Below are 144,179 nucleotides of genomic sequence, written 5' to 3' on the forward strand. Positions count from 1 at the left end.
TGGCAACAGAAATGGACATCTAGGATAAATGCATGCCGATAACTGATATTGCAAAATTAGGTCACTGTTACCTATTTTTTTCAATAATTATGTTAGGAAATTATTTTGTATAGATTGCCTCAATAAGTTGACAATATACTGTAATGTAATTACTTCTTCAACTTAATATGTATATATATATTGAAATATTGCAAACATGGCATTCGACAATTTGATGATGATGAAAATGATGAAAACAAAAACTTGATGAATTTTGTTGAAGCTTCCTGCAGATGATCAGCACCGGACACAGATGGATTTCCATTGTGTTTGAAATAACTACATCATTCAAGATATCCATCATTTTTTTTGCCATCTCCAGAATCACATTCTCCAGAAATTTTAACCTTACATTCTTTGAGATAGACCCTTGGTAATATACTGCCCACCAGCTATGCGGCTATCAGCCTCTAGTTAGTTCGTAGGGGGATGTAAAAAATGATATGGGGCACAAATATAACAGATGTATAAACTGTTTTATATATACAGTACAGTATTTATAATTCAGTTTCACCTGGTTTTGTATTCAGCCATAGGCGTGATGATATTTTATTCATATCCAATCGAAATGAAGACTAATTGACAAAGAAAAGGCACGTGAGGGTACCTATTAATATTTAACCTCGTTTCCATCATAAAAAGACAAGGGAGCTTCATATGGGAGAAATACTGGTGATCTAGTTTGGTATATCATTCGGAGCTCCAAGAATTGTTACATAGCGACAGTAAACATAGAGGAAGCCATTGACAACTGTACCCAGATGGAGGAGAGGGCCTATCGTTTTGGTGCTCTCCTTGTAGTGGCTGTCATAATTGCTAGTAATTACCAAGAAGGTAAGGTATATTCTTTAATATTCGTAAATTTTGATATACAGAAATGTATATTTTTTTTAATTTTGAATTTTTTAAAACGTTATCATTTATTGAATTCCAAATGACAATAAATCAGTTTAAGGGAAAACAATTACTGGAATAAAGCAGTAACGAAGTTAAGAAACACAGAAATCAAACTGAACTCCTTAAATCACTTATATTTCGCGAGTACTTAATTTCGCGAACTCACCTCATTCGACTTATTCGTGAATACATAATTTCGCGAAATCTTACCTCAAAATGACTTTAAATTCGCAAATGACGTTAACAGTATATATTATTAAGTTATTCAAATAAGTCTTGGCTCAGATCGATTGATGTTTTGAAATGACATCATGTCGCATAGTAACGGTTTTATTGTTTAAATGCAATGTGTAAACCTCATGAACATAATTCATATGTTTGGCAACAGCTTTCTCTGATATCAATATACGAAAGACTGAATTCTTAAGTGAATATTCTTATCATCTATCTTGACATAACTATTTATTCATCTATATAATGGTATTCTTTGTAAAACCATATAGATAACATTAATAACAGTTTTTATGATGATCTACGTTTTCTTTTGAATATTGTCATTGGTCTAACGACACAACGATACTTGTTTACGCAATTAAATATAAGCACAGAAACACATCTTGACATGTACCTATGCAAATATCTGTTTCAGACACGACATCTTTGGAAGAAGAGTCTACAATAGTCAGTACTTCCGGTTTAGTTAGTGGAACAGAATATACCACCTCTGACCTGGTTTCCGGTTTAGTTAGTGGAACAGAATATACCACCTCTGACCTGGTTTCCGGTTTAGCAAGTGGAACAGAATATACCACCTCTGACCTGGTTTCCGGTTTAGCAAGTGGAACAGAATATACCACCTCTGACCTGGTTTCCGGTTTAGTTAGTGGAACAGAACATACCACCTCTGACCTGGTTTCCGGTTTAGTTAGTGGAACAGAATATACCACCTCTGACCTGGTTTCCGGTTTAGTTAGTGGAACAGAACATACCACCTCTGACCTGGTTTCCGGTTTAGTTAGTGGAACAGAATATACCACCTCTGACCTGGTTGGTGTACATGTTGTTTCCATCTCTGGCGACTTAAGAAACGTTTCCTGTCTCTGCGACGTTAATCCGCTGAACAATACAAGTCAACTCCTCGGAATCATGCCGTCCTCGATTGCCCACCAAAACAGACTGTTGATGGCAGGTTACGTTCCGGCATGTCAATGGAAATATCGGTGGGGAAATGGGTCGGTATTACTCGACAAAGAAGAAAAACTAGCACTACTGAGTGTTTTGAAAATACAACTGAGTGTAGCGAAGGAGACCACTAGCTTGTACAGGCGTAGACGAATCAGTGCCCCTGACAATAGGACCAGTGCTGTATCTGTCGGTGTCTTGGGGATATGTCTGCTTGTCGGTTTCGTTGGATCTGTTGTAGCAATGGACGCGTCAACGTTGTATATATACAGGAAAACACATAAAGGCAACGTGAAATAATGTTTTGCCAATATTGTCAAGAAACGAACAAAAGGTTATGATTGCTCCTCCAAAACACTGACAATAGCTCGATTAAACATCCGATTCACGGAATAATAATTCAAAAGTTCCTAATCCATTGGTAACAGTATATACCAACACGGACGAGTTTTCACAATCTCCAGTTATCATTCAATGTTACTATTAACCATTTACGGTGATGTTGTGCAAAGTACGAGTGATCAATGGCCAGTAGAAGTTTGTGATGAATGTGTATTCAGTCATCCATGGTTAAGTTGACTGCATTTCCATGTAAAACATCACTTTATTTAATGAATATTGAATTATTGAATATTGCGAAAATATTGTTTAATCCTTTCGTACCTGTTTGTTTTCTCCGAATTTCCGGAGAAACTATTGTTGATAATACGATTTCACAATAATAAGAAATAAGCAAATTGCAATTGATCAGACTTTTTGACCAATGAGGTACTCCAAATCTGATAGACTGGGGAATAACAAGCATTTGGTATAACTTACATAACCTGACGGGAAGTCTACCAGAACATTCTCACTGTAGGCCTTCCTGTAGACTCTTAGGCTTCTCATCATGTTCTGTTCAGAGAAGATCGGACAACACAATAATAACAATTTTAGGAAACAGGGGTTCGATTTTCCCAAATCAGAGGTAAAAAGATACAGGGGTCACCTGCCCGACCACGTGATATTTTCCCGGGTACGCAATATCCCTCCTACAGTAAGACCCCTCTCGGGCTACCATCCGTACCAAGATTTGATGTCCCCCAAAACAACCTTACCTTTTTCGAAATTAAAATCACATATGTAAATAATAGATTCTTATGGGCAACAGGAATCATAACGCCAACTATTTATTATTATTAATGAAATAATATATTTTACATTTATCTAGGACTTATAGAATATACAGTTGTTTAAAGATTTAATAGGCACCAGTGGCTGTTTCATTTCTTCACCTGTAAAAACATCAGCCGAGTATATATCTACCGGTGTGTCAGAGATTATTTCCGCTTGGGGAGTGGGTAGATGAGTTGTTGACGATCGTGTGTAGTATTATCGGCGACCGCCTTAGGAAATTACCTGATGTAGGTAAAACAGTACTTTTTATCACCGAGAGTTGTTGTTATAAGATTCCACCGACAATTTCTTTAATGAATTTATGAAACACTTATAATAGCATATAATAATCGGTAGGTTTGTAGTGCCGATACAAACGGAATTTCGATGTTAAAAAAGTGTCGGCGTTTACCACCGATCGTTGTTGGACACAAAAATGATACTTCGAGTTATTCGATCATTTCAAGTAGTTTTTTTTTTATCGTTGGGACCAAATTTTTACTTCGTATTATCCGAGTTTTTCGAGTTTTTCGAGTTTTTCGAGTTTTTCGAGTTTTCCGAATTCTTATTTTCTGATTTTTTTTACTAGGATAAAGAGATAATTCGGCCGGGACTGACGATGTACTTCGAGTTAAGCGGGGTATTCGAGTTCGAGTTCGAGTTAACGCTGTATAAACAAATTTGAGTATATCTTTTTACCTTAATCGCATTTGGTTCAGGTCTGAACGGCCCTGCCTAGAAAAGAATACATTTTTTTAAAAAGAAACAAACAAACAAGCGAAACACACACACACACACACACACACCCACACACACGCTTCCACACACACACACACACACACACACACACACACACACACACACTCTCTCTCTCTCTCTCTCTCTCTCTCTCTCTCTCTCTCTCTCTCTCTCTCTCTCTCTCTCTCTCTCTCTCTCACAAACACCCACACCATAAAAGAAAATAAGGAAAATGGCAGGGGAAAAAAACCCCAACAAAACTGTGTCACAACGAGTTGAATTATGAAGACCAATATATGTACAAGATTTGGTCGGGAAATCGTGCATTTTCCCAAAAATCATCAAAGTAATCATCTATACATTGTCCGATCGTAGTGGTCGACTTAGTTTGGGATCTAATCTGTTCTCTTCTTTCTAAAGAACATTCTCCTTCCTAATGTCTCCCTTGAGACTGCCTCACCTTTGACCTTTAGTTGAGCGTTCGCACCTTTGAAAAAAACTTTGGCTTCTGTCCCCTGACCGAGACATATCAGAGTCTTTAAAAATGTTAGCTTCTGCCCCTGTTTGGTGCTCAGCAGTTAATATAAGGAGTAGGACGACTGGTTCACCCGTTGTCAATATACTGTGACCGGGTGGGGTGTCTTGCTGGGTGTCTTGCTGGGTGTCTTCTGCAATACGCTTCAGTGAAGTAGGACTATCACAAGGAGGCAAACGAGCATACCACAGCCTTCCAAAACACACACTACACCATGTATCGCATACAGGGGAGGCCAGCCTTACATGTAAATACCATAGTTGTTGATATGACGTAAACAATCAAGATGGATAGTTTATTGTTTAATATAGGATACATATAACGAGTGAACAGAAGGTCGGATGTTAAAAGCGAGGATACTTTGATAGATTTATGAACCGATACGATATAGCTCGCGAGATATTCCATTTGATTTAAATTCATTGATTAGACCTTTATGCTATGCACGATCAAATGCCATAAATGTGTCACAGAGCACTTTATGATGTTTCCTTTCTCTAGAGAAAGAGAGATATGATAAGTTTTTTGAAAAGTGGATATAATGTTTTCCAACAAGTAGTCATGGATATGTTTAAAATCTTCCCACCAGTGGATAACAAATATGTCAATTTCTCTTCTTGATCTGTTTTATGATTTGGTTCTCATTATCGTTATTCAACGCCAACAAATTTTAGCAATTTGCAATTGGCAAAGAAATTGAATACAATTTTGCTCGACTTTCTCCATAGGCAAAAAAACCCCAACTTTTATCCAAACAACAAAGACTTGTATCAACGGTGCATCCGGAACATATTCATATATTCTACTGAATGTAAAGGCTCGAGGTGTTCCGTACGAGGTAATTCGTTTTAAGAACGAGAACATCACGTGGTCATGCGCGTCTGAGGTGTACGAAGGGCTCGATGTTTTACATGTGTGCACTTGCATCTTATCTCTAACCCTAAGGATAGCGGTATTATCAATTACCGATGATGATAACAAAGAGATGACACGCACATATGGAAGCTGGCGTCATCATTTTAAAAGTAAAATACAGTAAACATGTATACTGTTGATAAAATCTTTCTATGTTTTGAATTATGGAAATGCTAACAGCTTTTAATGCGGAAATCATTTATTTACAAAGGCAGATATTCCTGAACTTATTGTAGTTTGGTGTAGTATTGTCTGGGAAAGTTCAATCATCCGTGGTGATACATTCTAGGAAACTGCATGTCTGCGTACATTGTCCTATGAATCAAACACATACGGATACATATTGATTTTGTTAGCACAATTTATCAATACTTCTTCAGAAAAGTAATTAAAGACAAATGTTCTTACCTCGGGCTAGCTACATATAATAACACCCGTCAATATAATATTATATGCCTTTAAAAGATTGTAACTCAGCCAGTTTAAAATATGTTTATTTAGGAAGGTAATTTGTGTATCACTTATGTGACGCCACTTGTTGCTAGGTTTCGTCTCATCAACTATAGTCAATGTTCTGACGTTAGTCAGATGTTTATCACTTACATGACTGTGATTGTCAGTGTTCTGTCAGCTATAGTTAGTTCCTTGTTTACCGCCCACACGACTACACCTATTGCTAGGTTTACTTTCATCAATTATTATACCTTTCCTTATTTTACACAATATAAAAAGTAGACAATATAAATGCTATTTGAACCACATCCTGCAAATATGCTATTAACCAGGTTAATAGTCAAAAGTGCGTTTTACCCGGAATGAGCGCATTCATATTTTCGCGGGTTTGTTTGCTTCGTTCATTCTGATTGGATAATGCATACGCGTTTTGGACACCAAGGCGAATCAGACAGTAATCGTTCAAGGGAATGCTGCAGGAACATTTCGAAAAAAGGCTTCATCTACAAGTTTCGATAATGTGGATGAAGAAATGCTAGAGAGGATTTCTTTTAAAAAGAGAGCGCTGACACAAAACAAGTAATAAAAACGCCAGCTAGCATGGTGAAAGACTATCTTCGGTAAAAATCATTAGTATTAGTGAAGGATATGAATACTGGTTTGAGAGAAAAAATGCTGGTATAATAAAACAGTTATTGTATGATTATTTCTGGAAATAGCACTTTTATTGTCCCCCTTGACATTAACTATTTCCCTCGGCTTCGCCTCGGAAAATAGTTCATGTCTCGGGGACAATAAAAGTGCTATTTCCCTCACATCCATACAATAACTGTATACTATAGACAGTGTTCTGTCAAATATAGTTAGTAACTGGCTTATCGCCTACACGACTTAACCTTTTGGTAGGTTTCCTCTCACCGACTACGGCCAGTGTTCTGTATGCGTAGCATGACGTTAGTTAGGTAAAGTTGACCGCCTACAGGACTCCATCTATTGCTAGATTCTCCCTCGCCGACTATAACAAGTGTTATGTTGGTGTAACATGATGCAGATAAAGGTTTAACACCTACACTACTACAGGTAGGTTTCCACTCAATAGCCAGTGTTCTGATGTTAGTAAGAGGTTTACCGCCTACACGAATACACATGTTGCTAGGTCTCCACTCACCGAATATAGCTAGTGTTTTGTCGGCGTAACCTGACGTTAGTTAAAGTTTTACCGCCTACACCACTCAACCTATTGTTAGTTCCTCCCTCACCGACTATAGTCAGTGTTCTGTCAGCGACCATTTAAAACAGATTGTATTATGGCATTTTAGATATATGGGGTTTGCTTATCGTTATGGTATGTTTCGTCTAGGTGACAGAACCCAAAGCTTCGTCATAGGTTGGATGCACGACTAAGGCCAGTGAACTGAACGAGGCCAAATTTGAAACAGAATGTAAACCTTAGAAACTTGTTCTTATTCGGACATATGTACTAGTCAAAGAATGACGAAATGGGTGTAGTTTTATATTATATTATAGTAGACTATATTATGTATCTGTATGTATCAACATAGCATTCGAAGGCGTCATTAGCTAGTGTGTCTTTCATACACTGTTCAACATAGCCTTGCTTGTCATCGGGAACGGCGAGTCCAATTACCCATTTTTCGACATTGTTAATTCATTTATCCATATTCACAATTTGCCCAGACAATATCTGTCTCTTAAACATGTGTTATGGTGACAGCTCTTCAATTATACAAGAGACTGGCAATAGCTTAGCGCTTAAAATATGTATTTAATAACACAGTATATGAGTATGCCGTATACTGAATAGTAGTGCTGCACCATTGTCCCGAGTGTCCCTTTAGGGCTGATATTAGAGTTCAGCAGGTACCAATGTAACAGATGTATACATGTTTTACTTATATTGATAATTTTCCTCAGGTTTTGTATACAGAACTAGGCGAGAACATATTTTATTCATATCCACTCGAAACTTGAAGAATAAGTGTACGTGAGGGTACCCATTAATATTTAACCTCCTTTCCATCACAAAAAGACAACGGCAATAACGTTGGTAGTTTTGTATACCAGCACCATTCAGACACCTCGGAGCTGCTCAATACTGCACGTACAGATACCTTAGCGACAGCATTGCATATGAACTGTAGTTAGAGGAAGACAAAGCAGTTATGCTGAGATGGATGAGAAAAAAAATCGTCTTGTTGGCTTCTTTTTAGTGGCTGTCATACTTACTAGTAATTACCAAGAAGGTAAGGTATACTTTCAATATTCGTAAATATTATTTATATTCTTTTTTTTAACAAATCATTGTTATGCGCCTAATGCATTGAGCAATTGCAAAACACAAATGTTGTCTTTAAACACATGCAGCAATAGCACACGAGGACATAGTTTTCATTATATTTTCATATGAAAAGGCGGTTTTTCATATCTTTTTCGTTGAATTTACTTTTTTTTCAAATCTCTAATAAGTTCTAAAAACGAAAGCTTGAAACAACAATCGTGCATTTATGCTTTTATTTATTTTCCTGTGTATTACTGTTCTTATTTATTTATCATTTTGAAATTATGAATCTATAGTTTATGCAATGAAAAAGGATATATCCTAGGTAACTACTCGTTGGTTTGTTTAATCTTAAGATAATGAGACAAACTACAGTAAATCACTTATTTTTCACGTGGGATTTATTTGGTGTTAATACGTGAGGAGAATCAAACGTGAAATCAAATCCTTCGCGATTATCTATAAATAACACCTTGGTTGACGTCCAAGTTATCCGTTACGATTTAGGAATCTGACAAACTCCAGTATTCTAATAGCTCATCATTCGTGAATTTAGTCCGAAGAAATAAATTCGCGAAAAAAAGTATTCGCGAAATCTAAGTGACCTACAGTATTGAATTACAGTTTGAATTGTCAGTAAAATATTCACTGGTATAATGAAGTAACAGAATGAAGAAAACATGGATACTACGTTAGACTAGAATGCATCGTACTAGAATTCATTTTTTCCCCTTTTTCATTCCACAGTTGACAGCAGTTACGTTTTCTTCGAAGACAGTCTGTCGTGGTTTGACGCAAAAGAAGAATGCGCCGTTATCAATATGACTCAAGTGTCTATTGGTAGTGAGCAGGAACTGGATGACCTCAAGACGAGGTTTGGGACAAACATGTTAGTTTTATTTAACCTATACCTATGAATTATTTTAGATAAAATTATTTGTAAATATGTGTGCACTATTTTGTACAAATCCATTCAGTAATAAATTCAGGAAAATTAGAAGAATAGATGAAAATGTATGAAAGAAAGAGGTAAAAATGACAAAACTTTATATACTTTTAGCACCTGAGCGTATTGTATATAACATTCGAACCAACAGAAATTATCAGGTAGTAAGTGTAAATAATAATGATTAGACATTTTTGACTCGTCCCCTGAATGAATCTCGAACGCAGGATCTCCAAAAGGATTATTACTAGTGTTTTTTTTTGTTTTTTATTTTAGAACAAATAACGAGATTTGGACTGGCTTATACACTAAGGCAGACAATTGTTCGGGCTATACCTGGGATGGCGGAGGCGTGGCCACTTGGCAAGAGTGGGGAACTGGTGAACCTGATGATTGTAACACACACACGTGTGTCCGACTGAAATATGGCAAATTGAATACAAAGAAATGTTCAAAAACGTATTCATTTATCTGTGAAGCACAACCAGGTAAATAGCACTGTTAATTTTAAACCACATGTTTTACAGCATTTGAAATAAGTTTGTCTTGATGCATTCGCATCTTGGATAGCTATGCCCTTATTAGGGTATTGCTATTTTATTCAGACTACCAAAATGATAAATTTTAATTTTCTCTTCTTAAAAAGGATTACAAAAACTTGCTTCAAAATTGATATACAATGATTGAATAAGATATTAATATTGATAATCCTTATTATAAGAACAGCAAATAGCGGTTGTTTTTTTAAATGGCATTATGTCGAAGAAACACACTCTATATTGTTTAAATACATAGGTATCCATCCAAAAACGAACACGATTAATATGGTTTGCGACAGATTGCTCTGGTATTAATATGTAAGTCTATGAATTGTTAAGTGAATATAGTAAATTGTCCTCTCCTCGTCCGTCTGTCTGTCATTTTTCTCAGCCATGCTTCAAGGTATGTTATAACGTTACAACAGTACGAGTAGCTACAGATCAAGTTCGACTTTCGTTCCGTTTTGACTAACTTTTGCAAGATTTATTCTTTCTGTCTGTCTTTCCATCTGTTAGTGTGTCCACTCAGTTTTCCGCACTTTTCTCAAGCATGCTTTAAGGTAGGATGGTGAAAGTTGCAATGCATCTGCAGTATGAGTAGCTACAGATCAAGGTCGAGTTTCAGGCTTTTGGGGTCAATGTCAAGGTCACTGTTACGCTTTTTAGCAGGGGCGGGGGACATTATTGCTTTAGCAATACCCAGTATGCGTATTTTTATGTTTACATAGCAATTTATTCATCTATATATTGGTAATAAAATGGCGTAAATTACCTGTTTACACAACATCTTATTACATTCTTTTAATATCATTATTTGATTATAAAACCATATTGACAATATTGATAATCGTGCTATCATTATCTACGTTTTCTTTGGTAGTGTATTTGCATAATGTAATTGATTTAATTTTTAATGACAACAATAATGATGATTGTTTACGCAATAAAATATAAGCAACAGAATCACATCTTGACATGTATGTTTACAAATATCTGTTTCAGACACGACTTCTTTGGTAGAGGAGTCTACAATAGTCACTTCCGGTTATAATGGTGTAACTAAATACACCACTTCCGGTTCAGTTGATGAAACGGAATATACTACCACCGACAAGGTTGCTGTAACTGCAGATTTAATCGCTGGTAACTTAAGAAACGTTTCCTGTCTCTGCAATGTTGATGCGCTGAACAATACAAGTCAACTCCTCGGAATCATGCCGTCCTCGATTGCCCTCCAAAACAGACTGTTGATGGCAGGTTACGTTCCGGCATGTCCATGGAAATATTGGTGGGGAAATGGGTCGGTATCGCTTAACAGAGAAGAACAACTAGCACTACTGAGTGCTTTGAAAATGCAACTGAGTGTAGCGAAGGAGACCACTAGCTTGTACAGGCGTAGACGAATCAGTGCCCCTGACAATAGGACCAGTGCTGTATCTGTTGGTGTCTTGGGGATATGTCTGCTTGTCGGTTTCTTTGGATCTGTTTTAGCAATGGACGCGTCAACGTTGTATATATACTGGAAAACACATAAAGACAACGTGAAATGAATGTTTGCCAATGTTGTCAGGAAACGATCCAGAGGTCACGATTGCCCTCCAAAACACTGACAATAGCCCAATTAAACACCCGTTTTTAAACACATAAAGGCAACGTGAAATGAATTATTGCCAATATCGTTGTGTATGAACAGCAGAAACAGAGAAGCAAACATGCATGTTTACGTTGTAGCGTACATGTAGACTGCAAGTGTCATTTATAAATATGTTATTGCTCGAATTAGATTGAGTTTCATGTTTTTTATGCTTTATTATGACCTCAATTAGTCAGATCGATAACCTCTATTCTACCGAATCATATAGTGTTGAATTGTAATTCCATTGAATTAATTCATTAACTTCAATATAGCAGCGAAGAGTAGTATAGCCGTCACATTAGACCCCAACTTGACCTACATTGGAACTCAAGAATGACCTACTTTGGCACCTGCGTGACCTACTTAGATCAGGGAAACCCCAACATGACCTACTTTAACACCTGTGTGACCTATTTAGACCAGGGAAACCCGAGCATGACCTACTTTAACACCTGCGTGGCCTAGCCCCGTTCTCACCTAGTAGTGTTTTAAACCCCACGTGACCTAACCCCAAATTGACCTACTTTACCGTTTAAGATACTGGATTTGTTTAGTGCAGCATCAGATACATTTGTATGATCCGAGAGATAGGGGAATCAACAGCTTTTCGGTTAATTTGTGTTGTCTTAGTTTTATCTGCTTTAAATACTAGTAGTTGTACAACACTAACCTTTACGTTATCGCGACACCTTGGTCGCGGCCAACACGTGCTGTGGTGTGTATATATATACATACATTTAGTCAGTCAAGCGTTACGCATAGCAGACGTATGTTCATTTAATATTACGGATTTTGCAATACTTGATTTGCATAGGTTTACTCATGTCTATCTTACCATGATTACCTTAGCATTTATGAATGATATTTGATGACCGTATTGAGGAAATTTGAACGACCATATTTTAAATGAGGAATATACTATACTTGATACATGATTGAACATGCGTACTGTAAATAGAAAGATAAAAACAGGTGGTCAAGAAGCGGACACGCTTATATGAAGACCGATGACTGCTATTGCTATTGCTATCAGTCAACACTATGCGGGTGAGCTGGGATATAGTTTTCCTGTCCAATAATAATTCTACACAGACTGGGTATATGTTTTAATGAGAGATCGTGACGCATGGCTGAGCGTTGTAGGCGTGACAGATTTATGGGACTGTTGTTACTGTGAAATGGTTAGCCACCTTTAATGATATTGCGCACTGTGAAGAATTAAAATCTATATAGAATGGACAAACCCGTTAACATATTTAGATATTTAGACATGATATCATGTTTTTTCATATACATATTGACTTAACATTGTTCAATCTTTAACGTTTTTTGTACTAATTAATTGGATACCGATGTTTTTTTGTGTTTTTTTGTGTTTTTTTTTTTTTTGCAGTAGTACATTTAAGTACATCTTGATTTGAAAATCTGAACACATTAACAGAAAGTGACATTCATCTTCTATGTTATATTGCAATCTCTACACAGACGTTCATTTCTTTGGGGACCGCGGTGGCCGAGCGGTTGAGGTGTTCCGACACTTTATCACAAGCCCTCCACTCTGGGTTGCGAGTTCGAAACCTACGTGGGGCAGTTGCCAGGTACTGGTCGTAGGTCGGGTTTTTTTTCTCTCCGGGTACTCCGGCTTTCCTCCACCTTCAAAACGTGGCACGTCCTTAAACGATCCTGGCTGTTAATAGGACGTTAAACACAAACAAACAAAGTTCATTTTTTACAGTATTACGATATCGACCTGTTTCAATATGCAGATATGTGTTGACAGAGGTATTCTACTCAGAGCAATTATATCAATACACATACAAACGTACGCACCCACGCATTACTTCATTAATTCTTCATGGACATGTACATGCGCAACACGGCAGGACAAAAAGGAATAGCTATATTGTCAGGAACCGATCACAGCGATGAAAGGGGTACAAAATATTACGTTTTACCCCCATAACACCGACAATAGCTCAATTAATATCCAGTTTCATGGAATAATAATTCAGAAATTACATTGGTAACAGTATATACCAACACGGACGAGTTTTCACAGTCTCCAGTTATCATTCAATTTTACTATTAACCATTTACTGTGATGTTGTGCAAGGCACGATTAATCAATGGCCTTCAAACGTTTGTGATGGATGTCTATTCAGTCATCGACGGTTAATTTCATTGTATTTCAATGTACAACATTACATTATTTAATAAATTATTGAATATTGTGAAAAATCTTGTTTATTTCTTTTGGACATATTTGTTTTCTCCGAGACTCTGGAATAGCTATTGGTGATAACACGATTTCATAATAATAAGAAAACAGCAAATTCCAATTGATCAGACCTTTTGACCAATGAGGTACATCAAATCTGATAATCTGGGGAATAACAGGCGTTTGTATAACTTAAATAATCCGACAAGAAATTATTGAACAAACGTCGAAAGCAAATACTGAACGTTTATATGTTTTAGCGGTAATGTTATTTTGGCGCTTTTCGCTCTTGAAGCATTGCGCTAAATTATGATTGCGCCACCTCCAGAAAATATGAGAATATGCTAATTTTTCATTGCGCTTATCTGTAATAATTTAGAGATATGAATGTGCCAAAATCAAAACGTTTACAGTATACAGGCAAAATGTCTTCATGTTAATTCAGGTGAAATTCAGGTCAATTTCAGGTCAAGATTTTGAGGTCAAATTGACCTGAAAAGAGCAGATTAGTCTATTCCTGTTCTGGTATACACAGGCAAAAAAAAAGTCTTCATGTCAATTTGATTTGAAAAAAAAATTGGCCTGAAATTGACCTGAAATTGACCTGAAATTGACCTGAACATTTCTTCATGTGAAATTGACCTCATTTTCAGGTCGATTTCAGGTTAATTTCAGGTCAATTTCAGTTGAATTTTTTTTCAGGTCAAATTGACATGAAGACAATTTTTTGCCTGTGTATACCAGAACTATCTCACTGACAGAGACACTGAGGGCTTCTTTTCATGTTCTGTTCAGAGGAGATCGGAGGTCATCATCCTGCGGTATCGTAAATATTTCCTTCTGTTCACGATGACAATGAGGAAGTAAAAATTGATCTGCTGACCTCATTACAACACATAACTTGTGGAATACAGAACCTTTGTTTTGATGTAAGTGGTAACATTACCACCGCAATGAAATTCGTAATATCGCTACCTTCAAAAGTCTGACCATGTAGTGGTAAAGTTAAACATTTTTTGTTTTTATATGACCGATGAAGAAAAAACAAAATAGTCCATAACTCCTGCTGTTGGTGTCATTTTGACTTCCATCATGATACGACACTTGTTGTTGTTGTCAATTTGGTGACCATTATGATACGACACTTGCTGTTAGTGTCGTTTTGGTGACCGTCATGATACGACACTTGCTGTTAGTGTCGTGTTGGTGACCGTCATGATATGACACTTGTTGTTGTCAATTTGGTGACCGTCATGATAAGAAACTTGCTGTTAGTGTCGTTTTGGTGACCGTCATGATAAGACACTTGCTGTTGGTGTCGTTTTGGTGACCGTCATGATAAGACACTTGCTGTTAGTGTCGTTTTGGTGACCGTCATGATATGACACTTGTTGTTGTCGTTTTGGTGACCGTCATGATAAGACACTTGCTGTTGGTGTCGTTTTGGTGACCGTCATGATAAGACACTTGCTGTTGGTGTCGTTTTGGTGACCGTCATGATATGACACTTGTTGTTGGTGTCGTTTTGGTGACCGTCATGATATGACACTTGTTGTTAGTGTCGTTTTGGTGACCGTCATGATATGACACTTGCTGTTGGTGTCGTTTTGGTGACCGTCATGATATGAAACTTGCTGTTGGTGTCGTTTTGGTGACCGTCATGATAAGACACTTGCTGTTAGTGTCGTTTTGGTGACCGTAATGATATGACACTTGTTGTTGTCGTTTTGGTGACCGTCATGATAAGACACTTGCTGTTGGTGTCGTTTTGGTGACCGTCATGATATGACACTTGTTGTTAGTGTCGTTTTGGTGACCGTCATGATAAGACACTTGCTGTTGGTGTCGTTTTGGTGACCGTCATGATATGACACTTGTTGTTAGTGTCGTTTTGGTGACCGTCATGATATGACACTTGCTGTTGGTGTCGTTTTGGTGACCGTCATGATATGACACTTGCTGTTGGTGTCGTTTTGGTGACCGTCATGATAAGACACTTGCTGTTGGTGTCGTTTTGGTGACCGTCATGATATGACACTTGCTGTTGGTGTCGTTTTGGTGACCGTCATGATAAGACACTTGCTGTTGGTGTCGATTTGGTGACCGTCATAATATGACATTTGTTGTTAGTGTCGTTTTGGTGACCGTCATGATATGACACTTGTTGTTAGTGTCGTTTTGGTGACCGTCATGATATGACACTTGTTGTTAGTGTCGTTTTGGTGAACGTCATGATAAGACACTTGTTGTTAGTGTCGTTTTGGTTACCTAACTTTTGGTGTATTTTTGACGACTGTTATGATACGACCCTTGCTGTTGTGAGGTCGTTAAGCAAAGTTAAAAAAAACCCAGGTCAAAGCAAAACTGGTGTCCTATGCACTTCTGACTATATTTGTCAAAACATTTGTAAAACAAACATAATCACAACTTTATCACTGTAGTGAAGCGTTTGAACGGAAATCCCAGTTGAGTTAGCCTTCATCAATACGGGTAACGATCTCCTCCACTATTTGATTAATAGTACAACATATCGGCTAAATCATCAAGGAAATATTACAGAGATGGACAAGATAAGTTTTTATTTATTTACAATAAGGACGTAGTCTGTCACCGTAAATGACCACCGATTTTCCCGTGGGGCTGAGAAATGTTTGTGATTACGGTAACGCTCAATGCTACCCACCTTTGGATTGATACCACACAGTTGAGGTTGAGAGAGGGAAACTTGTGTGGCGAATACTAAAATGGAGAATCGAATGTATCGTTTTGGCGCCATTTTCATGGATTTTCTCTTTTTGTCTAGTTATTTCCTTGAAGGTAAAGTATATTTTCTATATCTATAAATAAAATTTATTTTAAAACAGTTCAATATTATACATCTATTGCAATATACTGTAATAGCAGTTTCATGTTTTATTTTTACAATTATCCAATATTAAAAAATGTACTAAATTGACTAGGCTATGAAGTTAAATATACAGATTTGGTTAAGCTGTGAGAATAAATGCAACGAATTGGTTATTTTTTTAGGTTAAATTACCGCATTTGTTAAGTTATGAGTTTGGTACACCTCTCAGTCTATATTTTAGCATATCCGTGATGACCATTTAAATTAAGAAATATCTTTAAAAAACATAAACGGCATAGCTTAATTTTGGTGGTTATAATGTAAAACTGCCGATGAAATAAATTAACGAACTGGTGCGTTTCACAAAATTTAACAAAATTATATCAGTTTGAATCATTTTTGGTGATAATAAGACTACATTTAAATAAGGAATATAATTTGATTAATGTGTCATTTGAAAAGATACATCCACGTATTCAGCTTGCAGTCAATTTTAACTTAGTTTCGTTTTTAACTGCATTCTGCATTTTGCATTTACCCCTACATTGACCAATCACATACTTCATCTTGACCAGTAACGCCACCTGTCGCGTCATATCCGAGGCAAAAAGAATAGTATACGGCTATGCCGACAAATTTTCGGTTTGGATATCCATACTTTTGTCCGGCAGCGTCACTGACAAGTCCTCGGAAGACAAAACAGGCGTATAGGGCAGCTTGGTATCGATATAGTATATAGTAGAGTATAGTATACTAAATCTATTAAAAACTTTATATTGTACAATGCTTGAAATTAATTCTAATACAGACATACAGGTAAAATAAAAAAAAAATATAGGTTAATTTGACAGAAAATGTTTTATACATCGAAATATATAAGGACTCTTATTTATTTACCTTCAATGTTCCTTCCACAGTTGACAGCACATACGTCTTCCACGAAGAAGGTCTGGCGTGGTCTGCAGCAATAGAAGAATGCACCAGTAGCGGTATGACTCTAGTGACTATTGGTAGTCAGCAGGAACTGGATGACCTCATAGCGATATTTGGAAGAGACATGTAAGTTGTATCTTATATAACCTCTACCTGTGAATTAGTATAGATTAAATTATTTGTAAATACGAAATGTACATCAAAGAAAACAATTAGTTTATTTTTACGGATGGGAAACGTTATTGACCTCTAGTTAATTCATTGTCGCCCCTTTAATCGACAAAAATTCGCGTTAAAAAGTACAGAACAATAGGGATAGTGTGGTTTTGCTAATGCTTGTTCCACGCTTGTCTTGAAGTTTCATCGTAAATATTTTTTGATACTTTAATATCATACCATTACATCCGATTTCAACAATACACGTGTTAAATTTCTGTTGAATTATTTACATCACCGATAAATGTTTTTATAAAGAACTCATGTTGTTTCTGCAAATACATGCTTAAAGTCAGTTTAAAGTCACACCATAGCTCTTCACACACGATCACACCACAGCTTTATGTACCAATGTCCAAATTAGTTTGTCATGCTTGTGATCATATGCTTGTGACTAGGCCAAGATGTTTTGTTTTTAAAATCTTATTTCCTTAATAGAAAACTCTGTAAAGTGTTATGAAACTGGCGCCGGATTCATCCTCTTAGAAGCGACCATTTTTTTTTATGAATTACCTCTATTCAAAGACCGTCCATGTAAAGAGAATGCCCCATTGAGAGGATATCACTGATAATATATCGGATAACTTTTATATTTCGCCTTGTTAGGTGAACCATTTTAAAGACAAAAGCTTGGTATAACGCCAATTTATCGACTCAAAGGTGGTCCTGTTAACAGGTTTGTTACGAAACTGTTATTGCATTTTAGAACCCGTGGCAATATTTGGACTGGCCTGTATACCTTAACAGACACGTGTTCGGACTATACCTGGCACGGCAGTGACATGGCCATATGGTATGTCTGGGCCAATACCGAACCAGATGAATGCAATTCCGAAAAATGTGTCCGGCTGAGACACGGGAAAATGAGGACAACAGCATGTTCATCCGCCTATTCCTTCATATGTCAGTCACAGCAAGGTAGAGTACGTCGTTGTATAAACAAGAAATATCTTTAAAAAAGATAAACGGCATAGTTTCAATGCTGGTAGTAATAATATAAAACTGCTGGAGAAATAAGCACGGATGACACAAATTATATCAGTTTGAATTTTTTTTCGTGATAAGACTGCTTTTGAATCAGGATATAATTTTTATTAATGTGTCATTTGAAAAGATACATCCACACTTATTCAGCTTGCATTTAATCTTCTGTATTTCGTTTTTAACTATATCTGCATTTTGCATTTACCGAACAATCACACACTTCATCTTGACCACTAACGCCACCTATAGCGTCATATCCGGGGCCAAAAGTCAAACCAGAATAACCTGTCGCATTGAGTTTTTCGTGGAATATTATACAAAGTCGGTAGTTCCATTTGTGCACAGGTGGTTTTTAACAAAACATATATTGATTAGGAATACTACTGTGTCCAGCAGGGTGCTGGTTTGGACCATTCGTTTTTGTTACAATTTTATATTGACAACACATGGATTGTATAATTTATTTTTGACACATGGTTTACACATATCCAAGTAACTATGTGATCAATTGTTCACATGTTAACAGTATTGTCGCTAAATCTAGACCAGTATAAATACAAATGATGCAGCTGATGATAAGGTTTGTTACATTATAAACAACTAAAAGATACACATGTTTACATTATACAAAGCACCTATTTCCCCTTAATGACTATAGACTCGTCTGTTATCAATATGCTAATCAAAGTTCAACACGACAGGTCATTCTGGTCGGACTATATCATAAACAGGACTCTGTGAAAAACGTATCTCGAACAAAGCTGTGACTGAGAGTCACATACCTGAGTGCTAGGTAGACATTTTTTGTGGGATCAAGCAATCAAGTATGACGTCATGGCGTTGTTGATAAATAGTTTGTCTTTAATGCAATTCGCTATCGTCTGGTGAAAACAATTCACGCGATGCTCTCGGTAAATGCTCCATTAACAACAAGACTAGATTGATTTAAGATGTCTTGCATCCGGTGTTCTATCGTTATTAATGGACTTAATTTGTGATTCCTTTCTTGTTCATCCATTATTTTTAACCGAGACTACAACAACTAGGAAAGAAGGTAAAACGCGCTGCTATTATCTAATCTCATTAAATCAATGGCTCTTTGCTGATGGGTTATTGCTGTACCTGTTGACAATATTCTAATTTAAAATAATATATATATATAGGATATCAAATGAAATTTCACTTCATATAAGATTTTATGAAACGAGTCATATTTTTTTTTTTTTTATTCTTGCAAACCTTGGGGAATATAAAATGAAAACAAATGTACAAATTTTACCACAGACTCAGAAAACATACGTTTTAACAGGCTTTAAAATGGAAGGACAAAATCACACGAACCCGTGATTGTTTCGCCATTCGCAATTCATGACGTTCCAAAGATGAGACATGAAAAATATCACACGGGCAAATAAACAATATTAGCTTTTGAAAATACACAAATATTTGCGACAACCATCTTATTTAGATAATAGCTTGATCTACGCTCCCGTTTCGCGAACAACATTCCTCTAATCAAGGCAGAGCGTTGTTTATAATATGGTTGCCATCAGATCGCAACAAGAATGGAATTTTTGTTTGAAGCTGTTCTAAAACATTTTTTTTTTCAGAAACGACAACCATGTTGGAGGATGAATATACCAGCGTGACGTCCAGTTTCGTTGATGGAACAGAAAATACCATTTCCGGTTTGATTGATGGAACCGAAAATACCTCTTCCGGTTTGGTTGATGGAACTGAAAATACCACTTCCGGCTTAGTAAGTGGAACTGAAAATACAATATCTGAAGTGGTTGATGGATCTGAAGATAACACTTCCGGTTCGGTTAGTGGTACTGAAACTGAAGCCCCTGGACTGGTTGGGGGAACTGAAAATGGCACTTCTGGGCTGGCTGGTGTAACGGAAATTTCAACACCAGAATACTTCCGGAACCTAACCTGCCTCTGTAAAGGGAATGCGACAAACAATACAAGTCAGCTTCGTGGCATCATTCCGAACTCATTTGCTCACAGAAACAGACTGTTGATGAGAGGATACGTTCCAGCATGTCCAAGGAGTTTCCAGTGGGGATATGGGTCGATATCACTCAACACAAAAGAAAAACAGGCACTAATGAGCTTTCTGAGAAAGAAACTGAGTGTACCGAAGGTTGCCACCAGCTTATACAGGCGTAGACGTATCAGTGCCCCAGACAATAGGCCCAGCGCTACGTCCATGGGCGTTTTGGGGATATGTATTCTTATCGGCTCGCTTGGATCTATTGTAGCAATCGACGCAACAAACCTATATATGTATTGGAAAAAACTTCAAAGTCATGCCAAATGAAGGTTCCAATGATCCCTTTAATGTGTGGTCAAATATGACAAGCCATCTAAACATTTATTTAAGAAATAATTGTTATTTTTTGTTGTTCACTGGTGTATGAACGGCATTTTTTGACAGATATTTTAAATGACGCGCGTGTTAAAAAATAACAATTATTTCTTATATTTACATTTCAAACTATTTTTCAACGTAATCTTTGAAAAGAATCATAAGAAACAGTATTCTACGTTCGTTATACGTAGTGACGAAACAGCTGAATGATCGATGTAACAGCGTAACAGATAGTTCCAATTTGGCGGGAAAGGTAATCAAGTACACAAAATATAGTTCCACACAAATTCATTATTTTAATCATCATGAGAGAAAAATGTTGAAATGATGTCTTCAATTTTACAATTATTAACAAGTTTTAAAGTTGATAAAACATTATTTCATGTGTAATCAAACGCGATTTTATATTCACACTTGTCAACGCGCCAGGTTAATTGTTACCTAGGAATGAACGCTAATTTTGTTAGTCCCTTCATATAGAGAACACACGGATGGAAATGTAAATATTCATTGAGCATTGTCTATCCTAAAATTTCCAGGTTTAATAGAATTTTATATAAGATATAGTATATTTTCATCGTATATATGATATATTTAATATATTAAACGGATATCATATAGTATTATTATAAGATATCTCATACGTAACACAAGAAATCTTATATACTATATAATATATAGGCATATTGGATGGTTTCCCATTGAGTGCAACATATATTTCACGAGTATGACAGGATATCAGGATTTGTCACTAGTGCGAAGCGTTATATCGTCTTAATCTCATTCTGATATAAGATATTTTATATAGTTACGAGATTTCATATATGTATAAGATATCTGATATAGCATATAATATAAGATATCTCGTTTGGAATCCAATTAACTTTCTATTTGAGATATCCTACATGTATATAAAATATAAGGTATCTCATATTTTATATAGGATTGTTGATATTGCTTTATGAGAATAGGGATCGACAATGACCCCATTTAAATAAATGTAAAAGTAGCTTACCATAAACAAACGTTTTGAAATAATTTTCACTTCCGACGCCTGATCTATCGCTGTTCAGTGACAGGTGAAATATCCCTATCATATACTTGAATATTGCAACTGAAGCCCCTGGACTGGTTGGAGGAACTGAACATTCCACTTCCGGTTTGGTTAGTAGTACTGAAACTGAAGCCCCTGGACTGGTTGGAGGAACTGAAAATGCCACTTCTGGGCTGGCTGGTGTAACGGAAAGAGGTATGGCGCATATTGGCCTGTTTCGACCTAATGGTGACCGTTTTCAAAATCAAAAAAAAATATTGTTAAAAACTTAGTTTTTGAATACAAACTTTAAATCTATAACATATAAAATTTCTAATTTGCGAAATTTTTTTTTGTTCATTGCAATGGATATTTCATTAAATGACCGTAAAGTTGCATCATCGGGCTATTTGCAACTTTCGAGGGGGGTTTTCCCGTATTCATATCATTCTTTGACATAGAGCGCATCGGAAGACCAACTTTTACAATGTCTTATTTTACTCTATGTACCAAAAGACAACTAAAATCCTATTCTTAAAAAGTGGTCCTCCGATGCGCTGGTATCGAAAAATTGAAAAAAAACCGCATTAACCAGACTGACTATAATTCATAACATGAGCATCACATTCCCAAAAGTCAGCATAGCTCATATGATAGAACCATCGCTTAGCAAGCCAAAGGTTCTGAGTTCGAATCACCAAGATGTATCTTATTCATATTTTGTTATGTTTAAGAATGATACCATTTAATTTTTCTTGGTCCTATTTGAAAGATTTTTTTTAACATTAAATGCATATTTAATATAAAATATCTAGTTTTAAGTTAGTTAATTTTCATTTGGATAAAAAGAAAGAGTGAAATCATAACCGATTTACTCCATACCATTCAAAGTAAAATGTAAATGAACTGCAGCGTCGACCACAGACATACGTGGATGAGTAGTGTAAAATTCCTATTTAATTTAACATGTCAATTTAACTTGATTTCCTATGGTATTGATTGACTATATACGTGTAATCCGTTCACAACACATAGCGCGCCAATGGACCGTGACAATCTATATGATACTGTGGGAATCACTGGGGTCACATGATATTTTACCTGTATTTTTAGCCCAGACTATCGCTGTCCGTGGCCTAGGTCAGGATAAGCGGAAAACGACAATACCTCTTTCCACACCAGAATACTTCCGGAACCTAACCTGCCTCTGTAAAGGGAATGCGACAAACAATACAAGTCAGCTTCGTGGCATCATTCCGAACTCATTTGCTCACAGAAACAGACTGTTGATGAGAGGGTACGTTCCAGCATGTCCAAGGAGTTTCCAGTGGGGAAATGGGTCGATATCACTCAACACAAAAGAAAAACAGGCACTAATGAGCTTTCTGAGAAAGAAACTGAGTGTACCGAAGGTTGCCACCAGCTTATACAGGCGCAAACGAATCAGTGCCCCAGACAATAGGCCCAGCGCTACGTCCATGGGCGTTTTGGGGATATGTATTCTTATCGGCTCGCTTGGATCTGTTGTAGCAATCGACGCATCAAACCTATATATGTATTGGAAAAAACTTCAAAGTAATACCAAATGAAGGTTCCAATGATTCCTTTAATGTGTGGTCAAATATGGCAAGCCAACTTAACATTTATTCATTGAGCATTGTCGAACCTATATTTTACCAGATTTAATATAATTGTATATAAGATATAGTATATTGTACATCGTACATGATATATATAGAGGATATTGAATGGTTTCCCGTTTAATATAACATATATTTCACGAGTATGACAGAATATCGATATTTTCAAGAGTGTGAAGCACGAGTGAAAAATATCGAAATATTCTGTCATACGAGTGAAATATATATGCAATAAATATATACATTAAACAGATATCTTATAATTATAAAGTATTCATATGGTATATGGTACATATTAATATATTTCATACGTAACACAAGAAATCTTATATAATAGAGAGGTTTAGCAACCTAACGCGTACGTGTACGTGTAGGCTACTCGAACCCTTACACGTAAGGTTGCTAAACCTCTCTAATATATAGATACAGAACATATTTGATGGTTTCCGTTGAATATAACATATGCTTCACGAGTATGACAGAATATCAGGATTTGTCACTAGTGCAAATATCATTCCTGTACAAGATATCTGCACTAGTTACGAGAATTCATATAATAGATATCTCATGTAGCATATTGCATATCAGATAAACAAGATATCTCGCAGAGAATTCAATTAAATTTCTCTATGAGATATCTTGTATAAAATATAAGATATCTCATATTTTATATAAGATTGTTGGATGTATCGCTTTGTGAGAAAAGGGATCGGCTTTGCCCCCTTAAAAATGTATAATTAGGACACCAAACGTGTTTAAACAATTCTTAGTGGAGAGTTCTTCATTTTCTCCTTCCGATATCTAATCTATAGCTGTTCAGTGATAAATGAAATCTACCTGTACAAAGAATTTAAATGTCTTGGACCCCATTAAAATGTCAGCACTGCTTGTTTTTGTTGGCTTCTCTTTGTGGTGTAAACATTTCGTCATCAACTGTTTACATCAGACACGTATATCTATTCTTGGAACGGTTTCCACCATAATTCAATGTTAATTATACGAGATTAATAATGAGTTATATAATGTATTGTGTGGTCAGTCAGTCAGTCAGTGTGAAATGGTGTGGATGCATGAACATATTTACAATGCTTCTATACTGGCTACCGATATCTAGAACTAAGCTGTTTCGTCCATCTAGGATGTGGTAGGGTAAAACGTGTTGAAATCCATGACGGCTGGTAAGGGTACAGTATAGCCAAAATTATGTTATATATCTATATATATAGCTATTTATTAGCACAATGTATCATATACACTATGTGTTGGTGATCCGAAGATATAGATTTGAATTTCCTCTCGTAGTTGTACCGAGAAAATATATATATATGTACAATTCGTATCCATGTATGTAATTACATTGCGATCTAGGTATTCATATCATCTAATTGACGACTTCCACAATGATCATGTCAGGGTATCGGGCCGACCATCACTGCGCCATTGAAACGTTGTTTTTTAAGAACGTCGAAGTGGCGCAGCGGTATAAGCTGCGGGTATTTCTGGCTAGGCGATTGGGTGCCGTAGAATTCGTGAGTTCGAGGCCCGGTCAGGACACGACTCAAAAATGTGTCTTCCTTCGTCATTTGTGTTACTATGTTATACATAGGAGGAAATATTTTGTAACTGGAAAATGATGACTGTATGTAAACTGGCTCATCATTTAGACCTAATTCGAGGTTGTATATCATGATCCAATGATTATTTTCATCATCTTGATTAATTCAGATGTATCTTGTCCTGGAAAACTAGTAAGGTACGCTGAACGCTGAGCTTAGCTTGTTGTATGTGTCAGTAATTGTGATAACAATCATTTCCGTCAGACACTTGTATGCCTTTTCATAAATATATCAGAGGTTCTGGTTCTCTATATATCACTGGCTTCGCTCCACTGCACCGACAGCTCTATTGATGCGGACCAGGTTCCATGCAGTTTCATCAACGTTCATGCAATAACATAACACTTTTTATCCTATCCTTTTATTTCTTATAACATTTGCACTTCGTCACTTAATAAAATATTTAAAGGGACTGTAACGGTAAAAATTACTATTGGAATATATCATCACGCGTAAGAATACAAATGTAAGACTTCCCCTTAGTTACGGTAATCAAAATTGTCCGGACCCGTTACTTGGAAATACCTAGATCTGTGCTGATAATCGCAACATCTCGGGGAAGTTGATAATCGCAACATCTCGGGGAAGTTTCCGGCAACACTCGGAAATCTACTCCGAGTGTTGCCGGAAATATCCCCGAGATGTTGCGATTGATCGCGCCATATGGGGATTTACGTCACGTTCTGATGACCTCGGAGATGGGTGTATTTCACTTTCAGGGCGAATAGGCATTTTGTCTATGTCATCGAAGCAAAACATTTCGTCACAGCATGCATCTGAAGCAAACCATTTCGGCACAGTGTATATCATTATGCTTTATGGGACGAAATGACTTGAAACAAATTAACAGATTATACAAGCTATGCACTCTAGTCATGCAAATTCGGACAAATAAAATTCACTTCCAAGATTCTGGAAGCAGTCATTTGATTGGCTAATCCAAAAGGTCACCCTGACGTGACCCCTTATGGGATGTTGTAAGATGTTCACGTAACGTAGTGAGAATGACCATCTAGATTTTAATTAGATTGGGGTCTTACAGACTGATCAACTGCAAACAATAGTATCGCGGAGCGGAACAATATACGGGTCTGTTCTATGCTAAAAACAAACGTATTGTTTTATCAAGTGCATACAAATATTGAAATGAAGGGTTAATTGTCCCACCAAAATGTCAATGAAGGAGTCAAACGTCATTTTATATAATTTCATGTACAACTTAATGTCTTTAAGTTCTGAAAGAAATTGGCGAAAAACTGAGGGAGAGGATAAGTATACAGACTTATATCGTTGAAACCAGGGCCGTTTAAGGAAAACAGTCGACTAAGTTTCCCAAAGATTGGTTGAAAAATATAGGAGGAAATCTTCGGACAAAACAATTGAACACTGAATTAAACAAAGGGCAATAACTTTTGTTAAAAAAATATCATCTAGGGAAACGCAGTAACATATGATTATAAAGCATAATAAGGTTAAAAAAACTGATTGAAAATATCGGAGGAGAAATGTTTACGCCGGGTGGACGACCCATATATCATAATACTCCCGTCAAAATTTGGTGGGCGTGAAGAACTTGAGGGCAATACAGTTGTGAACATATTGTATGCAATGAAATACCTATTAACTTATTACCTAATAATATTTATTATTAATACGTTCCTCATGGTTAAGATTTGTTTGACCTCCGAATGCCTTCCCGAATCCCTGCAGCATATTGACTTATAGGGAGATGCATAGTTGGTTAGGCATACAGTTTTGTAGCAAGACGGAGGTCTAACAACTGCTAAGTCTTGCCACAGGGGAAAGTGGGATTGCTTTTTCAGTCATGGAGCACGTAGATGACATTTAATGCTTTCCTCATTTAATATTTCAGTCAAACTCTTGCTCTTAGATATGTGATATATTTGGCTATTCAAACAGGACTAATTTACTAACACTTCCGTCACACGAACAGCTACATCAAATCGAGAAAAAGTTCATTCAAGTAAGGTAATTAGCTATATTGATCCACGAGTCGAGTCGAACTGAACCTTTTACTGTATAACTGATGAGGTAATATACAAAAGAGTCTCGTGATAAATTATTATTTTTCCCTTGAAAGTGCATTTAAATAGCAATCAACCGATTCGGAGTCATGAAACCGTGTTTTATTAATGATGGCATTGAAACATCAGCACGTTACCAGGTACAGAAGAGTGGCACACCCTAATACAAGAGGCCCAGAGGGCCTGTATCGCTCACCTGGTTTCATGAGATATGAAACAAGAATGATGCTCAAGTATATCTGTCGCTGGTATTGCTATGTCAATATATAGCATCCGCATTTTATATGGGTACATGTACATTGGTTTTATTTTAATACTAAAAGTGCCAAAAAGTGCATTAATCCATGAAATGAAATTGACTTTTGGCGCGACCCCATAGGGATGCTACCACACAAATGTGGGGGGAGGTCAGCTCCTTCCTTTATGCAATTTTGAATCCCTACCCCAATAGGATGCTACCATTCAAACCATTGCTAAGTTTCAGAGAAGAAGTCGTTTATATCAATATAGCCGGATTGACCACATTAGGCCCCGCCCCTCAGGCCCCTGGGGGTCAGCCCCATCATTTGTACAATTTTGAGTCCCCACCCCATAGTGATGCTACCAGGCAAATATGAGCGATAGCCATTGCTCGGTTTCAGAGAAGAAGTCGTTTATATCAATAGCGCCAAATTGAACCCTTTTGGCCCCGCCCCACAGGCCCCCAGGGGGTCAGCCCCATCATTTGTACAATTTTGAGTCCCCTACCCATAGGGATGCTTCTGACCAAATTTGTTCAAATTCCGATCAGCGGTTATGAAGAAGAAGTCAAATAAGTCAATTGTTGACGGACGGACGGACGGACGCCACGGTATGGCATAAGCTCACCTTGGTCCTTCGGACCAGGTGAGCTAATAAATGTAATACAAGTTCAGACTACCGTAACACTGCACTACATGTTTAATCTACAGGTAAATTAATAGTGCAACAGTCTAATGTACTACAGGTTAAGAGTCCATATCAGTGCACTATATAACTTGGATTACTATACCTTTCCTTATTGTACACTATATAAAAGGTAGACAATAGAAATGCTGTTTGAAACACATCCTCCAAAAATGCTATTTACCAGGTTAATAGTCGAAAGTGCTATTTACCCGGAATGGGCGCATTCATATTTTCGCGGATTTTTTTTTTTTTTTTTGCTTTGTTCATTGCATTTGTCATATCTCTTCGGATCGTCTCTACCGCCATCTCTTGTATAAGGATAAAGTCCGAAAACTCTTTAGAAAACGTAAGCGTTTACTAAAATCGTTCGAGTGAATGCTACAGGAACATCATCTACAAGATTATATAATCTGGATGTAGAAGCGTTGGAGAGGACTGTTTCTGAAAGACAACGACAATTTTAAATTAACATTAAAATTTGATCATTGAAACAGACTTTGCTTTTATAACTAGTCTTGAACAAAATGGCATAATTTAAATGTGGGTATAACAAAACAGTTATTTGATGGGTATTTCTGGAAATAACACTTTTATTGTCTCCCTTGATACTAACTATTTCCCTCGGCTTTGGGAAATAGTTAATGTCTCGGGGGACAATAAAAGTGCTATTTCCCTCACACCCATACAATAACTGTATACTACAGCTAGTCTTATAGTGCACTAGTCGAATGTACTACAGGTTAAGAGCCCATAGCAGTTTAGTATAGTTTTGGACTACAGGTAGACTAGTAGTTGCTAGTCTAATGGACTACAAATTAAGAGCCCATATCAGTGTACTACAGTTTTGGACTACAGGTAAACTAGTAGTACTCAAGATCCAATCAAGTTTGACCAGTAAATCCCCCATACAGGCAATGGTTTAAAGATCATTTAGCCATTATATATATAGTATGGGCTCAAATTTCAGTTCAGACCACTATGGGTCTATACTTCATAGATAGAGCTAAGGACTGCATGTTTGCTTGTTGGGTATATCAACACACCTCAAATCTTATCTGAAATTACGTGGCCAGCTCTCGAATGTCCTTAAATGACCCTGGTTGTTAATACGACGTTAAACAGAAACAAACAAACTCTCGAACAGACTGGGCTATTGCGGCATATGAACTTCATAGATAGAACTCAACATAGTAAGTCTTGATAAAACTTTCATATAATGTTATCTTGGTGGCATCTTGTTTGAGCCACATATTTTACATAGGACAAACTTTGGACCTTGCTTGAATGCTTCTAATCATCTGTCAGCTTTAGTATACTATAAATAATTCAGATTTCGCAAATACTGTATTGTGCGAACTCACCTCTCCACACATATTTACAAATACAAGATTCCGTGAATGCTGATCTAGAAATGACTTTAAGTTCGCAAATGATTATCGAGTCATGGACTCTGCAATACTTATGTATGGGCAATTGGTAGCTTGGCTGTCATTCAAAACAAGTGATACCCCCAAATTGATCACCAAGGGAGGCAACTCAATGTTAATAATTATCTTACATAATTCATTGGTTCATTTAATCTCCACAGATTGGACACCTTCCAAATTTTATGACAAGAATTGACTAAGAAATACATATTTTGCAAATACTCCTTCACACACATTTATTCCAAAGACATACATGTTCCTATTATTGCATTTTTTGGCAAATAAATCGTCTAAAACATAATAATGAAATAATAAGATAAACTACACAGAATTTTATTCAACATCATAGAATCCTTGTTTGTTCCTCCTGGTTTCACGTTCCAATCCATATTCAATGTCCTCCTCGGAAGCATCTGGAAATCTTTCTCTCATTCTCCTTATATATCTTGATTCACGTTTCATCGCACGATGTCTCTCTTTCAGATATTTTTCACGGAGAAGTCGGTGATATCTCCTTAACCAAGGATCCCGTCTTCCTGACGAGATCATGTCTCCTTTTGGTACAGCATGCTCTCTTTGCTTTCTCATGTAAGGCCGCCCAAACATATCTAGTGCCTCCACCAATTCTCGCTCTGCTGGTTTCCCTGTTTCCAGTAAGCTGTATGAATTGTCTCTCTCTTTGATAACATTCATCAGATTTTCCATGCTTTCCTCCACCTGTCAGACAAAACAACCAATTGGGTAAAATAATTGTGAAGATCTATCTTTTACCTGAGAATTACTTTTAATCATATATTAATACCAGTTCAGCAGATGTGTATAATGTCGGGGCATAGACAAAAAGCCATTCTCTGTGCCAAAGTGAAACACTTCAAATGATGATGCTTCCTGAACTTACAACCTATATATAACTTGTCCAAGATTTGAATAAGTGATTATCTTTTAACTGGACTTGTCATTGTCAAAGGCTGGTTTTTGATTGGCCCAAACTGGCGAATTTCAAACACAAAATTTTTGAGATTATGTTAATTTTTTGGTGCACACATTCCACTGGTATAGACCCTTTTTGGCCATTTTTAGAGCGAGTAAACTACGCTGATTTTTACAGTAACTTGTCCAACATTTCAGTCGAAATAAGATTCTAATAAAGTTTACAGGTCATTTTAAATATTTATTAAAATATTGAAAAAATGCATAATAGCCAATAACTCAAATTATCATATTCACATAATTATAGTTACGGTTTTGTCTGAGCTTTTATGATGTATAAAGGGCCATAACTCCAAAGTAATGTCCCAACTGTCATGGTAATATAGCCCGAGTTTCCTCTGGCCCTCACACCATGTCTTATGTAAGCCCATGAAAACTCAATGAGTCATGCTAATAGTAATGAAGCATTGTATAATCTGACTACAACAATACAACCTCAAACTCTCATGTAATTTCAATACATCCCATCTTTCAACTTAGGAATAAAAATCATGTACCTTGTCAATTCGTTCTGGATTAGGGAATATTGAACCCTCGTGTCGGCAGGCATGTCTCATTGTCAGTAACATGTTTCTCTCCTTCAGCAACACATACCTGGTGTGAAAATAAATAATTCAATAAACCTGCACATGATAAAATGAGTTGAAACTTTCCGCTGGAAATCTTTTCTAACAGTTAATCAGATAAAAGTTGATTAATCTTTGGACTGCAGTATAAAGAAACATTTTGGCTTTCACGTTGGAATACAGTACACAGTACACACATGTATAAAGAAACATTTTGGCAAATTTCAAACTCTGACCTGTTGATGATAAAATCAATCTTGTTTCTTCTTACCTTATTTTTTTGTGTAGCCATCTCATAAGTTTATGTAATATTATTGTAGGTTGGGTGTTACTCAATGTACAGGAGATGGAATATAGAAATGACTTTTGTAAAGCAGATGCTTTTGACCTTGACTTTTGACCTCCAGTAAGTAGTTGTCCTTAGTTACTGGAATGTGTTTGAAAATTATTTCAAGCAAATCAATTCAAAACCATTTTCACATTACAGGTCATGATAAGAGAAATTTTTGAGAATTGGAATAATCTCAGTGCTGGACTCAGGCTTTTCCTGTGGGTCTAACTCAAATTATAGAAATGGTGTTTTTGACTTTGAATTAGATTTCACCTCATTATGTGGTACTACCATCTTATATACTTACCATAATTTATGTAGATCTGTGCTGCTCTTTATTCGTAATTCTTCCATTCGCCAAGGTCGTCCTGCAAGGAAACCAAAGTAACAATCAAATAATTTTTCTACTGGTGTAATTAATATAGTTGAAGACTATGAACATACAATGATAAACATGGATATTTATTAGAAGATAAATCTGTGGTGAAAGAAAACATTATTCATTTGGTAAGACTTGCTTATCATTTTGATAGCAGTATTTGTATAGAATTAAAAACAACTGAAGTTTATTTTTCACTCCTTGCTCAAAATTTACGTTTCAAATTCCAAATGATTATATTGTCATCACAAGAAAAGTTTTAAAATACAAATTGTACTTCAAGAAAAAACTTCATCATTTTTAAAATGTAATTTCAAATATTAATAATCAGAAAAGGTATTTGAGATCCATGTTTAAACAAATTTGACCCTTGTGACCTTAGATAGAACAGGTCAAGGTGATTTCTTTTAGCAAACTTTAGCATGATTCACCTGTTACCTTGAATATGGCCTTTTACTTAACCAAATTGGTTTGAGTAACAAATTTGACCTCTGTGTCAGACCTTTAGCATATAGATCAAGGTCATTTAAATTTACAAAATTTTTTGGCTGTCACCAAAGGACCTACATGCCATTTATACCTATCTTGATTCTAGGTCTTTTAGTATTTGTCGTATTTGAGAAATCATTTAAGGAAAAAGTTGATGGACTACATATGAAAGGGGCTAGATAGATGCCACACCACTGAATAAGCTCACTTAGCCTTTCAATTGGCTGATTTAAATATCAATCTCCCCTGCATGCAAGATTAAATAACTTTTCACATACCAGTTTTCACACTTTTTTCACCCCAATTTTCTTTATCATCGAAAAATTCCATCAGGTCATGTCTTTTCACAGATACATGGAAATTGCGGCAGGAGCCACATCTGAAATATCAACCAATACATGTACATATATTTATTCTACACTTCAAATAAACAGGTTAAAGTTTACTGGTGGCAGTGCACAATCATGTACATGCAACTTTACTACGGATCATTTTGTCTTTTTTAAGTGTTGAATTTGCTTTCTTTACATTCATACAGCTCATTAATTCCAAATTACCATTCGTATTGGAATTACCAAATTTAACAAACTGGTAAATATTCCAACCTTCATCATATCTTATATGTCATTATCATTAACAGCCCCAGAACAATCTATGAAGACCTAACATATAATAAGATAAGTTTTATTCTGATTCAGGACTACAGTATTTTAAGTCCTCTATACCAGACTCACAGTAGATACATGATTAATCAATATATTCGATACTTTATCTGGTTATATGTATATTGTTCTCTTTGTTCTGATTGTAGCTTTATAATTGAAATAAATATCTTGATTTTTTGAGTGATTGTCAAACTTATTTTTAAAACATGAACATTTGTTACTGACACTTCATGTTATGGAAATTCATTAGAAATTGATACTGTTCTTATTGAAAATAGGTTTTTTCTTAAAATGGTAGTTGTTCGGTTGGGGAATAATTTAATGCATCTGAAATGAACTTATATCTATGTTTCAAAGACTTTAGATTAAATGACAGGTATAACTCTAGCTTTTCTGATTTTTTGGTGTAGTGACAGACGAGGCTAGTACCTGTGATTCAACAGAAAAAGAAATTGCTCAAACTATACTTGCTAAAATAAACAACAGATGTGCGATTTTAAGAGGACGTTGGTCGGCTGATTTATTATCTGACGTTGTTGTGCTGACTGCGACGCCTGTCAAAAATGCGAGTCTGGGTTTCCTCTGGCCCTAACACCAGACTTGGACATTTTGACAGCTAGATAAATCGGCTAATAAGATCAGTTTTATTCTGATTCTAATCGGCTACACAAGACTGGTAGTGTCAGGGCCAGACTGGATGAACCTACTACGATAAATAAATACATAATCAGAGATATTTAACCACTGTTTTGTAACTCTTGTGAAGTAAGCCAATCTTACTTTGCGTAATTAAATAATTTCAGAATGAATTGACCTTCCTCACCGAGGTATATAACCCCGAATCTGTTTTTCTGTTGAAATCTCGCGGGAAATCTCATTAGCATCAATTTATTTTGATTTCCTTATAAGGAAATTGACCTTTACACTTGTATCAAAGATGGCGGTATGTTTGAACTGATATCTCCGTGTGTCTTGCTCGTTTTGGATTTTACTATTTATTGTTAAACAACTGACGTAATGTGCAGGTTTGTGGCTTGAATATTGATAATAGATACCAAAATCATCAATTTACATGTGTTTTTTTAACCACAGCTAAATACTGCCCGATGTGAAACACATCGGGGCTTGCTACACTATCGGCAATGGGAGGGACTTCATACCCTGCCGGAGAGCAGTGTAGGCAGGGTATGAATATTCGTTCTATGTCAGGGCCAGAGGAAACTCGGGCTTAAGTAAAATCGAGACTGTCTCGACGTTGCAATGAGTTCAAGCCTTACATTTGATATATAAAACATCAAAGGACCGTAATGTGATTTTTAACGTTAAAATCACATAAGTACCTTCGAAGTAAAACAAGTTACGCAGTAGACTAATGTGCAGTTGAGTTCCCAACATGATTTCATTCCCTTTCTCATTCATATAAACAGCTTCAATAAAAACAACCTCTGCACATATCTTACTTAAGCAATGCAAATGTATCCAGTGTAACAGGTTGAGTCTGTGGGGTTGTTGTTAATTGTGATAACGCCCTCAAAGAATGACGAAGGGCAGATACACTACGCCGGACCACTTGCAGCGCCATTTTGTTACAAAATCCTATCGACCAAGCGCTTCATTAAACAATCTCCTCTCGCTTAAGCGTCTGTGTGCATGCGAATAGTAAAGCTCAATGTTCAACTCGTCCACAGTATCAACGTGTTAAAATTTCAGACGAATTGTCCTTTGAAACCACGTGAAGGACGAGACTTTACCACACGTGGATTCGGAGGTCATTGCTGTAATAACACACAGTGGAAAAAATGGATTTTGTGAAAAATGCACAAAAGATGGCACCAGGCGGCAAGGGTCTCAGAGCAGGAATAGGACTTATGGCAATAGCTGGTGGTGCAATTTACGGTCTTACGCATTCATTTTACACAGGTAATTTTGAGTTAGGTAACTCGGAAGCTTTACACACAACATAACTCGTCCACATAGTAAGTCTTGTTAGATAATGGGGCGAGTTGGCCTATTTACCGGCGGATTACAACGTAAGTTATTCTCTCAATACATATGCCTTAAATATAAAAGTAGAACATCGTGTAGTTAAGAAAGCAGATGACGGTTATTGGGGAAACATGGTAAGCTCACTAGATCCAAATAATACATACTCAAAATTGCATCAGAAATTTGCATTGCAACCACAGGTACTTGATACTTGGGGTAAGAAATTACATTTGTATATATATACTATATAGCCTCTATTTTATATAGTAATACGAGGCTATATAGTATATATATACAAATGTAATTTCTTACCCCAAGTACCTGTGATTGCAACACCGGTATCTGGATGGGGTCAGGATTTTCTGACATAAAAATGCAGTGCCTTTATAAATGTTTTGGCATCACCCATTGTCGATTAATGTGTGGAATAAGCAATGAAATCACTTAAAAAATGCTTCCCTCAGAAAGCATGTCTCCTAGTTCTGGTATTATATAATCTGCGCTTACCTACTATGAATCAATGATGAATGAAGGACAGTCTTATTTAATTATATAATAATTAATAATATATAATATCCTGTAGCAGAACTGTATCGGTCGATCAATTCATCAACGACCAGAGGTAGCTCAATTTGTAGAGCATCGGCTAGTGTTCGGAGGTCATGGGTTCGAACCCCGGTCTGGCTGTGCATTTTTTCCTCTCCTTACATATGGCGCCAAACTAAATAGCCATGGAGGTGGTATAAGGTCTCATGTGTGTCTTCAGGGATCAAAGACTTTGTTGAAGGAGGGAGGAATGTGTAGCAGAACTGGACTGGCGACAAGGTAGCTCAATTGTTAGCGCATCAGGCCTAGGCTAGTGTTCAGAGGTCCCGGGTTCCAACCCCAGTCTGAGACTGGATGTGCATTTTTCCTCTCCTATTGCAAGCCAATGACCGGAGATATGATATGAACAATCAATGAAAATTGACTCAGAAGCTGCCAAAACATTAATAAAAGCTTAAATTCTGATTTGATAAAATCCTTGACCCAGGTACCAGTGTTTTGGAATTAGAGGAAACCACATGCATTCTTGTCCAGTGTCCCAACATGAATCGAACCATGTCTCTGGCGTGATAACCTCTGCCTCTATCTCCTGAGCCAAAGGAACACGCTCCATCAGCTTATTGACAGAGACTGTATTTAACAATATGTACAAGCAGAATTGACCAGTTTCTTTTGCATTAGTCCCTCTGTTTTTGTTGAGATATCTTAAATCTCAACTGAAGACCGTCATGTGATTTAAGTTGGGCACCAATAAGAAAGAAATGGGAAAAATAAATTGTTTTCCAGAAAAAAATTGACCCCAGGTCTCCAGCTCATCTTACTGAGCCGAAGAAGCATGTTCTGTCCGCTGAGTGATAGACTGTATTTAACACTCAGGGGCTAATCTAGGATTAGGGGAATACTACCCATTATGAAATTTAGGGGAAATGAAGGGATGGCAGTGTCTTGAATTATTCTATATAATTTAACATTTGACAGCTATTATTTGCTACAAATCTTACATATTTCATCAAAATTAGGGTGATTTCCTGTGTTTTGGAGAATTTTCTCCTGTTTTATGGCATTTTTTCTTGATGGGGAATTTGTTTTTATTCAAAGGGGAAAACACCATCAGTGGGGAATACTACCCAATTTCGGTAGTAAAAATAGTCTAGATTGACCTCTGACACTATATGTCTTGGCTAAAAAAAAACAGGAGCCAAAGTGGATCCCAATTTTCAAAATAATTAGAAATTATGTAGCCCTATTAAATTCCAGATTTCATAGATGTTGACATAGAGAGAACTTCTCTTCAGTCACAAACTTGGCGTTTTATTCACAAGCAGGGTTCACCCTGGACCCAAGAATCATGGGCCATTTTGACAAGATTTCAGAAATCGTAGGGCCAAAACATAGAAAATTGAAGAAATTTGTGAGTTTTGGTGGGCCATTTTGGAAAATATGGGGCAAATGGTCCCATGGCCCCCCTGTAAGTTTTCCCTGCACAGGTATTTTTGACATTGATTTGTTGTGTTCTTCCCAGGCTGGATGGGGAACAGGTCTACATGCCTGATTATTTTCTAGCTCCCTTGTGCAAATCTTTTTTTTTTAGCTTGATTGAATTGGTCAAGCTTAAGCCAGAGGTCCTAGGTTTGAATCCTGAATGACTGGTACCCACAGCCTATAGCTACAATAAGATAAATTAAATATTATTATATATGTTATGTATACATATATAATATATACCGGTATACAAACTAAAATAGAATTCCAGGAGCATATAATCATATTTTACTCTGGTGATTCAAGTGCAAATCCTCATAATTTGAATTATTATTAAAATGAAAATGTTTAAAATACATAAGTGTATGAATGTTTGTGTATGATTATTACTGACAAGAGACTAATCTTTTTGTATGTTTTGTAGTTGATGGTGGTCACAGATCTATCATATTCAGTCGGATAAGTGGAGTACAACAGACAGTCTATCCTGAAGGACTTCATTTCAGGTAAGTATTGTTATGTCCCCCAAATGAAGTGTCAATACAGATATTAATTCCTTTCAAGAAGGGAAAATGCAGGATTCACTACATCCTACAAAACTTCTTTACTTTGTACTCTTTGCTAATAAATAATGCTAAGGAAACAACATTTGTAATCACTACATATCATTATTGTGGAGGTCTTTTGTTTATATAATCAGGCTGGGGTCGAAGTGTCTACGTTTTCTGGGGATTTTATGAGTGATTACTGCCGAGAGCTGAAGATGACTGACAGAAGTCGGTCACTATAGAAAACAACCGAGCGACTGCTGTTCAAAAATCACCTGTCGTTATAGACAGGTGGTCGCTATACAGAGGGTTGCTATATAGTAAAATCTTAAAATCGGTCATTATAGACAGGCGGTCGTTAGAGCAGGTTTGACTGTACGGTGTACCTCTTCATTACAGCTACCTAAATGAATTTGCAGTTGCAAAGTAATAAATGATATGAGATTCGATCTAGAATATGACCAATTATCAGCCAAAAAAGTCATCAGAAAAACTTGAAGACTTGTAATATAGACTTAGATATCGTCCTGGTGTCTCTGACCAGCGTATTCGCTCCACGTGGCTCCAAATTGCGCGTGACTAACTGATTCTATCGAAACATAAAGTTCAGTACTCAAGGGTTTATACTAGACCACCACTGTAACTCTCCTGTACATGTACACACTTCAGTTTCTGTTTTGCCTCATTAAAATCACAACTCTGTGTCTTACAAATGTATTTCAGTACTTTGTTCTTTTGGTAAATACTGATTTCTGAACAACTTTATTGAAAATTACAGATAAATACAAGAAGATATGATACAGGTAGTTCTTTATTATTAATAACTTTTTGTGCTTACAGAATACCTTGGTTCCAGTATCCCATTATCTACGACATCAGGGCTAGGCCACGGAAGCTCTCCTCACCAACTGGCAGTAAAGGTATCATCCATTGTTTCAACTACTGTAAACGTGGTTATTTTCATGGGGGGTTAATTTCGCGATTTCGATTAGTAAACTATACAGGTTGGGATACTTTTTGCGATCGATCCACCTTCGTTTATAGTTCGAGATTATGCAAATTGATATCAAAATAATACGCGTGGAGGAAATTTCACGATCAAAAGGACTCTGTGTTATTAGCGTAAATTTTCCCCTCGCTTAAATCTCCACGTTTTCAGTATGTTTATAGTGCTGTTAAAATATACACAAATTTCTGGTACCTAAGGAAACTTTGGAAGTATTTAATTTCACATATTAAAGTCTTAGAAATCCTCTTTTAAGTGAAATAAAAATAACATATTTTGTTCTCATAGATCACAGGTGTCCTAATAATACAAATTACATCTGAAATAATGTTACAGATCCTGTATTAATGATGTGATGTGTTTTCTCTGACAGACTTACAGATGGTGAACATCTCTCTGCGAGTGCTGTCCCGTCCAGATCAAAACTTTTTACCACAGATTTATCGACAACTAGGACAAGACTATGATGAGCGTGTCCTGCCATCTATTTGTAATGAGGTAAAACTTTCAAAATGTCTGGAAAGATTTCAGTATAATCCTTGAAATTTGAAAAATATTCTATAGAATTTCAATATCTTGGAGTACTGTCTGCCTAATGAAAATCACTGATTATAACTTAAACTAAGTAATTTAACTTCAGGATAATATTTTTTATTACAACTCACAGTATTATTTCCATTATTTATCATAAAACATCCTGATCAGGCTCCAGGAGCATGAAGTGGTCTTAAGTCTAAAAATGTCTTAAGTTTGACTTAGCCAATCACATATCATGAAAGCGATGTCTGTAGGAAATGATTGGCTTAGCAGGATATTGGCTGAGCCAATCACATATCATGAAAGGTGATGTCTGTAGGTACGAATGATTGGCTAAGCAAGATATTGGCTGAGCCAATCACTATCACGAAAGGCGATGTCTTTGGGTAATAATTGGCTAAAGCAGAATATTTAGTTTAAAATTATTTTATAGTCCTGGAGACTGGGAGTTTCAGTTTCTTGGAAATGAGTCCAAATGAGCTGGTGTATCTAGATTTACAATAAAGATCCCTCGGTTGGTTTTGACAGGTACTGAAGTCAGTGGTGGCCAAGTTTAATGCTTCACAGCTCATCACACAGCGTCAACAGGTCAGTATGCTTATACGACAAGAACTGCTTGACCGCGCCCGAGACTTCCATCTCATCCTCGACGACGTGTCCATCACAGAGCTCAGCTTCGGCAAAGAATACACAGCAGCTGTTGAAGCGAAACAGGTATACCAGAGTTATCTACCTTATTAGTTTGAATTGTTCAAAAGTAAAGGTGGTCAGATGGCCCGATGCTATAGAAAACCCTGTCGGCCTATATAAAACTTCTATGTGTTGGTCCAATTGGCTATGAACAGTTTCAGTCCTGACATAGATCTATTACACCTCGTGTAAACATCATTCCTATATTTTCTGACAAACCAGCATATTAAATCGGAGCTTACAATCAAGATGTTTATAATGAGAGAACAGTGCACTATTGGTTTCAAACATTTGAGCGAGTATGAACTGGAAGATGCAAGCGTTTGCGTGACCCAGTCGTGCTACATACTTTCAACAATATGTGTTTTTAAAAATGGGTCTGTATTGCAAAATGGCTTGGGATATGGGATTTCAATTTTCTGTAGATCTAAGGAATTTTCATATATATACTTTCATACACTGAATTTGGTTTTCGAAATCACAGATAGGATCTTTTAATGTTAGATACACTTTGTATAAACCATTTAAAATTGGAATTGGAATTAAGATACTCACAGGATGAAAGGAATAGTCACATTTGGAATCATAATTTACTGAATTTGTCATATTACATCTGACCTAATTAGGTAGCACAGCAAGAAGCACAGAGGGCACAGTTTATTGTGGAGAAAGCCAAGCAGGAAAAACAACAGAAGATTGTCCAGGCGACTGGAGAAGCTGAGGCCGCCAAACTTATATCCTTTAACGTACCACTATCGTAATACATAGAGTGGAGTGGTGTACAATTTATCGTCGGTATTTCATTGCAGCTGATCTGCAGAGTCTTGCTGAATAAAATACGGACTTTCGTCACTGTTAAGTTATGAATGGAAATATATACTCAAACCTTTGGTATGTATGTAACAAACCTAAACTTAGTGTGAATTTCTTTGTTATTAAATATTTCGTACCATTTCCTATATGTACTTGGATAAGAATTTGACAGTTTAATTGGCTGAAGTTATGTTTTAATAAATATGTTTATATTCATTTTCATTTTTAGTCCCCAAATCAGATATCCTCACTTCCATATAACATATGTAATGTTCCAGCTAGGATTTAAAAAGGGCAGGGTACTGGCCCCCAAAAAGGGCAGTTTTTTCCCTAGAGTGTAGTTTTGGAAGGGCATGGCTGTGCACTGCCTTTTTTGTGCACTTCAACTTTAAGACACTTAAGTACATGCATTTTATACTAGGCATCACAAGGAACCTAACAAAATGATACTCTCTTTACTTCCAAATTGTGGTATGATTCTGAGTAAGCTGGGGTTTAATCATTCAAAAACTGTTTAGGTGGAATTTTCCTGTGATATAAACCACATGACATGAAAATGGACAGAGATTTCACCTGTCTGCCAAGTGATGATAGCGAGCGTTCAGAGGTCAGCTGGCGACAAACCAGAGTAAACTATTGTCTGTAATCTTGATAGGCGTGACCGAGACTGCACGCTTGTTGTAAGGCCGGACATAGAGTAACAGCCGGAATTATTGACCCTCGGTCAAAGTATGACCCAGGGTACTTTTCCTGGCGCACAGGGAGGGGAGAGTGATTTTCTCTCTCATTCTCACTTTTTTTTTTTTTTTTTTTAATGGTACCAGCGACCTATGACTCTGTTCTTTAGTAATCTGATGGCAGACTAGTGTTACAAAGATCATACATTGTTTGTTTTCACTGTCGTAATCATAATAAAGGAGATATTGATGATCGTTTTTCATCAACTCATTCATTCAATTTTCTTTACCATGATATAGTGATGATAATTGATACCTATTGATTTTTTAACATTCAAAAATCCAATTTCTCACATAATATTCAAGGTTTCACATATTTTCTTATTATACATCTAATAAATGTTATATCAATAAAATCGGAAAATTCTTTTGTGAAGAAATATTGTAGGTTCTGTGTGTTTAATTGGACAAAAGGTACATGCATATTAGTTCAAGCAGTTAACATTACCTATATGTATTACAGAAACAATTATTAAAGTTTTAAAATAACATAACCTATATGGATTACAGAAACATTTATTCAAGTTTTTCCATTGTAAGTAATAATTTACAAACACGATATTACCTATATATGGATTTCAGAAACATTTATTCAAGTTTTTCATTGTAAGCAATAATTTACAAACACGATATTACCTATATATGGATTTCAGAAACATTTATTTAAGTTTTTCATTGTAAGTAATCATTTACAAACACGATATTACCTATAAATGGATTTCAGAAACATTTATTAAAGTTTTTTCACTGTAAGCGATCATTTACAAACACAATGGCGTCCACTTTCCTTAACAATAGTGTACATTGGAGATGCCATAGCCACGAACCCTGGTTATCTGAAGCTGAGGAAGATCCGTGCTGCCCAAAGCATTGCCAGAACGGTAAGTTCCTGAAGTGAAACATCCAAACAGGAGGCCCCAAAATATCTGATCAAATCTAAAATGACATATGCTGTTATGGATGGGTGGCCGGGTGGTACAGTGGTAACACATTTGGCTGTCACCTAGGCGGCCAGGGTTCAATTCCTGATCGGACATGAACAAGTATGGGTACTCCCAGAGACCTTATATAAGATAAAATGATTTGATGGCATGTGTTAAGAATGCATTAGTCATCTTCATTATTTCTGATTATTAATAATGAACATCTTTTTTTTTGACAGGTTGCTGCTTCTCAAAACCGAGTATATTTGAACGCTGGAAACCTGATGTTGAACTTAAGTGACAAGGACTTTGATTCAGAGTTCAAGAACTTCAGAAAATCATAGGAGATAGGAGCAATCGATATAACCTGTGTTGTGCTATTTCCAAGACAAATTTGAGAGGCAACAAGAAGAGCAGTACAAACAATTCTCCAAATTTTTGTGTGTGTTAAAAGTACGATGAATGTAAAGTATGGATGTCTGTTTATTGTAAAAAAAATCAAACCTGAATATATAACATTATAATGTATCACTGGACTGGTTTACGACGAGTATGATTTGAAGGTGTAAACTGACATGATTTTCATTTAATTCCTAATCATGAGCAGAAATGTATCTAATATACATGTGGAAAATTCAGATATGTTATATATCTTATCTTAATATTAGTGGAAGCATAAATCATTATTCTTTAGCTTCCAGTAGATTTATCAAACCAAGTTATCTTGAAAATGAATAATATATTTCTGAAGGTATGGAAGTTAAACAGTTACTAATGATTTTGACGGTTTGTATGCATCATTTCACACGGACTAGTTTACTGTTGATGATGATGTAGTTTACACTGTAAAGGTTATCAAACAGTACCTGTTTTAATGATGTTGAGTGTAATTTCTGTGACTAGTGAATAAAAGATCAAAATTTATTATCGTTTTAATGTAGTTTATGGCCAGATTAATTGTAGTCTTACCTTTTATACTGTCATGGGGTATGATGGATTGTACAGCGGTAATGTACTCACCTTTTACCTAAGCGATCTGGGTATGATTCCCCTATCCCAGACAACAAAAGGGTATGGGGTTCACCTGCCTAGCCATGTGTTTTTTCCCAGAATTCTCAAAGTTTCTTCCTAAAGTAAAATCTCTGCCTGCTTCTAACAGTCATATCCATTTGTTTTGAAAGATGCTGAAATCTTGAGTGTCTTGTACAATTCTTTGACAGCTGAAATCTTGAGTGTCTTGTACAATTCTTTGACAGCTGAAATCTTGAGTGTCTTGTACAATTCTTTGACAAGTGTTCTTTATCTATAAGGAGATGAGGTAATTTGGTCGGTCCAATAATCAAGTGTTACAATTTGAGTTACAGAGGGTATATTGTTTGTAGTAATGCAGCTAGTTAATCCGAAGATTATGTAATTCAGAGGAAATTTTCCCTATCCAGCATACCTCTTCCTGTTAAGGCGAGGAGGTCTCAAATGTTGTGGTCATTGAACCAAATAAGTTCTGTATAGAGAATTTATTGGATGTGATTTGGATTAGGGTCAAAGGTCGAGGTCACAGCATTTTAAAAGAAATCTGATGGCTTGTAGACCATGACTGCTTGTTAAATTTAGGGGAAAACATGATACAGGTGATTATCATATTTTCATGTAATAACGAACATAATAATAATATTAAAGGCCAAGGTCATGGTAAACTTGTATCATAGCAATTTTACTTGGATTTGGAAAAATCAGCACTATGGACAATGCTCAGACTTACAAATACTTTGAGCACATGAATAATATTTAAAACAAAGGGGATTGCTGAAGCAATGAATACATGTCCCCTATAAAAAAATAGTAAATTTGACTTGCCCCCCCCCCCCCCCCCCAAATAAAAAAAAATAATTGATCAAACGTTCTCGAGGAATGAAGCTGCTAGAGCACCGACTTGGGCATTAAGTACATAATTGTATGTTCAAGATAGTAAGGAAACCTATAGTCCCCCTGGTTTCACCGACATAAATATTTGACTTTGAACAGTTACAATCAGGACCTTGAATAAAAAAAAATATATCTGATGTCAAATGACCAAACTCCAAGATTACCAACTGAGGTGAGAATTCAAACCGTACAATCCTTTATTATATGCCGTTAAATTTGTTCTGTGTGAAGTTTTCTTGTCCTCATTCTTAGTTTTTAGATGCAATGAGATCAAAAGTGAAAGTAAATGAAACACATTCATATAGATGTGTTTGAGGATGTCATTGCCAAATTAAACTATCATTTACATAGATCTACTAGTCTCTCAGTCACTCAAAATTGCCTGGCTGCTGTTCTTGTGGAAAACCCAATAGATCCTAAAATTTTCTATTATAGTCAGATAAAAATGCTGCTGAGGAAATTAACCACACATATAAAGCTATAAATTCTACTGGTAAACTTCAACGAGATCATTCAATTACATAGCTATCTCTCGATTAGATTAAAATACTGATATAGAATTAAAGAAAGGTTATAACTTTTTAACAATTGAACATAGATACATAGAACTACATGTACATATAGTCTTAATACTTTAATTTTAATGTTCATCCTGAAGCCATTGGAACACTTTTAAAAAAAAGGTTTTCAACATATTTGACCCTTGTGACTCCAAATATAGGTCAAGGTTATTTATGAGGAAAATCTGGTTCTTATTAAACTTCAGAAGATTCACATTATTTGACCCTCATGACTTTCAAAATAGGCCAATGTCATTTATTAAGGAAAAATGATAGCAAATTGTTGGTTCCTGCTGGCAAAATATCAGGCTTCTGGGTCTTGATGTTTTAAATTTCGAAAATGTCAAGGTCATTCATATAAGGAAACTTTATTGTACAAAAATTCCTTTTGGGGAAACACCACAGCATACCATGATTGAAAAGCCTCCTAAGTTTCTAAGTTTCAAAGAAATGAGTCTAAAAATGTAGGATATCCCCGGAAGAAAACATGAATACGGAAATAAACAAAGGGGAGTAACTTTTGCAAAAATATTGAATCATAAAGCTTTTCAAGATACATTATAATATCACTGATCATAATATGTACCAGGTTTGAAAGAGACCTGTCAAAAAAATATAGGAGATTGCTGGACAGCCAAAAGCTTACGACGGACGGAAACGTACCATACCATACTACCGTCAAATTTGATTGGCATACAAAAAAGACAAACATGACAATTTGAATTTATTTTTATTATTTCCAATCCAATAACAGATTGTTGGGACAATGTAGCTGCCGTAAGAAGGGTACAACATTTCAGCAGCAGTAACAACTGCTGTTGTATAAAACGTAAAGTCGTTGTTGATTGAAATCCTTCAGCATTACTAAACATTCGGTTCTTACTAAGCATTTCCTACATGTAAACTCTGTAATATACATTTACACTTCACAATAAATATGTCAGCACTTTTGTCAAATTTTAAATGTTCTTTTTTTTCCCCATTAAGCTAATTCATGTACAGGTACATAAATATTTGCGATGGACCCTTTCTTTTTTTTAAATACATAAATTTTGTTCAAATTTCATATTTACAAAAAGTAGAATAATTCATTCCCCAAAATTCCATATAAAAGTCAAAATTGGGATCTGAAATGAAATTCGGGGGAAATGCATTCCATTTTAAATTTGACAGTTCTTTAGGACATTGAAACACGTCAAAATGACAAATTAAGTGTAATGCATACACTCCTACATTTTAGTGAAATGTTGAATGAAGAGACATGTTGAACTGCTTATTATGCAAGGTGGTCTTTAATTTCAAACTCTTCTGCTCGGAATTGAACCTCAGAAGTCTATCAAATGAGCCAGAAATTCTCCCAGCTGATTAAGGTGCTAGTGTATTTACAAGTGTGGTAAGCATTACATTCAATGCTGTGAATAGTATCTATACAAAAAGATTTACGCTTTTGTAACACAATATTATATCTCTCACCCAGACTTTCACACTAGTTGCTTTATCACAGAGAAGCATGCACAGAGAGATAAAATAATGGCAAATATTTAAAGTAATTTTGTAATCACCAGTAAAAAGAAAGGATTTTTCTTGAAATGCTATATGTTTTTTTTTTGCATTGGTTAAAACATTTTAAAAAAATCTATTTAAAAGAAGTCATATGCACAAAAACCTATAAATTTCCGTCAGTGAAAGAAATGTTAACACTAAAATAAAGTTTAAATATAATTTCATGCAAATTTGTATGACATTATTCTAACTCCCACTTTAATTTGGGACCGACACATTTCATAATTACACACGTACACAAGAACTAACATCACATGAACATCCCCCTCTCATACTGCATATCTAACTTCTATAAAACTCCCAATATAAAATTACTAAATATTTACAAAAAATTCTAAACACAACAAAATAAACATTCTATACTCATTTGAGTAATTTTGGTATCGGTGTTTGTGGTGAATAGACTAGAGGATGAGTTAATAGCCCCTGATTTAACACTCTAAACTATTGCATCAAATAAATGTTCAGGTTGATACCTAAATCAAGACTTCACTTTTCTCCTCATACTTCATTGTACAAATAATTCTATATATATACACAATTTAGTGATCACACTTGAATTATTGAATATCTTAACTAAATTCACTAAAATAATTAAAAGTTCAAATAATTCATTCTAAATACTAGTTATAGCTAAAGCCATCGTCGGTATCCATTTACACACATAATTTAGTACTACAGCTATATAACAAGCAGGAATAAAGTAATCCGATATTAGTGATGATAGATCATATTAGCACGAAAATAACCAAATAATTGATAAGGAGAGATTCTACCGAAATGAATAGAGATATTTTTGTAATGCTAGAGTTATTTCCCTTGTCAGATTCATTTTCTATAAAAACCTCATAAATTTTTTTTTTTCTATTGAACAAAGGGCTGCAACTTTAGATACAGCGGCATATGACCCGGTTTTGCAGCACTTTGTCTGGTGAAGTATTTGTATGCAAAATTGGGCAATTTTGGATGACAGATGGTTTTGTGACATATGTTTTTGACGGGGTGGCATAAAGTTATGAAATGGTAATAAATGATATTGAGGAAATATTATTTAAACAAAAACATATCCTGATATTGCAAGTCATTTTATGCAAAAAATGGTATTAAAATAATTTTGGCAGAAAATGTGAGAAACACTGAATCATTATGGACAGACTGTTCTAGTGCTGAAAAGTGTGAATGAAATGAGATGTTTTACAGATTTAGATCTCTTGAGTGGAAATCTCCTGGAAAAGAGATTAAGAACACAATATGGCAGCTTATATATCAGATATATACATACATTAATCAAAGAGAAAAACACAATTCTTTAGACATAAAAATAAAAAAGTAATAGCACTACTACATAAGATACACTTATTCATCTATAATATCTAAAGAATAAAAAAGAGAATATATTTCCTGACGTGTTACCTGCTATAGTTTATATCTGGGACACTTTTTACTTGACAATCGGGTCGATAAATGCAACAGTATTTCCATAAAATAAAATACCTCAAAACTAATTTTGATAAAAAATATATCATCAAATGAATGTTTTTTAAGAGACTCAAAAATAGGGCTTTTCAATAACTAAAACATTGTTGACAATCAGGTGGTACCCATCTTCACATGCACTAAAATTATTTTGATAAAACTTTCATAAAAAGATCGAAGGAACTAAATGACCTTCAAACTTTCATAAAAAGATCGAAGGAACTAAAAGACCTATGTATATAAAAAAAAAAAAAAAACTAATTATAAAATACAATTCATGGCTGATGAAACGACATATATTACATGTATTTTATATAAATAATTTATCAGATGACCACAAGTAGTTAATATCAAGTGGTGTAGATCCTGTTGTTACCAAGAGGGTTCCTGTTATATTTAAATACAGATGCACAAAGTAAATGGCCTTATTAAATTTCAGTTCTTGTTCTGTGTAAAAGAATATCAAAATTGAGAGCATAGGTCACAAGTTAGCTCTACAAAGAACGCTTGTTAGGCATCATAAGATATTGGGACCCGTAGTCTAAGAAACATCTCTTTAGTTATGCATGGAAAAGTTACTGAGGAAAACTCCGAGTAAAGAGGTACAATTGTTTTACAATCTGGACTAGTCAGGTTTACCCACACAGAGGTATTGAGTATTTGGTTTTTAATTGATGTATCCGAAAAGCATTAGATTTTATTGAAATGTGTTGAATTGTGTTCTGTAAATTCTAATTTTCTATTGTAAAAAAGTTTTCAATTTTCTTTAAAAATTTTTTTTTTTTAAAATAGAATAAAATGAAAACAGTCATAAGCCAGAACTCAACACATGTCAATGATGCACAAAAATCATTGATCTTAGACACAGAAATATTATATGTAGATAGTTATATTTCAAATTTCAAAGGCAAAATGATTTTTGTGTTTGCTATTGCAAGAGGTGATGAATTTCATCTTGATAATGATTTAATAGTTGGAAGACTACTTTTGCTACACAAATAAAATTATGAATTTAATATGTATTCTGACCTCAATGAACCGATCGAAAATTTCTCAACATTCTATTTACTGTATTCAATCTTTTAAGCACACCTACACCTATAAACATACTTCCACATTTTTCAGGAAAAGATGACTGGTGCGATAACTGAAACATATAAAAAGTTCCTTCCTTTACTGATCTGCCAATATAATTGTCAGTCTTTTAACCAAAGTCTCTAGATTGTTTCGGTACAAAAAGGTATGTTAATGAAATACAAGTAAGTTGTTTTAACCACCAAAATTTCACCCGAAAATTATTTCTCTCCATATATCGTTTTGGTCAAGTGCACCACTTTTAATTTTCTATTTCTTATTTGTTAGCGCACAGCGGGCTTATTAGATTGAATACAGTATATCTCAAATGATTCGGAGACACGTTTACACAAATGATCTCTACTGATGGCTGTGATATATAAACTTAAACAAAAACAATGATTATCAAGATAATTTAGAAAATATCTCTTCTTTGGCATCCTCGAACTTTGAATACAAGTCTTTGATGTCATGGTTGGCGTCTATCACCTAAAGAAAAGAGGGGGGAAAAGTTAGATAAAATCACGCTGATGTCCAGATATTTGTCTTTTAAAAACATAATTTAATCAAGATGAAGTCAAATTTCAGTTTTTCTCATTTCCATCCAGCTGGATGGAAAGAAATGGAGTATCTTATATGAGAGCAAACATGCTACGTTGTAGTGTTTGGGGTATGCTGATAAGAAGTGGTATAATTATTTATTCCATAATCAGATTTTGTTGAAATTGGTACCAATGGAAAGAAATATTAACAGAGATATACTATACATAAATTTATGTCGCTACGAAATACGAGGAATAAACTAGAAACATTATTTAATTAAAAATGCCCGATTTTTAGGATGAAATTTGTCGCCTGTGCAGGTGCCAAGCAACTATCGTAATTTATTGTTATTTCTATCATCATATTTTTATCAGACAAATCTTTAAGTATAATGAAAAGGAATACATATTAGTTGTACATAAGTAAAATTTGTATTTCTTCACTACATTTTCTGATTTTTGGAAAATAAATCAGCGTAACGGACATGATTTTTTCCGTCAACTAATGTCGTAACATATACATTTTTTTTTATATATATCTACAAATGCATCATCTATACTTTCTGTCGAGGATATTGTACTGAATATAGTCTAGATCCATTGTGTGCATGCTTTTTACCATCAATATTACGAGATCAGATGGAAAGCCATTTTGAACAATCAACAGCACGATTCCGTCAAAAAATCATGCCCGTTACCCGCATCTTCAACCAAGCATAAAACACAAGTTAATCACAACAAGGATGGATAGTATTGCAACAGCAATACAAAGTCCCCTGCCTGACCCAGGAGTGCAACTATTTATTTCCCATTTTTTAAACTATGTGTTATACTGATCACGTATACCAAGTTTCGTTAAAATCAGAGTAGTACTTTAGGATTGTCCAGACACGCCTCAACCAATGAGAAGCCAGCGGCCATTTTGAAAAATGTTTTTTTTCGAAAAGAAAAATTGGGATGCACAACTACATGTGATACTGATAATGTATACCAAGTTTCGTTAAAATCGGAGTAGTACTTTAGGAGGAGTTGTCAGGACAAGTCTCAACCAATGAGAAGTTGGCGGCCATTCTGAAAATTGGTTTTTCGGAAAAAAATGTAGGATGCACAACTACATGTTATACTGATCATGAATACCAAATTTCGTTAAAATCGGAGTAGTACTTTAGGAGGAGTTGTCCGGACAAGTCTCAACCAATGAGAAGTCGGCGGCCATTTTGAAAATTGGTTTTTCGGAAAAAAATGTAGGATGCACAACTACATGTTATACTGATCATGAATACCAAATTTCGTTAAAATCGGAGTAGTACTTTAGGAGGAGTTGTCCGGACAAGTCTCAACCAATGAGAAGTCGGCGGCCATTTTGAAAATTGGTTTTTCGAAAAAAAAATGTGGGATGCACAACTACATGTTATACTGATCATGTATACCAAGTTTCATTAAAATCAGAGTAGTACTTTAAGTGGAGTTGTCCGGACAAGCCTCAACCAATGAGAAGCCGGCAGCCATTTTGAAAAATGAATTTTGAAAAAAAAAAAATGTGGGATGCACAACTTCATGTTATACTGATCATGTATACCAAGTTTCGTTAAAATTGGAGTAGTACTTTAGGAGGAGTTGTCCGGACAAGCCCCAACCAATGAGAAGCCGGCAGCCATTTTGAAAATTGGTTTTTGGAAAAAAAAAAAATGTGGGATGCACAACTACATGTTATACTGATCATGTATACCAAGTTTCATTAAAATCGGAGTAGTACTTTAGAAGGAGTTGTCCGGACAACTATTGCGTGACAGACAGACAGACGGACGGAGGGTAAACCTATAGTCCCCCCGTTTTTCAAACGGCAGGGGACTAATAACCGCGATGCAGGGCCTTTTTGGAACTCTTCTGCACTTAATCAATGTGACGTCACGACCGCACGAACTTGAATTCAAGATGGATGTACCTGGAGGCCGGTCAGTGTTTTCCGTCAATCGTATGAGCATAATCATGTCCGTTTTGTGTTGTCATGTTCCGTTACCAAGCAGGGATCACCACAATTTCAAAATGATGGGTGGAGGAAAATTTTTTGACAATTTTTTCTGAACATGTACTTTTGTGGATGTCATGCAGCCTCGCGGTGCGACGTTTCGAGAAACATCATCAATTATGACATTAAGAATAGAGATTTAATTCTAAATAAATATGCATTTTAATCATTTGCTCACTCTATGCCATATATATCGTGTAAATTAAAACAAAATAACAGCTTATACCATTACTTTAAAAAACTACAAACATACATTCCTCATTTAAACAATCATCAATTTATTTTCACAAAACCATTTCAATCTCAATTCCAATTCGCTGTTCTTTAATATAACATTGAATAAAACAAACTCAAATAGCATCTTTTACTGTTATAAATATGATAAACATTCACACCCAAGATCATATTGCATTGTCAAGTATTATAAGTTAAAACATTTCAATTATTAATTTCATAAATTGCACTATAATATTATCAGTGAACATATTAATAGCAACTATTATATCTATGATACAGCATCTACAAATCAAACTCAATGGCAACTTTTACTGGACATAATATAAGAATATATAAAGTATTTAAAGCAATGCACAAGCCACAATATAATTTCAATTAAGATATCAATTCAACACAGTCACTATAATTTTCTCCTGAAAATAGTCTTCACTATATATGAACAATTGAAGCCAAACACAATTTGTCTCTCCAAATGACATGAACATTCTGCTGTTGCACAGTCCCTTCTAGAATGAAGCAGCTTTCTTGTAGGGAACTTTCTGGGTAAACACCATCATCAGAGAGTTCAAGATCCTCTGAGAGAGCCTGTTCCTGCTGGTGGTAATAAATAAATAAATAAATAAATATTTTTGAAAAGCTTAATGAATCTTATTGTGGTCATTACCATATTATAATTATGAACTTCTTATTCCTACAAATTTGTAATAAGCAAAACAATTAAAACCATCAATAAATCTTTGGGAAAGAAAAAAACCCCCAAAAAAAACAAATTAATTATATTTTAACAAATTAAATATAATCAAATTAGTACATATTCATTACAAATGTACATGTTATTTTTTAATTACAGTGTATATACTTGAGGTGCTAATTCACTTATCTTTATTTAATTATAATAAAAGAAAATCAAAAACCTAGATAACACTTATCAAATAATAAATAGAGAGATACATTAGGAGAGATTCTGAGATTATTTATATTATTGGACGTTTCGAGATCGTTTTTGGAAGGGAGATCACTCTAATAGTACTTTCTAAAAATAGCACGTGACAAGAAAACCAATGCACGAAATATTCATTAGATTATTATCATTATCTAGCAAATCAAATATAGGCTAATTGTAAGCTTACCTTGGTCATCTTCATACACAATTAATCCATGCGCATTTCTGTAGCCGTGGCTTGCGCGATATATCAGATTTCAGTCTGTTGGCTGCAGGTTTTCTAGATCGGTTGTCGCGATCGCATGTCGTTCACATGGTGTTCCAAAAAAGGAGCTGATACTCCTCTCTTCATGGTGACATTGCCATAAAGTTTTCAAAAATGTATCCATGCTTCTCAAACATCGGCTTAGGTATTGATATTATCAGTTTGATTATCCCAGCTGAATATTAATTCTTGTGAAAAAAAAAATCTTATCGGACCGTCGGTTTTTCCGATGTAGACGATGGTAACATTTTCTCTGATGTCCCGATCGACTGAAACCATACAATCACATCTGTTCCCATGGTCAGAACAGTACACCTACTATTAATTAATTATCACCATCGATATAGGTGTGATCAAGAGATCAGTCAACCGTATCAAAACATAACGGTGAGGCACCTTACCGAGATCGCAATTCGTCAATTAGGCCTAGTTCACCTGTAAAAACAGGGGCCATAGGTAATGAGTATCGGACGCTATAGAAACGGGTCAGTTTTCTGCTTGGAATCGATACAAAATAGGGGTGTTAGGTAACAATTACATGCGTGGCGGATCGAGTGAATTTGGTTGTGTAAGCGTGGCGGGTACCCAGCTAAGGGTGGCGGGCCGCCACGTTAAAACAGGCAATGGTGATCACTGACCAAGTGACACATTATCTTTGTAATCTATTGCAACAATATGATCAAACTGAGGATCATATCTTAATGGCACATTTAGAATGCCGATGGATTACTGCCTCGCCACCGTAACCATGAAAAGAATGAGAATATCACCGATAACAGCATTGACCAGGCAAACGGCTGTGATGTTTGACATCGACCATGTATGTCCAAACTCACAGTCGTTATCAATTTATAAGAATGATTCGCGTTATGATACATTACTAACTAATGCTCTGCATGTTTTTTTTGATGAAAATGAACCCACGCATAGCAGGGTTTCCAACTAGACAGATTGTTTGATTGTTGGATGCAAGTTGACATAAGTTGTTGTCTTGTTTGTCAAAAGTAACGTGCGTTACCAACATATTTCGTTTGTCTATTTCTATAACACTTCAATTATCAGTAGTGGTTTGAGAAATATAAAATTAGCCTGTGGAAGGATTGTGACTTCAATAACGTTAAAGTCACTGTTAATTTCTTCATTAGAAGAATTTAGTAACGGACATGACAGTTGACAACATGGAATCTTTATTGATTTAAAAGATAATAACAATTGGAAGATAAATTGAACTATATATCCAGTTTTCATCTATCTTGCTTATTGTTATAATAAGATGTATTATTCTTTTGTGGTAACTTAACTTTGAATTATCAACAAAATATGTCAATCGTCACATCCGTTACATCACATCCGTTACATTGTCCATTGTATGTCTGTTACATATTTGTGATAAAAATACAGTAATTAATGACTTATTGTGTAACTTTTTACTGTCTGGTTACATATGAATGGTAAACTCATTTTAAGTTTAGTTTCAGTTGATAGAGGATTTTTTTTCTGTACTGACAGAACTTTTATGCTCATAGGTGGGGCGAAGACTGTGTCAATTGTTAGTATTTCGTATATAAGCCATACAACAGTATATTATCTATGCAATAGGTATGCTTTATGTTGTGCATCACGAATTTAACTCCCATATAGGTTCATTAAACTATATTGGCAGATATTCAGCTTATTATCTTTTTGACAAATCAGGTCCGTTACAGCATCAATCATGTAATTTTAATCAATTATTTCTCTTTTTGGTGCATAAACTATCTTTTAAACTATAGAGTATGAAGCCTGAATAACTAATACAATCTTTAAAACATAGAACTTTATCCAAGTAAGCAATTTTAATAACGTTGATTTTTTTTTTAAAACTCTACTCCGTAGTGTGTTTGGTCTCATATGTCAGTGTCTACCGGTTTGTCTTATTGAATTTATTGAAGTTTTATTTAAGTTCAAAAAGTTTAAATGACATCTGCCTTTGGCAAAGTGTCATAACAGTTCATTGTAAAATAAACAAAAGTGTGTGATTCCATATCATTTAACTCATCACTTCAGAGAAAACAGGAAAATAGCCAAAACTATTTCCCTAACAAATTGCAAAATTTTCACACTGACAACCTTTAACACCACCCGAGTGTGGTTTGGTTTATTTTGTTTAATGTCCTATTAACAGCTAAGGTCATTTAAGGACGGCCTCCCGTGCGTGCGACATGCATGCGCGTGGTGAGTGCGTATGTGTGTTTTGGGAGGCTGCGGTATATTCGTGTTTAGTCTCCTTGTGATAGGCCGGAACTTTTGCCGATTTATAGTGCTACCTCACTGAAGCATACTGCCGAAGACACCCAGCAACACACCCCACCCGGTCACATTTTAATATTGTGACCTGGGAGCATTGCAAAACAAACCAGACCAGTTATGACATGATTTTAACTTCAGACTATCCATACAAGCTTAAACCATGGAGGTTGTCGTCTGTCCATCATTCAGTTTCCATTCCAAATGCAATTGAAAGACTGAACAGGAAATTTGGTATGGACCAAGAAATTTAATTAAAGTGGTAAGTTCGGCAACTGCATTCCAAAAAATAATCAAGTCTTCATTGAACATGCTATGTAGTATTTTGCAGCAGTATAACTTCAAATGTTGAATTTTTCCAAGGTGGAAGATGCAGTCATACGTTCCAGGAGATCTGAGATCTAGATACAGTGGTCAATTGGTACTTACTAGGAGAACTAAGGTACACTGGTCAGTTGGTACTTACTAGGAGAACTAAGGTACACTGGTCAGTTGGTACTTACTAGGAGAACTTAGGTACACTGGTCAGTTGGTACTTACTAGGAGAACTAGGTACAGTGGTCAGTTGGTACTTACTAGGAGAATTAGGTACACTGGTCAGTTGGTACTTACTAGGAACACTGGTCAGTTTGTACTTACTAGGAGAACTAGGTACAGTGGTCAGTTTGTACTTACTAGGAGAACTAGGTACAGTGGTCAGTTGGTACTTACTAGGAACACTGGTCAGTTGGTACTTACTAGGAACACTAGGTACAGTGGTCAGTTTGTACTTACTAGGAGAACTAGGTACAGTGGTCAGTTTGTACTTACTAGGAGAACTATGTACAGTGGTCAGTTGGTACTTACTAGGAGAACTATGTACAGTGGTCATTTTGTACTTACTAGGGGAACTAAGGTACACTGGTCAGTTGGTACTTACTAGGAGAACTAGGTACAGTGGTCAGTTGGTACTTACTAGGAGAACTAAGATACACTGGTCAGTTGGTACTTACTAGGAGAACTAGGTACAGTGGTCAGTTGGTACTTACTAGGAGAACTAGGTACAGTGGTCAGTTGGTACTTACTAGGAGAACTAGGTACAGTGGTCAGTTGGTACTTACTAGGAGAACTAGATACACTGGTCAGTTGGTACTTACTAGGGGAACTAGGTACACTGGTCAGTTCGTACTTAATTACTAGAACTAGGTACAGTGGTCATTTTGTACTTACTAGGAGAACTAGGTACACTGGTCAGTTGGTACTTACTAGGAGAACTAGGTACACTGGTCAGTTGGTACTTACTAGGAGAACTAAGGTACACTGGTCAGTTGGTACTTACTAGGAGAACTAAGGTACACTGGTCAGTTGGTACTTACTAGGAGAGGAGCTGGAAGCTTGAATTTATTCTGGTCAATCAGCCAGTCTTCGTGTAGTGCATGAAGTGACTTTAAATACTCCTACAATTAAAATGAATTGTCAAGTGTTAACAGAGCAATATTTTGGGACTACAGTCTCAAAACAAAATACAAGAGATGTCGAATTATAATGCCGCCTAGGAAAGCACAACTTTGTATAAATGTTGATAAAATTAAGAGTAAGTCTACCAGGTTTTAAAGATATCCGTAATAAAACCGACTAAAACAAATAACAGTGGTTGTAAGGGAAAAACAGGGATCACCATGGCTTCAGATTTTACTATGGAGGAACCTGCGGGGACATTTTCCCAGCGCGCCGCAAGACCAATATTAATTAATTAAAGGGAGATAATTTGTTTACATGAGTTATGTCCCTTTTCATTTTTAGGGAGATGATTTATTGTACAGTAGTTATATCCCCTCAGAAATTGTTTTCAGAAATAATGATAAACTATTTTAATCATGGTAATATGATTTATTTATTCAATATGTAAGAAAAATAAATACAGCATTTACCAATATCTGACTCATCCATATTTGTACATCCTTAAATTAATACATTGCTCGTTCTTCATTCTCTTTACCAACTCAGACTTTCTCAAACTCATGGTCTCTATCTCTCTTTAAGATTACCAATTAAATGTTACTGATACACTTCCAAAGCTCAAGTTTCTTAAAATAATAAGCATTATGATATCACACTAAACACAATAACGATATGTAATGTCACAGCACTAATATAATATGATTTCCAATGTCACAATTGTCAGTCATTTTCACACACAAATTGTCCATTTTCTTACAGCCCAACTTCACACTTCATTGTCCTCAGGATCAAACAATGTGGTGATGGTGATATTTCTTTTTCTGATCTGTGTCCATAGGTCTGCTGTCCTGTTTACAAAACATGCCTACAAATCAAATGAAACATTCAAAGTTAATAAAAATAAATTGATGAAATGTTTAAACATGAAACTTTCACTCTAGGTAAATACTTGGACCTAATCACTGAAAATATTGAAAAAGAATTAATTTTAATTTTTGGTTTTATGATTAAACAAAGTCAGTATATATTTAGTCACTCATGTGAAATTTGGAAATAATACATTTTTTATCAAATATCAACTATTAAGTTTGTTTACATTAAATATGTATAGGCCTATAAATCAGTCATATACAAACTAGCCAATAACATTTTAAAAAAATAATTTAAAAATTATATTTTTTATTATGACATGTAAGAGATTTATATTATACAAAATACATTTTAGTAACCATTTGACACCTAAATAACTTACCTTCATCTTCGTGGTACTTTAGCCATAAATATTTCTTCATTCAGTCGGTAAAAATGACGATCTGTGTTTTGACTTTGTCGGTGAACAGACCAGGCTATGCCTTCTGTCGTTTCGGCGAATTCTCGAAAAATGATTCAATAGACTACTGCTTTAGTTGCCGCTTCATGATTACATAATGAAATTATAATCATTGGTCTTTTTGTTATACAGTTCATGTTACTTTCGTTTTGCAAACTCCTCATTTCTTCACAAACATCCATGTCACATGTGTTATAAAGTAATCGGGGTCATATATGCGTTTGACTTTAATTGTCGAAGCCATTTAAGCCTTTATTCGACACAGATCGACCGCTGTCAAAACACAAACACGCGGTTCGTGGCCTGATCAATTAATATTGGTATGATTGATATCGGTTAATTCGTCGGGGTATTGGACGTCCAGGTCATTGAATGAATTGTCAAAAGTCGCCCTGGCGTGTGAACAGGTAATTTACTGGCCTCAAGCTCTTACCTGTGCAGTCAGTAAAACACTACACAGTCGGCGGTATCTGGGGCTCATCACAGGTTAACAGAGTTTTGAATACGAAAATCGGCGGGGCAGATTTTTTTTACTATGGCGCTACATGATTTTACTATGGCGCGTAGACATTTTACTATGGCGCTGCTCCATAGTAAAACAATCCGTGGTGATCACTGAAAATAGGAGCCTAGATTTATAGATCTAAAAATAGTGTTGATCTTACAATTGGGACTCCCTTCTCTTCTTGTCGATTCCTCATTCGGATCCTGTTTTGACACACTTCTGGGTTTGCACGCAGATAAACTGAAAATACAAAATCCCATCTTCAGAACATCATATTCTCATTGTCACAGACAACACATCACTGGTTGTAATTAAGGAATATATTTTCGTTGCCAACAGAAATTTTCATTTAAATTACTACTGTGTTAAAAATAAAAATGTTTGATTTTGAATTTTAAGATTATTACCCTAAAATAAACTCTGATCTGGAAAAAGTAGTATTTCAAAATTCTGGTATATATTTTATACTTTTATATTTGCTGTAGTTAGATCTTGCTAAGTTTCATCTAAAATCGCCAGATTTCCAAAGATATCCTATTAACTATGCTAACTTTCACCTATATAGTATCTGGCCAATTTGAAATTGACCAAGTTGTCCCCCTTTATATATATACTTGTTGCACAATAACATACCAATCAAATCAACGTTTGTGTCCTCATTTTCTGTAATCCATCCATAGAACTCAGACAGAATGGCGTAGTCGACCTCAGGCATCAGACCACTGTGTATTATGAAAGACAGCAAAATTAACGAAAAGCCATTAATTAATATAGTTGTAGCAGAACTTATCGACTATAATCAAAGCATTTGATTAGAGTACACATATCACCTAGGTTAAATGCAAGATAATTCAGATGTATACTGAATAAAGCATTAAGCGTTAGTTCTGGAAATCTAAAAGAAAATTCTTACACACAAAACCACAAGCAAGTACTTAAGTTCAGGGCTCGAACTTAAAGGTAGCCCGATAGTCTGGGACTAGTAGATTTTCTACCCGGGCTAGTGGTTTGAAATTCCGGTAGCCCGACTGACTAGTGGAAATCTTGTAGAACTTTATTTGATTAAAATGTCGGGCTAGTAAAAATCACAGTGTCACATGCCCGACAATATTTCAATAAACAACTCACATACCTTTGTGTATTATTTATTCGTTTGTTCGCTGAAAAACGATCCTCCACTTTCCGTTTTCACTCGACATGTTGCCGTCTGTATACATTAGTAAGCGCCCGAGAGTTCCGAAAGCATTATGATCATGATGAAGTCCGAGGATTCCGATGTTGAGCACATGGTAAGTCTTGGTCATGTTTGCGTTTGTATCGAAAGAATAAACGGCACACTCAGGTTCGTTTTTGACAGCTCGTTTTTTGACACATGGTAAAAGCGTTCGTAGTAACTGATGATGGAACGCGGCTACATTCAACGTCTTAGGAAACGGAAAGTGGGTGATCATGATTCTGATGATAATGAGGATGAAAGCAATAAAAAAGAGAAAAAGATCGCAAACGAGAACGGAAGTTCAAAGAACAGCGGCAACAAGAATGTCCGGTGGGTCGAAATAAGACACCACAGGACAATCCATGGTATGCAAGGCCTATCCAGAGATAAATGATCGTAAGGTGCCTTTGTAAAGGGTTGTTTTAATATGAGAAAAGGCATACTAACTGCTCATGCATTGACAGTTCAATGTCTGACAAACGGGGTCAAAAGTTAAATCCTACTGTACAAGAGAGTCAATGCATTATTTAAGTGCGTTCTATGTTGCAAAGCATGGTCGACCATATTCTGCCGTTTCTATAAATTCCAAAACTATTTTATTAATTTAGGTTATGATGTTATTAATATCACAGTTTATATCCTGATTATTATCACAACAGATTAGTTAAGTATTTACTGCTGATCTGTTACACATGAGGACACATTCATGTACAATATCATGAAATACATGACAATAAATATGTCACAATTTCACATAGATATTCATTGTGATATTTCCAATATTTCCGGGCTAGCAACTTTCAATTTTACTAGCCCGACTGGGCTAGTGAAATTTACATTTGGACTAGTAAAATTTTGAATGGCTAGCCCGACTGACTAGTGGTTTTGAAAATAAAGTTCTAGCCCTGAAGTTATTAACAATTTCAATTAATGACAATTCTTACCCTTTGTAGAGATTTTCTACAAAGCAGTTTCTGGCACTGAACAGCGACCTTTCCATCATCTTCACACTCTTTTCCTGGAACAGACAATAATTAAGTGAAGCCTAAATTACACCTTTAACAATCTTGCTGAAAGTTCATGCCAATATACCAGAATAAGCAACTGTTTCAAAGGAATACTTATAAACAATAAAAGGGGGGATATTTAGTGTTAACTATTTATACTCTGATAAATAACTTCCTATTATTAAACAAGAGATCCCAGAAGGATCACCATTGAATGATCTTTATAGGTTCCATGTCAGATTGATCTTGTCTCTATTTTCCCTTCCTCTGACTAATCTGTGTAAAATGAGAAACATCCCTCCAGTACTTTTAAACAAGGGGAACCTATATATGAAATTTGAGATTTAGCGATAATGGCTGTCTGTCGGTCTAAATAGATATTGATCCCTTTTTTAGCCCACCATCATCAGATGGTGGGCTAATAAAAGGGATCAATATCTATATACATTTTTTTTAAAATCATTCCATTGAAATTGCTTAAGTAGGAAATTTTCTATAAATAATGGGCAGAAATACAAACCTTGTTTTTTTTATGTCCCTCTGCCATGGTGAGCTGTACATAGGACTGGAAAGCTAGACTCCATCGTGAAGCATCCTTGTACATCAGATCCTAAATTGATAAAAACATCAAGTTATGTAAAATAATATAATGGACCCACTTGCTATTTTCATTTTTCTACACGTTATACAAAGCAATACCCCATTCATAGAATACTCTAGCTCAGATTGTTTCTTTCTTCTTCCAATTATATCTAGCTCCCAAAATGTTAGGACATGTTGGCAGGCAAAACTTATTTTCTAAAACATTTTTGCAAATGCCACGAAATATGGAATTTGTTTTCTTGAAATTGAAGTGATTTGTAAAATTTCACATATTTTTTCAATTTGACTCGACCGATCCCAGACATTATAGGACCTGCAGCAAGGCTTTTTCTGAGGGTGTTTTGGGGCCGTTAATGGGCCCCATTCCCAATTGAAATTATCTCATATCTAAGCCAAATTCCCCAAATCTGCAGCTTACTTATGAAAAAATCTTTCCCAATTCACCAATTTTCTTCCTAAAATAACACAAAAAGGCCCCATCCCAAACAGGTGAGAAAAAGCCCTGTGCAGTGTCCCAGGTATTTCTACTGAATAATTATAAGCAGCTAATATTGCACTAGGGTAAGACATAAAAATATTTAACCTATCAGACATATATTTTAACCTGAAACCCCTACATTTTGAACAGACCATAAAGTAAAGCCTGTGTGATCTAGTGTTTTACTTCAGCAGTGACATTTCTGACTTACCAGTGTATTAAAACCATCAACATCCTTCCACTTATTGACTGGTTCAGGTATCACCTGTCGACAGATAATCAATCTAGTGTCATCTTCAGAAATTACAGTCAAATAACTTTTAACATGCCATTTCCAAGTATTTCATGTAAAATGCAGTTAATATCAATAAAATTATCATGAGGTTATGCCTGTGAAATAAAATTGAAGTTAAAATTTAGAGAGAGCACAAAATATGTTTAATATATTTTAGAATTAAAATTGATTGCAAATCATTATTTACTCTCAAAAAGAAGAGTTTCACAAAAAATGTGTATGAATTTATACAACATCCTGATATTTTTAATGATTACAATTTAAAACACTGCAAAATATCTAGATACTAAATTTGTGACAGATTTAACATCATCATATACCTCTGTCCAGTTCTTATACTTTGGGATATGAACGTTTTAGCAAATTACATGACCAGTGTTTCATAATGCTATATAGTCTATAGCAAACATTGATATTAATTTGCTCGCAAAGTGAAACAACATTTAAAAAAAATACTTTTAAACAGAAATTGACATAGACGAATATTGAATTTATGTTTCACTCTAGATAATTGATGGGATATTAATTTTTACTGGAAGCGCCCTTGAAAATCGAATTTTAATACCTCGACTTCAGGAAACTTTTTAAAGTACTGCAAGAAGGTAGATTTGCCACTCCCGATGTTTCCTTCCACTGCCACCTACAAAAAATCACCAGTAGACGTTATTAGACATTATATATACATGTAGGTTAAACAACTTAATTAGAGTTCAGTTTTGGGGTGTTACTTTGTAATTAGACTGAATATATGAATTTCAATTATTTTAATATATATATGCAGTTCAATTCAATATGCATGATCAACTTCAAAACTGTCAAATTCATATAGAATGCAAGCCTTTTGCATCTAACCTCAGACTTCGCTAGCAGAAATTAAAACGACAAAATCCTTTTAATTCGTCTTACAGTGATGGAGTCTTTTGTTTGAGGCCCGTCTAGAACAACGCGGCATCGCTCCCGGTTTTCTGCAAAGTAAAAAATCAAATAAAGTTTGCAAATAGTTTATTAACGGTAACAAGAAATAAGTACTTGATATAGAAAAATTGATCAGGAATTGCATTTGATCGGAAACCCGACCACGGCAACTAATTTTTCATTTTCAATTTGTCCCTGCCCTGTCATTTTGTAAACAACTCAAGTTATAAGTTACGCCGATCTAATGCATTCACATAGGCAATTTCAACAGAAAATTTCATTGACAATTATTCCTTTTCTACATTGATGCTTTTCTCACCCAAATTCAGCTGCTGAATTCCAATCATGCTTGCTAGCTGGGGTTCCCGTACGCCACCTAAACAGAGGACTCTACACCGGTACAACTTTGGCGCAAAATGCTATGTTCACAACTCCCGCCTGTTTACATCTAATCAACCAATCAGAGAGCCGTTTGTTATTCACTCCGTCTCCACTTTTGTACCGTAGTAATCCCCGTAAACATCATAACAGTAGAATATCCTATCCAATAAGTACAATTTTTACAAAGGTTTTGAATGTTTTGGACTGTATATAGCGTACATTTATACCATTAGAGACGTAAATAACAGGAAATCTGATATACAAGTCTCTGCTTAAAATAAGTGAAAACATTATTAAAGCTGATAATGTGACTTCGGTTTGGCCTAAACATAAATGTAGGCTAGAAGTGAATTTAGAAGAAAGGATTCGCAAATTAAAAACACAAAACTAATCATATTCCATCCGTTCATTTATATTTGTTATGTTCTCACAGAGACCTATAGGTCTCTGGTTCTCATAATTACTGAAGATCCGAATAATTCTCGTTAAAAAATGACAACATTTTCACATTCAAACATTTTAAAAAATTCGATCGTATAGGCTACTTCTGGCAGGGACTTAAATATATTTTACAGTGGCGGACTCAGAGAATTCATTGGGAACAGACCAATTATATATATCTCCAACTAAGTCCACTGAAGCGGTTTATGAAAAGAGTACACCCCAGTTTTTTGTGTTATTGCTCAATAACGTAAAACAAATATTACAGTTAACTCTTATAATTTAATTAACAACGATAAGAAACATTTTCATTAAGTTTAACATGTTTATTTTGCTCCAGATATTTAAAAACACATCGATAAATACAAAATCCCGTGAACAACGATTACTCCGCTGACGTCACAGTCAACCAATTTTTATGTTATGAGATGATAACATAATTTTTTGAGCCAATGAAAATGCTTGTTACAAGCAAAAATTAAATTATACATATATAAAACAAATTTGTCAGATACACCAAGATGATTGAATATTGGTTAAAAATCTTGCGTAACTAAAATAACCTTACTGTAGTCTGTAGGCCTACTGGTTAAGTTTATATATAACGAGCGAACGAGCGGAAACTTCTCGTACCATAAATTGATAGAATTTAAATAAAATCCAAAACGAAGAAACGCAGACGAGAACTCTTTTTGTTCCAAATGAAACCAGCATGTTAGTACTCATGTAACTGTTCCCTTAGAATTTTTGGAGGACCGAGTTGCAGATTTCATTGCATGAGTTGAAAGAGGTGGACTCGAACTTTACATTTGTAGCAATGAAAGTGAAATTTCTGATAATATTCGTTCAATCAAGATTCTGATATCAATTATTACTTCGATTCGGAGGAAAGTAAGGAAGATCTTAATATTTGTATCATCCAGTCAAATCTATAGGAATGATTCATGTGTTGTAAAGATTTTTTATAGTGGACGTCCGTGTAGTTCATTCAGTGCTTGATTTTGACGACGTTATATATTACTGCAAGGAGTTGTCACGGGAAGAACTTGATTTAGTTATCAAATCAAGATACAAGATACAAGATACGGCAAAAAAACTATTCTTCGTCGAATACTTAGAACATGAACATAACAAATCACCACAGTCGGTGACCGTAAGCACAGGCGTCTGCGTCCGGTTAATGGTTAAGATATAATAGTATAGTAGTAGCAATATTATTATATCTTAACCATTAACCGGACGCAGACGCCTGTGCCGTAAGCAAATTAAAAATGTATCGTTGGCACGATTGACCACGCTCCACACTGATAAAATTTACGAACTTATTTACTTCTATAAGTTCTAATAAAGCAAAATTGAAATATATTTACAGACATTTTGTTTTTTGTTAAGTTGTATAGAAAAGAAAAAAAGAAGAAGAGTTGGCAAGCCATTCGCACACCGTCTGATTTTCAATATCAGGTAAAGGATCAATACATTTCTGTAGGATGATTAAGATGGAAAACAACCTCCTCACACTGTTTAATGGGCAATTTGCTAGTACCATAAAATTCCAAGTTATTCAATATCACCTTTCACGATATTTTGACACGGGACAATATTTTAATCTTTGATTAATGATCTGGGGAAACGTCTAAGCGTATGATGGAGGCCGATGTTTCTACACAATATTAAATCTACAAACTTGTACATAATTATAGCTGAAGACATTCTACTTAAGGTAGACCGACCCTTCTGTGACGTCACAGTCATGAGTCCGGCGATCCGGCGATCCGGCGTCCGGCGATCCGGGTCCTTGATTATACAACGTATAACGCACTGTTTACATCTGGTTTCATAATTTTAAAGTCAGCCGAGAACAAATAGATGGTCCATTGAAAAGAAGGACAGTGCCGTATCACATCATGTGCAATGCGAGGACCATAGTTACAGTCTCGGCGGAGAAAATTTTATTGATATCTAGTCAAGGAAGAGGTCAGAACATCTCAAACTCATGGCAATGAAGAAGAAGAGGACATTTCATGGCGTACGGGCCGACGAATAGGGGTACGACGATTTACCCAAAAACACCCAAAACTACCCAAAAACACCCCAAAACCACCAAAAAACACCTGAAACCTACCCAAAAACACCCTTAAATGTTGAGATAAACGCATTATCATATTAAAAATGGGTTTTAAAAAGTTTTTTGCCGACTTGATAAACTACGATTTTGATTTTTGATTTCTTGTTCGGTATTTCAAGACACAAAACTACCCAAAAACGCACAACAACTACCCAAAAACACTCCAAAACACCATAAACCTACCCAAAAACACCCTTAAATGTCGAGATAAATGCATTATCATAATAAAAATGGCTTTGAAAAAGTTCTTGGTCGACTTGATAAACGACGATTTGGGTTTTGTTGTTTTGACTCGTATTTCTTTATACAATTTCGAAGCGCCCTATTCGAAGGGGCATAACTCTAGCCTGTACTCTTACAACACGGCCACGTGGTAATTAGTTCTTGTGTCATAAGCCGACCTTTATTTTTGAACAAATAAACAAGTTCTTGTTCTTAGTTTAAATTGTATTTTATTCGTGATTCGATACAACATGTAGTACAGCAACATAAATGAAAATGATCGGATTCAGAAACAAGTACAGTGTACTTATATTAATCTGTCTCCATAAGTTGTAACATATTGGCAAAATGACGGTACTGACAAAGTGGACTACATTATTTAATACAGGTAGTGAGGGGGTGCGGGGAGGGGAGGAAAGCGTGTGGGGTTGAGAAGAGGAAACTGTTACATGGATTTACCGATAGGATTAATTTGTTAATATACAGTCAAACTTCGATGTTTCGAAGTTCATGGGACTTGCAGAAAAACTTCGATACAGCGGGACTTCGAATTATTCATGGTTGACAATAGGTCGACTTTTTTTATGATAATGACCATAAATCTTATATAGCTGTTACATGTCCTCGATGTCGTAGTGTCGGTCGTCACCTGTCAGACTCACATTGAAACGTTGAGTTGATTTACTTCAAACACAACAAAATAAAAGATACTTTTCAACCATAAATCATTTTATTAATTAAATAAGTATCATTTTTACAAAACAATTAAATATATCACATTTTAGCAAAACAGAGAAGTACATGGCACACTTACGTTAACGTTTTCCGTCTGATGAAGACACATGTGTTTACGTTATACGAGTATATAAAATGTGGAATACCGACCGCGACCATATACATACGAAACGAAATATCAATATGAAAGCACTAATACCTTTGCACATTTTCATAATAAACTGAATACTGAAATATCACAAATCACAGTCTCTATCTAACACTATATGTTTACGGCTCACTGGAGCAATTATCCATGTATAGCACTACGAAACAATGCACAATAAAAGCACGATAAAAGCACAAATCCTGGGCGTGGAAATTCCCAAAATAAAATTGGTCCGCTTGTTTTACAGTTCTGTAAAATTTACTCGCCGACCGCTGATTTCAATGGCGGCGGAGTTAATTAAAGACGACTACAGGAATGTTTTAGCGGAGTGATTAAATGTCATGGCTTCTAAATACACCTTTTATCTATCAATTTGGTCTGATTATTAATTAAACCCATGATCGGGTGTGACAACACACGCTATCGTTATCCCTATTGTCAGTCGGGGCTTTTGTGGGAGAGGTGTGAAATCTTGCCGCGGGGGTCACGACAAACACCTGTCCAGTGGTCAGTACAGGTAATTTTTTTGTTCGAATCACGAGATGTCAATTACCTATAATTACATAGCTAACGGGCCATGAAAAAAGTTCGATACATCGAAAACTTCGATTTATAAAAATTCGAATCATACATAGGTTCTTTAGTAGTGTTATATAGTGAGAAAATTCGGGACCAAGCAAAAAGTTCGATACAGCGAGAACTTCGAATCAACGAAGTTCGAATCATCGAGGTTTGACTGTATATATATATGTATATAAATATATTTGCACATGTATTAACCGATATAATTGTATTACAACCTTACAACCTTATATCGGTAACCAGGTCTGCGGTATGGAATCGTATGGTGTTTTCGGTACGTATAGATATTGCGCATATAAAAAGCACACATTATAAGAATGTGATGTTAGACGTGTACCAGTGACTCTAGAATCTTTTAGAATGCATAATAAATGTTTGAACAATATCAAAGATATTTTCGTTATACTGGTCTGGCATATCAGGGTTACCATATAATAAAATGTTAACATTGTAGTCGGGAGGTAAGTTTCTAAAACATTGAATTCTGATGTGCTGGTAGTTTGGACAGTGAAGAAGGAAGTGCTCTGTAGTTTCGTCAGATAAGTTGCATGAACACAGGGGACTGTTAACTAGATTGCGTATTTATAAATGACTGTTCAGAGAACTACAATGCATCCTGAGTCGTGCGTGGTGAATCTGACTGTGTCTAGTTTTACAACGATAGTAATATAGGGGTACGGTTTCAGTGCCAGCATTGAGGAATTTTTTAAGATTAATAATAGAGGGGTTAGTTTTTATGACCTCGGGGAGTGCGTTCCACAGAACAACAGAAGAGGGAAGGAAAGAGTCTTTGAAGAGATTAGTTCGGCAGGGAATTAATTTGAAGGAGTCGGCTCTTCTTGTGTTGTAGGAGTGGATATTGGAGTGGCGAGCTGGAAGCAAGTTTGTTAAGTAGGTAGGACATTGGCCATGAACCATCTGATGAAATTTAATAATTTTATGTTTTCTTCTTCTGTTAACAAGAGTATCTAAACCAGACTCTAAATATAGGCGGTCGTGACTTGTAAGTTTTGTAGCCCCGGTAATGATCCTAGCAGCTTCAAGTTGTATACTTTCCAATAATTTACTTTGGCCTAATGTTATATTGTCCCAGACAATGTCTCCATATTCTAGTAAAGGTCTAATCAATGAACAGTATAAAGTTTGAAGGGATTTCCGATCAATGCTAAATTTAAGATTTCTAAGGACGGCTAGTTTTTTAGAGGCTTTGCTTATAATGTGCTGTAAATGATCAGTCCAGTTTCCGTTAGCTGAGAGTGTGATACCTAGATGTGTGTGTGAGGTGACTTCCGTAAGTATGGTATTATTCATGAATAGGGAGGGGTGGATCGGTTTGTTAGTTTTTTTGCTTACGGTCATTGTTAGAGTTTTAGAAGGGTTAAAGTTAACAAGCCATGTTTTAGACCATTCGTTAATTTTACTAAGGTTATCATTTAACAGGTTAGCGCTAAGATGTGGAGATTCTACGATGACATACAGAGATGTGTCATCAGCAAACAGTTTTATAGCACAGCTAATGTTATTAACAATGTCATTTATGAAAATTAAGAAAAGTAGTGGGCCAAGGATTGAACCTTGCGGAACACCCGCTGTAATATAGGCTAAGTTGGATTGCTTACCGTTGATAACTACACTTTGGCAACGATTACGTAAATAATTTGAGAACCATAAAAAGAGATTTCCAGTTATTCCGAAAGATTTTAATTTGGATAGTAGGCCTCGATGCCAAACCCGGTCAAACGCCTTGCTTATGTCACAGAATATCAATCTGATTTCATTACCCTTATCAAGATTAGAGAAAATATCGTGGGAAATTGATAGAAGTTGATTGATGGTAGAATCACCAGATCTGAAGCCAGATTGGTACGGGGTTAGAAGTGATTTATCGATAAGGAAATTGTAGACATATTTATACACACATCTTTCCATTAATTTGCCAATAATAGACAATAAAGATATTGGGCGGTAGTTACTGATAACAGAGGGGTCATCTTTTTTAAAAACAGGTGTGACATGTGCTTTTTTCCAGGGAGACGGAAATGTAGATGAGGTAAGTGACAGATTAAATAGTAGCTGTAGAGGGTAACTTAAAATATCGGCGGCTTCCTTTATCAATCGAGGACTTATCAAGTCAGGACCAGCCGCCTTTCTGGTGTTTAGAGAGTGTATTGCGTCGAGAACGTCTTGTCGAGAGATAACAATGTTAGCAAGGGTGTGAGGAGGTTGAAGTAGGTCAGGAGCGTGAATATTTGTGTCATTAATGGTAGATTGAGAGGAGAAGAAATTGTTGAATGCATTAGCTTTTTCCAGATCGTCATATATAATGCTATTGTTTACAGTGATAGGGGGAATTGAGCTTTTTTCAAAAGAGTTAGTCATGAAGTTATTTACAATTTTCCACCAATCCCTTGCACTAGTGTTAGTATTATTGTTTAACTTATTATAGAGTTTATTAAAGTAATTACTTTTGGATTTACGAATAGCATTAACACATAGATTTCGGAGTTTTCTAAAATTAGCCCAATCGTCTTCATTTCCAGATCGTTTAGCTTTACGATGTAGGTATTTTCTTTTGCGTATCATTCTCCTTACCATGTTGGTTAACCATGCAGGAGAATTATTTCTTACGGTTATAGTCTTGAATGGTATACATTTTTTGGCTGTACTGAGTATAATATCGGTAAGTTGGTTTGTGCTTTTGTCAATGTCAGCATAATCAAATATAGTGTCCCAGTCGATTTGAGAAAGTCTATCTCTATAATCATTGTAGTCACCATGGTCGTATAGCCATATACTGCGTTTAAAACATTTTTGGGTAGGTTTAGATATATTGATACTACCATAAATAGGACAGTGGTATCTCAAAGGTTGATCGAGAAAGCTTTCGCCAACATGACAAATGTTAACTAATGATGGATCGCTAGCGCATACTATATCAAGGAGGGAGGAGGATGATTCAGTGAAGAAGGTGGGGCTCGCGACGCTCTGCGTGAGGTTTAAAGTAGTTAGTAAGTTACGAAGATGTGTGGAGTGGATGTTATCGCTTAAGAGATTTGCATTGAAGTCGCCAGTAATTATAATATTGGAAATACCAGTGTTAAATGCAAGTTCAATGGAATGAGCAATGTGATCCCAGCAAGCGACAGGGGCGTTTGGGGGTCTATAAAACGTTCCATATAGGGAAGGTTTTCCAGCTAAACTAAGTTCTAGCCATACACATTCAATAGAGGGTAGTTCTAGATCGGGTCTACGTTTTGACGATAAGTTGTTACTGACATATACAGACACTCCCCCTCCTTGTCTATTTGGTCTACAGTAACTATAAGGAGAAGAGAACCCGGGAAAGTCGGAGTCTGAAGCAGTATCATCGGGAGTGAGCCAGGTTTCGGTAAACGATAGAATATCGAGATTGTATAGTTCGCTATATAGTATGTCGTATTTCTGCTTAATACTCTGTACGTTAAGGTGAACAAACGCGTACTTAGCTTCATTAAACAATGTTGTGAAATTGGACGAACATGAAGAGATGGATGATAAATCGGACTCGGACTCTTGGGGCCCAGGATTACATTCAATATCGCCACAGAGAAGGAGCAGCAGCTTGATTAGTAGAAAAGAGATACATAAGTTAGAAGAAGGAGATATAACATTCTTTACTACATTTGGAACATGTCTGAAACTGTAATAGAAGTAATGTCTCAGTTTATTTGCAACTCGTAGCGTGTGAATTAGGAATCGTAATACTTGTAACATAACTAGTAGATATAAAATGTCGATAATTACAGACCTGGTGATGTAAGTGGAAAAGCATGATGGGGAATAAGCGCGATTATAGAAAAGATCTATCCGGACACAATACAAACTATGGCAAATAGGCATTCAGGTTACTGAGGATGGCCCTAAGATAAGTATGAGTGTATTTAGTGTCTGGATAGGGTAAGAAATGTAGTAATCGGCACGATTAGTATTTATGAAGAATGCATAAACAGTTTCCGTGTTAGAAATGTGACAGGGGAAGTAATTATTGTGCAGGGAGAAGGTGGATACAGTTGGGAAGGAGGGTAAAATAATACGGAATACGTAAATGACGGAAATTGGTTCCATCATACGATTTGGAGAGGGGAGTTGCAGGTGCATGAGGGGGAATGATACATAATAAGATAATGTACGTTGTACATATAACTGTGCTAGGATATAACATTTACATTACTGGGTGGTTGAGCATTAATTTCCGAATTCTAGAGGTATGTATGTCAAATTACAATCCATTTAGATTACCGCATAATTTAACTACAATGTATATTTCATTCAGTCAGTACTGAACGATATGCATAACGCGCTCCAGGTAAATAACAGCAAATTATTGATGCTCGACCACCCTTATTAAGGGTATTCGCAAATTGATTGGTCAGACGAAAAACAACAAAAAAACAAAAAAAACTGCATTTCGTCTGAAAACAATTGAATCAATGATACTTATATAAACGCTATTGTATAATCATGCGTGCAAGCATGCTCACACATAACCACATGTACTCTGAAGAAAGCACGAATAAGGTTTACTAATGGTGTATCTTGTACGCTATATTATGACTAAAATTAATATCTATACAAATATGTAAACCCATACAATGTTTATATATAGCCACTGGTATATAGACATTTGTACGAATGAACGATTTCAACAAATACTGCATATTAACTACGGGAAGAGCTTAGTACGTTTACGCAGTCTAGTGTTCTTAAATGGTAAAGTAAAACTAACTAAAGTCTGGTAACTACAAGTTTATATCCAGATATCACTGAGCCCAGATATAAGTACTTCGCAAGGGCTACAACATTGTATATTATTACTATTTGGAAATAAATTATATATTATGATACACATATATTCACATTTGCACACATACTCGCATGTACAGTTATTATTACGTAGTTATATGTATATATTTTGATATGTAAATAGCATAGTAGGTATAAGTTACGATATATGTTATATGATATATTTGGTATGAATGGACACAGACATTTGTTGGTAGGTTTTCTTGATACAAAGAAAACAAAAATACCAAAGAAACTATAAAAGGAATGAGTTGGATCACTAGAAAATGATTATTCGATAAACAGAATAACACACATATTATCTAGGACCGCATTTGTAAGACTCTCAACGTTAGTAAGTGTAGGGTGGAGGAGGAAATAAAAGAGACTGGTACGGAAATTCACTTATCAAGACGATAGCAGACCACAGTAGATGTAGATTTTTCTCTCACGATTGTAGGACTATAGCACATAAACGTAGTTTCGCGGCATCATGCAAGAATCTTACACGTTATATATTGGGACACCCGTCACCGTCGGTGTGTCAGCCAGAACTCTGGCACTGACTAGGTGACAATCACATGTCCGAAGGGCACAAGTTCAGTTTCCCTGCGGATCTGGTGAACTTTGGACGTGTTGTCTTTTATCATGACTTTACCATTAGTCGTCCATGTTTGGTCAAGTTTTTTGGTCTTAACTAGATTCCGTGAAAGAAAGGCTAACTTTCCGCGGTGTTTAGTCAGATCCTCGTTGACCGAGATATCCTTGTGTGGCGTACTGGTACGGAATTTACGACACGTCTTCAGAAGATTGAACTTCGATTCTTGATTCTGATATTGCTTTAATGTTTGTAAATGAATTGAAGTAAATCTTTTTTTATTTTTTTATTTTTACTACTTACTTGTTTTTCATATTTCCATAGTAATTTTATGTTATTTTTCTTGTGTCATAAGCCGACCTTTATTTTTTGAACAAATAAACAAGTTCTTGTTCTTGATTCTGATATTGCTTTAATATCTGTAAATGAATTGAAGTAAATCTGTTTTTATTTTTTTATTTTTACTACTTACTTGTTTTTCATATTTCCATAGTAATTTTATTTTATTTTTTATTAACGCTTGGCATCTATATCAAAACTCTGTATATGGTACGCTCCATATAGGAAATATATAGAAAGTATTGGAAACAAACGTGAACACGTGCCTGCAATTAATGCGAATTAGATAACAATTATGTAAGGGCTGAATAAACTTTTTGAGTTATATTTGTGAATTAGTTATAACAAGTGCTACCAGGGACATAATGTTCTGTTAAAACTGGTCATATATAACATGTAACATCTTACTAATTTTCTATTATAACGAGCCGTATACAACTTGTAACATCTTACTATTTTCTATTATAACGGATCAAATACAAAGTGTATCATCTTACTAATTTTCTATTATAACGGGTCATATATAACATGTAAAATCTTAAAGAGGCTTGCCCGCAGAGAGATCAGAAAAATTGGCTAATAGAAAAAGATTTTTTACACATGACAGATTGTTGGAATTGTTGAGTTTTTCATTTTATTTTCCTTATAAAACGCTGAAAAGTGATATTAAAACCTCATTTTTAAATATTATTTATTTAATCGCAACCCGCAATAAGTCTAATTTGATTGACACATCAAAGAAACAAGCACGTGCACAGTGCCGCACAGTGATAACTTCAAAGGCAGCGGCGATTTACAAAGAAGATTTGCCGTTATATTCCATACATTTCCCTCTCAGGTTGAGTTTTAAAACGTCTTTTAAATACATATTCTGTAATTGTTTTCAAGAAATAAAGTCGGAAAGCCTCTAATTTTGTCACATAGAAACGTGTACTGAAGTTTATTTAGTGATCGGAGATGTGCCGTTTACCGGTCCGTTTGCGGGTAAGCCTCTTTAATAAGTTTCTATTTTAACGGGTCGTTGTAACATGCATAGCATTTAAATAACGGGCCGTTTATAACATGTAACGACTTACATCATATAGCCTTTATTATTATGAGGGCATGGTTTGTTGCATACCAATATTTATTTCGGTTATAATACTTCTCTGCGATAGTTGAGTTGGGGACTTTAGCCGATGCTTTGAAATCATGTGCACTTTGAGGCAACCCACTCCATCTGTCACTGTCAGATTGTGTTGGGGAACGCAAGTTCGGCCTTGCCCACATGTTACATGTGAGATGTTGCTATTCGGAATGCGGTGTAATCAATCATGTTCCAACCGGGAATAGACACCGAACGGAAAAAGGAGGAAATGCATGGGATGTTAACACAAAACTTGCAGCAGGTAGGGATGGTATCTAATAGATACAATTTCTCCCGAAATTTACGTTGACATTGGACAATTTTTCAAAAACTCAAACTCGTGAAATTGATGTAGATGTTAGGTACCTATTTACGCATATTCTGGATATATTTATAACTGTATAAAAGCCCTATACCGGCACGACGAATTACCCAAATCTACCCAAATCTACCCAAATCTACCAATATATTCTACACAAATTAATATACAGTAAAACTCGGATAAGTCGAAGTCGACGGGACCAAGCAAAATATTCGACTTATCCGATGGTTCGACTTATCCGTGTTTGTATACGGAGACAAAACCCAACTATCATCGGTTGTATGCAGAACAAGTGCTTGCATGATAAGATAGTCGAAAATAAGCAATACATAATAACAAAGAAATTAATTAATTGTACATGATAACAATTATTCCTTTATCTAATAAACAATATTGTGCACATGCAGTTACAGATAAAAACAAAGTTCATGCGTAAAATAGTCTTTGACATAGACACACGATTTACACACGGGAGTCGCAAATGACAGCATAATATTCTATGAAAACGTTACATATATTATAAGAATATAAATGTATATATTGTACTCATATTATCTATCTTTAAATCCGTTTATATTGTTCTCCAATTTAACAATATTAAACAATAAACAGTCCGGGAAAATTGATCGACCGTACGCGTGCTGATTTTGTATCAAAGGTGAAGGCCGCGGTCAGTGTTTTATCGGCTGCATAATCATGCATTGCCACAATCTTTTGAACAGAGTAAAAGCATTCCGCATATCATTGTTACTATTGCATCGTCGTATTAAGAATTTAGGCATATATAGATAAATCAATGACAGACAGGTATTTTTCTTTGCATTTTTCGATGGAAGATATGTAATTTATCGTTTACCTTTTCCTTATTTTTTTCGGCGGCCTTGTGCATCAAAACAGTAAACAGAACACATCGGTTTGTAGACTAAAACGTGCACATTTTATTCTTAGTTATGTATACCTGAACGTTTTACTTCACCTGAGCACCTGTATAAACAATTGGATGATGCGTAACCGACAGCCGGAAACTAATAATAGGCTCTGTTTACACCGTTACGGGTGATCGGTCACACTCGGTCAATCAGACGAGGCCAGCAAATTTTACCTGAGACAGCAGGACGCCTCGATGTTCGACACAAAAATGGAAATTTTGGTATAGTTTAGAAGGGAGGGACCACAAAATATATTCGACACAACCGCAGTATTCGATTCAACAGTGTTCGAGTCATCCGTGCTTAATTTACTAAGATAAAGAAGGGAAAAAATCGGGACCGAACGAAACGTTCGACTCATCCGATGTATTCGATTCAACCGTGTTCGACACAAGTGAGTTTTACTGTATATTACATCAATAACGTATCAAAAAGATGTTTTTGACATTTTTTAATGATTATTACGTACGGTCCATGTAATTTTAAAATGTTCACTAACATAATCTATTCGTGACAAATTGTGGTGTGCAATCGTATCTATTTCTGATATTGAATTTATTTCATATTTGCATTCATTGTCAGAATATATATTAGTTCACATTTTACTGGGAGGCCCTATGGCTTATCCATTGGAAACAGATAAACTAGAACAGTTCAGGCTGGATAAAATATATCATATAAAGTATATGCTTGACCTGTACGATGACCATCATATTCAAATCTAGTTTCTTCAAAATAATCTATAATTTTGCTCATTTTCATACTTAAACTAATAATCATACCATTTATGTTAACCAAGTATATATATATATATATACAATATTAATGTATTCTATGTACATTGATCCTTATCATATTGCCATGCATTTTCTGTAACATATATGTGTTTTGAACATTGTTATTATGTCATGCTCTTCATTTTGGAGGAAATAAAGGCAATAATAATAATAATAATAATAATAATAGAACTTTACTAAATACTATTGAACCTATGTAATTTTATTTAATACTATTGAACCTATGTAATTTTATTTAATACTATTGAACCTTTACAATGTAGCTACCGTATATGGATATAATTGCGATATTATAGTTCATTTTTGGAAATAAGTTTATAATTTTTCTAAAGGAAATTAAATGGAATTTTCAATAATTAGTTAAAGGTGTTATTGTAAAAAATATATATCACTAGATCTTGCGGCAAAAAAGCCATGTCAACGCAAACGCGTGAAATCGTCAAAAACCAGGACATAGAAAAACTGTTGAAACCAGACCATTTTCTTCATGGGCTAGTTCAGTATATTGACTTAACATTGACATTGGATACACATTTTAATTATTTATAAATTTTGCATTTTTTCATTTTAGTGGTAAATACACCTCGTTACAGTAGTCAATTTCAGACTCGTCACCTCGTCAGGTGCACTTTGCGTTCGGGCTAAAGTGAGAACTGAAATATGTCTACTGTACTAGTCAATGACAGTATTGTATTTGTACATTTTAGAGCGTGTATGGTTTTTGATATATATATACATTGTATTTGATATACATCTAACATGGTTTTTATATATGTGGAATAGATTATGAGATTTACTATTTATACGTATATTGTTGTTCGACATATTTTAACAATATTCAAAATTAGTTTAAACAGTATTTTATTCAACTCAGAGACAAATATACAAATTAACACATAATTTGCAAAAGGATCTGGAAACAAGCTGAAAGTTTATATCACTCCATACGGCTGTCAATTAAGTTTCTATTGAACAAGTGTTCTTTTAATATACTGAAGTCTCATGTGTAAAATTTGCAATTTACGCTATCCATAATTTTTGTATGAATGAGGACGTGTAAGATTTCTATTAAGGATTTTTTTTAAGTTTGTCAATACTTTTAAATTCTGGAGGTACCGAGTTCCATAATTTTACAGCTGACGGCAAACAAAAATGATGCTTTATAAAAATTAGTTTTTGTCTGAACTGATAAGAGCTAATCAGTTTGTCTGGTTCTATAATCATGAAGATCTGAGTGTAAGGAAGGTACAAGGGTGTTTTATGGTGAAACATTTTTTGAAATTGGACAATTTTATGCTTTTTTTCTTCGATCTGATAATTTTTCCCAACATAAGTCTTTATATAACAGTTCTATGTTAATAATTTTTGTAGCACCTGTCACTATCCTGCCAGCTTCAATTTGAACTTGCTCTATTTTGTCTATAAGCTATTGTGGTAGTGCATCCCAAACAATATCGGCATATTCTAATGAAAGATATATATAGAGTCTGTAGAGAGTTTCTATCAAGAACATATATTAGTTTCCTCAGTGTACCTAAACGTATGGAAGTTTCTTTAAAATGTATTCAATGTGGTCAACCAAGTCAAAACTAGAGGACAAGTATACACCAAGATGCTTATGAGACGTTACATTGGATACAACTGTATTGTTCATAAAAATATTCGAAATTATTGAAATGTACAGATTGAATACATAGTAATGTTATGAATGTATGTAAAAAATTATATGGGTATGGAACAACTGGATTTTAACATGATATACAGACGTTTATATTTAACTGTTACATTTAGTCTAGGCTTTGCTTAGAATTAAAGAAGACTTTTGTCTAAGAATTATTTCGTACTATTTTTATACATCGCCTTCACGAATTGCTTGTTATATAATCAATATTCTACGTAATAAATTGTCTTTAAATTAACCAGGTCTTTGTTGTTCCTTGACATTATATGCATAAGGGGAGATAACCGCTACTGAAGATAGATTGTATGTAATAATATGTGTACATTAGATCGATTCATGGTGCTTTCCGCGACAATGGTGCACTAAGAATTGATTTAACAAGTTCACGTTTCCAAATTATAAGCTGTAAGTATGATTTTGTTTGATTTACATAGTAGATTAAGGTAGATTTGGGTGGATTTGGGTAGATTTGGGTGGATTTGGGTAGATTTGGGTGGATTTGGGTGGATTTGGATAGATTTGGGTAATTCGTCGCATAAAACACGTTTCTTGTGATCGGTCAACTGTTCTGGAGATTTCACTCTCCATGAGGGAGCTCTCTGCCAGGTTCGAGCAGTTTTATAAATAGATCATAACAAAAACGGACGACGGATTGACAAGCACAAATTTAGAGGACGAAATGCTTATACATATTCGGGCAATCATCTTATAATCCAAAAACGTTATATATATACATATATATATAATTAATGGAAAATGCTCATGATCCTTTATCAGAAATATTTTTGATATAAAATGCTCATTTTTTCATCTGAAATCAAACATGTAGAAGATGTAAAACAAAGATTTTTATGCATATATATTTTATTCATTTTTTACTTCTGGACTATCTGGACTATCTAGGTATGATCAATGGAGGTTTTGGTGAGTCTAGTGTCAGTGGTTTCTTGGCAGCCCTTAATATTCCCTGCATAACACACATAAACCTAAAGAGCAGAGAGAGGGAAGTAGGAGAGCACCTACATGCTATGGCTGAGGAGTCATGTGATAGACATCTAGGGGAAGAAGCTAGATTGTAAGTTCATAATTAGTTCTTGATTCAACATTGATATGACTTTATGTTTGACAACTCATCTGTTTTACACTAAGAATAATTACAACAAATTCATTATGAAGTCATAGTGATTGTGATGTCATAATGGTATTATTAGAGACATGACTAATATAACATGGAAGAACAGGCCAGTTATATGATAAAGTGTGTATGTAAATGACTATAATTTTTTTCAAACAATGCAATATTTGATCATTTTTCTTAGGGCTGATGGAGATGTAACCGCCAGCTTCGATGGTACATGGCAAAAACGAGGTGCAGGCAGAGGATACAACAGTCTAACAAGTTTTTATTTGTTTTTATATTCAAAGGTATATACTTGCAAAATGAATTCTAGTCTTGACATTAGTCTAATAGACTTTGACAACTCAACATATCTAGTAAATACATGTATGTAAATCTCAAAATATGTTTCATAGCGATAAAAAAGGTAGTACCATAGTAGTAACAGCTTCTTTGTACAATGGTCTTATATACTTCTAACGAATGGTATCAAACTTAAAGATTAAGGAGAACTGTCAGATTTACAACCGTTTTCTTTTTCATTTAAATTTCAGGTCATGCCTCTCTAATTGGCGAGAAAACAAAAAAATGCATTAGTTACTCTGTCAAAGGCAAACGCTGCAGATGCATATGTTGCACAGCAGCAAAAAAGAAGGGAGTTCCCCCTAGAAACCACAAATGTAGCCTCAATTGGACTGGCTCAGCCAAGTCTATGGAACCTGCCATGGCAGGTGAAATGCTTCAAGGAGTTATCGACAAAGGACAAACACTGTGTGCGAACTCAACTGTACGGTTACCGGATGTTGCGATTGCTGAAGCGGTTGAAAATAGCTGCTTATTGCAGAGGTGAGAAGAAAATAACAATTATGTACCGATAAAGAGTGAAATGATACAAAGAATAAGTTGTGGTACATGTTAAGATATCAATCATGCCCTGGGACTATCAACATGTCTGTTAACTATAACCAAACTATCGCAAGGATTAAAAGTCACTTGCTCCTCGTCGAAAATTTCATCCGAAAGATGTTATTATTTTCATTTATATCCTCTCGTTATGTGTTATTTCTTCTATCTTAGTTCTGAAACGAAAGTTTGTACTCCGATTATTCTATATCACCATTCCTACACAATGTAATATTATGCAAACTTACATTTTACGAGAAAAAATACACGGAGTTGAATGCGGGAATATGTACGGGTTGTTATGAAACTACTGTAAGGGTTGTAGCGATTTATGAAAAATAAATCGTACGGGTAATTGTGATGGTTATCGATGCATTATAAGTAGTCTGAGCCACAGTCTCAATGTCCACGAGTTTTATGTAATTTATTCGATATTAAAAAATGTTTCTAATAAGATTTCTTGTCTACCGTTTCAGATCACGATGGAATACCGTTGCTATTATTGTGATTTCAAATATTGCTGTTTGAAGACGTAATTAGGCACAGTCAAACTTTACATGGACATGAAATGCTTAATTTCAAAACTGCAAAACACTCATCAAAAGGAACTATAGTTCAGACCAAAAATTCCAAACGTGTACCAGATGTAGTAGGAAGACAGGGGGTAAAGATAAAAGTAAATAGTGACACCTGTACTATCACATTACAGGAAAGTGATAATGGCTCCCATGACAATAGTCATGCTATTCCACCGTGGTGAAACATATTTGGAGAACAGGATTGAAACTGTTCAAAGAGAAATTCCTGAGACTTATGGGAGGTTGGAAGAAACCAGTTCACAGGATGCGAAAATAAATTTTGCTGTTCCACATCATTGATGTTTAGAGGATATTGAGCTGTCACAAAAGCTAAGAAATGTAAAGCCAGGAATATTGCACGAGATGATAGAAATGGCAAAACTGAACAACGTGGAGCATTACAATACATTCAAATTCTGTATCGACGGTAAACAAATCAACACAGGTGCAATGGATCAGAAAGAAGGTGATGTAAATATATGGGGCTATGAAACAGAACCTACATTTTCACAACGGAAAGATGAACTATGCTAACTGAAACATTTACAAATTTATTGGAATCACTTGATGCAAGGGGTGTGACATACCTTTCCGAACAGTTTTCAGCACAGAAGGAGCAAGTTCGCAAGATTGGTAAGGACATATTGCAAATGTTCAGCGAGCGTGTTTGCAAACTTCTGCCCTGCAGGTAGGGCGTACGAATTGTACCTGCTGCCCCCATTGCATGATCGTAAGAGGCGACTAAATTTGGGATATTATCTTTTCTCTTCTTTCTGAACAACTTTATTCTTCCTAATGTCTCCCTTGACAATGCCTCACTTTTGGCCTTTAGTTGAGCGTTCGCCGCTGTGAGGAAGGCTCTAGGTTCTGTCCCCTTAGCCGAGACATACCAAAGTCTTTAAAAATGGTAGTTGCTGCTCCTGCTTAGCGCTCAGCATATTAGGAGTGGGACGACTGGTTCGCCCGTTGTCAGTATAATGTGACCGGGTGGGGTGTACTGCTGGGTGTCTTCGGCAGTATGCTTCAGTGAGGTAGCACTATAAATCGGCAAAAGTTCCGGCCTATCACAAGGAGACTTAACACGAACATACCGCAGCCTCCAAAAACACACATACGCACTCACCACACGCATGCATGTCGCACGCACGGGAGGCCGTCCTTGGATGACCTTAGCTGTTAATAGGACGTTAAACTAAATAAACCAAACCAAACCAAACCAAGTTTGCAAACTGCGGACTGTAAGGCAAAGGAAGATTGTCACGTTGACAAAGTTACAAACGGCATGCGCAACACCACTGTTGAAAGAAAAGTATACATATGCCATCAGTGCCATCAAAACCCATGTTTACAGATTGAATATGACCATCAGTAGGACTATGAATGCGTTTGACTTACTTGGGAGTATAGTCGCTGAATGCAACGACATGAAACACGTGTATCAACGTGGGCAAAATTGCAATTTGCCATCCCAAGAGACCTACATTTGCTTGACAGGACCTAATGGAATAAGAAGCGGAGATCTCATAAACTCGTCCTTCATTAAGCAATGAACAGATGCCTGGTAAGAGACGCAAGAGAACGCCAAAGTGACAGGAAGTACTGACCAAACAGCACTTGGATTCTATGGTTTAAAAAAGATGAAAGAACGTTATGAAAATGTTTCAACTCAAAAGAAAAACCGGCCCCCGGGGATGAGACAATGTAAAGGATGGAGTAATGGAACGTCAAATGAAATCAATGCCATTGCAACACTGGTATCAAAGGTTTTACCCGTCTTCTTCCCGTCGTTGTCCTATGTAGATGAAGGATGTGATATAATTCATTATAAAGATGCTCCCTTTGCTGTTGTGAGTCCAGATGGCAGTGCCACACAGACAGATGAAATTAAAAGACCACACGGGGAAAAACGTATGCTATTGAAATGAAATGTCCCTTTCCAGATCAACTATCCAAAACACCAGTTGTTTATTCATTACCATGGTATTACGTCGTTCAAATTCTGTTCGTTTACTATTTCTATGCTACAACACGGAAAGCACAACGACATTCCTAGCAAAATTCGACCATGAACTGTTTCGGGACATTTTTGCCTTGTTCTAGAGATTGTACGGTCAGGAAAGTTAACCTCCAAAGAAACTACCAGACATTTTCTTGACACGCGGTTGTATTGAATTTTGTACGCTGTACGTACACTACCAGGCAAACATATTGGTGCTTACATAAATCACAACACACCGTTCAATCACATCGCTATAAGCCGTACACAATCCTAGATTTGTTTGTGTTACAACCCGTACAGTCGATGCTAACTTTATTTCGATATTTTGCAAAACGTAGTCAAGACAGAATCATGCTGAATGTCATTTTCATTTTAGGAGACGTATATGTTTCTACTCAAACAGCCAGAAAGTTATTTATTATCCGTGTTTATCTGTAAAATGTGCTAATTTGATACGACAGTCATATCGACAGCTGATTTCACGCCGAGTTTTGATATAAAAGTATCATTTCCCATGTGTATTTTAAATTTACAAATCTACATAATATCAAGAGTTTATTCAGGAGACATCGTAACGCTGGGGTATGTAAAATACATAATATAACTACCTAATTTCAGCTTTGAAACTTATCTCGCTCTCTCCGTTTACCTTTCCGCCTCGCTTCGGCAACATCCGGTAGCCGTACAGTTGAGTTCGCACACAGTGACAAAGGGTATATCATAATCTTAATTTTCTTTGAGTTAAATACAATCAAACCCAGTTATGTTGAAACACTCAGGGGAAGTCAGATGCTTGAAATTAACTAGGATTTCAAATTAACCAGAGAAAAAATTCAAAGAACAATTTGAAACAGGGATTTTATTTTCTTTCAAATTATTCAAATTAACCAGTATTTCAGTGTATCAGAGTTCAAATTAAGCAGGTTCACCTGTACTGGTAATTCCACATCACCATTGATAAAAAAATAAACAACAACAAAAGTGCCAGTTAATACACATGTGATGATGAGGTCAATGTAGGTTTTATTTTAATATAAAGATATTGCTGAAGAAACAATAGAATCAAGAACTGAAAAAAACTGATGTTAATCCAAATTTATATGTAGATGTGTTATATTTTCAGGTAAAGATATTGGTTATTGATAATGACTCTACTACAATTGCTAGAGTAAAGGCAACAGTAGATGAGACTATCCAGAAAAAAATCTGGTAGTAATCACCTCAGAAAAGGATTTACAGGGAGCCTTGTAGACCTAAGCAACACACACAAAGTTTTGAAGAACAATAAAGTGAGGACTCACATAGAGAGGTGTTTCATGTACTGTATCCACCAAAATCAAGATAATGCCACATAGCTTGCCACAGATTTGGACAGGATAGTTCCACATTTATATGGTAAAAATAACAATCCAATAAGAAAAGACAAGTATATGTACCTGCATGTAGAACATAAAAAATGAATTGAATTGTCTATAGAACTGTTTTTACCCAAATGATACTGAGAAGACAAAGAAGTGTGCTTACAATGTATATTAATTTACATTTCATAATTACATTGTAAGATTAATGGATTTTCACCCTATAATTGCAATTGTAAATATTTCATTTTGATTAAAATATATATACATTTATTGCATGATTACTTTCAGGTGAACATGGACAGTGTGGAACATGGTGCAAGAATAAAACATCTTCTTATAAGCCTAAGAATTTACCTTATGGTAAACCACTATCAAATAAACAACTACCCTTAGCAAAAAGAAATGGTCCAAAAATCATTGAAACACCATTATAATGCCATTGAAAGACCATTTTTGTTCAGAAATCCATTGAAACGCCATTTAATTCATTAGATTTCAATGGTTATATGACCATTAAAATACCATTTTTCAGATCAATGGTCTTTCAATGGTACAAAAAAATGGTTTACTCACAGGTGAACCATTTAAATGCCATTGAAATACCATTGACTTTGTTTGACCATTATTTTCATCCATGCTCTAGAAAGAAAAGCTTTGGCTCAACCATTTCTGACCATTTTTTTGAGAAATGAAAAATAATGGCCACAGATCTAGACTTTCATATTCACCTGCACTGGAGAATTACTACCAGTATATATTTTGGATATATAAATTCTGAGTTCTACAGAATGATACTACCTTTTATTATTATAGTATAAAAGTACATTTGCATAATTAATGTAAACAATATGCAATGCAAATACATGCATGTCAATTGTCTTTACACAATAAAATAAATGTATAGAAGTAAAGTACTATATTTTTGAAGTTTCAACTTCAAATTCTGTAGAAGTTATACCCCTATACAACATTACATGTAAACTGGAATTATATGAACTTGATTCTAGTCACGGTCATACCTATTTGGAGGAGGACATACAAAGAAATCACCAGTTATTCCCACAAAATTGTTGATATTAGTTATGCACTTCAATGGGATGGCAATGCAACTTTTCCTAAATTCTATTTTCCAAACACTGCCAACAGACTTGACTTTTTTCATCGGTTCAACAAGTGCGAGGTTGATTTTATTACCGGTCTTATCATTTGACTCCATGAAATACACCACAGATCCAAATTTGTAGTCATTCTCATGAAAAAATGTTATAACATGCTGCTGTCTTTTTACAAGGTTTTTGTACAATTTCCCATATACATAAAACCCCTTCTTATACATATTGATATTATAATACTTTGAAACATTCCTAGTACACTGTACTCCATAATTAGAAATGGCAGCAAATTCATCATCACTTAGTTCCCCATTGAATAAATTCCCTACTCTGACTATACCATCTTCAATTTCATGTTTATGAATTCTTCTTGAAGCTATACTGTCAGATAACTCATGATACAGCTCAAAAACATAATCACAATCATCTATTCCCTTAAAGTATCTGTCATACATTATAGGAATGGCCTTTACAAGTCCAATAATATTTACGAGCTGGTTTTCAACACCTTGTGTACCGTGTACATGTTTGATTATGTACCCATTAAGGTCCTCAAAAATAAAACAATTGTTCACAAACAGAGGTCCTGTGTGCCTAACACAATCAACCAAATGAATCAATTGATGAAGATTCAGAGTCGTATACCTTGCTTCATACAACCTTTCAAAATTCTCTACAAAAAGAAGAAGAGCTCCCTCAGCAGTTGCAATGTCTACCGGGGATATGTTTTCCATGGACAACAAAAAGATTGCCCGAGCAAGTAAACAAAAGTGTACAAAGTATTCCTTTCTCAAGATTTTGCTCATCACTGGTATACCCCAATAAAGTAAAAAGTTACGAAATTCTGATGATTTCCAGTGAGCGATGTCATCTATCAGCCGTGGGACCCTGGTTACAAATAGTGTCGGACGAATTTCTGACAAGAATTTGTTAACAGTTTGTTTCGCATGATATACAGAGTACGGTTTACTCTTATTCGAGGCACCAAACCACAAGTTCATGAGTTGCTTGGTAGTTCCAAGGCAAATACCATGCATGTAGTCAATCACACAACTATATACTGCATTGAAATATGTCAGATACAGAAACCAGAAAGGTCCTTTATGTCCGTGAACTGTGAACTTTTTCACACCATTTTCCACATTGGTTTGAACCTTTGTCAAATCTTCAAGAATACTTTCCTTTGTTCTTGGAATTCCTTTTGGATTGCTACTATTGTATGGAAAAATATGAACTATTCCACCAGTATCAAGTTTAAGTGTTTCACCTTTATGTAAACAAAACCAGCAACTGAAATCCCCATTGTACTGATTTACATTGTATACCATAGCTCGGGCAGGCAAGTCACATGTACACGTAAGCAAGAAGCATTTACACAAGAATGAATTTCCATCACAGTCTTCAAATGTTTCCCCTTCAGTTTCCAAATGTTTCAATTCTGAATAAAGGGGTTGAAGAAAAGACCACATCTGAGGCTTTTTGGATGAAATCCAAACACCATAGAACACTGAATTCTGTCGATGTTTCCGTTTTGCGATGGGAAGTTCATTAATAAGCATGTACACAGGCCACATGCTTACATTTGAAGATTTGAACAGAGGGGCACCATCCGTATTTAGTGAAAATGACAAATTATTTTCTTCTTGCAGAATGCCGTTTTCGAAAAGATTTTTGTATAATTGTCCATCATACACATCTTTAAGATTACCATTTTTATTGTTCTTAATGTGTTGGAATCTGTGATTTCTAACGTCATTCACAAAGTCTTGAGTTTTCCATAGAGCCCTCAGTTGTGATATAAGCTTTAAATGTACAAAATATGCAACTCCTCCGGACTTTGTGAGATCCTTTCTGCACGATATACACACTTTGTCATTTTTCTCAACCTTTGAGTAACAGCTACTACAATAATAATGCAAGGTGGGAAACATGTCTTCTGTGAATTTCTTTATGAATTTTCTCAAGTGATACAAGCTACGGAATAAACTGTGTCCTTGTGGAAGCACAGCAGCGAATATTTTCAACATGTATGCTGCTGCTTCATCAGGTAACCGGAAACGAATCAAGAAACAACATATTAGAAGTACCAATAGCCCGAGACTGTACGGGGAGTCTGGAAATAACTTGCTTGATCCAGTTGATTCATCATTTGCAGGGTTTTTAGATTCTTCACTGTCTGTAAATATTTCTGTAATTTGCCGCAGGACCTCAACCCTTTCCTCAAGAATTACAGCCGTCTGTTCATCATTCACAAGATTTTCTTGGTTTCGCAGCTGATTATCATGTAACATTTGGTCTATCAAATCATCAATATCATCATCCAAATCTTTGTCCTCCATCTTGGAGAAAAAAGTATCCATAGCCTCATGTGTCAGAGAGTCTTGTACATCACTGTTAGCTCCTGCTGGTTTCTGAGGTGTGTTCTTGAGGACATTTTCATGTTCAACAAATATATTCTCATCCGTAACACGACATCGTTCATCATGATCATCAGCTGATGATATTTCATCATCATCATCATCATCATCATCTGTTTGTGTTAATTGTTTGTCATCAACGGTTGTAACACATCCCTGATTATCATCCTGTACTGTTTGTTCAGCTGACAGATGTGATGCAATTGGGGAAACAATGTTGATAGTTGACTGAAGTCTGTGGTCCTCTTTTACAACCAAGTTCATGCACTGAAAATCCTTGTCCTCATCAGACCCCTGAAATGATTATGAAACAAAAATGATAAGACTGTCTAATACAAAGTTGTTCCATTCCCTTTCTTGTTATTAATTTTACCAATACAGTGATTTAATTGCCAATTTTTTGTCACACATAATTCTTTCTTATTTTGCTTTATTTTCTTTGTGTTTCAAACTTTATGAATTTCCCCAACTTTTTTATGGACAGTTTCTTACAGCTTTTCCAGTTTGACCAGGTGCATAATAATTTAATTAATAGGCCTATTATGAAAAGAATATAACTTGGGATATTTATGTACCAAATTGTCTACGATTGTCAAAATCCTTCTAAAATCTAGTACCGAATTCAGGAAACAATTTTGAAAATAAAGTAGGAAATACAAAGAAATATAGCAAAAAACAAACCCCTAAAACGTTAAAGACTCAGCATGGCACTATGTACCGCTAATAATTAATTAATTAACCGCGTGTGTAAGCTTATGCTTTTCATACTATAAAAAAGTCTAAGAATTCCTACGCCTAACGATGCATTTCGGCACGAGCGAGTATGTACGCATTACGTCTAACATACGACGAAAAAATTGGTTAGAAAATCAAACTACATGAAGAAAATGCTTGATCAGGGGTAAGTTAAATGACGGATAGGAAAATATGACAATCTCAAAAACATTTGATGTTCTGAGTTAGATTCTAGCGCAGTGAACATGGGGGCGATCTTACCTTTTTAGAACCATAAGGTCCTCTCTTGCGTTTCTTACTAGTTGACGCGTACGGTTGATCCATTTTCTCCCTGCATACACTCTTCCTACCGTCGTAGTTTGGCTTGGTTTTACCATTCCATTATATTGGCAATGGGAATTACTTAGTTGACAATGCAACCACATGTATCCTGACTCAATCTTGATCGCCTCAGCGCTTGATGTGCATAGCATAAAAACAGGTTTCCGTGACTCTGTAGTTTCTTTTGGGAGGGAAATATTACAATGTATAAATTTTCTTTCAAAATAAATTAAACCTATTTAAAAAATGATAAAGAAATATAAATTGCGGTGCTATTAAAGCATTAAGGAAAAAAATAATTTCACAAAATTGACCACGATCGTGTCCGGTACTGTACTCAAGCATATCTGCTGCACTGATGCTGCGATTGCGCCAAAACCAAATTTGAGCAAGATGGCGACACAAGAAGATTACCTTGTTGTATACTTTACGGCAGATAGAGCTCTGCAAATTGTCAACCGCAAAAAACAAACTGTAAGATGCATAGACGAAGCAACAAGTACAGTCTCCGTAGATTATCCAACGGAGGAAATTAATGAAGACGGAACAGTATCGATAAGGGACGAACCGTATGAAGGCTCAACTGTTTTCTCTGGAAGTAAGTTTAAAATAAAATCCATGCAGTATTTTACGATTAAGTAAGGTTCATTTCTCTTTGTTTAAATTTTATTTTAGACAATGTTATTACGTTAATCAATATTTTTTGGTTTCAATACTGAACATTAATATTAGGCGCCGTGTATTGATACATGTACGATCGCGATCGGGCACCTGTATAGGTCGCGATCGAGATAATCTACATTGATGATTGACGAGCCAAAATTGATGCAACTTTTGACTTTCTGTATTTCACGCATTTTCATATTTTTTCCCTTGAATTTTTGGCTTCATGTAAATTTGTATATGTAGAGTATATAAACTATAATTGCCTATGGATGCACGACTGCTGTTATATATATCGAGCTCGAGCCATATTTTTTATATACTGTGCGAGTTATTGTGAATGTTTAAACCATTTAATGTATTCGTATCCATTTCCTTTTTTTAAGACTTCGAATTATTTATAAATGTTTTGATTTCTTTTCATCAGGTGCAACATCTGCTCGGGCATTTATGAATTTCACCAAGAGCGAAGGCATAAACCTGACAGATGAAGGAGTTGTTGAGACACTTTTGTCCCTGGCAAAGGAGAGAAAGCAATCAGGAAAAAGAGGAGCCGCGACCAAGCTTAAAAGACTACTGCAGGCAAGTGATGAAATACAGCACCATACATCACAGCCAGAACAAAAAAAGGACAGAAGTGATTCTATAGCAGGTGACCATGAATATGAAAAGAAAAGTGCTAAAAAAAAGAGGAAAACGTGTACACCCCTACCTGTTAAATCGAAAGAACCAAAATTACTAGACATCATAAAACTTAATGAAATGTCTGCATTTGCCAATGTAGCTAGTGAGCCCGAGTCAGAATCTGAAAAATCAAAGACACCACCCAAAGCCACAACTGTCAGCAGGACGGAAAGGACACCTTCAAAAGCAACACCTGTCGGCGGGACGAAAAAGACACCGTCCAAAGCCACTCCTGTAGGTGGGACCAAAAAGACACCGTCCAAAGCCACTCCTGTAGGTGGGACCAAAAAGACACCGTCCAAAGCCACTCCTGTAGGTGGGACCAAAAAGACACCGTCCAAAGCCACTCCTGTAGGTGGGACCAAAAAGACACCGTCCAAAGCCACTCCTGTAGGTGGGACCAAAAAGACACCGTCCAAAGCCACTCCTGTAGGTGGGACCAAAAAGACACCGTCCAAAGTCACTCCTGTAGGTGGGACCAAAAAGACATTTACACCTCCCAAAGCTACACCTGTCGGCAGGACTGAAAAGACTCCTTCCAAAGCCACACCTGTCCGCGGGACCAAAAAGACTCCTTCCAAAGCCACACCTATCCGCGATACCCAAAAGACACCATCCATAAAAACAAGCCATACAAAAACTAGACTATTTGACACTTGCATTAGGCCAAGATCAGAAACATGCACATCAGAAGTTACTTCTGTAACAATTACAAATTCCAAGACTCCCTCCAAGAAAGCGTACTCAACAAAAAAGATAGAATTGGTTTTGGATAGTCAACAGGAAACATCACAAGCTGTGTTTTCTGGCCTTAGTGTTTTGAATGACCAGGACCACAATGGTTTCTCTTATTCAGAAATGCCATCAGTTCAATCGGCTTCTGGAAGTGAAAACCAGTACTATGGCTACAACGCCAATTATTCATGGGATAACCCGAAGGAATCACAAGAGGATGTACAGCATGAAATATCAAGTACCCCAGTGTATCCAGTGCACATGCCCATGTCCCAGCATTGTAATCCGATCACAGGTATGTGTTAAAAAAATATTTATAAAAAGTGTTTCGATATATATCTTAAAATCTAATTCATGCTTTTTATTGTATGTTTTTTTTATCCATCTGTCTGTACAGTACAATGGCTTGGAAGACTGAATAAATTCATCCAATTTTACAATATGTAACCTTGGTGGATTGTTGCCCTAGTCATATATATTGGATATCATTTTAAAATTCAAATTAAGGTAAATATTTGAAATTTGATTTTGCTTGTCCGGTGAGGCCTGGTATTTTTTCTTTGTTCATATAATTACTAGTTGGATTTTCAGCTATTTGATAATAACTCTAAACTCTGTCTGATAACTTAAAAGGGGTTGTATATTATACATATTGTATACAAATCCTTCTTGACATTGTCTTATATTCTTGATCATGATACTATTCAATTTGAGAATACTATTTAGATCACACAGTGATCGATACTTGTAAATAGGGATTTAACATATTAATTCTTGTTGAAAATTTCCTTTTTTTTCTCTTCATCCTTTAATAGATTACTTTAGAGAGTTGGACAACAACCAAAGAGTGACCTTGCTTGGGTTTCTGGAGCTACTGACATTGCAATTACGTCAACAGGGGGAATCTAATGGAAGAGAAATATTTGGGAACAACCAGCACTCCATGAACTCGCCAAATACTCAGGTTTTTGACAGGAATCCAAGATCATCTGTCAAATCTGCACAGAAAAGTGAAATGGTATGTACATATGCCTCATACTCATGCAGTACCTAGAAATATTTATCTTTCACATAAAATCTTCGTTAACAGTGTTAAATACTACAACTTGTTTTATCAGGTGGCCAGCAAGACCACATATACCAGATACAGTTTTCAGTCGATCCTTAACAATTTCTAGTAGTCCTTCCAAGACATCAGACAATTTTGTTAAAGTGGTAACAACAAAGACGTGTGGATTTGAATAATTTGCCAATTAAAAGTCAAGTCTTTTTACTTGCATGTACATATTTTCTCAGTTTGAAAGAAAAAGATTTAAAAATGAAAGAGAATTTCTTTCTTAGAAAAATATGTTATTGTTTAATTTACAACTTTGCCATGCTTTAGAACAACTTAAATTAGTAAGAATTATTGACCACCACTAGTATCAATCCCAGGTTAAGTAAAATGTACACATTAAATTTCTGTATTAATGGCTTTCATATTCTATGTAATTATTATAACAAATGTTTTTATTTGCTTGCAAATTATCAACACAACTGATAAAATGACTTTGTTTCAAGAAACTTGAAATACAAAAAAAATCTTTTTGTTGCAAAGTATCCAAAATATAGCTATATAAATACATTGTGTATTAAGTTTTAATGTGTACCCTAACCTATTTACTTTATTATATTTCCCAGAGACTCGTTCCCTTGATCATAGATCCAGATGACAAAGATCACTTTGCTGAAATTCTTGTGAATCCATCACAGTTAAGGGGCATAGAGAACAAGGCTGGATCCATGAAAAATCCAGCATTGTACCTGTTGAATAAAGTTCTGGACTTAGTATTTTCATTTGAAGAAATGGCCGCCAGCAAAGGTGTTAGTTCCCTCCCTATCAACAAGAGAGAGGCTATACAAGGTATGAGTAATGTCAGGAGTAAAAGAAAAAACAGTATATAGCTTTTTATAAAAGAAATTAACTTAAAATATGACAGATCTTTTTTGTTAATTGCAAGAAGCAGCTACGTAATTCAGTAATTTCACGAGTATGACAGAATATCGCAAAGTTCTGTCATACGAGTGAAATATATGTTATGTTCAACAGGAAGGCATTCAATTTTTATCCCCCGCTTTTGCTTAAAAGGAAGTTGGTGACATGGTCAAATGCCTAAAGGGCTAGGTCGCAGGTTTTGTTGGGACATTATTTGCAGGAGTTATGACCCCTTGATTAACGAAAAGAGACATTTTTTGCCGCAGTGACTCATGGTCCAGGCCTAAAATAAAAAATTAATTGTTTGCTGCTGCCGCCCTACCCAAAAAAAAAGGTCCCGCTGGAATTATTTTTTTACGTTTTTTTCGGTCATTTTTTTTTTATAAATCGTCATTTCCGGATTCCGGATTTACCGGATTCGTTTCGGTTTTAGTTTTGACTCTTCGTCGCTCAAACGCTTTATAATAGCGAGTTGTTAAAGCGTGCAAAGCACCTTGCTGACGTTGTGGGCTCGGAGCCGCCATGGATGTCGCTACGCTAAAACGAAAGTTGGCTGCAGTCAGCAATGATTACGTATCGCTGTGCTGTAGTTTGGTGTATGAAGGAGAACCAGATATGCATAAACATAACAAGAACAACTATATTATGGAGTTTGGTGTCGGGGACACGTGGAATGAAGTGCTTGATGAGCTATTACATACCGGCACACACTCGCCGTCACTGCCGGGGAAAACAGATGTGGTTGAGTTATCTCTTGCGGCAAAAAACTCGATCACTGTCTTCCACCCCCATATGGATGAGGCTATCGAGGTAGCCCAAAACCTCGACAACACTTTGAAATATGCGACTTTTAAAGTGATCAAATCTACCACAACAACAGAATCCGAGAGTAACCCGACTAGTACTAGTAAAAGGAATGCCTTCAGTGTCCTGATGTCGTCAGCGACCGAATTGTCGAAATTTGCGAAACACAAGGATGCTACAGGGCAAAAATTCACAGGTAAGTCACATTTTGTGGTAGAGGTTAGCCTACAAAATGTAAACATGCAAAAGACTAACCTCAGTGTATTATTGTTCTCTGATATTTTTTTTAAAAAGTAGTTTGAATCAATATATTGAAGCATCAACTTTATAATGTAAAAGGATTTCATCTTTAATAGTATGCATTTGCAAATTATTTCACTGTGAAGTATCCATCATTATTTAATTTCAGGTGATGCTTTGCAAGGTATGGTGTTCGTCAAGTTGCAACTAGCCTGCAACACCCACATCGAATTTGCATACTATGCTACAGGATTTGCCACAAGGAAAGACGTGTGTTGTCACTGCGCTGTTGATGGAGTACAGCGAGATGCCAACTTGCTCAAACAGTATCGTGTTGTTCTGCCTGTTTGTGCGGATTGTTTATTGGCAGGCAAAGACAGTGTGAAAAGGAATCCAATAAAAAATTGAAATATTCAGATAGGCAGGTAGCCCGTTCCGCCTGGCATGTTGCGGAGATGCAAACCTGGCAGATTTATATAGTACCACTCGGTACCACTGGTTGAATTTAGTCGAGCAGATCATGTCCACCCTGACCTGTCCTTTTGTTAATTTTGTATTAATGACAATTTGTCTGTTTATGAAATATTGTATAACAGATACATAGTAACATACACAGTATCAATACTTAGTAGGGGTGGGCAATATATTGCACTTACAGTATTTTTCTTGCAATACTATATAGCAATGTGATTTTGAATTTTGTTCTAGTCATTTTAATGTTGTTTAAGTACAATTATTAACTAATTATTTAGAAATAATGTTATAGCAAAAGTATATCAGCCAAGTTAAACTTGTTTGCTGTGATAATTTTTAGGGATAGATAGATACAGTTTGTCATTTTTAAATTTGTCATTGAAACTTGATTACCTGATGTTTTATTATATCTGTCCGTTTTCCTGTACATTTTTGTAACATGTTAAATCGACAAAATTTCTTAACATATCGCAATATGCCCCCAAATATTGCAATATGAACATTGCTTGCAATACCCACACTATCAAAAATCCATTCCAATTTCTCATATCGTGTCATTTTCAGTTCTGTTGTGTTTTAACATATTTTTATGTTTTTGTATTTTTATATTTTTTGTGCAATACCCACACTATCAATATCTACTAGTCCAGATCTAAAAAAAAATCCATTCCATCCAATGTCATTATTAACAATTTTCTCATATCGTGTCATTTTCAGTTTTGTTGTGTTTTAACATATTTTTATGTTTTTGTATTTTTATATTTTTTGTGCAATACCCACACTATCAATATCTACTAGTCCAGATCTAAAAAAAAATCCATTCCATCCAATGTCATTATTAACAATTTTCTCATATCGTGTCAACTTCAGTTTTGTTGTGTTTTAACATATTTTTGTGTTCAATGAGATTTCAATTTATTAATTCAAGTGTTAAATAAAATTGTTCAATTATTTAAGTTATATATATATGTGTGTGTTATTATTTAAACACTAGCTGGAACCCCCAGGTTGCTTGAACATCCTGGCTAAATGATTCATATGATATATGGTACATGTACATTTGAAAAAGACATCATATCTGACACTCACCATGCATATATATGTTACAAAGCCAGCTAGCATTAAGCAGAGGATGTCAGATTAAGAACCAAAGGGTGCATTGTTAAAGATAAGTGGCAATACAGTGCGCATGCAGTAACCAATCTACCAAGAAAAACATCCAGGGTAAATATAACACATAGACAATCAAGTTTTCAAGTTTTTATTCAAACTTTAGGCATTAAGCCCATCAGTACAATCGGGACAATAAATTTGTACCTTTAACACACTACACTACATGTCCACATGATGTTTCAGTTGTTTTGTAATATTTCACAAAATTATGCTATAAAATGTCTCAACTTAAAAAAAAAAAAAAAAAGCCTACCTACCTACCCACTCCTAGAAGGGGTGGGTAGGCAACAGCAAACAAAGAATTTTTTAATGATGGCCCCATTGATTAACGCAATTTGAGGCGAAAGCGAGGGATGTGAATTACAGCTTTAATACTTTGTAGTTTGATACCGACTTTAAAAGAATGGACATTAATGCCTTAATAATTGTACTATTCTTTCAGAATATCTCCATACAAGATGCAGTGCATTAAACTTTCAAGAACTATCCCAGAAGAAGTACATCACTGCTATCCAGAACAAGATTGGGAACCATAGGTTATCAAAACGAAAGAGTTGCAAGTAAGGGGAGCAGAGCAGAAAGGAAGAAAGAAGTCTGAGGGTGACGACAAACTATAAGTATTTGAGAAATTCGACAGAAATGTATCGCTTTGTGTCCCCAGATGTTGAAGAAGTAGTGTTGGGAATCAGTTGATATTTCAACATTGATGGACAAACATTTATAAATATTTTGATAATTTGCATTTATTTCATTCCTTCTAGCAGTTTCTACAATGAATTTAAGGATTAATCGGTTGGCATACTAGTACGTACATAATGCTTAACAAATGGGATTTTTCTTTGGACATTTTGTCTTATGTCTAGCTGCCGCTCACTCGCAGTTTCTTATCTTTCATTCATACCATTTCAGAGTTACAGTCTTCACCGATGAACAGTTATCATTAATATTTTATAATTAATTATGTCCCCCTAACAAAGTTGGGGGGCCATATTGTGTTTGTTTCATTTCTTATTAAATTCTTCTTTAGCTTTCTTCTATCTTTTCATGGTGAACTTGTCCGGCAGTTTCCTCCTAAACTATTGGACAGATCCTTATGAAACTTCACATGAGTATTGCTTGGGGGGCAGAAGGTGTGCAACGTGCATGTCTTGGAACAAAACTCAAAAATGGCTGCCATTTCGTGGCCTCTGATTGGTCGAAATTTAGATATTGTTTGATTTTGGTACAGATTGGTATATGGGATTGAGGGAAGCTGATCAGAATGGTACTACTTACAAAATTGTCTGAGGTTTCTGGTTTTTTTTCCCCCCAAATTTAGATATTGTTTGATTTCGGTGAAAACTCTTCCATTATCATTATTTACGACCGTTGGGGTAGTTTGGGGGACATTAATTTAACGGTTGTCCTTACAATTAGTACTTGTTATATTAAATAACATGATTGGTAGTAATTTAATCTAATACAGAACTGTCGTTCTCTTCTAGGTAGTACATGAAGTGAAAGTGAACCTCATAATCAATTAATAAGAATTGGTTGCCTTTCGATTAGATATCAAATATGATCGATCATCGGAACAACACTGTTAAACCATGTTGCAAAAATGTCCATCTTGTTAAATCGGTTCCTGTTATGTAATTGTCACTCTTGTAATTAACATTTAATACTGGTTTAGGACCACTATGCATTTAAGGAAACCTTTTTTTCTGTTATAAACATTATGTCTTTGGATTGTTCTTACCTGTAGAAATGGCATATTCCTTTGTATAAATTGTTTCTTTGTTCAAATTCATATAAGAAGAAAAACGCAACTCCGGAAATCCAAATTTTAAAAATTTATTCAAAGATTAAAATACAAAACATTATGATATTTATCCATGCAGAAATGTTTCATATCATGTAAAATTAAATTTTTGACAAAATAGAATGTCTGTAACAGGCCTAGGACGGACATGCATGTTGTACCATGGCCAGAAACTGTTGCAATGGTAACAAAAATGTGACTTTTTTTTCAGTTGTCCTGACTTATGATATTGGTCTAAGATAATTACCAAATATGAAAATCTAAAAAATATGTGCCATGCTTTCGTATTGATTTCTCTTTTTTTTTTAAACTGAAATTTAAGCTAGGCATTTCTGTAGAGTATCTCAAATACTTGAGTATGCCCAAAAAGGTGAAAGCTATTTTGAAAGAAACACATATTGTCACCAGTGATGTTTCTCTATGTACTTCTTTTTGGATACCAGAAATTAATAAAATAAACACATGCAAATGAAAAAGAAGCAATATTCTGAGGTTATCTTTATTTAAAGTTGGATATGTTTTCTCAATTATTAGCCCATCATCAGATTCATTGTGGGCTATTATTCAATTCACCTATCAATGTTAGTCACAATACAGCATAATGTAACAAAACCAAGAAGATTCAAGGGAAAAGATCTGCTTGACTGCTTAATGAATGGAGTGACTGATGGAGATCAAACAATGTCTGAGGGATAGTCCAGTAAAAAAATCTACCACCACCCTAGGACACCCAGGTCATATTTAGAGTTACCACCCTTCGAGTTTTATTAATAATTTTGATGAACACCGTAAATTGAACACTAGAAAACCACACCATGAATATAGAAGTGATTTGATTATTCTAGGTTCCTGGGTTCAGATACATGTAGATAGACGGAGTCTTGGAATGCCATTGAATTACCATTGTTTTTTTCTTAAAACCATTGATATACCATTGAAATTTATTTCCAAGACCATTGAAATGCCATTAAAATACCATTAAAATACCATTTAAATACCATTGAAAAACCATTGAAATACCATTGTTTCATGATACCTTATTTAGCAAACTAATTTAAATATTTCGGCTCATTTCAATGGCGTTTCAATGGTGTTCAAATGGTGTTTCAATGGTTCTTCATGAGAAGCATTGATCAACCTAAATAAATGGTATTTCAATGGCTTATCAATGGTTTTGAAGTAATGCTATTTCAATGGTATTTTAATGCCATTGCATTTTGCTAAGGGGTACTTTAATCATAAACCGCTTTATTTAGAGTACTGGTTTGGTTTATTTGGTTTTACGTCCTATTAACAGCCAGGGTTGTTTAAGGACGTGCCAGGTTTTGGAGGTGGAGGAAAGCCGGAGTACCTGAAGAAAACCCATCGACCTACGGTCAGTACCTGGTGACTGCCCCACATGGGATTCAAACTCACAACCCAGAGGTGGAGGACTAGTGGCAGAATGTCAAACACCTTATCCACTTGGCCACCGAGTAAAATCCATTTTTTTTCGTGTTATGACTCAATAACATAAAAAAATATATTGAATTTAATTCTTAAATCATTTTGAGTAGCTTAAAAATGTTTTCGTTTTGGTTAATTGTTAAAGATACATCACCAATAAGTAACTCTTAAATATGAATTCCGTTGATTTACAGTGTAAGGGATATAGCCTGAACAAATTTTATCTTGTAGGTCAAAAGTAAAAAATATATAGGTCAGAGTGACCTACTTTTGACACATGATACACTCCCTCACCAAGATGAGCCCTTAACACAAGTATTAAGTTCAAGTGACATGTAGTATAGGAGTTCAGTTGTAGCATGAACTTGATAGAAGAAAGACATTGTACAGGACTAATAAAAATCTTTCGAATGGGTTAGGCGATATGTATTGATGAAATAAACTCTGTCTTTGTGTTTGATTGTCTTGCATATCTTTGTTGTGAATTCTTGTTCTGTTTTTCTTGATACTTGTAATTCCTGAACTGCACAATTTGCATCCCGACATGAATGAACACAGTGCAGTGGTTCTATAAGTGATTTTATGTCTTTCCAAATAGGAGTTTCCCGAGACACTTCAACTCTTTGGAGATCATTCCTACGGCACCTCTCAATCTCTGCAGCCCTACACTGATTGCCTTCCATCAATGTCCTTAAACGTCCCACAAGCTCCTGAAATTGAATTGAAAAATACGTCCTTAAATTTGAAAAATTCAATCATCCTCATGACAAAGGCATCATATTTACATGGGAGTTATAAAGGAATTTTACAATTTATAGCTAATTACCATTAATTTATTATTAGCAAACAAATGTATTATCTCATTGATGGCTGCAACCACATAATGTGCAGCTATATTTTCAGTCGAATTTCTTCAGTTCACCTATAAGTGAAACAACTGAGGGGGTTATGATGTCATAACTTAATTGCGCACCAATTACAACATGATAGAGAACATGTTTGTAACTGTTCATAATTATAAGTTAGCAAAGGTCAATTACCTCACCATCTTCATTGTAAGTCACAAACTGTCCAACCTTAGCATCTCTGCCACTGGCAGTCTTAACACCTCTGAAAGTGTGAACAACCCCTTGTTCATGCAAGGAAATATCCCCTCCACAAGCTAGAGCGGCTTGCAGGGCTTGCACCTGGATCACAGGATCTGATGACTTGTCCTTCAGGGAAGAAATAAAAGTGAATATATGGTTAAAGATTGAACAACTATCATATCATATTTACTCAGTAGAGTAAAATCCAAAACTGCCTGAGCACAGAAAGCAATATAAGAGGCCAATGAATGTGAAGTGAACTTGGACAATGGCCTATTAGCCCCATACTCAAATGTTTGGCATATACTCTATATGAATTGTAAATTCTTATGAAATTGAGCCAAGCAACATTTCAGAAAATCAAGCAATGGAAGGATGCAGAGCAAATGTGAATATCATAAAATACAAATTAGATTTATTGTGACCTCCAAGAAATAGCTTATACACAAGCTTTTAACTTGAAATTGTTAAAATGTTAAAAAAAACAATTGCCTGAACCATACATGTATATAGGTTTGTTTTGTTTTGTTGGGGTTTTATTTTGACAATTTCTGTAATTTGGAACGTATTAGTTCAGCATACATTTGGCTTGCCGCTAGGTAATCTGTCCATCAGTCTTAAACCTCTTCTGTGATGGTCGTGCCCCTCATCATCTTGGTTTCCAAGGTATCTGGCCACTTCATTACAGCATCCTTCACTAACCACCTGATGACCTGGAGGATGCCTTTGTAAAAGGAGCAAATCAGTATTATAGCTGCTTGAAAAAAATGTCGTTGGGTCTAAGATAATAAACATCCATACCACGTATGTCTATCATCAAAGTTTCATTTCAACATTAATCTTTGCTATTTCCAACGAATTAAAGAACATTTGGTCTAAACCTTAATTAAGAAAAAGAAAACAGGAAAATAAGAAAAAATATGATGTTGAAATAGTAATTTCTATTGGCAAAAAGTTACTTCTATGAATTGTTAAACTAAGGGGAAATTAATAAACCACTTAAGGATTAACCTTTGATTTTGTTAAGTTTATGAGATCATAAATCTAATAGAGCAGTCGGTAAATTTAACATAAACGCTTTTAGTTCATGAGATTTTGTTTAGTTCGTTAGATCAAAAATTCAATGGAACATGAGGTTAATTGCGTTTATATAAGGATTGAAAGTTATTTTTTTTTAACTTTCATAGTGCTATGAAAGTTCAGCGGTTACATCCATACTGCATGAAACCCGCTAGGGCTTCATGATAAATATGGATGTACCCGCTGAACTTTCATAGTACTATGAAAGTTAAAAAATCACTTTTAATCCATATATTTACATTTCTACTATAGAACAATTGCTTATTGTTAATCATATTTTATCCAATAATTGGTTTATAACCTGAGTTTGTATTTGTGTCATCATTAAAACCACACTGGGGGAACAGCCCAAATTCAAAAACCAATGCAACCTGCTTTGCTTTTCCTAGTTAATGATGGCAGATGTTCATGAACGAAATTCAGATAATCCTCTACTTCATCTGCAATTCCCCCTTCCAGCTGCTGCATATGTTTTGATATCTAAAAAATGCAGTGTCCAATGCTAGTTTTAGCTTTTTTTAATTTATTAGTGTCGAGTGAAATGCAATTATTAGGTACCTCACTGCTCAACATTCAAATATTCAAATAAGCATATGGACCAGTGTCTAAACAAAATAGAGTCCCCTTGGCACAATGATGGTCCAGACCAAATGTGGACAAAATCCAACCATTTATACAGAAGAAAGATATTTTAAATCTCCCCATTCTGGCCATCTCCCTTAGGTCATAGGGGTCAACATACACCATTGATACAAAATGTATTCCCTTGTCCTCCAAGTGCTTTTGATTAAATTTAGTACAGATCTGCTCAGTATTTGATGACTTAAAAATATTGACAGGTAGATATCTGATAAGATTTCTTACCAAAGCTAACTTTTTAAGTGCCATAACATGCTTCCTGTCAGCTCCCACAAACTGGAAGTTAAAGGGAGCCAGTTGGAGCTAAATAAAACAAAAGATCATGAATAAACTTGATAATCAACTTGAGCATCCACATCATAGGTTATTTTCGAACTTTTTGATTTTATTTTCTCTTACCCTGGACAGGTGTATCTGCCCTTTTACCAGTGTGAGATTAAAAGAATCTTTCACCTCCTTGGGAGTGAGACAGAGGAATCTCAACCCGAGGGGTAAGATTCTTAAGCCTCCTGTTTGGCAGCTTAAGAATCTTACCCTGAGGGTTGAGATCCCCTGTCTCACTCCCAAGGAGGTGAATGATTATTTTTTTCTTACCCTGTTAAATCTCTTATATATTTGATATTGACGTTACATCAGTGCAAGACAATATTTATGTGATGCGATTGTGTTGTCGACTTGACGTCATTGTATTCTTGTCAAGAAGTCATGGTATTGTTACATGATGTCATGCAATTATTGAGAACATTACAAACTGGATCTCTTTTCAGGGAAAGGGAATCCTTGGCAGGGAGTCAAAGAACCTAGGGTTGGTGACATAGAAAAATGGGGGTGGGGCATTAGTGTAAAATATGTGGATTGATTAGGTTGTCTTAATTCATGCTTTAGAAACCCTATAAATCATGAACATAAGCCTTACATAGTGCTTGAAGTCTTTGCCTTGCCTACTGTCCAGGTACTGTAGCATGGATTTTGCTGAAACTTTGTAGCTGAAACCAGTTTGATCGATGCTGTCGAGGTGAACTTTCAGCTCGTCTTTTTTTTGAGGACTCAGACTCTCATAGCATAACTGAAACATGTATACATATTTTATGTACATATTAACCAATGAATGGCATTGCCTCTATATAACCCTACCAAATTAAGTTTGCATTCATAAGGTATGAATACCATGGACCGACTGTTGTTATCATCATTATTACTAAGTTATAATTGCTACAATGGATACCACTAACCGCCCACCGAGCGATGGCTGTTATATTCATTGATCAAGCACACACGATAGACTCATCATTTTAGCTACGTCAGGGTAAATCCAAACAGAGGACATCCACCCGTTGACAGTGGAGTAGTGTGGTTTTCAACATTACAATTATGATGTCATAATCATAAAGACGTCACAATATCCCAATGTATGTTGTTGGAAAATAACATACATTGGAAATAGTAGCTTCATCTAGTCTCTGGCAGTGGAAATATGAAATTTATGAATATAATGTCTTGACATTCGCAGCTGTTACCTTTATTAAGTGCTTTGCTAGTCCTAGATATAGAAAGTGGAGTACTCCAATTGGTGTGTCTCTGAAATCAGATTGTTAAACGGAACAATTAACAAGTCATGATGTCAAATTATCGGGTTGACTTACTGTAATTAATTTGAATTTCAATTTAGCCAAGACTATACGTTTATACCTTAGGAAAGAAATTACACATTGTTGTATTATTATTTAAGCATGCTATGGATTTTTTCAAGTGCTTTGAACACATTACAGATGTATCAATTCAATGAACATTGATGAACAAAAAGAGCTACTAGAATCTTTAATACAGTTTCTATTACATAACATTTCAATAGATTCACTTAAACAAATGCTACCAGTTCAATTACCTATGAGGGTTTATGTATTTCCACAGAGGATTTCCATATGGTTTAACCCCAGTTTCTTTTTGCAGTGTTTTTGTATTTGTCATGATATTCATACGATGTAATATGCGCTGAGTCTTGTTTGGAGTCCTCAGCTCACTTTTTCGCAAAGGATCCGTTTTGTCAGCCTTAAAATTGTAAAATAGTAATGTGACAAATGGAATCTTACACTTGTGTCCACGCAATGTGGAAATTTTCAAATTCATTAAACATTCACCTAACAGGTCGTAACATAATGAATTATCTAACTTGTTTCATGAATTTCATATATCATTGACACCAGTGTCAGATCCTCGATACATTCACAAACCATATAGACAAAAGCCTTGATTTTACTCTTCTGTATCTAGTTCCTTGAAAATTCAATATGTATAATCTCACAAAGTTAACATACCATACACTTCGGACAATATTTTGTTGCTGATGGTCCACTGTGATTACAGGCATGGCTCATCATGTGGTAATCTGTCACAAGTAATGATACCTGTGAGCAGAGGACAACTGGTGCTAAATTTTCTGCATCAAATGCATCTACAGCAGAGCTGAAATATATACATATAATAAAACATGATGTTCATAATTTGTATCCCATTTCATACATTGATCACATATACTTGTTATCACTTTGACCTTAATGTTCTAAAGCAATTGTACTGGCCACTTTTAAAGCTTAAAAGTAAATTTATCTGTTACTTACCTTTTGCTTTCTTCAATGTCCGCACATACGGGTGCCATCATATCAAGGATCCCAACTGTATCTGATGATGCTAGATATAGTGTGCTGGATCCTTTTCTTTTTTCCTTGAGAGGAAGCCCAGCCAGCTGCATCTGGATGCTATGTAATGGGGACCATCTGCGTGATTTATTTGATGATAAATCATCCATGAATACATTTACTGGCACATTTATGATTGGTAACACTTTCCAGAGAGGCGTTAACTCAAACATGGCCTTCTTTTCCTAAAAACCAAAAACACAAGATCAAACAGGATTTTTTTTAAACATTCATGCAGGTATGAATGCAATTCAGTTGGGCTTCATGCAATATAGAACTAGTTACTTTCATACATTATAATGTACAAGCATGAAAGTTTAAAACGAAAAAAACTGTTTAATCAATATATTTACATTCTTTTTACAATAGAACAATTATGTTATTCTATCTATTTATTCTTGAATGATTAATTTGATAAATGTGTATATAATTGTGTTGTAATAAAACCCCAGCACAGGGTAAATTTATGTTTCACAAATTTTAAATATTGTATTGGGGATGCTGTAAAGGCTATAGATAAGGGTCAAAGTTGTCAAATTTGATTTTTGAACTTGCATGCTCGAAGCGATTGCAAAACTGTAACAACTAATTGTCATACAGGTATCTAATTAAGTTTGTTTTCTTTTTTATGAATCATACTTGCATCCTCCTGACCTCCTATCAAGTTCCTGTTTTGATAATATTGCTTACTTCTTCTGGAATAGGTACACTGGCATATGAATTTCCTTGATGGCGTTTGACCAGAATATTGGACACTATTTCTTCTGGTACACATTCATCCAGAGGAATTTGAATGTAACGCCCAGTCTGGACAATGAAACTGAAAATATTGCACGGAATAATATAAATACAAATCTGTTCAGGATGAAATAAGTGGATATAAGTTTTCCATAGTAAGAGATCCAAGAGGAATCTTGGCACTCACCAATGATCTTCATTTGTCCTTAATCAAAAGTTTGATTTTTTGCTTTTTTAATAATTATCATTATGAAGAAATTGCATTTTTTTAGTCCTTATCTGTCATATTAAAGATGGCAGTATTTTTCCGGAGAACTCCCAAAATCAAAAGAGTACTTGTCAAGGAACAGATCGCTAATGTATGTTACACACCAATGAATGTCTAATGTATGACAATCCTTAATCATTGCTAAAGTATAAGCATCAAAATTGTACTGCACAGTACCTTAATAATCTAGTGTCAGTGCAGTTGAAATGTAAATATAAGTCTATATACATAACAAATGTTAGAATTTTCGAATGTGATAGCAGTTTTGTATAATACTTTTACATTACTGATAAAAAGTGGCTGTAAAACAGTAAAATCACTTGCAAGACATAAATCTGACCCCACTGTGAAGGAAATTAACTTACGGAGTCCCATTGTTTTCATCAGTGTTATAACAGAATATTTCTAACTCTGCAAGCAGTTTGTCATTCTGAAAGAAGAAGAAAAAACACAATTAACTTGTACAGTAACATTATTGTCAGGTGTAGTATTATTTTTTTATAAAGGAAATTATTTAAGTCAACAGTTTTCCACCAAAGACTGGAATTTGATGTACATTTTATGTGTACCCTTTTATCCATTGAACGTCTTTCTGATTGTATTTATTGTCAATATGAATGAATATTTATCTTGCACCTGGATTGCATTCACATTGATAATAAATATAATCTGACAAACATTACAGATATTTTGTAATAAATATATAATCATGTCATTTTTCCAAATTTAATGAACTGTGAAGGTTACATTTGGTAGTTGCATCAAGAATGATCTGTCCAGCTAAACTTCCTACCTCCAAGAAACTGTTTATTAGGAAAATAGCAAACCTCAATATCATCCATGAACTTCTTGATCTGCCCAAGGTTTTCTTGTCCTTCACATTCAAATCTTACAAACATATTCTGCAGCAAAGTGGTGTCACCAATCTGAAATGGATTAGTATTCATATAAATGTGTATCTTATAAGGTATGAAGTACATTTCAAAGATGATTATAGTAATTGAACAAGTTTGTGCTAGTGAATATATGTAGTAACCATGGCAGGGAAAGGAATGGTAAACAAGAATCAACAAATTGTTTCCCGAATGATTGAATTTTTTTGTTAGATTCTGCAACCAAACAATCTGACAAAGAAACATGTGATGACGTCATATACCACTATAAGTTTGACATGGTATTTGGTGTTCAATCTGCGATTGATTTCGAAGTTGCTTCGAGATAAAGTTGTTGCACAATTTTCAGCTAGAACTAGCTGTCGCCAGAATGGCTGACAAATAACCCTACCACACCCATGAGATTGAATAGATGAGAAATAAAGTGCATATTTGTCTTTTTCCCAGAAAATTTTTAAAAGATACATAATTTTTATACACAGAAACAAGACTCATTTGCATAGTTATTGTACATCATTCATATTGCACCCAATATAGCATGGCAAATGGCCTGTGCTGCATAATATAAATGTATACATCTTTTTATTCAAGTAACCCAAATACATATGGAGAAGAGTTCATAACTTGTAAGAACTTGTCTCTCATCCATTTGTCCATGTTAGACATTAAAATGTTTAAATCACCTTTGCCCAAGGGAAGTTGATATCTTGCATCCATTTAGCAGCACCAGACTGTCTGTGACAAGCAATAGTTGTTTCAACTGTTGGATATCTGCAATACAAAGTAAATATCATTTGTTAGTTGTAAGATACCTTTACATAAATACATAATAATTTTTAAACATACCAGAATGCTTCTGTCAAATATGGTTCATACAATACTTATCCATTGTTGTGGATGCTTTGGTATTCTCTGATTCTATTTTATATTACTTACAGGAAAAACATACCAGCATATGATGTAACCTATTAATTATTTTGACAATTTAAGGCTGTAGCTGCAATGGCCTTCTTGGTAACACTGTTTTGTCTTAATTATATATACCTGGCTATTTTCTTTGCTGTTTTAGGATTGGAAATTTGCAGTTTTAAAATTTCCATAGGCTTGATCATCCAGCTAATATTTCCATCCTTGTCTGTATTCTATAATTGAAATAATAACATTTTTTCAATAACAAATATTTTATTCCACTACACAGAGACTAGATTAATCTACTGCACTCAATGTACATTATTTCCAGTCTACTGCACCCAATGTACATTATTTCCAATAACGAACAATGGGACATTGTGCTGTAATCATGCTTAATTTACATTATAATTTAAAATCTTGATGACGGAGAAACAAATGCAGTATCATGGCATTTAAGCTCGCATGCCCCTAGAGTAGGTGGTGAGCTAAAAGTTTGCATCAATGAATGTCAAAGTTTGACAATCAGTCCTTAATTGAATTATATATATTTTTTTGTTTTTAAGAAATGAAAGACAGTGTAGCATACACACCAATATTGAATATTTTTGTGTACCGGGGTAAGTTTTTACCAAAATTGAGGTAGCAGTTTAACAGATAATTTCTTCACCAGCTGAGCTCACTCAAATTTGCAAATTGCATGTTCAAAAAAGGAAAAATGTAGGTACTAAAACACAATGAGAAGGGATTCACCTTTTTCAGCATTTTATCAATGTCCAAATCATCCGACCAAATGTTCTTCACTTTTTTGAAAGAAGGAACTCCTGGTGTGCCACAACTCTTCATCATATATATAATGAATTTCAAAATTTCATCACTCTGAAAATTTAAGAATGCAAATGAAGCCAATGATTAATGGTGGCTGATATGACAGTGCAATATTAAGCTGTCACTTAAAAAAATTATACATCTGAAATCAACTACAGAAATAATAATATAATTGAAGTAATTAAAAAAAAAAAGCTATGCAGTTCAATGTTTTAGGATGTGTTGCTTCTTGAAAAAATATTGTTCGCATCTTAAAAATGGCAGGTATGAAATTATGCATCTTTTCTGTATTTTCTGTACTTTAACTTACAACATGGTGAGTTTTTGAACCACTTAAAACACATAGGTAAAAATGTGCTTTTGAAGAGAATGGTTTCCATTCATCTTGCTCTGTTGGTGCATCATCTTGCTCTGTTGGTACATCATCTTGCTCTGTTGGTGCATCATCTTGCTCTGTTGGTACATCATCTTGCTCTGTTGGTGCATCATCTTGCAAGTACACATTCCTAGCATTTTTACTTTCTGAATTTCCCAGAGGTCATAAAACCAAGGAATAGACATTTTCATTCTCGCGCAAAACTAGCTTTCAAAAATATATATACATGTGTATTTATGTATACACTGTTTAATGCATACATGACCATATAATGAACAGGAAAAAGTGGTCTAACTATATATAGCAAATAAATATTATTGAGTTATAAATCTAGCAATGTAAGCCATATTTATATATGGTTAAAAAAACATTACAATACTGATGGTGATACCCTGATATAATGAAAAACATTTGATCTCAAGATCTAATTTATATAGTTTTTGAAAGAAGAGGGATTTGACTTACAGGGTTAACATAAAACATTTTTGAATGCCAATTTATTATGCCAAGTCTCGGGAACTTCAGTATAATGTATAAGCTTACTACAAGCCTAACAAAGAAAACATTCCTAATTATATAAGTACAGTACAAATTTGTATACACAACCAACTTACCTCTTTCAGCATTAAGTGTGATATCCTCAACAACATCAATATCTGGTTCAGCACAACTCCAGTTGACATTTTCATCTTCTGAAAAGTCACTAGAGTATGTGTTTTCAGGGTATTGCTCATAATTACTGGCACCTATTGTCTGAGCTACCTGTGCAATGTTAAAAATAATAAAATATATTTGATAGCTAAAATTTATGATTTACTCCAAGGAAAAACTCATGTTTACAAACATAATTGTGTTAACAACGAAATGTTATGGGATGAATAAGCAAATAATTCTGTACATGTATGTGAAATTTCAATGAATACTGCAGTATGCACTGAAAAGTCATAAAAAATCATTGGATTGAAAATGATACTTTTACAAAATGCATGAAATGTACTGTACCTTCAAGTTTCCTTGGTGTTTACTACTCTCTTCGTGCTTTCTATAAGAATCTTTTCTTTTAGTGGAAAACTTGCATATCACGCAAGAAAAATGTCGCTTTTTAGCTGCGTTGACCATGTAAACAAGTCGTTTGTCGTCTGCCATGTTTGATTTTTGACAGATACGCGTCTTGAATGTTTTGATCAAACCTTTGGTGCAAAGCGTCTAAATGATAACGTTTGTTTTGGATGCGGCGCGCGTGCTATCTGTCAAAAGACGCTGGGCGATTGTGACAACACTAAGCCTAATGGAATATTCTCAGGTAAGCAAATATTATCCATATAAGCAGTTTTACTAATGCTGATCCCATTTACCACTTTTCACGAAATGGTGTAGGCCTATTTATATCTAGTAGGTCAAAATTAAGTGAACGGCACATTATTGAACATGATATGCCTTCGAGATCAGACCAGAGTACCGGACCCGGGACAGTCACAGCGTAGGCCTTTTTGTAATACGTTACTGTTCAAGTCGAATTAAAGATGAATTAGAGAAGCCATACGGTATTGTATAAGTTCACTTTTTACTCCAATCTCGACAATTTTCCGTTATAAAACCTCATTTATCACAGTAGCTGTCGTCTGCCTCTAGGTTTGATGACGTCACGATTAAGATTATAAATAGTAGCTCAAAAAAACCCAACCTGTCGAGGTATATGTCAACAACGTCTGCAATTTATCGGAGCTCGAGGTTCAAGATTTAATAGTTAGCTAGCGTTCATGGAAGAGAGATCTAGTTTGAAGTTGTAGAGAGTTAGGTTAAAAGTTGAGAGTTTGGATTTTTGGTCTTACTTGCCATAAGTCTTTCCATTTTTTTTTTATTTTGCTATTATATTCTATTATAATAATTCTTTGTTCTTCCAATTTTTTTCATTGAATTTTCCTGACTTTATCTAAAAATTTTGTACATTTAGGCCTATGGGGAATTGTTTCCCGTTTCATCTCATAATATTTTCACTGTTTTCCGATGTGTATGACCAGAGAAATCACAATTTATTTACAAAATCTAATTTTGACGTTTATCAGCTGTTTATATATTTTGGTAACGTCATATAAATTTCTATATACTGTAAAATGTAGAATTATATAAAAAAAAATGTAATTATTAGTGAAATTAAAAAACATATACAGTAGATTCTAGTAAACCAAGACTTATCCTGCAATTCATTCCAAGTCTTTACCATGAATTTAATATTATAATTACCGATGAAATGAACACACCTCTGCAGAATTCCTTTTTCTGTCTCTCTTTTCTTTTTCCAACTGTTTCATGGGAGATTTAAAATTAACTTTTGAGGCTTCTATTTTCGATATAACATGAGTATCACTGTGCTATCGGCGAACTGTCAGGGCTTGGGGGATAAAATTAAAAGAAAAGACGTATTCTCCTATTTAAGAGATAAACGGTACAGTATTTACTGTCTCCAAGACACCCATTTCTCGTTTGACCAGGAAAATATTATAAGAAATGAATGGGGATATCAATGTTATTTTAGTTCTTTTAAATCCAATTCACGTGGGGTGGCAATCCTTTTAAACAATAATTTCAAGGCCAAGGTACATAGAGAAAAGTGTGATTTACAGGGTAATTTTCTTGCGCTTGATATTGATATTGATGGGTCTAGGACAACTCTTATTTCCGTATATGGTCCAAATCATAACTTTTAACAAATTTAAGAAAGGGAAAGGTATTTGGAAATTTAACAACTCTTTATTATATGAATCAGACTATCTTGATTTGGTAAAAAAAAATGTATTGACAGTATTAAATTACAATATTGTCTACCTGTTTATAACCCTGATTCTCTAAATCTTATTCCTGATTGTGATATTCAATTTCTCATAAATGATCAACTTTTTTTTAGAAACTTTATTAATGGAAATAAGGGGTAAATCTATTTCATATTCTTCTTACAGGAAAAAGCAGTTAAATCTCAGAGAGGAAAATATTAAGAAATTCATAGCAATTACTGAGGCTGAAACAAATCCTGATCATACACAATTAGATGAGAAAAGAAAAGAATTAGAGTCTATTCGTTTGAAAAAGGTTAGAGGTAGTATCATTAGACTTAGGGCAAAATGGATAGAGGAGGGAGAAAAACCTAGTTCTTACTTTTTTAATCTTGAAAACAGAAATTATACTTCCAAAATTATTCCAAAAATACAGACAGAAGATGATCATTTTATAACGAAACAAGAAGACATTGTTATATGTATGCAATGTGTTGGGTGATGTTGAGATAATACTGTGATAAGGGAGGTAAGCCAATCGGCAATTCCGGATAATGTTGCATCCGCATCAGCATCCTTTGTTTATTATTATGTAATGATCCGGGTCACGGATATGCTTGATAAGAAAAATAAACGACATGGCATCCGACAACACTTGTTCTACTGTGTATAACCATAACCCCCCCCCCCAAAATTATACGACATGGTGGAGAATCCGGGTATTCTGGTTCACTTTATGTACGACTATTGTCATATTTTCATGATTATTGTTAAGAGTACCATTTGTCAATGGGATTGTAGCAATATAAATGGGTTGTCTTAATACATGGTAAAACAGATGCCAGCCATATATAGCCCTACAGTATTGATATTATAATTTGTAGCTCTTGTGTCTGTATTTTTTCCTTATCATGGAATTTGTATGTTTTGTCTTTAACATGTTTTGATACCTTACCACATCATTTCTCCACACACCCACCTTAAAATTGATCATGGCTTCCAATTTTAAAAAGCCGAGGGGGGATGTTATATGTATGCAATGTGTTGGGTGATGTTGAGATAATACTGTGATGTAGTGTCTCGGGCCGAGTTGACCACATTGTTTACGCCGCCGGAAGTGCGTGACGGTCAACTGGCCCGTGTCAGGTAAAGATCAACCCCGTGAACCGTGTAAGCGTCTCTTCACACCTGGTCGGCCGCGGCCCACACGTGTGTTAGACGTCCTCTGTTTTTAACGGAGCCAGTAATCTCTACGTAAGTAGTGCCAGTTTCCTTAGTGCTCTGGGCTTTTAGCTAGGACACTAAGCCAGTATATTCTATTGGACATGTATTCGACTGCTATATCATCACCTTATCCTGACCTGTTCAGCGACCCGTGGTGATATACAGTGACTTCCACAGTGAACCATTCCACGTGCTCTATAGCGAGGTAACTTAGCTTGTAGTGTAACAGCAACGTTACTTTAGTGATAAGGGAGGTAAGCCAATCGGCAATTCCGGATAATGTTGCATCCGCATCAGCATCCTTTGTTTATTATTATGTAATGATCCGGGTCACGGATATGCTTGATAAGAAAAATAAACGACATGGCATCCTACAACACTTGTTCTACTGTGTATAACCATAACACCCCCCAAATTATACGACAACATTTTATCAGAGGTACAGTCATTTTATGAAAATTTATATAGATATAGGGAAGTGGAAAATATAGATTTAGAAGCACATCTCCAAAATTGTAACATGTCAAGGTTAAGTAATCATGATTCTGACAGTCTAGAGGGTATTACAACATTTGATGAAGCTGGGAAAACACTAAAAGAGATGAAAAATAATAAAAGTATTTTGGAAGTATTTAGGTCATTTTGTTGTTCGATCATTAAATTATGGGTTTTCAGTCAGTCAATGTTCAGTAACTCAAAGACATGGTATAATTACTTGTATTCCCAAGGGAGATAAACTTCGACATTTTTTTTAAAAATTGGAGACCCATCACACTGTTAAATATAACTTACCGTCGGTATAAAATAGCTTCTGGGGTAATCTCACATCGTATAAGAGCAGTTTTGGGTAAAATTATTAATGAGGATCAGACAGGATTTTTATCAGGTAGATATATAGGGGAAAATATTCGTACAGTCTATGATGTAATGCAGTATGCAGAGGAACACAACATACCAGTTATGTTATTGATGGTAGATTTCGAAAAAGCTTTCGATTCGGTTTCATGGGCGTTCATAGATAAGGTTCTAGGCTATTTTAACTTTGGGAAAGATATAAGGAAATGGATAAATACTCTTCATAATAATGCAAGTGCATCTATCCATCAAGGTGGAAACATATCAAAACATATTAAGATTCAACGTGGATGTCAACAAGGCGATCCAATTGCACCATACATTTTTATTCTCTGTGCCGAAGTTTTAGCTGCAAAAATTAAAAATAATAATCTCATAAAGGGAATTAATATTGAAAATTCTCCTATTCTAAATGTACAGTATGCAGATGATACAGGTCTGATATTGGATGGATCTAAAGAGTCGCTGAGAGAATCTATTTTTGAACTAACTACTTATGCTAAGATATCTGGTCTAAGAATTAATTCTAATAAATCTCAGGTGATATGGATAGGAAGTAGGAAGTATAGTGAAGAAACATTTTTGCCTGAAGTAAATCTGTTGTGGGGACAACACAATTTCACTTTCTTAGGGATAGAATTTTCTGTTGATCTGGATAAAATTCCTAAAATGAATTTTGACAAAAAAATTGTAAAACTTAAATCTGTTATTAACTTATGGAAAAGAAGGAATTTGACACCATTAGGTAAGATTAATATTATTAAATCTCTGTTGATTTCACAACTTAACTATTTGTTCATTACTTTGCCAAACCCTTCAGAAAAGATGATTGCCCAGTTAAATTCTCTGATTCTGGATTTTTTATGGAATAGTAAATGTCATAAAATAAAAAAAGATGTTGTTATTCAAGACTATATTGATGGGGGTTTAAAGATGATTGATGTTCATTCTTTTATTGACTCTCTAAAGTTAGGTTGGGTAAGAAGATTATTTCACTCATCTGGTAAGTGGAAATTAATTTTAAATACATATGTTGATTTTAGAAAACTATGTAACTGTGGAAAGGAATATATTGATTTGTGTAGATCCAATTGTAAAAACTTTTTTGGAGGGATGTGTTTAAATCATTAAATAGGCTTAATAATTCAGATTCTATTAGGCTTCCAAAACCAGACTCAATTTTAAAATCACCCATCTGGTATAATAATGATATCAAGGTAAACAACAAGTATGTTTTTTATCAAAACTGGTTTGATGTGGGCATATTAACAATAAATGATTTAATTAAAGATTCAGATGATTAAGTTTTTCTTTCTTTTGAAGAGTTCAGACATAATTTTCGAACTATAAACACAAATTTTCTCCAATACCATGGACTAGTTTCAGCTATCAAGCGCTTTTTGAAAAAAATTGATTACCTGATTCAAAGACCTCAACAGCCTTTTATACCTTTTCTATTTGACATATTTTTTAAGAGTGAAAAGGGTTCAAAAGATTTTTATAAATGCCTTATTGCGCCAATATCCATACCTACTGGAACAAGAAAATGTAACCAAGAATTCATTATTGATCAAAATAAATGGGCCAAAATATTTAAACTTCCTTTTATAGTTACCAAAAGTTCTAAATTACAGTGGTTCCAAGTGAGAATTATACATCATATTTTGGTAACAAACACTTTCCTTTTTAAAATAAACTTAAGTCCTAGTATTTTATGTAACTTATGTTGTATGGAGCGTGAAACAATAGTGCATTGCTTATGGGAATGCCAAGAGGTTCAGTCACTATTACAGAGATTTGAAGCACTACTTGATATACTTTTAATTCCGTTTGCTTACAATAAAGAATCCTTCCTGTTTGGTATAGTATCACAGTACTGCAGTAATGTTGATAACGAAATTTTAATTCTTATCAAGCATTATATTTATAAAACTTGATGTCTCAGCAACTCTTTAAATCTTAATGCGCTTATTAATGTCATCAAAGATCATTTTTCTATTCAACAATACATTAATTACAGTAAAAGTGAGAAAATTAAAAGGCAATTTGAACTCAATTGGAAGAAATGGAAACCTGTTCTAGATTTATAGTCATCTGAAAAAGATAGTTCCTCTTTGCATATATAGCTTTAGGTCCCCAAAGACTGACATCGCCTGTTCTAGCTCCTTTCCATTACTTTTTATTTTTACCATTTAAAGAAATTTTCTCCCATGTTTCAGTCATGTTTATTTTTGTCTGTCTTTGTGTGTGTGATGGTGTGTCCGGTTATGCGTCTGTCTGTGCGTGTGTCTGTTTTGTCGTGTGTGATGGTGCGTCTATGTGTGTGTCTGTCGGTGTGGAAGTGTGTGTGTGTGTGTGTGTAGGTCTGTGTAATGGTGCGTCTGTCTGTGTCTATCTGTCTGTCTTGTCTGTGTGATGGTATGTCTGTCTGCTTCTTTCTCACTCTGTATAAATTTAGGTTAGGTTATGTATGTGTGTTAATTAATATGTAAATCATGTAAATAGATATGAGGCTTGTGGTTCAAGTTTAAAATAATCGTGATGAAGATGATGTTTTTTGTGTGATGATAAGGATGATGATGTTTTATTGTGATGAAAAAAATGATAATAATTTATGTATGGATAATGATATCATGATAGATGATGATGATGATGATTAAGTGTGATTCTTTTGATGATGATGATGAATGGATGGTGAAGAGGGTGATGATGATGATGATGATGATGATGGTGGTGGTGATGATGAACCGATGATGATGAGCAGTAAGATGATGATGAAGATGATGATGCCGATATGATGATGATGATGTTTGATTATGTATGATGATGATGAATCATGAGTATAGTTACTGTGGGTGTAAGAGTGAGAATGTGTGTGCATATATGTTTCAAATGTTTTGTATTTTTGAAAAAAATCTTGAAAAATTAAAAAGTAAAAAAAAAAAAAAAAAAAAAAAAAATATACCTACCTGAGTTTAAGGTCATCTTTTCAAAGTTGAAGGTAATATTTTGTAAGTTTTTACTGCTTAATATTCAACTGTTGGTCACAATTGAATAAGGTATCAGCTGACCAGTGCTCAAGTTTGTGGGGTTAATGGCCAAGGTCAAATATTATATTTCAATATTCCAATCTAGTAAAAAATTTGAAGTTAATTATTAGTAATGTATAAACATCATGTATTTATGTTTCATTCACTTAGGTCCATCTATTTATACATGAGACAGTACATAAATTGATTCATATGCTCTTCTTTTTAGATGAAAATCAAAGGTTTGTCCTATCCAAATAAAGAAATAGTGAAAAGTGCCTGTATAAAGTACTGCTCTAGGAAAATGGTTGACTTCAGAAGTCAGACAAAGGCCAAGGTATTACTCAAATGTATAAAAAGTTGAAAATTAAAACAAATATACTTTACATATAAAGGATGGTATATGTATTACAGTAGTGGTTTTTGTCCTTGTGAGCTTTATTGAAAACCACATTAACATGCTTTCTGAGGCAATGTCACATTAACATTAAGCTGAAATAGGTGCTTTCTGAGCCAATGTAAAACATTGTTGACGTATAGGCAAACATGGAACCAAAAGGACATCATGCTAATGTCCAATGGTTTTGACTGCATCTATTTATGCAATTAATGTTTTAGCAAATGTTGTTACAGTCCTATGTTTACATTTGCTCTGCATTTTCCCATGGACACAATGATAAGAGGCAGTTGCTGTCATATCAACTATAACACCCAGTGCCTCAGGCTATAACACTATAACAAGCCTAGCGGGCTTTATTTCGTTTGTCATGAATAGCAATGTGTGTTATAAGACCATAACAACTTTTTCTGAAATATTCATTGCTTAAATAACACACATTGCTATTAATGACCAACTTAATAAAGCATGATAGCTTAATAGTTGCTAAAACCTTCATTACTTATATTTTGAACGAATTATTGTGCTTTATTTAGTTATTTTGACAGTTTTTGAAAAGCAAATCAAGTGTAGACTACAATGAAATTGATGACATCACAATAGAGATTAATGACGTCATAATAGCAACTTTTGTTACAGTCTTATAACAATATTTCTCACAATGTATAACAATGGAAGGATGCAGAGCAAATGTAAACATGTGACTGTGAAAACAGTCAATATTAACACTGAGTTTATGGGAAGCCATCATACAATATGTAAATATTTTTAACAACATTTTCTACTTTGATGTAATTAATTTCATTGTTGTCAAAGCTTGATTTCGGGTTCAAAAATTGCTCAAAATAAGTGAATTGACTTTTGCTGTATTTCTTAATAGCATTAATATTAAGTTTAAAGCACTTTTTAGGTAAGTAAAGTAAAGACCAGGAATAGAAATGCTCAAACCCAAAACTATCATTACTAATACCTCGTTAAAATGTAGTGATGCTAATCATAAAAGTACTCTGTCTTCCACTTTTGTTTCAGTTGCTCATCAAAGAGGGTTTGGATCCGGCAGAGATGTCGTTAGGAGGATTGGAAAACCATATGTTTAAGAAGTTTGGGGAGGCGAGGAAATTAACAATGTGCCTTGTAAGTATCAGTGGTCAGTTTTGAGAGTTGGAAAAATTACTAGTACAAAATCTTCAAGAAACATATCCTCTGTAACCAACTTAATGAAATGATACTTTAAATGATAAGAATCAGAATTGTTATTATTCAAGAACCAGAATTAGAAACCACCAGTCAAGATATTGGCTTACTTGTGGCTTCCTTGGGAGGACTCAAACAAAGTAGTTAATCAAAAAATACCTTGATCGTGATCCTTTAATTAAGATTACAGGGCCCCTGGTCAAACGTCCATGTGTTCTTTGAAATGTTTTTAACAGCCATAGATTTTAGACAACTTTAAGGTTACAAGTGAGAGGTTAAGACCAAGTAAGCAATAAAGGCCCATGGGCCTCTTGTTGTCATAATGAAATACAATTTATTGATCATGAAATATATTTACAGTTTCAACTGTGTTTGACTCTATAACCTTTGTTGGACCCATTATCATTATCACCGGATAACTGTAATCAAACACGTGCCAAATTTCTATGACGTCGACAACAATACATGTGGGCGAAGCTATCCAAATCCTCCAGTTTGAATCACAATATATATATATGTCTTTGAAAATTGTCTGCAAATAATAAAAATTAAAATTCTTTCCATTCTTGCGGTGATGTTTGTTCGTTTCTATGCCGCCTTTCGACACTAAAAGCACTGAAGTGTTCCAGTTTTGGGACATGAACATTAACATCGATCATAGTTTTTTTTCCAAAAGTACAACCTTGTATCCAACTGTAAAGAATGCGTGCGTGTGAACACACTTAAAATATCCTAGCTTGTACCAGAATGATGATACGAGACCAATATAAATTTCGAGGATGTATTTTATTATATTTGACAAAACAAATACAAATGCGTACATACACTTACATAAAAAGCCTATTGAATGTACAATATACAAGAATAATATAGCATACAATAAATAGAGCATGGACCATATAAAGTCAAAAAGTATCAGACTCCAGCAGCTCTACAACTACAAAAATCCTATAACACTATACATCCGTTTATCCCGACCCGTAATACGCTTAAAGCTTAATTACAAAAATCCCTACAAAGCAGTTATTTTCCTGACCATCTCATTCGAGACGTGCACAGGTTATACAAATATTTATCTACCCTTAGCAACAATTAGTTTCCCTGTTATCACATTCCGTGATAAACAGAGTTATATACAGAGATAGTTTTATCTAAAATACTAATTCACAATTATTTTCCAAGTTATTGCATTTCGCAATAAACCAGGTTATAAAATTCAAATAGTTTTACGCGACTAGCACATTTACAAAGTTACTTTCCCAGTTATTGCATTTCGCAATAAACAAGGTTATAAAAACAATATTTAAGAAAAACCCTAGCCTACATAATTATTTTCCTTGTTATTGCATTACGCAATAAACAATGTTATAAAATCTCCCCGGATTACCCAACCCCAAACAAGAGCTCCTTTTTATTCAAAATTCAAATAGTTGCCTCCCCTCTCTGTGTACTTTGTAATTCTGAACCAGAAACCATAACCCATCTACTGTGGGAGTGTCAAGAAGTTCAAAAACTACTGGATAGTCTAGATTCATTAATGGAAGCTTTACTTATACCATTCTCATTTAATAAAAAAAGTTTTCTTTTTGGCCTCATTCATCAAAATTTCATTCCAAGTAATCAAATACATTGCTAATAGTAAGGGTGAAAATGCTAAACGCAAATTTGAAAATGAATGGAACAAATGGAATAGACTTATAATGCTGTAACTTGTATATTTTTTTTTTTTTTTTTTTAAGAATATCTCCAAAACAATTGCTTGAATATATTGCTTCTAACTTCTGTTTACTAGATTATGAAGGAGCCTTTCACATAGCTGATAACTCCATATTTGAAAAAATAATATAAATTAAAAAATTAAAAACAATTATACAGTCTTCTAAGTTGCATTTCTGCCATCTCACCCTACCTTAAATCTCTCTCTCTCTCTCTCTCTCTCTCTCAGTCAATACCTTGTAGGATACTGTCTAGGATACAGAGTGAGTGAATAAAGGCTTTTGAAATATTTTTTTTATCTCATTTCCCCCCCCCCCCCCCCCCCCCTTTATACTTGTCCATATACATGTAAACATTGATGTTTCCTAGCATACTATTCAAATGTATTTAATGTGTTAGTGAGGGTGTACATGTGTGTAAGGGTGTACATGTATATGTATGTAAGGGTGTGTATGTATGGGAGAGTGTTTATTCATGTGAGGAAGCGGGTATATGAGGGTATGCATGGGAGGGTGTGTGTATGTGATGGTGAAATATATAAACAAATTGTAGTAAAGAAATTATACATGTGTAAATTGTGAGTGTAATTGATGCAATGTATTTACAGTACAGAAATCTTGATTATTTAGTTTTCTCTGCATTTGATGTTTGAGTGGACATATGTATGGGTGTGTGTGTGTATAAATGTGTGTATGTGATAAATGATTAATTACAGTAATTTTGAATATCTTTGATTTATACAAATTTAATTGATTGAGTGTATACAAGCCTTAGTATGTGTGTGGGTGTGTGTGTGTGTGTGTGTGTGTGTGAGAAAGTTATGTATTGTACATTTTTTGATGAAAACACTGAATAAAAAGTAAATTATAAAAAAAAACAAGAGTTACCTCTCTTGGACTGTCTACTGCTGTCTTCGAAGCTGGAATCTCGAATCTCTCATTCACCGGCTTTTATAGTCCGGAACTTGTTATTCACGTGCATCCATAGAGACACGATAGATACAAACTTTATTTGCATTTAATATATCAAAGTTTACATTTAACTTTTCATCATTTTACATATAACACTCACACTCAAAGTTTGCACTCAAAGCACTCACTGATGCTAAAAATAGCTTACGTAAACAAACCGGAAGTTGACGTCATAATGTCAACACAGTCAACTGACAAATTTTACCGGGAAACAAGAACACGTCTTTTCCCTAATTTTAACAACAAATGACACTATCTTCTATCCAAGATAAGTATCTTTACAATGTATGTAATTTAATAATTTATAAGAAACACTATGAAATACAATTTCATTACACCAACTTAAAAAAAAAAAAACGAAAAAAAAACATCAAATGAGTTTTCTTGAATAGGAAATTATCTCATTTTTGTAGACTTTGCTGTGCACCTGAATGATTATCAGTGACAAATTGGGGAAAAGTTCAACGTTTTTTTAAGGCAATCTCGTTAAAATCAACCAGATGCAAATGACTTTTCATGTGAATATTGATATACTCTTTCCATTGATTCCAGATTAATGGTTGAAAAAAGTGATTTAGAGGTTGCACTTTGCGAAAATCCCTAACGATGTTAATATTGTTGTATTTACGTGACCCAGAGACGTATATACCTGATATACAAGTATCTGCGTGACCTAACTAAATGCTATACCAAGGGCGATGTGTACTTTAATTCGAAATGTTTATTGAGCATGTTCAACATTGTAAACAGGGAAATAAAGACAAGGAAAAATTAATGTCGAAGTTAAGGTGCTTTTACAATGGAGTAAAACATTAAAGCCACATACTCCCGAAGAAACATATATATATATCAATGTTTACATTTTTGAGCTTTTTACAGTTTTCGGACTTGATACATACCTAACAGATTACCGTGAATCAAAAACTGAAAGAAAATGTGAATTTATGAAAGTATACAGGGAATTCCCCAAAATAATAACTGTGGCTGCCGGTTTCTCTGAAAATTAGTCCCACAATGCAACGGCGGGTTTTACAGTCCATACAAAATGGCGGAACGCCGAAAGCGTGAACCTGCGAAAACGCAGACAGATGCTGAAAAAAAACAAGGGCCCAATGGGCCCAAATCGCTCACCTGCAATGCAGTGATCTTTTCATATATGGTTCCTGCAGTTATTTGAAAGCATGCTACAGGACCAATATAATGTCTCTCTGCACTTTGGCTTTTCACTAAAAGTCATTTAAAGATTTAAGCATACTTGATCGACGTGACCTTGAATGTGAGTCCGGGTCATTCATTTGAAAAAAACTTGGTAGCCTTTCACCCCAGCATGCTACATACCCAATATTAACTCCATGGGACTCTTGGTTATTGAGAAGAAGTCGTTTAAAGATTTTAGCCTTTTTGACTCCTGTGACCTTGAATGAAGGTCAAGGTCATTCATTTGAACAAACTTGGTAGCCCTTCACCCCAGCATTTTACAGACCCAATATCAACTCCCTGGAACTGTTGGTTATTGAGAAGAAGTCGTTTAAAGATTTTAGCCTTTTTGACTCCTGTGACCTTGAATGAAGGTCAAGGTCATTCATTTGAACAAACATGAGAGCCCTTCACCCCAGCATGCTACAGGCCAAATATTAGGTCTCTTGGACTGTTGGTTATTGAGAAGAAGTCATTTAAAATTTTCAGCCTTTTTGACTCTTGTGACCTTGAATGAAGGTCAAGGTCATTCAATTGAACAAACTTGGTAGCCCTTTACCGCAGCATGATACAGACCCAATATCAACTCCCTGGGACGCTTGGTTATTGAGAAGAAGTCGTTTAAAGATTTTAGCCTTTTTTGACTCCAGTGACCTTGAATGAAGATCAAGGTCATTCATTTGAACAAACTTGGTAGCCCTTTACCCCATCATGCTACGGGCCAAATATTAGGTCTCTGGGACTTTTGGTTATTGAGAAGAAGTCGTTTAAAGATTTTAGCCTTTTTGACTCCTGTGAACTTGAATGAAGGTCAAGGTCATTCATTTGAACAAATTTGGTAGCCCTTTACCGCAGCATGCTACAGACCCAATATCAACACCCTGGGACTCTTAGTTATTGAGAGGAAGTCGTTTAAAGATTTTAGCCTTTTTGTCCCCTGTGCCATTGAATGAAGGTCAAGGTCATTCATTTGAACAAACTAGGTAGCACTTCACCCCAGCATGATACAGACCCAATATCAACTCCCTGGGACTGTTGGTCATTGAGAAGAAGTCGTTAAAAATGTTAGCCTTTTTTGACCCCTGTGACCTTGAATGAAGGACAAGGTCATTCATTTGAACAAACTTGGTAGCCCTTTACCCCAGCATTATACAGACCCAATATCAACTCCCTGGGGCTCTTAGTTATTGAGAAGAAGTCGTTTAAAGATTTTAGCCTTTTAGACTCCAGTGACTTTGAATGAAGATCAAGGTCATTCATTTGAACAAACTTGGTAGCCCTTCACCCCATCATGCCACAGGTCAAATATTAGGTCTCTGGGACTGTTGGTTATTGAGAAGAAGTCGTTTAAAGATTTAAGCCTTTTGGACTCCTGTGACCTTGAATGAAGGTCAAGGTCATTCATTTGAACAAACTTGGTAGCCCTTCACCCCAGCATGCTACAGACCGAATATCAAGTCCCTGGGTCTTTTGGCTATTGAGAAGAAGTCGTTTAAAGATTTTAGCCTGTTTGACTCCTGTGAACTTGAATGAAGGTCAAGGTCATTCATTTGAACAAATTTGGTAGCCCTTGACCGCAGCAGGCGACAGACCCAATATCAACTCCCTGGGACTCTTAGTTATTGAGAAGAAGTCGTTTAAAGAGTTTAGCCTTTTTGACTCCTGTGACCTTGAATGAAGGTCAAAGTCATTCATTTGAACAAACTTGGGAGCCCTTCACCCCAGCATGCTACTGGCCAAATATTAGGTCTCTGGGCCGTTGGTTTTGAGAAGAAGTCGTTTAAAGATTTTAGCCTTTTTGTCCTGTGACCTTGAATGAAGATCAAGGTCATTATTGAACAACTGTAAAGCATGATAGCCATATCAATTGGAACAGAAGCTTTGGATTCCTTTACCTGAAAGCCAGGCATTAATGAACAATGGAGCCCACTTCACCCCATCATGCCCAGGCTCCTATTATAGGGGACTGTTGGTTATTGAGAAGAGTCTTTAGATTTAGCCTTTTTACATGGCATTGATGAAGGTCAAGTCATGTTTAACAAATAGAGCCTTTCACCCGAGCTACGACCCTATTCCTTGACTGGGGTATGAAAAATTTAAAAGTCTTAGGTGTTGCTTCTGTGACCTTGAATCAATTCATTCATGAACAAACTTGGGAGCCCTTCACCCCAGCATGCTACTGGCCAAATATTAGGTCTCTGGGACTCTTGGTTATTGAGAAGAAGTCGTTTAAAGATTTTAGCCTTTTTGACTCCTGTGACCTTGATGAAGATCAAGGTCATTCAATTTGCACAACTTGTAGCCCTTTACCCCAGCATGATACAGACCCAATATCAACTCCCTGGGCCTCCTGGTTATTGAGAAGAAGTTGTTTAAAGATTTTAGCCTTTTGGATTCCTGTGACCTTGAATGAAGGTCAAGGTCATTCATTTGAACAAACTTGGTAGCCCTTCACCCCATCATGCCACAGGTCAAATATTAGGTCTCTGGGACTGTTGGTTATTGAGAAGAAGTCGTTTAAAGATTTTAGCCTTTTTTGCCCATGTGACATTGAATGAAGGTCAAGGTCATTCATTTGAACAAACTAGGTAGCCTTTCACCCCAGCATGCTACAGACCCAATATCAACTCCCTGGGACTGTTGGTTATTGAGAAGAAGTCGTTTAAAGATTTTAGCCTTTTTGACTCCTGTGACCTTGAATGAAGGTCAAGGTCATTCATTTGAACAAACTTGGGAGCCCTTCACCCCAGCATGCTACTGGCCAAATATTAGGTCTCTGGGACTCTTGGTTATTGAGAAGAGGTCGTTTAAAGATTTTAGCCTTTTTGACTCCTGTGACCTTGAATGAAGATCAAGGTCATTCATTTGAACACACTTGGTAGCCCTTTACCCGAGCATGATACAGACCCAATATCAACTCCCTGGGCCTCCTGGTTATTGAGAAGAAGTTGTTTAAAGATTTTAGCCTTTTGGAATCCTGTGACCTTGAATGAAGGTCAAGGTCATTCATTTGAACAAACTTGGGAGCCCTTCGCCCTAGCATGCTGCAGGCCAAATATATGGTCTCTGGATCTGTTGGTTATTGAGAAGAAGTCGTTTAAAGATTTTAGCCTTTTTGACTCCTGTGACCTTGAATGAAGGTCAAGGTCATTCATTTGAACAAACTTGGGAGCCCTTCACCCTAGCATGCTACAGGCCAAATATTAGGTCTCTGGAACGGCATAAGCTCACTTGCCCTTCGGGCAGGTGAGCTAAGAAAATAAAACGCAAAAGGGAGTGGAATCGCCAAAACTCGAGTATTTCATTAAAAAAACTATGTTTATTTGCAGTTATTACGCGAATATTCTGTTATTTTGTTTAAATGAAAGCTTTATTAGGCAAAGTTCACGTATGCTCGATATGTAAACAACGGCCATGTGTGTAGTTTATGTGCAGCGCACGTTGTTATATCCTCGGTCTCGGCTCCGTGACAAATCTCGCGATAAATATAAATGCAGCAAGTTATTTTTATACACTGGTGTCTCAAGGACTCCCCCAGTCAAGCGTCCAGGCCAGTGGTCATTTTAATGTTAGGAGAGCGTGAATGAGCATCTTGGATCGCCAGTATACATATGTGCAACTAGAATTTTAGGATGTTTGGGAGTATGATGCTTTAACAGTGATGCGCAACGAACTGAAACCAAAACAAAGTCCAAACAAAATCAAACCAAACCAAAGCAACCAACAAACTTATCAGTTAGTGCAACAAGTATCAATTCCACGAACTTTAATTATTCTCGGCCACTTGGCAGAATAATTAAATTTCCTCACAAACGCAAATGCTCAACTAGACGTCAAAGTTGAGGCAATGTCAGAGGAGAAATTAGAGACAATTTATATTCACTTTAGTATTACATTTTACAGACCATGAGGACAAGGGCTGTGTGAAGTTAGCTCGACATACGACATTCAACATTCAATCTTTGAAAGTTCAGTGGCTCGACATACGACATTCAGATCTTGAATGTTGTGTAGTGTGACATACGACATTCAAATTTTGAATGTTCAGCGGTTCTACATACGACATTAAGATTTTGAATGTTGTGTACCGTAACATACGACAAACGCCATTGCAATTCTGAGTGTTCAGCGTCTCGACATACAATGTACGACATACGACATTCAGATCTTGAATGTTATGTAGCTTGACATCCAACATTTAAATTGTGAATGTTGCGCAGCGCAACATACGGCATTCGAATTCTGAATGATCAGCGTCTCTACATGCGACATAACACATTCAGATTTTGAATGTTGTGTAGCTCGACATTTAATATTCAATGTTCAAATGTAATCACTGGACAACGAGGGAACTTTTGAATGTTCAGTGGCTTGACATACGACACAAGACATTAAATTTGGAATGTGCTGCAGCTCGACATACAACATTCAACATCCGACATTCAAGTTGTATTAATCATATTAATGCCATATGTCAAGCTGTAAAATATTCAAATTCTGAATGTCGTATGTTGTATGTCGAGCCGCTAAACATTCAAAAGTTCCTTTGTTGGCCAATGAATAGGGTTAGGGTTAACGACATTATCCTGCGATTAAAACAAAATGTGAGGAGCTAAAGCGAAACAGTGCTCGTATGAGAAAGATGTTTAAAAACTATACACTTTTACATAGTAGACGTCAACCTAAACATAAAAATTTAAAACAAACAAAAGTGTTATTCTCTATATAAGACATCAAGGTGCGGTACATGCCTAATGATTATTGAATGTAGTACATACATACGAATGTATACGTTTAAAAATGGCTCACATTTTACTGTAAAAGCCAATATGAGTTGTAAATCAAAGTGTGTGATATATGCCATAATTTGTTCTCATTGTGGTGACATATACATTGGTAAAACTAGTAATGAACTTAGAACTCGTATGACTGTACACAAACAGCAAACAAAGACTCGCTCATTAATTAATTTATATGTCAATAAGCACATTCATTACTGTGCTGGTGACCAATCCAGTGTAGTACCTTTATAATAACTACGTTCATCTGATACCTTTTAATTGGAGAAAAAAGAGGACCAGCCCATGGAATTATCAATATAAGTACACCAAGTCATTCACACCCGTCCCGCCCGTCCCTCTATTATCTGTCGAGTGTCGCCCGTCTCTCTCTTATCTGCGGAGTCCCGCTCCGTCCCTTTCTTATCTGACGAGTCCCACTCCGTTTCGCCTGTTCCCCTCTTATCAGTCGAGTCCCCCTTCGTTCAGCCCGTCCCTCTCTTATCTGTGGAGTCCCGCTCCGTCCCTCTCTTCTGTCGAGTCCCGCTCCGTCCCGCTTCGTTCAGCCCGTCCCTCTCTTATCTGTGGAGTCCCGCTCCGTCCCTCTCTTCTGTGGAGTCCCGCTCCGTCCCGCTTCGTTCAGCCCGTCCTGCTCTCTTATCTGTCGAGTCCCGCTCCGTCCCTCTCTTATCTGTCGAGTCCCGCTCCGTCCCTCTCTTATCTGTCGAGTCCCGCTCCGTCCCGCTTCGTTCAGCCCGTCCTGCTCTCATATCTGTGGAGTCCCGCTCCGTCCCTCTCTTATCTGTGGAGTCCCCCTTCGTTCAGCCCGTCCCTCTCTTATCTGTGGAGTCCCGCTCCGTCCCTCTCTTCTGTCGAGTCCCGCTCCGTCCCGCTTCGTTCAGCCCGTCCCTCTCTTATCTGTGGAGTCCCGCTCCGTCCCTCTCTTCTGTGGAGTCCCGCTCCGTCCCGCTTCGTTCAGCCCGTCCTGCTCTCATATCTGTCGAGTCCCGCTCCGTCCCTCTCTTATCTGTGGAGTCCCGCTTCGTTCAGCCCGTCCCTCTCTTATCTGTGGAGTCCCGCTCCGTCCCTCTCTTATCAGTCGAGTCCCGCTCCGTCCCTCTTTTATCAGTCGAGTCCCGCTCCGTCCCGCTTCGTTCAGCCCGTCCTGCTCTCTTATCTGTGGAGTCCCGCTCCGTCCCTCTCTTATCAGTCGAGTCCCGCTCCGTCCCTCTCTTATCTGTCGAGTCCCGCTCCGTCCCGCTTCGTTCAGCCCGTCCTGCTCTCTTATCTTTGGAGTCCCGCTCCGTCCCTCTCTTATCTGTGGAGTCAGAGTCAAAAAATGGTGATAATGAAAATAATAATATTACGAAAAAGGCCAATAGATGAAAAATAGCAAAACTCACTTTAAATCGTTGGAATATAGGAATCGTAACCATAAAGATAACATAAAGAGTACAATGATTTTTGTTAATACACGTAACTTTAATGGGTCACAGTTTAAAACTATTCTTTCAATGATTTTATTCTCGTATATTTAACATACTTTTGTTTTTATATCAGCTTGGTCACGGGATTGTGGTGTCATGACTTCCTGCGTTGCTCCGGCACCATAATCATGTATCGTACCTGAATAACCGCAATGATATCAGTTTCATTAAACGATATTTGTTAATAGTTATTTTTAGTCGATAACCGAAGTTAGAGTAAGTTTTTGCATTTCATTAAATGTAGAATGTGACACATTAAGATATTGGCTAACTTCGGAAATTACGTGTCAGTGTATACTAACAAACGCCATACCCAATTCTTATATTAATACCAACTTATTAATTCCATAAAATACTAGAAACTGTAAAGCTGTTGTAATTAACATTGCGATTTATTATAGATAAAATAAAATACTAAAAAATGTAAAGTTGATGTAATAAACATTACGATTTATTATAGATAAAATAATTGCTTTTGTGATGATAACTCAAAATGTTTAGATACTTAGTGGGAATTATGAGATGGATCGAAATTTTAAAATGTGACTTTAACCCAAAATGCGGAAATCAGTCGCTCCCATCGAATATCAAAACGAGCATGCACAGAAGGCATGCTGTAAAGACCGTGCTTACATAACACCATCGAACAATAATAAGTTATTTCACGAGTGTGTCTTTTATTTATCTAACAATTTGCATGTACTAAATCTGTAGCCATTTCCTTCATTGACTTGCATGTGGAACTTATTTTTACATGGTACACACGTACGTATTTGTGCCAGTTGGTACCAATATGCTTATTGAGTAACAGGTATGGCTAAAATGCACGTCCCCTACCTGCCCCGCTAGCTACTACACTGTGATGATTGATTAAAATCAATCGTGTTCAAAATAAAATATTAACATTTATCTCTGCTTCAAATGGAGATTTTTGGTCGCGTGTTTCTGCCATGAAAGGCGAATCTCTTTCACCGGCGTGTGAATACATTATTTGTTTGCATTGGCGATTTACTGTATTGAATGCACTTTCATATTGCAAATTGTGTAACATTGTTATACACTTGTATAAACATAAGTGAAAAAACTCATTTGTGTGCCAATAAAAATGCCATTATATCACAGCGTGTTTGTGATACTGGATCATATGAATTATCAAATAAACGAAGCCTCAATCGTAACTGTATTAGACAGCACAAACAGACTGGTATAAACAATATGTTACAATGTATATCGATCACATGGACACACCACTATCTTAAGACTTTCACTGATAGGTTGTGGCAATGGTAGACATAAGTTCCGGGTTGTCGTATACTGCAAATTTTCATATCAATTATTCTCGCTTACGTGTATCAGAATTTACATGCCAAAACACCAGAGCGACAACAATATATGTCAAGAATATTGCATCAATCACCCACTAATCTGACTCTAAAATGCACATTATCAGAGTTTTTCTCGTGCTCTGAAAATATCACGGCTATTTGACTACATTGTGTACTGTAGCTTCGAATCATGGTGTTTCGGTTTTGTTTAAGAGTAATATATGGCAACTGTAGATATCCTCAAGACAAGACTCCTTTATTGATTAACATCCCAAAACCTCACAAAATCGATTATTAAAAAGTTTTAGAATGTGTATAAATACGTAAATTTTAGTATTGTGTCGCGTGATCAAGTCACATGCTTACGGTACTAACACTGCGCATTCAATTTGTATTTATGGGCCTATGGTTTTTATCACATAGAAACAGTCATACATACTTGTCGCAAATGAACATTTTATCTTAAAAATGCCCTATTCATGTATTTCAACATCCAATTTTAAGTTCATTTATGTTAACATAATGATTTTTTACTTTTGCCAATGATGGATTATTCAATAAATGTGGGATCTGTATCCAGTATTTGTGTGGTTTATATATTCAAAGCACGGTACTATAAAGTATAATTAAGAACCTGGGTTGTAGGGAAATTCAAACCGTTACAGACTGATGAAGGATGGCGAACCTCATGCAAATGGCACATGGGCTACTTTACGGTTTACTTCATTTGCAGGAGGTGTATTTCCCTACATCGGCGAACAACACAATTTTCCTTAAATATACGTTACATGTCGTAGTTCATGTCTCACTTTTGCAAAATAACTCGCCAGTTTGGGAGATGTAAAGCGAGAGTACTTGTCTAGTCCGCTTCTCTACCAAACAAGTAATTTATCAAGCAGACGATCTCCGTCTTAGCTCCTAATCTAAAAGCACCGGAGATTACTCAATATTGAAAAATAGCTAAATAAAAAGTGGAATTTGTTCTCAGAGTTTACACACGCCGGGGTAGCATTATCATGTTAATTCAATAATTAATTACCTGGTTGTATCGACAGAAAAGCAATGCTGCTTAAGCCAACTCCATTTTCATTTGTTGCCTTGCACAAGTAATGTCCACAATCTTCAATATTTGTTCTACGGATGACCAATGTGGGTGAGAGATTAGAGCTTCCGAAATATTTTTCGTTGTCTATTTCTATTTTAAACTCCATATCATTTTCTTTTCTAAACCATTCAATCGCTGTCGCAGCAGGTTCTGCGATGACGTTAGTTTTGAGGATGGCTGCTTCTCCAACAGGAACTCTGAACTCGCCGTAACTGATGCTCACAAAGGGAGAACCTGCTCGATAAAAAATCCATTTTGAATACAGTTCAAAGACAAGTTAAACTGATGCGTACGTTATACAGTCTTATCTCACTGAAAAAATACTGCAGAAAACACACAGGAGTACACCTCACCCTGTAACACTATAGCAGTAACATTATAATCCTATAATTCTGAGCGTTAAGTAGGAGTAGTAACTACATGTTTTGAGGCTCCTCAAAGGGGCAAATGCTCAGCTAAGGTCTAAAGAAATAAGAAGAAATTTGTTTATAAAGCAGACAAAATATAATGCTCCAAATTTAGTCGCCTTTCAGGATGATGCAATGGGTCGGTGCAATTCTTAAGCACAACCGACAGACTGACGACAATACTCATTCTTTCATAAAAAAACCAATCGAATTTGTATAGCCTATAACTGCCATTTGGGTATTTCAGTAAACACTTTAAAGCATTTGCTTTTACCTAAATGCTATGATTCTGAAGTCATGGCAAAGTTTGCTGAAAAAAGCCTTTGTCATTCCATCTGCTTTCTTATTGGACCTCGCCCCTCTATTCTCAGGTTCAAGAAAACTGTTTTCATATCACTTAATTTGTTCATAAGCTTTATTCATGTATCATATGCACTGTAGTCGAGAAAATAATATGATCATTTAGCCCGTTTCACTAATTAATTCCACAGGCAAACTTATCTAATAAGTACAAAGGGATGGAAATACTTCCATTTCCGTTATCTGTACCCTCTCGTTTGTGACCAGCGGAAGGGATGGAGATTAAGCCATATATATGCACAACATTTGTCGGCTGTACTTAGTTATGCTTTAGGCCAAATATAGACAATATCCGTTTATTTCCACAGAAGAAGATTTTACCTTCATTGTTCCCCATTTGGGATAAAATATACAATGTACTAGCAATAAATTTACATATATTCAACTTCAAACGACTGCATTGATTTGATTCGTGTATTATTTTCGATGTAATGTAGAAAGTTCAACGTGGCATTCAGGAAGAGCTAATGAAACTAAATCTTTTATTTCATTTCATTACTTACCATTGTGATCTACACGTTTAGGCTTTATCTTGAAACTATCTTTGTCAATATCTAACACAGTGCGTGACTGGTCTGATGTTTGTACGATTCCACCATCCGAAAGATACTGCATGAAATGTTTAGCCAGATGTACAGAAGATGGTTCCGTTGGACTTCTAGCAGCCGTGATATCCATACATACTTTTATACATTCTGTAATATAATAAACATCTGTTTAAACTGCGCAGTTCAAATTGGTTTATATTATAATTTAAGATACCGATATGAAAACAAATGCTACGTTGATTCAAAACATATTAAAACCAAAATGTTTGTACGTATTATATATCATATGTTGATAACAACGAGAGAAAAAAACCATCACATAATAAAGAAATGTTATAGCGTTGATGCCGATAAATGGCACTTTTTTGATCACGCAGGAAATTAATTGTTGTCACTAAATTTGAAAACTAGTGATTGTCCTCGAAATCTTGCTATGTAAATAGCTACTATAAACATTTTAATTGTGTTTTATGGCCTTGCAGCTAACCAGTCATTCGGTCTTCATGGGTACGTGAAAAAAATAAATTGTTATAGGTTACGAAACACATTGATGACATGTTTTGAAACCGCATGAAATTGAGCTAGGAAATATACTAAATTATTCACACTATATACGGTCTACAAATTTCCCCGTTATACCGAAGATGAATCAGTTATGTAAAAGAAAATGTACGACCATTTACAGCAGTGCGACGGGCGTGCAGTTCTTTATGAACACGTAAACGAGTCACACCACGTCGGTATTGGCGACAGAAATATGGATATTCACGGAACAGTTGAAGATACAAAAACAAAAAGCAAAAAACAAAACAAAAAACAGTGATTCAAACCGGTAGGTCCACAGAAAGAACGGACTTCTGGTTACCACTGTTATGTTACGTCATTGTTGTAGGTCCTGTCATTCTTTATTTGACCGGAGGATAGATGATTTTTATGGAGGCGTTTACGCCTGCCATATTACACAATCACCTACAGTTGTACGAGTTGTGACGTCACAATCTCTCACTTTCGTTTTCGTTATATTTCCTTTCACAGTTCATTTTGTAGTTTCTTTCGGTTCATATATGATGTAGTTGAACTATATATGCATTTATGAAAAATATCAAGACTACAAATAAAGTGCTATTACATGAAAAAAGTTATATTCAGTATAAATTTCTCTTCGGCGGAAGTTTGGAATTTGAGACCTCTGGTGGTAATTTCTGTAACTAGGGGTAATGATTCGCTTAGTTCCAAGTATGAGGCACGTCATTGTAGTCCGTCATTCAAAGTAGATGATGTGCACAGAAATGTATTAACTATGCTGATAATGTTGTGAACATTTCAGGAACTATTTTGAATAAACAATAAGAATAATGTCTTGTTAATATCTACACCTGCATCGATTTTTGCAAATCTATATTGAAAATACTGTTTGAAGGGAGATAACTGCGATATTCTGACGTTACCTTACAGGGGACACTAGTTTAACTACTAGAAATAAAGATGGGATAACAACCAAGCGCAAACAAATTCTCGTTTTTCATAATCTTCTCCAGGGTTTTTTCCTTTGTTTACAACTTGGTAGTTTTTCATGAGATTTAGTCCGATATTCAGCGATCACCTGATCCGTCTGTTTACGTGAACGATGCCACGAAATGTCATATTATGGACCGAAATGTTATCCACTCCAAACCATTATCGACTATAGTTGCCTGAGTTCTATGTAGTGAGCGAGCACGCGGTCAAAATGGCACCTGTTGGATACGGGCTTCGCATGAAGCATCAAAGTGTGATGTTTGTCCCTAGAAATTAATATCTATCAACATGCATTAAAGGCAAGTTACTTACAAAGTTTGAATATGTTTGTTGACCCACTGAATAAGTGTTTGTCTATTTAGGACGAAACTGTTTACGATATGTTATTAAAGCCTCGCCAGACCACAATATTCTACTGCGATAACTGATCGAAGTTCATGTGTTTCAAATCCATGAATCAGTACGTGATGGCGTGATGGCGTGATGGAATTCGATCGTTTAGTTTTTAAAACTTAGAAAACTGGCACATATGTCGTGGTGGTATTTTGTACTGTCCCTTCCCCGACAGAGACAATATATAGAATCTAGATTTTTGTGATAAGATTTACCGCAGTAGCCAGGTATAGCTTCATACAAAATGATAATTGAACCAGCTTGTCTTATTTATATATTCAGCTATTCAACCTGTTAAAATGTTTTCATTTAATATGCACAAAGCTGTGAAATATTTGTATTACATATCCTATTTAAACAATACAAAGTAATTGTAGATTAAAAAATGTATACAAATTGCTTTTACCCTAGTAATACAACTTTTTGTTGTTTTATACTGTTTTCATGTTATATGATTAATCCATATAATAGGCCTATAAAACTTTCTCAAATATCAATATTCATGTTGGATTTTCATGTCGCAAACATTATAAATTCCTTGAAATAATCACCAATCTCCTTATTGGACTTCAGCAAGTGTGGAAAAATGAAATTCTTTTTGTCAATAATTTCATTTGTTATGAATAAATGTGTAACCATTTGGGTATTTTCAAATATTGACCTTTAAATCTGTTAAAACTATATATATACAAGCAACAATCTGCAGGATGTCAAATATGGAAGACCATTTCAGGATAAATTAACAAAAATGCACTGTTTCTTATCACGGATCACATATAATAGGGTTTTTGACTATTATGTGTTATTGCTACTTAAGTGTGATTTTTTTCGGCTTAAGTGACAATGCATTTCTTTGCACTAAATTATGTGCAACAGACATCGCGAGAGTTTAATTCACATACATATAGTATACGTATTGACTCCTACAAAAAGAAGCTAATTAGCGAGTGGTTGACCGACAAGAGGCATCCTATCAAATCTCATATTGACTATTCAGATTGCTCATATCATATTTCATTGTTCCGGCCTGGTGATGAAAAAAAATCATGGCGGTTTGTATGAACATTGTGTTTCATTGTCTGGGAGATATCAACTGATATTAACAATGTCAGCGGCGCCTAGACTGAAAAGATATAGCATTGTTAACAATTGACAAATATATTTTAGTCAGCTCTAGAAAAACATCTGCATTTATGAAAGTAACTAACTCCTTTAATGTTTGTGTCAAAATTAAGTATATATAACATACAAAAAATGTCAAACTTCTAATATTATAGATATGAAACACATTTATGCTGACTGCCTGATGATATAATTATAATACAGTATGTACAGAATTTACAATCCTTTGACATTCAGCTCATAATATACACCATCATAATTATAATTTGATCTGTCGTCGTGCGTCGGTCTTCTTCTCAAGACCCAGATATAGCAGAATGGTGTACAAAAGGTTCTTAAGCTGTTTAAATTATCAAAATGTGTCACATTCCCCCTCGGAAGGGGATAAATTTTACTACTGTAAGGAAACTCATCCCACATATTTTAGCACAATTTGTTTCATTTTCATTAGAAATTGGTTAGCATGTGGTCAGGGCTAAATTTTCTCAATGACATATCAGAGAATGTCGAGGTGAACAACTTGTTATGGGGTCGAAAGAAGGTCAAAAATAAAAATATCAAATTGAGCATTTTTTTTATTTCATATGAAAGAACATACCAAGTTCACTGAAATAGAATGTGCATATTTTATTGTCATCAGATGAAAAATGACAGAGATATGACACTTGGAGAAGAAAAATAATTAGCTATTTTTTCCAGCCAAAGTTAAAAAATAATCCTAAATTGCAGATAAAAGATTTATGCTCTTTTATCTATATACACCTGAAGGCTTGATGTTTGGCACATCGTAACATGTATAGCTGGCTACAAATGTTATGCTTATCTTGACCTTCATTCAAGGTCACAAGGGTCAAATGATGTAGGAAAAAATCAAAGTTCTTTTAAAATTATTGATTTGGGTCACATTTTAAAGAATCTGCTTTTTTAAAGGTGTGTGCAACGTATCGAGGTCAAATAATCAAAATGATGCAGATATGATGGCTTTTGAAAATGAAATTCCTGCCAAAATTAAAAAATCACCCAAAACTGCACATACACATGAAGGCTGGATTTTTGGCATACAGATACATGTAGCATGTACATGTGTGACTGGCTTCAAATAGTATTTTTATCTTTGACCTTGACCTTCATTGACATTTTAAAGAACCTGCCCTTATGAAGGTGTGTGCTTATTTTCAAGGGCAAATTATCAAAAATGATGCAGATATGGCCCTTTGAAGAATGTTTTCCTGCCAAAATTCAAAATTATCCATAAGTTGCAATTCAATTGTTAGCTCACCTGGTCCAAAGGAACTGCTGATGGGAATTGAACAAAAATTTGACTGGTAGGATCATTATGGGATGGGGACTAGAAATTATACAAATGGTGGGGCTGACCCCCTGGGGGCTGAGGGGACCGGTCAAAAAGGGTCAATTTGGCTCAATTGATATAAACAACTTCTCTGGAACTAAGCATTGGATATCGCTCATATTTATCTGGTAGCATCACTGTGGGGTAGGGATTCAAAATTGTACAAATGATTGGGCTGATCTCCCGGGGGCCAGATAATGAGGCCAAAACAGGTCAATTTGGTTTAATTAAATAAAACGACTCCTTCTCTGAAACTAAGCAATGTATATCACTCATATTTGACTGGTAGCAGCCTTATGGGGTATGCATATAAAATTGTACAAATGGTGGGGCTTACCACCTAGGGGCCTGAGGGGCGTGGCCAAAAGGGGTCAGTTTTGCTAAATTGATGTAAAAAAAACTTCTTCTCTGGAACTAAGCAAGGGATATCTCTCATAGTTTTCTGGTAACATTGTTATGGGGTAGGGAATCAAAATTGTACAAATGGTGGGGCTGAGGGGCGGGGCCAAAAGGGGTCAATTTGGCTAAATTGATACAAACAATTAATTGTCTGGAAGAAGGCGGCGGATTTCTATCATATTTGATTATTATCATCCTAGCTAGGGATTCAAAATTGGTAAAGCTTTTCCCACCATTGAAAACTGATTACTTTTGTTTTATCTGTGAAATCATTCAGATCCCCTCCGATAATCATACATAGCCTTGCTTGGCATCAAGAGATGAACACAATCCTGATGTAAAAATAGGCCCTGTGTTCTTTCCCCACCCCAAGGGACTTATAGTTTCTTTAAACACAATCATATTGAATTGGTTTCAAATATGAAAGTTTTCTTCAATATTTTGCATGTAAAACACTGTATATTTATATACAGTACCTAATCGGCTAGTGTCTACATCTTGGTGGTAAATTGAAAAACAACAAATTACAAATCACAATTTATTGTTAATGTTGATATTGGATCTATTAAAATAGATGGAATTGATACCTAATTTTGAAATAATTGTCCTTAAAAAAATGATGTCTTTGTTATTCTAAGATCAAAATAGAAAGGAATAAGCAATTTTTTACAAGATATTGGAAGACTTTGCACACTTTCAACAAAAAAGTAGCAGACACTCCTGTATTTTCAATACATATCGTGTATTGTTATAGCGTATCTAAATGTGTATCATATCGTTTCGACCTTTCTAATACCCTGTATGCCTATTAGGTATAAGTTGGTTTTAAACACATAAATGCAAGTTTTGAACTACTTAAGTATAAAAGTTGGTTTAGAGTATGAATGTTAACGACATGTACCTAAGTAGAAGTTGGTTTGAAAAATAAATAAAATGTTTAACTTCTTAAGTAAAGGTTTGTTTGAAATTAGAAATATTTTACTACTGAAGTAGAAGTTGGTTTGAAACTTGAAGATGGTAAAAACCATTATGTACATCGGAACAGTCTAAACCATTACATTCATCAGGACTGTGAAAACCATTTTGTCGAGTTGGTTTGACACACTTAAGTAGAAATGTTTCATCATGTTGATATCAGTTTAATTTCTATTCTTGCTTTATTTCAAATATCACCTTTTACATCTGACTAACGCCTCCTGCAGTACTTTCAGTACTTTGATTAAGACTTTAAGACTCGATGTGTTAGACATCCTTATTCATTTGATTATTTAAAGTTTGTAAATATTCCATGGTTTTTCGAGTCGTATCACGCATGTCATGACGTTATTGATTTCGTCTTTTCGGTATGCGTAGCTAATCTAATTGTGTTAGGAGAACGTAACACAGGAACAAATTAAAATCCTAGCTACATGTAACAAATAGGATAAAATTGTATTATCGAGGATATAGATTTCTTTATCAAACACTTACGTTTCTTAGCCCAGGGACTCCTCATTCGCCTGCTGTCACCAGTAGCCTTTTTGAATGCTGGCTTGAATGATTTTATAATGTTGTTCAGTGTTGTGGCCTCATCGTTGTTAACGATAACTGACATTTCGCAACCTTGGTCAGCCAACACTATAATCAAATATACAATTGAACGTAGATGCATTTGATCTGCCTTAAATGAATTGTTCATTATTGGACACACAATTTAGACATGCTTCTACTGATTCTAGGTTTAATGACGATAATACGTTTGACATTTATTTTGTTTGTACAACGTTCATTCTCATTACACCTTAATTGAGTGCTAACTAATGTTTATATAAAATAAATAAGCATTCATACCTTGTTTTCTTCCTTGTGCGGTATAACCCCATTGGTAGCTGAAATATAACCAACATTTATCACACATATTCAAAATGTGATGTTACAAGATGTTTCTACTGTCCAGTAGCGTAATTCAACAGAATATGGATCTAGAAACTATAGGCATTTACGGTAGCCAGTCTGTTTTACGTTATAACTTTCCATGGAAATAATCATAATTTAAAAACATGGCACATTTTTAAGTATATCTTACGCAAACGCACCAACTGTGATCCTTATGTAAATCTTATTATTATTTTATCAACTAATTATTGTTGAGATTATATAAAGAATTTCTCTATTCATAAAATGGTCATCATACCTGAGGAGGGCGGGTCTGCATCCAGTATGGTTTAATACTCTACTTATATTGTTTAACCGTTATGTTTGCTTGTATAAGTATTGCCATTAGCCACAAGTTATCAATGTAATGTAATTGGAATTGTGTAAGAAGTATTTGAATAAATTCCTGAACATGTATCATGTCGCTTACCGGCCAACTAGTGACCTTATCAGTATCAAGACAGTCTCAATTTGTGTAAAATGATGGAGTCACCTGAGGTATTTATATATCATAAGGACTATTTAGCCAAGTTAATACCTTCATTGAAAGTATTTACATAATCACGATTTTAAAATAAGACACTATTCAGGACATCATCGCAAACATCATAAAACCTTGTGTAAAAAAGTAATGGCCTTATGAAAGGGAGAGGTCTTCTAGAAATGTAGCCAGTAGCAGCGATATATAGTTGATACAAACGATTTATTGTCGAATAGTGAAAAGAATGAACTTCTTTTTCAAACGACTGTGACATCTGTTTATGCAAATGAATACCGAAAAGAAATAGATGTAGTGTAGTGTTATATATATTACAGATAAAAATGAATTGTATTAACATACATGTACATGTATTTCTTGGCAGAATATTAACTTTAATTTTTGTTTTCAAAGAGGCCGAGAGAATGTGAGTCATTCACCCGGATATTTTAGTGACTGAAAAGACACTCATTAAGTTAGAGAAAGGTATACGTGGTTAATGGGCAATCAACAATAAAAAAGGTCATTTAAGTCAAAAAGTGGTGAGTAAATATTGTGTAAAATAAAACAAAACATGTGAGAATGTAAATATATATATATAAACACTCACGTATAGTTTAGACTAAGAAAGTTGCTGTGGTTACTTAAATTAAGGTTCAACATTAATCCTACGAAGGTGAAAACTGCAACGCAGATTACCAATAATATGCAAACATTATCGGTACTTGTGAAGTGATTATTAAGTTTATGATTACTCACACTTATAATTCAGCGATTAGTACATTTTAAATTTCAAACAAGAAGGCAAGAGACCTTTTAGCCCGTCTCCGATTCCGGAGTATTGACTTGTTGGTTTCATCACTGGTGTTTGATCCTCCAGGCCTGGGCGATGATTTTGAACGTAATTTTCGTTCACTTCCTGTTTTGTTTTTATCCGTTTCAAGCAAATATATTAATTCATTATCGGTATAACATATCAAATCACGTCTATTTAATGTTTGATTTAATGTTAATATTACAAGGATATAATCACCCATTGCTTATTACTGGGGTGAACAAATCTATTTGAAATAGACCGATGTACTATAAACACTTCGAAATCAGATTCAATTCTGTCATTATGTACCTTTGCTCGGTTTTGTCCTTTCTTGCTTAGGTACAGCGGACTGGTCTCTGTAAGAATAATGTTTTCTCAGTTTTAGTAATTTCAAATTTACGTATTTATGTATAAGGAGTTTCGAAGACATGGTATTAGTATATGAATTATTGATAACTTTGAAAATTTACCGAAAAATAAGCATCTCATTTTATCACGTGAAAACTTAAATTGCCACCTATAGAACACTTTGTCGCTTGTCAATTTCAATTTTAGTATATGATTTACTTGATTTCCTCCAATAATTGCATGGTGAATACGGTAAATTCAGATACCGGTTTAGTATCATGCATAACAAGTGGTAAAAGTACATTCTTTATGGTTTAATTTGCTGACAAGAAAACTAATATGTACATTTTGTACATATTTATAATCAATCAATTGCTATGAGGCTGCTGTTGTTTTGAGCAATGATTTTTTCGTATTTATTATTCATGCCCTTTTTGAACCCCCTATCATAATTACGTCCTTTGATGGGAATTCATTTTCAAAATTAATCATATCGTTGGGTTTAAGATGGTTGCCTACACCTTCAAAAGAGTTATCTTTCTTTGATGGAATTCTTAGTAACGTTTTTTATCAAGCAGACGAGATATCAATAGATTATCTGTTTGGTGTTTTATAGCCCAAAGTATACATTTTATAACAAACAGCAACTTACCTTGTAACGAAGTAGTTTTATAACACATACAGTTGCATTAATTATCCGTTATTAATCTGTATTGGGCAACAAAGCAAGCGTATTTTTCTGAATTCAGACATACAAATAGTAGGGACTCTGTAAAAAACCTAAACACAATCCCTTATATTTACTAGAAAGCTAACTTATCTCACTCATAAAGCACTGTAAAAGCAGGGAACGGATGTATTACAATAAGCAGTATTCTGATGTAAGGTAATCGATTTTAAGCTTTCCCCCGCAAACGACAATCCAAGAAGGCAGTGGCCATGCTTGTTTTGACGAAGAATTGCAGAGGCGAAAGACAATGAGGCGAATTTGGACTAGTTGGGGTTTTTATCCTGAAAACAGCTGTAGCAAATTACTTTTCCTGGGCATTTGACTTTGCCATGATATATTCCAGAGGCGAAGATAGAGTATGTGGTCGTTATCCGTGTAGTATCAACTACCAAAAACAACGTCTTCTGTCATTTTGTTTATTATGGCAGATTACTGTCCGATGATGGACAGTCTACTTTTAATAGTGGTATATATCACTTTTGCGATTGTATCAGTGGACTGAGATGATAACGAACTCACATTACCATTTCATTTAGCTTGTCCTGTCAGAGAGGTGCCGTCAATTCGGAAAATGGAAATAATCTTTCGTAGATCGATCTCATTTATTCCCAACTGTGAACATATATATGATATGGATCTGGGATCAGGAGCCATTTTATTGACTATTTCATTTTCAAATGAAGTAATGTATCCAAGTCTGGGATGCTTCTACAGCAACGGTTAAAAAGACGTGATACATGACGTAACAATTATGGAAAAGAGAAGATAATACACAACAATTTACCTATTAGTCCGTCTCCTTTTTCGAGCAATTGATATGTTGGCTACGCCACTGATTGGTGTTCTAGCGCTCGGTGATGATTTAGAACGTAATTGGTAGCCATGACCGTTGTTGTCTTTTTCTGATTCTGTAAAACAAATTCTTTCTGGTTAATGCATATTATTATAATGTTAGCTTAAAAAAGGTTTAATGATCAAGGCAGAATCAAGAAAGGATACCGACATAATAACAAAACCACAATTGAAACTAAAGACCTATTTGAAGAGGGTAACATTTAAACCAAAATATTGATTTCCATGGAATACCCTAAAAAAAGGAGAATTAGACCAGATACTCTAGAAGAGTAAACTAAGATAAAATTACACAAACTCTAACCGAACATTCACATATCCTAGATACCCCAACAATAAAAAAAATCAATATTCCTTGGGATGAAAATCATAGTAAAGCAAATATGGTGCATCAACGCAGACTTCAGACGGGAACGGGGAAATATCAAGATGAAAATGAAAAGCGATTTACAACAGCAATGAGGTAGAACGGCAGTTAAAAAGAGTCGACGTTAGCAAGATTATCGGCACATCACGGAAAGACACAAATGGGCCGGTTCTACTTAACCTAAGCATTAGGGCTTATGTCAGTTGTCAGCTGTGATCTTTAGCCTCGGCAGATGGCCACCAATGCCTTACAAAACATGCATTGGAAGATATACTGTTTACTTTTACCCAAACTAAATGTTCGAAAGTACAACATCTTTAGCCAAAAATGAGATGTAGATGAGAAAGGGTGCACGATTTGTCCGAGAATTTTGAAACTGATGTTATTGAAGAGATGGAAGCGGAAACCAATACACAAAAAATAAACCACATGGTAAGCGGGTGCAGACATAGATAAACCCCATCCTCCTCAACAATAAAATATACCTTTTTATGATTCATGAGATATTATATGTATTTATTTGTAAATGGTCTAGGACGCCCGGTGACCTCTTACTTTGGTCGATGACTACTAAAATCCATTAATGTGTAGAATTTCATTCTGTGATTGTGAATGCGAACTAGTTTTGTCCATGAGTTTAAACAAAACCGTGTACACAAGTTTTTTTCTTTTGATAATGGTCATGTGTGACCTTTGTCCTTTAACTTCGATTGATGAACGCCACCAAAATTTAATGAGAGGTACCATGCCATGCGGTAATATTACGGTGTGAATATGAAATAATTATGCCTTGTACACAAATTTTTATTTCAAAGGTTGTCGGGTGTCATCTGTCTAACACATTATCTGGTATCAAGATGCTGTGATGCCATTTTGTGATACAACAATGTTGTCTAAGGATTTATCAAATATCATGTACATAAGCCCTTTTTTCAGATGTGGTCAAGTGTAACCTTCGACCTTAAACCTTGACTGAACCATCATAATTTTTAGAACTTGATGATGTGATGCTATGGTGTGAATACATGTAATGAGATTACATCGGGGTAACATGAAATGAACTACATGTAAGAATGCAAAATTGCCTATGGAAAACAAGAGGCCCGGAGGGCCTATATCGCTCACCTGTTTTCATGAGATATGAAACAAGAATGATGCTTAAGTATATTTGTCGCTGGTATTGCTATGTCAATATATATCATATGCATTTTATATGGGTACATGTACATTGGTTTTATTTTAATACTAAAAATGCCAAAAAGTGCATTAATCCATGAATTGAAATTGACTTTTGGCGCAACCCCATAGGAATGCTACCACACAAATGTGAGTGATATCCATTGCTTAGTTTCAGAGAATATCTTGTTTAGACTAATTGACCCCTTTTGACCCTGCCCTCTGCCCCCTGGGGGTCAGCTCCTTCCTTTATACAATTTTGAATCCCTACCCCAATACCATGCTACCATACAAATGTGAGTAATATCCATTGCTTAGTTTCAGAGAAGAAGTTGTTTAAACAAATTGGCCAATTTTGGCCCTGCCCCTCAGGCCCCTTGCAGGGGTCAGCCCCACCATTTGTACAATTTTGAATCCCCAACCCATAGGGATGCTACCAGGCAAATATGAGCGATATCTATTGCTTAGTTTCAGAGCAGAAGTCGTTTATATCAATTCTGCAAAACTGACCCCTTTTGGCCCCGCCCCTCAGCCCCCAGGGGGTCGCCCCGTCATTTGTACAATTTCAAATTCCTACCCCAAGGTGATGCTACCAGTAAAATATGAGAGATATCCATTGTTTGGTTCCAGAGAAGAAGTCAATTATATGAATATAGCCCTATTGACCACAATTGGCCCCGCCCCTCAGGCCCCTGGGGGGTCAGCCCCATCATTTGTACAATTTTGAATCCCAACCCCATAATGATGCTACCAGGCAAATATGAGCGACAGGCATTGCTCGGTTTCAGAGAAGAAGTCGTTTATATCAATATAGCCAAATTGACCACATTCGGCCCCACCCCTCAGGCCCCTGGGGGGTCAGCCCCATCATTTGTACAATTTTGAATCCCCACCCCATAATGATGCTACCAGGCAAATATGAGTGGTAGCCATTGCCTGGTTTCAGAGAAGAAGTCGTTTATATCAATAACGCCAAAATGACCCCTTTTGACCCCGCCCCAGAGGCCCCCAGGGGGTCAGCCCCATGCATCATTTGTACAATTTTGAGTCCCCTACCCATAGGGATACTTCTGACCA

The 144,179-nt window shown here is 35.4% G+C and overlaps 8 protein-coding genes, 3 long non-coding RNA genes, 1 other non-coding gene and 1 pseudogene across 16 annotated transcripts; 6 read left to right on the forward strand and 7 right to left on the reverse strand.

Annotated features, from left to right (window-relative positions):
• Nucleotides 1-8,969: 8,969 nt before the first annotated feature.
• LOC117314809 lies at nt 8,970-11,482 on the forward strand. Its single transcript, XM_033868914.1, has 3 exons — nt 8,970-9,102; nt 9,436-9,647; nt 10,701-11,482. The coding sequence occupies exons 1-3, from the start codon at nt 9,035-9,037 to the stop codon at nt 11,246-11,248; spliced, it is 828 nt and encodes a 275-aa protein (XP_033724805.1). The 5' UTR covers nt 8,970-9,034; the 3' UTR covers nt 11,249-11,482.
• Nucleotides 11,483-29,808: 18,326 nt separating this feature from the next.
• LOC117314811 (39S ribosomal protein L47, mitochondrial-like) lies at nt 29,809-34,669 on the reverse strand. Its single transcript, XM_033868916.1, has 5 exons — nt 34,479-34,669; nt 32,632-32,732; nt 31,793-31,853; nt 31,086-31,182; nt 29,809-30,315 (listed from the first exon to the last, which is right to left on the reverse strand). Exons 1-5 carry the CDS (start codon nt 34,598-34,600, stop codon nt 29,932-29,934), a joined length of 765 nt encoding a protein of 254 aa, XP_033724807.1. The 5' UTR covers nt 34,601-34,669; the 3' UTR covers nt 29,809-29,931.
• Nucleotides 34,670-34,735: 66 nt separating this feature from the next.
• Nucleotides 34,736-43,210, forward strand: LOC117314810 (prohibitin-2-like). The gene is made up of 8 exons (XM_033868915.1): nt 34,736-34,938; nt 37,457-37,538; nt 38,421-38,500; nt 38,960-39,084; nt 39,652-39,837; nt 40,440-40,547; nt 42,167-42,244; nt 42,526-43,210. The coding sequence occupies exons 1-8, from the start codon at nt 34,818-34,820 to the stop codon at nt 42,628-42,630; spliced, it is 885 nt and encodes a 294-aa protein (XP_033724806.1). The 5' UTR covers nt 34,736-34,817; the 3' UTR covers nt 42,631-43,210.
• LOC117314869 lies at nt 41,206-41,486 on the forward strand. The gene has a single exon (XR_004529624.1). It is a non-coding gene; the product is annotated as a small nucleolar RNA U85 (small nucleolar RNA).
• Nucleotides 43,211-45,482: 2,272 nt separating the features above from the next.
• On the reverse strand, nt 45,483-63,403 carry LOC117314812 (thymidine kinase 2, mitochondrial-like). The gene is made up of 10 exons (XM_033868917.1): nt 63,293-63,403; nt 62,965-63,023; nt 62,624-62,698; nt 61,975-62,028; nt 61,203-61,292; nt 60,620-60,693; nt 59,093-59,181; nt 58,620-58,699; nt 56,540-56,620; nt 45,483-49,371 (listed from the first exon to the last, which is right to left on the reverse strand). Exons 1-10 carry the CDS (start codon nt 63,318-63,320, stop codon nt 49,288-49,290), a joined length of 714 nt encoding a protein of 237 aa, XP_033724808.1. The 5' UTR covers nt 63,321-63,403; the 3' UTR covers nt 45,483-49,287.
• Nucleotides 51,712-53,529, reverse strand: LOC117314814. Its single transcript, XR_004529609.1, has 2 exons — nt 52,821-53,529; nt 51,712-52,284 (listed from the first exon to the last, which is right to left on the reverse strand). It is a non-coding gene; the product is annotated as an uncharacterized LOC117314814 (long non-coding RNA).
• Nucleotides 57,378-58,019, reverse strand: LOC117314813. Its single transcript, XR_004529608.1, has 2 exons — nt 57,877-58,019; nt 57,378-57,489 (listed from the first exon to the last, which is right to left on the reverse strand). It is a non-coding gene; the product is annotated as an uncharacterized LOC117314813 (long non-coding RNA).
• Nucleotides 63,404-65,751: 2,348 nt separating the features above from the next.
• LOC117344752 lies at nt 65,752-85,090 on the forward strand (annotated as a pseudogene).
• On the reverse strand, nt 84,965-88,959 carry LOC117344602. The gene is made up of 2 exons (XM_033907409.1): nt 88,704-88,959; nt 84,965-88,001 (listed from the first exon to the last, which is right to left on the reverse strand). Exons 1-2 carry the CDS (start codon nt 88,764-88,766, stop codon nt 85,182-85,184), a joined length of 2,883 nt encoding a protein of 960 aa, XP_033763300.1. The 5' UTR covers nt 88,767-88,959; the 3' UTR covers nt 84,965-85,181.
• A 41-nt stretch (nt 88,960-89,000) lies between these two features.
• LOC117344603 (muscle M-line assembly protein unc-89-like) lies at nt 89,001-97,996 on the forward strand. Its single transcript, XM_033907410.1, has 5 exons — nt 89,001-89,361; nt 89,854-91,140; nt 91,661-91,863; nt 92,526-92,748; nt 95,954-97,996. The coding sequence occupies exons 1-5, from the start codon at nt 89,157-89,159 to the stop codon at nt 96,073-96,075; spliced, it is 2,040 nt and encodes a 679-aa protein (XP_033763301.1). The 5' UTR covers nt 89,001-89,156; the 3' UTR covers nt 96,076-97,996.
• A 683-nt stretch (nt 97,997-98,679) lies between these two features.
• LOC117344604 lies at nt 98,680-110,361 on the reverse strand. 5 transcript variants are annotated; one of them, XR_004536223.1, is made up of 16 exons: nt 109,276-109,777; nt 108,888-109,035; nt 108,208-108,386; nt 107,823-107,948; nt 107,205-107,302; nt 106,844-106,931; nt 106,095-106,193; nt 105,633-105,697; nt 104,184-104,339; nt 103,881-104,028; nt 103,451-103,614; nt 103,083-103,143; nt 102,482-102,631; nt 100,429-100,570; nt 99,799-99,972; nt 98,680-99,468 (listed from the first exon to the last, which is right to left on the reverse strand). XR_004536223.1 is itself a non-coding variant. In XM_033907411.1 (15 exons), the coding sequence occupies exons 1-15, from the start codon at nt 109,417-109,419 to the stop codon at nt 101,281-101,283; spliced, it is 1,830 nt and encodes a 609-aa protein (XP_033763302.1). In that variant the 5' UTR covers nt 109,420-109,779; the 3' UTR covers nt 101,113-101,280. The 5 variants fall into 5 exon arrangements, 4 of the variants coding, with proteins under 4 accessions (XP_033763302.1, XP_033763304.1, XP_033763303.1 ...); XM_033907411.1 differs by lacking the exons at nt 98,680-99,468; nt 99,799-99,972; nt 100,429-100,570 and adding exons at nt 101,113-101,406; nt 101,791-101,868 and having other exon boundaries at nt 109,276-109,779; XM_033907413.1 differs by lacking the exons at nt 98,680-99,468; nt 99,799-99,972; nt 100,429-100,570 and adding an exon at nt 101,113-101,406 and having other exon boundaries at nt 102,507-102,631; nt 109,276-109,779.
• A 1,761-nt stretch (nt 110,362-112,122) lies between these two features.
• Nucleotides 112,123-119,764, forward strand: LOC117345348. The gene is made up of 3 exons (XR_004536417.1): nt 112,123-112,473; nt 116,382-116,489; nt 117,579-119,764. It is a non-coding gene; the product is annotated as an uncharacterized LOC117345348 (long non-coding RNA).
• Nucleotides 119,765-127,222: 7,458 nt separating this feature from the next.
• LOC117344446 lies at nt 127,223-138,031 on the reverse strand. The gene is made up of 5 exons (XM_033907177.1): nt 137,891-138,031; nt 131,593-131,784; nt 130,257-130,556; nt 127,949-128,031; nt 127,223-127,723 (listed from the first exon to the last, which is right to left on the reverse strand). The coding sequence occupies exons 1-5, from the start codon at nt 138,012-138,014 to the stop codon at nt 127,397-127,399; spliced, it is 1,026 nt and encodes a 341-aa protein (XP_033763068.1). The 5' UTR covers nt 138,015-138,031; the 3' UTR covers nt 127,223-127,396.
• Between the last annotated feature and the right edge of the window lie 6,148 nt (nt 138,032-144,179).

The sequence above is a fragment of the Pecten maximus genome, chromosome 16 (assembly GCF_902652985.1).
Source record: "Pecten maximus chromosome 16, xPecMax1.1, whole genome shotgun sequence".
NCBI classification, from domain to species: domain Eukaryota; kingdom Metazoa; phylum Mollusca; class Bivalvia; order Pectinida; family Pectinidae; genus Pecten; species Pecten maximus.

Coding starts and splice junctions, on each gene's coding strand:
- LOC117314809 (XM_033868914.1), top strand. CDS start 9,035: ATGACTCAAGTGTCTATTGGTAGTGAGCAGGAACTGGATGACCTCAAG. Junction 9,103..9,435: donor ACGAGGTTTGGGACAAACAT/GTTAGTTTTATT, acceptor TTTTTATTTTAG/AACAAATAACGAGATTTGGA. Junction 9,648..10,700: donor TATCTGTGAAGCACAACCAG/GTAAATAGCACT, acceptor TATCTGTTTCAG/ACACGACTTCTTTGGTAGAG.
- LOC117314811 (XM_033868916.1), bottom strand. CDS start 34,600: ATGGCGCTGCAAGTGGTCCGGCGTAGTGTATCTGCCCTTCGTCATTCT. Junction 31,854..32,631: donor TGAAAAAAGTGTGAAAACTG/GTATGTGAAAAG, acceptor GTTTCCTTGCAG/GACGACCTTGGCGAATGGAA. Junction 30,316..31,085: donor ATCCAGAACGAATTGACAAG/GTACATGATTTT, acceptor TTTGTCTGACAG/GTGGAGGAAAGCATGGAAAA.
- LOC117314810 (XM_033868915.1), top strand. CDS start 34,818: ATGGATTTTGTGAAAAATGCACAAAAGATGGCACCAGGCGGCAAGGGT. Junction 37,539..38,420: donor CCTGAAGGACTTCATTTCAG/GTAAGTATTGTT, acceptor TTGTGCTTACAG/AATACCTTGGTTCCAGTATC. Junction 40,548..42,166: donor AAGCTGAGGCCGCCAAACTT/ATATCCTTTAAC, acceptor ACAATAGTGTAC/ATTGGAGATGCCATAGCCAC.
- LOC117314812 (XM_033868917.1), bottom strand. CDS start 63,320: ATGATTGGAATTCAGCAGCTGAATTTGG. Junction 62,699..62,964: donor AAACAAAAGACTCCATCACT/GTAAGACGAATT, acceptor GATTTTTTGTAG/GTGGCAGTGGAAGGAAACAT. Junction 61,293..61,974: donor TTGATGGTTTTAATACACTG/GTAAGTCAGAAA, acceptor TTATCAATTTAG/GATCTGATGTACAAGGATGC.
- LOC117344602 (XM_033907409.1), bottom strand. CDS start 88,766: ATGGATCAACCGTACGCGTCAACTAGTAAGAAACGCAAGAGAGGACCT. Junction 88,002..88,703: donor GACCTTATGGTTCTAAAAAG/GTAAGATCGCCC, acceptor TAATCATTTCAG/GGGTCTGATGAGGACAAGGA.
- LOC117344603 (XM_033907410.1), top strand. CDS start 89,157: ATGGCGACACAAGAAGATTACCTTGTTGTATACTTTACGGCAGATAGA. Junction 89,362..89,853: donor CTCAACTGTTTTCTCTGGAA/GTAAGTTTAAAA, acceptor TCTTTTCATCAG/GTGCAACATCTGCTCGGGCA. Junction 91,864..92,525: donor CTGCACAGAAAAGTGAAATG/GTATGTACATAT, acceptor TATATTTCCCAG/AGACTCGTTCCCTTGATCAT.
- LOC117344604 (XM_033907411.1), bottom strand. CDS start 109,419: ATGGCAGACGACAAACGACTTGTTTACATGGTCAACGCAGCTAAAAAG. Junction 105,698..106,094: donor AGTTCATGGATGATATTGAG/GTTTGCTATTTT, acceptor TTCTTCTTTCAG/AATGACAAACTGCTTGCAGA. Junction 102,632..103,082: donor TAGCAAAGCACTTAATAAAG/GTAACAGCTGCG, acceptor TACATGTTTCAG/TTATGCTATGAGAGTCTGAG.
- LOC117344446 (XM_033907177.1), bottom strand. CDS start 138,014: ATGTCAGTTATCGTTAACAACGATGAGGCCACAACACTGAACAACATT. Junction 131,785..137,890: donor GAGTCCCTGGGCTAAGAAAC/GTAAGTGTTTGA, acceptor ATTATATTACAG/AATGTATAAAAGTATGTATG. Junction 130,557..131,592: donor TAAACGTGTAGATCACAATG/GTAAGTAATGAA, acceptor TTTATCGAGCAG/GTTCTCCCTTTGTGAGCATC.